At 45.2% G+C, this 144179-nt stretch overlaps 3 protein-coding genes across 7 annotated transcripts in view; all 3 read left to right on the top strand.

Moving 5' to 3' along the window:
* The window catches only part of NDC80 (NDC80 kinetochore complex component), a 108258-nt gene extending 47463 nt beyond the window's left edge, over positions 1–60795 (top strand). For all 4 annotated transcript variants that reach the window (XM_068106351.2, XM_068106352.2, XM_068106353.2 and 1 more), the window contains 11 exons: positions 3348–3446; positions 3574–3664; positions 3757–3863; positions 17086–17230; positions 33471–33676; positions 49869–50015; positions 52963–53064; positions 53151–53243; positions 57519–57649; positions 58999–59101; positions 60053–60795. In XM_068106351.2, the coding sequence (XP_067962452.1) occupies positions 3348–3446; positions 3574–3664; positions 3757–3863; positions 17086–17230; positions 33471–33676; positions 49869–50015; positions 52963–53064; positions 53151–53243; positions 57519–57649; positions 58999–59101; positions 60053–60118 (1290 nt within the window). In that variant the 3' untranslated portion in view covers positions 60119–60795. The remainder of the gene's footprint in view (positions 1–3347; positions 3447–3573; positions 3665–3756; positions 3864–17085; positions 17231–33470; positions 33677–49868; positions 50016–52962; positions 53065–53150; positions 53244–57518; positions 57650–58998; positions 59102–60052) is intronic.
* An 18052-nt stretch (positions 60796–78847) lies between these two features.
* LOC137420883 (rhodanese domain-containing protein CG4456) lies at positions 78848–82088 on the top strand. The gene is made up of 4 exons (XM_068106355.2): positions 78848–79088; positions 81054–81281; positions 81435–81597; positions 81791–82088. The coding sequence occupies exons 1-4, from the start codon at positions 78899–78901 to the stop codon at positions 81858–81860; spliced, it is 651 nt and encodes a 216-aa protein (XP_067962456.2). The 5' UTR covers positions 78848–78898; the 3' UTR covers positions 81861–82088.
* Positions 82089–93046: 10958 nt separating this feature from the next.
* On the top strand, positions 93047–135620 carry CCT8 (chaperonin containing TCP1 subunit 8). Of its 2 annotated transcripts, XM_078772208.1 has the most exons (16): positions 93047–93272; positions 93772–93862; positions 104191–104270; positions 107760–107909; positions 108104–108284; positions 108588–108649; positions 108893–109030; positions 109273–109451; positions 113789–113855; positions 117983–118070; positions 127851–127966; positions 128612–128683; positions 128780–128944; positions 131995–132114; positions 135181–135271; positions 135438–135620. In XM_078772208.1, exons 1-15 carry the CDS (start codon positions 93213–93215, stop codon positions 135256–135258), a joined length of 1647 nt encoding a protein of 548 aa, XP_078628334.1. In that variant the 5' UTR covers positions 93047–93212; the 3' UTR covers positions 135259–135271; positions 135438–135620. The 2 variants fall into 2 exon arrangements, with proteins under 2 accessions (XP_078628334.1, XP_078628333.1); XM_078772207.1 differs by having other exon boundaries at positions 93177–93272; positions 135181–135620.
* Positions 135621–144179: the final 8559 nt, after the last annotated feature.

Below are 144179 nucleotides of genomic sequence, written 5' to 3'. Positions count from 1 at the left end.
CCAGGAGCAGCTGGGTACGACTGGGTACGGTGGGTACAGAGAGGGATGGGTTTGGGTTGGGACACAAGATTTAGAGGCAAACACAGAGTTGAGCCATTCAGCTTTTTCACGTGCGGAGTCAGCTGTGTAGCCGTTTGAGGTGAGGGAGGGGATGGAGGGGGAACAAACACCAGAAACAGATTTGACCAGACGCCACCAGGATTTGGAAGAGGGAGAAAGATAAGAGAGTTTGGTCTTGAGAACAGAGAGACATTGTTTCCTGGCTCTCCTGAGGGTGGACACACACTTGTTTCGGGCTTTGCGAAAGGAAATGAGATTTCCTTCCGTTGGATTTGCTTTCCAGGAGACGAAGGCAAGTTGTTTCTGGGCAACAGCCTCACCACAAGATTCCGTGTACCATGGACGGGAGGAAGGGTATGACAACTGAGAAGTCGTGACATGGGCATTGAGGAAGTTAGGAGTGGAGGAATGGTTGATCAGAGTGGTGATGGCAATGTACAAAAGAGCGCGCACAGCTGTAAGGACGAAGGATGAGAACAGTGGTGAGTTTGAGGTGAAGGTGGGAGTGCATCAGGGGTCGGTACTAAGTCCACTACTATTTGTAGCTGTGATGGAGGGGCTGGCTCGGAACGTAAAGGAGGGTTTACCGTGGGAGTTGTTGTATGCAGATGATCTGGTGTTGATTGCAGAAAGTATGGATGGACTGAAGGAGAAGATGAACAAGTGGAAGTAATGTATGGAGACAAAAGGTCTGAAGGTGAATATCGGAAAAACGAAGGTGATGGCATGTGGTGAGGTGGAAAGAACTGGGAAGTGGCCGTGTGCTGTGTGTAGGAAGGGTGTCGGAGTGAATTCCATTCAATGTACAATCTGCGCTGAGTGGGTTCATAAAAAATGTAGTGGTTTGAGAGGGTCATTAACCAGTGTGGCAGCTACATTCAAGTGTAAGGTGTGCACAGAGGGAGCTACAGATGGAGGAAATGTTTAGTTGGATCTTGGAGACGGCATGAAGCTGGAAGGTGTGAAAACATTTTGTTACCTTGGAGACATGCTGAATGGAGAAGGTGGATCAGACTTGGCTACGGTTGCTAGAGTGAGATGTGCATGGAAGAAGTTTCGGGAACTGAGTGGCGTGCTGACGAGGAGGGGTGTCGTTGAAGCTGAAGGGAAAGGTGTATGCTGCATGTGTGAGAAGTGTTATGATTTATGGGAGCGAGACATGGGTAATGAACGTAGAGCAGCAACGAAGGCTGGAAAGGGTGGAAATGCGAATGGTTCGGTGGATGTGTGGAGTATCGTTGAGAGAGAGGAAGACAAATGATGAATTGCGAAAGATGATGGGAATAGAGCCTGTGATGGATGCTGTGAAGAGAAACAGTTTGGGATGGTTTGGTCATGTGTTGAGGAAGGATGAAAGTGACTGGTTGAGAAGAGTGATGGAAATGAATGTGGAAGGAAGTAGAGGACGGGGAAGACCGAGAAAGACTTGGCTAAAGATGGTCGAAGAAGAAATGCGGGCAAGGGGGTTAACAAGGGGAGATGCAGAAAATAGGGCAAAATGGAGAAGGTTGTCATGGGGACCGCAAGGCTCACCCCTGCTCTTGCAGGGAAAATGGCCTTAAAATGCCTGTTGTTGTTTGTTGCACACCTGAGCTTCTGTCCACCTCCAAGGCTTTCATCCACAGCTTTATGGAGAGCTGCTCTCCCCTCTTGGCTGGCTCCCCTGCCTCACATCTTGCTCAGCTTGATGCCATGGAAATAAAGACCTTCAAGATCATTGGATTGTCTCGCATCGCCGACAGGTCACTGGTCTGTCTTTTTCGGCCTCATTTCTGGTCTTGCACCCTCTGCTCTCTCTGTGCTTTGACTCCTCCTCATCCCTCCCCCCCCCCCACCCCCCCTCCCAAGTATCTCCTTCACGCATTGGTTTCACCAGCAGCTCCCTCCGAGTGGAATTGCCTAAATCCTGATCCACTGCTCATCCCCACTCATTCATTCCTCTTTTCTGGCCTGTGGAACCGCCTTCCTCACTCTGATCCAATTCTTCCCTCCGGGTCTTCAAGACAGCTGCTCATCACCATCTCAGGTCATCCGCCATCCAAAGCCATGATCTTTTCTGCACCTGTTAAACTACTGTACCCCTCTCAAAATTTTGCTTGTGTATCCATCTTGGCTACCTCTCATCGTTAACTGCATCCCTTGTTTAGCCGTCTCCATCTACCTTTGCCATCTGCCCTGCTAATGGGGGTTCCTCTGTCTCATGCTGTTCCCTTTATGTTGTGTCCTGATCTGTTCAGTGCCTTAGCTCTTCCACAAGCCTCGAATTTTTCTTACTGTATTATTACCTCCACCACTGCGGGTGGACGGAGGTTGTTTTCACCCCTGTCTGTTTGGCTGTTTGTCTCTGAGCATGATATCTCAAAACGTTATGGACGGATTTGGTTGAAACTTGGTGGACAGGTTGGGTGTGTGACGAGGATGAATTGTTTCGATTTTGGTGAAGATCCGGATACGATAATTCACCATTGAGTGATGGCTCAAAAATAATACATGGCACGATATTTCAAAAAGTTGTGGATGGATTATGACAAAACTTGATGGATGTGTTGGGTCGATGAAAAGTACAAGCTGATTAGATTTTTGTTAGGCCGGATTTACATATGCACTTTATCAGTGGGATATGAAATGTAAACTGTCCAGCCTGGCAGAGGAATGCGCTCCAGTTTTGTTTGTTGTATACTTAAAAAAAAATTTTTTTTAAATTTATGTAGTGGGATGACCATTTGAGCTGGTAGAACTTTGCTCTCATGGTGTTGCAAATTACCTCACAATACTATACACCTTTATTGGTTGAAATCCCCAATGCAATGCAATGCCCTCTGACCTCAAAAATAAAAGTATCACTTTGCATCCTTTATTCAAAGCAAAAGAATGCTGACCGAATTGAAATGACAGTCTGATGTTTACCCTTATTCTATATAAGGTACCCAATTGCATTGTTTTGCCACCGAGAAGACGGAAGATTTTTATAATTATTATTATTATTTTTTTTTTGTATACAGAATCGAGGCTCGTGTAAAAGCTGACATATTGAGCATGAAAACGTGCACAGACACATAAAACACAATGAAGTGAGGGGGAGAGAGGGAAGCACACAAGTACAACAACAGTAGAGAACAGGAACGTCTGTCAATTTGTTCATTCAATTTGCACTCCTGGACTTTCCTTGTTTTAAATCCTTGTTTTAAAACAAGGATAACACACAGTTATCCTTGTTTTAAATGTGTAACAGCATGTAAACATATTTTCATGCAAATGTATGAATGGAATGTCTGCCTGCCTGCCAGTTCTATCAGAGATGCTGTACAAATATGTCATTGAACGGAGATGACATATCTGCAGGAATATTCGATGAAAAGGAGAAAAGGGAGCGAAAATGCAAAGAGGTACTCAGATTTTGAGTGGAGTGACTATCTTTGTGGTGGTAGTTGGCAAAGCCCATACATCCAACCTATGTTTACTTTGTCTTTCTCTTATCTTTCCTGTACTTAATTCTTGATTATCCTCCCCTAGCTGTTCAACAATTATGTTGATATAACATATAAACGGTTCCTTCAAGGTGCAGATTATGGTGCTGCAAAGGAAGATTTCCATCATCAGATCAGTGAGTTGACTCGACAACATTCCACTTTAATTGCATGTTCCCAATGCAATGAGCTCACAACATTCTTCTACTTTATTATTGTTCTCTGCCAGAGGGTGTGCAAGAGTTGGATGATCTTGCTGTCCAAGGGATGGAGACAAAAAAGCATCAACTAGAGGAGGCACTGGCAAATCTCGTGCAAATGAATGACAAAGCACCAGTATGTCAAAGTTTGCTTCTCACATCAAACATTTTAGCTGCTTATTCCTCTTCACTGACTGCAGTCATTTATGTTTATATGTCACCATTGTCCTCACCACAAACACCTTGTGTAGATCGATTTTGTCCACATGACGTATAGCAAAGCAACTTTTCTGTTTCACGATTTCCTGTTGTACTTTGCATTGGGGATGTTTTGTGTTGCAAAATCCAATTTATATACCTGATAAATATTGTCACGTGCTCAGGAGTTGAGACTACTGACAGGTCGCAATTAGTTGACCATGCCAAAATATGGCAATCACACCCCAAGTCACAGAGCCAGTTGTGGCCCAGAATTCTAGCAGTTGGAATAAACGGGCCGTTTTAGGCAAATAATATATAAATTTGGAATGCACACATATCCACCCTACAGGGTGCAAAAGGTGCTAACATAATTATACATAGCATCATAAACATAATACAAAATAAAAATAAAATAAAACATTCATCTTGCATTAGGCACACAATTCATGAATACCAAAATCAAGATATAATAATTTAAAAAATGAAATGAAAACATAGACCAATATAAAGTTATGTCAACAAAAAGACAAAAAAAACCCAAAATAACTTGAATGGCACTCTTCGACGTCGACCGATTATGCCTCCGCCCAAATTATTACATTATTATACATACCGTACTTGTACCAAGGTTGATTGAAATGTCCAGCTGTTCTCAAGTATCACATTTTTACCTGACATGACCTTTTATGTCAATCTAATCAGTTCATCTTTTCATCATAATATACAGTGCCTTTAGAAAATATTCACACCCCTTGACTTTTTAACAATTTGTTGTTGCAGCCTGGATTTTGTTGTTGCAGCCTGAATTAAAAATGGACTAAATTGAGATTTTTTTTATCACTGATCTACATATAATTCCCCATAATGTCAAATTGGAATTTTTTAGTGGAATTTTTTTACAAATCAATTAAAATGAAAAGCTGAAATGTATTGAGCCAATAAATATTCAACCCCTTTGCAACCCCAATAAGTATTCAACCATATGACACTAAATTGAGTGGAGATGCATCCAATTTCCTTTAATCATCCTTGAGATGTCAGATCCCTGGTGTTGGCTTAGCGGCTAGGGTGCCAGCTTAGGATCCTAGGATCCTGGGTTCGAATCCCGGTCGATCGCTGAATTAACGCCAGGGGGGTTGACTCAGCCTGTCATCCTTCCGAGGTCGGCAAATTGAGTACCAGTTCACTGGTAATTCCCTGTGTGTCGCAAGAGGCGACGAACAGGGTTGGCGGCAGGAAGGGCATCCGGCCGTAAAACATTGCTTCAAAAAGGGGACCAACAAAAACAACAACCACGGTGCCCGCAAAAGGCCAACCCCCGCTTTGCGGGGAAAAATGGCCTCTAAAGGTGGTTTTTTAAATTTATCCTTGAGATGTCTCTGCAACTTGCTTGGAGTCCACCTGTGGCCAATTCAATTGGAGATTTAGAAAGAAAAAAAACCCTTTCTATATACGGTTCCACACTTGACACTGCATGTCAGAGCAGAAAGTCTACCATGAAGTTCAATGAACTGGCCATAAAACTCCAAGATAGAATTGTGAGGAGGCATACTGTAGATCTGGGGAAGTGTAGAAAACAATTTCTAGTGTTGAAAGTTCCCAAGAGCACATTGAGCTGCATCATTAGGAAATGGAAAGAATATGAAACTACACAGACTCTCCCTAGAGCTGGCCGTCTGACCAAACAGAGCAACCAGGCAAGAAGGGCCTTGGTCAGGGAGGTGACCAAGAACCCAATGACCACTCTGACAGAACTACAAAGTTCCTTGGCTGAAGTGGGAGAATCTGCCAGAAGGACAACAGTCTCTGTAGCATTTCACAAATTCTAGGCTTCATGGGAGAGTTGCCTGACGGAAGCCACTCTTGAGAAAAAGGCACATGATAGCATGCCTGGAGTTTGCAAAAAGGCAAGTGAAAGACTCGGGGCATGAGGCAAAAGACTCTGTAGTCTGAGATGAAAAATGAACTCTTTGACCTGAATGCAAAACACTATGTCTCGTGGAAACAGAGCACAGCTCATCACCCATCTAACACCATCCCCACCATAAAGCATAGTGGTGACAGCATCATGCTATGGGGATGCTTTCCAGTAGCAGGGACTGGGAGACTTGTAAGGATAGAGGGAACAATGAATGGAGCCAAATACAGGAATACAATACAAAATAAGGGGTGCCCTACATCTGGCAAATAAAATACGTTTACTTCTTCATGCAGCTGTATGAATCAAATTGGCTCCCCTTTATATGAACTTTTCTAGAGCATTACTTGGTTCCTCCTCAGAACACAAGGGTAGTCCGGCATGCACACAAGATTTTTTGAATGTCCATTATTTTGTATTGTTTGGCATTTTCTACAAGCTATGGAATGTCCCTTTTTTATATCCTTTGCCACATGGCACATACCCTTCTATAAAGGGGCCTTTCTATGCCATTTTTACCCAAGAATCTGTTATAGCTCCCTGTTTAATCCTTCTCCTTCGTCATTCCACACCATTTTTACGGCGTAGCTCATCGGATAGAGCCGTCTAGAACCGTGTTTGTCCATCTATGTATGCCCCCTCAAACGTATACCAATCAGAGCTGAGAATCTGGTCACATGACAGGGTGATGTGATTACGTCTGATGTCATTTCGGCGGTGCTACGGCTGACTCGCTACGCACCGCCATTTTGATTTATATGCCGTTCAGGCCGAACATATTGTTACGGATCTCTACGTCGGCCTTTTTCCCCTTAAGAAGGGGGGGGGGATTAATCCCCTTGTGTATGACTGACTGACGTGAGTCCTGAAGTTGCCCAAGCTCCCTCCGGAGAGGCAGGTGAGCAACCCCGTTCGCGACCGCGGACAAGATGTTAATTGCCGAGCGGATTAGCAGCCGCGGCACGAACCATTAGCAAGTAACTGACCTGATTCTCAAACGTTGGCCAAAATCGCGCCACAGGTGTTCAATGTGGAAACCTCAAAGACGAACGGATGTGAAGAAGAAGAAGGCAAAAGTAGGAAGAACAAATATAATTTATTACTAACTATTATGTACAAGACCAAAAGAACCAAGGAGAAGGAAAGATATGAAAATAAAGACAGAAAGGCTGGAAGGACCAGAAGACACAGTGCAATACTAACTTACCTATACAAACCTACTTATACCCCAGGACAAGACACACAAAACAGACGACAATCAGACTTATACGAATGGGGAATGAAGGCAGGAACGAATGGCTGGAAGGAGAGGAAGGTTCAGTTGGAGCAGGAGAATGGTCGGGCCGGGAGTGAGCAGCCGCCGCCCCTCCGCACTCGGGTCCACACGGCCGGGATGCTCGCAGCAACACGTCGGAGCTTGTCGTGGCAAGGCTGGTTGGAACAGCGTCTCCTTTCCCAGAGCTCTCTATTCGGGCTCCTTCACTCTCTGGCTCCCTCGATGACTTCGTTGTTCACCTCTTTCACCAAGCAGTCCCTCACTGAACTCTTGCGCGCATCTCTCTCCCTCAATCATCTCTGGTGGGGGCGTCGCGTGACGGGTTATATAGGCCACACCCTCGAACCTTCGCGAACCTCCCCGGTCGTTCTGTCTCCGCCCTCTCAAGCCAAACCCCTCATCCTTGGTTGGTTGATCGGGGCTGGCTCACTCCTCCCTCCGATGACGAGGGCGGAGACACGCCTTTCTTCTCCGAACCGACCGCGTGTTCAATTGAGGGCGAATGCAGTTGGCAATTGCGGACAAATGGGGAATTCAAAAGGGGATCTATCTTATTTGAATTCGGTGCAATGTAGAGTCAACTAATGGGAAACACAACCTTAAACTAATACACATAATAAAGAAATAACTATTTAGAAGGGTATATGATTTGCTACGTGCATGTATATGGACTAACTAAGAGGACGACCTTTGACCTTTACACACAAAACGGAGATATTTACAAGAATTCATTACACTTAGAGAGGGTGATATTTACAACAATTACAAACCCGCAACACTGCACCCTCATCCCCCAGGCACGTCCTCGGGCTGAAAACTTACTTAGTGTGACACGTAGGTGTAATTCCCTCTACATTTAACCTGACTCTGAGTGTGACAGCTTTAAAACACAAATAAGTATGTCCCCCTGCTGCATTGCACCCTGCCTAACAGATTTACGCCCACAGCTAACCGAATTGCGGAATTGTCTTCAATCTAAACATGAATGGTGGGGAGCATTATTTACAAATGACGCTAATTGTATTTACAAAACGCAACCCAGGACCTGCGATTGTTCCTTTTTGGGGGGGGTGGGGGGGGGAGACAGCCTGCGCTGCATCGACGCACCAGCACCAACTATCATCAAAGCACCATAATGCACCAAAACGCACCGGAGTGCACAGTCACCACAGTTCAAACAAAAACCAAACCCCTGGTGCTGGTCTTCCTCTTCGGCTCCCTCTGCTGGCCACTGTTCTTCCAGATGTTGTCTTTCCTCGTCTTTTGCTGCCTATTTGGTGGAAATAAAAAATGCACAAACGTGTCCGTTTTTTATTTATGGCCCACAGGGGCCGACTATGAGTGGTTCACCTGTGGGCTTGGTGCCACCTAACCGGGTCCGCAAGCAAGATCCTGGGCCATCGTGGCCGGTTCCAGCAGAGGGGCCATGCCCCAACCCGTGGGGTCCATGAGTGGTGCTCAGCCACAGACATGTGGTCCATAAGTGGTGCATCGATGCAAGCAGCTGGTTGCGGGGGTTCGGGCACACAATGGCGGACTCCCGCACGCTGCCCTCGGTGCCCAGAGAGCACGATCCATGGGTCGGGGAAGGAAGACAGAGAGGGCAGGTTAGCGAGGGGTAAGGTCACAAGGGTACACATCAATAAAGGCAATGTAAGGTGAGGTGCGTCTGGAGACTGAGCGGAGAAAAGCTCGTCCCTACCGTACGTCACCCCCCCCCCTCCCCCGTTACCTGTTCTACCCTTGCCCCTTTCCCCCGTATGTACAAAAATCTACACATTTACAAATCCGTCACTACGTCTCGTCCTCCCTATATTTCCCCTAATACCAAATTCGTCACAATCCCATTGTCTAAATTTGCCATCACCAATTCATCATCAATCCTCATAAGGAGGGAGAGATGGAACATCAGCACAATGTCACACCCACGTCATGATGCGTCTCACATTCCAAACATTTGCACAAAAATAATAAAAACAACAAACCATGGCACGGTGTAGAGTTTTGTCACCTCAGCTCAGGTGAGTGGATGTAGATGGTGCGAGGAGATTCTTAATCCTAACTATCCTCTAAATGACATTAACACACTTTACACTACCTGGGGCCTTTCCCTGCCAATCCATTGGCCATCTTACTCCATGCGGTTTTAAGAACCAAATTCCCATTTACCAAACTGTGGTGCTTCATCAATTTGGGGTCTCACTCCCCCGATTCAACTCTCTGTGCCTTTGCACAATTTCAGGACTGGGTCGTGTGGCTCTCCCAGCAGGTCTACCCACCTGCACACCTCCACCACTGCAGTTGCCTCCGAGCTTACCTGCTCCTTACCCTAACCTATCTACCTGGGGAAGGCCCTCTGGCGCTCTCCCCACTCGGTGCCCTCTCTGGCACTGGGCTCCCCGGGTCCGTCCTCCGGATCCTCGGGCCCCATCTACAACAACTCTACCGGCTCCCAGAGCCCACCTGCGGCCTCACCTGGCCGACATCCTAACAGTGGCGGAGTGCCCATTTAACTACACACACTAACAGGCCACACGCCCAGCCATTTCCACGTCACTAATGCACCCATCCAAACACCATTCTTCCACCCGCACCACAGATGCCAATATCCAACCACAATTTACCTACTCCCTCTACCTAACTCTTAAACTACCCTCCCCGGGTATTCGTGATAGGGGTCCACTTTTCCCCCATTCACACCTTCGCACCATCCACTCCACTCCACAGTTTCCACCATACTCACTCCACACCATCCATTCCATACTCCATATATTCCAGACCATTTATTCCATACAACCATGCTCACCTGTATTTGCACACCTGTGCAATCACTCCTACACCTGGTGCTTCCTGCACCCTCCTTCCTCCCAGGACCATTTGGTCAACACAACACAAAATCACCATTACTCACTCATACACTGCTCCATACACCTGTTCACTTGCACACCTGGTGCCTCCTGCACCCTCCTTCCTCCCAGACTTCTTCAATCATTCAATACACTCACCCACAATTGTTCCTCATACACTTCCACGCTCAATACAACTGACAATCACCTTACTCTTTTCACAATACACTTCCAATTCTTAAACACACGGCATCATCTGATCTACCTGGTGCCCTGCTAAAACTCGCGCTTCCCCGTCGCCCCTTACATTAGTGCGCTCCCTCGTCATTATCATCCATTCTAACCTCTCTATGTCCCCGACTACCTGTCCAATGTTGCTACTTAAATCTACAGTTACCTATGGTCATCTCTAGGTCCCTATACATTATCCTAACCCTCCCTCGGCGAGCTTACACTGCCATACCCCATAGCTATTGCTCATGCGCCCCGTATGTGAGGGATGGCAGAGTTGCCATCCCATCACATCGGGTATCTCCCACTATCAATTTGGCTCATCCAATTCCAACCAATCAAAAATTTTCCAATCACAAATTCCCTATCCCTACCAAATGTCCTTTAACTTGAGCCTCGGTGCGTCTTTACCTTCGCAAAGCTCGGCTTCGCGAAGCCGAGCAATGCATGCGGGTGGTTCGTTGCCGGCGGTTGGGTCCGTCCGGCATTCGGTGCAGGGAAGGAGGTTTATTCGGGCCGAGATTCCACGCACCATCTCGGCACGGAGTCGTCCAATGGCCCGATCTAGCCCTGCCGGAACGCCTCAACCACAAGGGGTCGCCGTGCCGACCCTTCCGACCGGGCCGCCCGCTCCGCTTAGCGGAGCACGGACGCGACCGTTTAGAGCGAGGCCCGGCGTGGATCGCGTACGGCGGTTCCTTTGAAACCGCCGTGGTTACGATCCCCGCTGGTTCCCGCTGCACACAAAGCCCGGCACGAACCGAGGGCTCGCCTCGGTTAAAAGTCGATCTACCCGCTATCCCACTTAGCGTCGATGCTTCACTTGCATGTTCACACCCCGCGTTCCGTTCCTTGCTCACACATCCAGCTGTCTCCATACTCTCCGTCATTGCACCTTCTCGTACACACCCCCCAGGTACTCTCATAGACTTCGTCACACACCTGACCACCGCACACCTTAGCACACACTCGTCGTTCGCACACCTCACCAGCGGCCTCTCACGAACACCCGGGTCTACACCAACACCCAAGCCGACTGAATCTCCCCTCACACCATATACATTTCCGAGTATATCGCCACTCACCTCGGCACCTCGTCGACGCTCCTCCTCCGCCACCTGCAAACTCTTTATTTGGCCAGTAAGCACATCATCATGATTTGAGCACAGACCTTGCACCAATTCCATCACCTCCTCCTTTATCTCACTCTGAGTTTCCCTCCGTCTCTTCTTAATTTCACTCACCCCTTCTTCCACATTCTCTAATTTTTGCTTCACCTCTTTCATTTCCCGGTGCGCCCCCTCAATTTCATCCTCTAAGGTCACCTTGATCGTTTATATGTGCGTCCTCACCTCCCGTTCTTTCGTCTCCATTGCCTCCGTTACCTCGTCCAACCTCTTTTTCAACCCCTCATGTACCATTTGGCATTCCCTCTTCGTCGCTACGAGTTCTCTTTTTATTTCTTCCTGCGTCGCCTTTAACCCCCCGATTACCGCAGTGTTCTTCTCCACCTGCTCCACTAATTCCTTTTGTCCCACCGTCAGCTGCTCTACTCCCCTCGTTAGATCTTCTATGCCCCCCTGTAACCTAGCCGTACTATTTCTCACCTCTTTCTCCATACGCTCCTCACCTCGCTTTACCTCCTCGCGTACCCCCGCGACCTCCTCGCTCACACCTCGTCTGATCTCCTCTCCCATTTCTCCCATCTCTTTGGTAGATGCTGCCCTCATCTGTTCCAAATCATTCCTCTGAGCATCGAATTTGGTTTCCAACCCGATTTTCACCTCCTCTATCTGATCTCCTATCTGTTTAATTTCCCGGGTGGATTGCTCCCCTATTTCCCTCAATTTGCCTTCCATGGTGTTTTCTAACCCCCCTAACCCATTCTTCACCCCTTCCATCTGGTTCTCCTGGGCAGCCATTCTATTTTCCAACCCTGTTAACCCCTCCTTCATTTCCCAAATTTGATTACCCATGTCCTCTAGTTGGCCCCCCAATTTACCTTCGAGCCCCCCGATTTGGCTTCCCATATCATTTCTCAATTCCCCGATTTGGCTTCCCATATCATTTCTCAATTCCCCGATTTGGTTTTCTAATCCCCCAAATTTATTGTCTAAACCCTCAAATTTATTGTCTAAACGTTCACTGGTACCCCTTGCTTCGTCCCTCATTGCTCCCATTTGGCCTCCCATTGCTTCCATTTGGCCTCCCAGCCCCCTGTTCTCTTCCATGAAGGCCCGCATTTGCAGCATGAATAGGCCCCAGTCCATTGGCGGCGCTGCTACGATTACGGGCACGGCGACATTTGGTGCCGCTGCAACCACGTGCGCGAGGGCCCCATTTTGTGTACCTGATACCCCCGCAACTACATCTTCATTGCCCTACTCCTCCATTATTACTCCCACCTCCTCCCTGGGGTCCTGGGTTGATTCTAACCCCCCTTCTAACTCTACTCCCACCGGCACCCGATCGCCTTGACTATCCATGGCACGATTTTAAATTTAGATGTTTTAAATGAAATTTTGGGCCACTCGTAATTTGAGTGCGCTAAGCGCACTTCAGGTCCGAATCCCACTCCTGACACCAATTGTTACGGATCTCTACGTCGGCCTTTTTCCCCTTAAGAAGGGGGGATTAATCCCCTTGTGTATGACTGACCGACGTGAGTCCTGAAGTTGCCCAAGCTCCCTCCGGAGAGGCAGGTGAGCAACCCCATTCGCGACCGCGGACAAGATGTTAATTGCCGAGCGGATTAGCAGCCGCGGCACGAACCATTAGCAAGTAACTGACCCGATTCTCAAACGTTGGCCAAAATCGCGCCACATGTGTTCAATGTGGAAACCTCAAAGACGAACGGATGTGAAGAAGAAGAAGGCAAAAGTAGGAAGAACAAATATAATTTATTACTAACTATTATGTACAAGACCAAAAGAACCAAGGAGAAGGAAAGATACGAAAATAAAGACAGAAAGGATGGAAGGACCAGAAGACACAGTGCAATACTAACTTACCTATACAAACTTACTTATACCCCAGGACAAGACACACAAAACAGACGACAATCAGACTTACACGAATGGGGAATGAAGGCAGGAACGAATGGCTGGAAGGAGAGGAAGGTTCAGTTGGAGCAGGAGAATGGTCGGGCCGGGAGTGAGCAGCCGCCGCCCCTCCGCACTCGGGTCCCACACAGCCGGGATGCTCGCAGCAACACGTCGGAGCTTGTCGTGGCAAGGCTGGTTGGAACAGCGTCTCCTTTCCCAGAGCTGCTTCTGCTTCTGCTTCTGCTGAACCATATGGAGTATGGAGCGCCTCCATATGGAGCAGGAGAACATGCTGCTTCTGCTTTCTCAACAATGGATGGAGGTCCTCAACGCCAAACAGGAAATTAGAGCTGTCTCCCTTGACATTTCACGTGCCTTCGATACGGTCTGGCACCCTGCTCTGCTCACCAAACTCTCCTCCTTTGGTATCCATGGAAATCTCCACGCATGGCTGGCGGACTTCCTCTCTGGTCGTAGTCAACGTGTGGCCCTGAATGGGTTTCTCTCATCTCCTCTTCCTGTTCAGGCTGGAGTTCCCCAAGGTAGTGTTCTGGGCCCTGTGTTTTTTCTGGTCTTCATCAATGATCTCTCTTATACTTAAGAGACTCTCTCTTATACTCCATGGATGGTGGAAGGCCGGTGCGTTGGGCCCCGACGCGCCGGGGTCGGGTCTCTTTGGAGTCGGGTTGCTTGGGAATGCAGCCTAAAGCGGGTGGTAAACTCCATCCAAGGCTAAATACGTGCACGAGGCCGATAGCCGACAAGTACCGTGAGGGAAAGTTGAAAAGAACTCTGAAGAGAGAGTTCAAGAGTTCGTGTGTAAGGCCGGTGCCCCTGGTGTCTCCCAGTCCCTGGTGTTGGGCTAGCGGCTAGGGTGCCGGCTTAGGATCCTAGGATCCTGGGTTCGAATCCCGGTCAATCGCTGAATTAACGCCAGGGGGGTTGACTCAGCCTGTCATCCTTCCGAGGTCGGCAAATTGAGTACCAGTTCACTGGTAATTCCCTGCTTGTCGTTAAAGGCGGCAAAAAGGGTTGGCGTCAGGAAGGGCATCCGGCCGTAAAACATTGCTTCAAAAAGGGGACCGAAAAACAACAACAACCACAGTTCCCGAAAAAGGCCAACGCCCGCTTGCGGGGAAAAAATGGCCTCTAAAAGGTGGTTTTTTTTATCAATGATCTCTCTGACTCTCTTGAAAATCCTCTCTATCTCTTTGCTGACGACTCTACTCTCTGTCGCTCCATTCCTCATCCCTCAGATCGGCAGTCTGCAGCCTCCTCACTCTCTGCAGACCTGGACAAAATCACAGACTGGTCAAACAAGTGGAACATGTCTTTCAATCCTGACAAATCTCACGCTCTTACAATGTCTCTCCGAAAGGACCGACTGGACAACCCTCCCATCTACTTTCTCAACAATCCTCTCCAAGAAGTTCTGTCGCTCAAGCTTTTGGGTCTCACTATCTGCCATGATCTTTCTTGGGAAAACCACATTTCCAAGCTGGCCTCCAAAGCCAGTCGCCGACTGGGCATCCTCCGTCGTGCGAAGTCCTTCCTTGGCACACCTGAGCTCCTCACCACATACAAGGCTTTCATCCGCAGCTCAATGGAATACTGTTCCCCCCTCTGGGCTGGTGCTCCTGCCTCACACCTTGCTCGGCTTCACGCTGTTGAGGCCAAAGCTTTCAGAATCATTGGAATCTCCTGCGATGTAGTCAACACCGAGGGCCTTTCACTCACTCACCGCAGGCAGGTTGGTGGTCTTTCTGTCTTCTACCGACTCCTCTCCGGCCTTGCTCCCCCAGCTCTCTCTGTGCTCTGTCCCCCCAATATTCCTTCAGGTCGCACAAGATCTGCCTGCAACCCTCTTATGGTTAAACTGCCAAAGTATAGGCTCTCTGCTCACTTTCACTCTTTCATTCCCCTTTTCTCCCGCCTCTGGAACAAACTCCCCCACTCCCTTCAATCCCACTCCTCCCTCCAGGTCTTTAAAACAGCTGTTCACCACCATCTCTTATCTTCCCCCATCGAAAACCTTGATCTTTTCTACCCCCGGTAATTCACCCCAGAGTCCTTGCAGTGTTCATATGTTTTATTCCTCTCCCACCTCCCCCCAAGTCCTCCCGATGTCCCTGCTCTCAAATGTTGTGTTTGTGTCCTTCCCCCTCTTCCCCCTCTCTTTTGTGTCCTTCCCCCTCTCTCCCCATCTTGTCTGCCGCTCTCCTTGTTTTTTGTGTTTTGTGTGTCGGTTTGTCTTTTTGTGTGATTAATGTTAGCTCTTTCACGAGCCTCGATCTTGTATACATTAAAAAAAAATAAAAAAATAAAAAAAGCTCTCTATTCGGGCTCCTTCACTCTCTGGCTCCCTCGATGACTTCGTTCTTCACCTCTTTCACCAAGCAGTCCCTCACTGAACTCTTGCGCGCATCTCTCTCCCTCAATCATCTCTGGTGGGGGCGTCGCGTGACGGGTTATATAAGCCACACCCTCGAACCTTCGCGAACCTCCCCGGTCGTTCTGTCTCCGCCCTCTCAAGCCAAACCCCTCATCCTTGGTTGGTTGATCGGGGCTGGCTCACTCCTCCCTCCGATGACGAAGGCGGAGACACGCCTTTCTTCTCCGAACCGACCGCGTGTTCAATGGAGGGTAAATGCAGTTGGCAATTGCGGACAAATGGGGAATTGAAAGGGGATCTATCTTATTTGAATTCGGTGCAATGTAGAGTCAACTAATGGGAAACACAACCTTAAACTAATACACATAATAAAAAAATAACTATTTAGAAGGGTATATGATTTGCTACGTGCATGTATATGGACTAACTAAGAGGACGACCTTTGACCTTTACACACAAAACGGAGATATTTACAAGAATTCATTACACTTACAGAGGGTGATATTTACAACAATTACAAATCCGCAACAATATCGAACCTGTCATATATCACAATCTGCATGCTCCACCCTTACGTTTTTCATTCAGTGAGAAACACAAACAAACCGATTGTTAAAATGACCATCAAATATCGAAAGCATCGGCGTTACGTCTCTTCCAACAATATGGTACGTATAGGCCTTAGGTGTTATGACTCACCGTCCGCTTTGGACAAATTAAGCCCAAGTTTCTTAATACAGTGGTATCGTTTCAGTCGTATCGTTTTCGTAGTACTAATAATATTATAGTAAATATAACCATAACACTTTAATCCCAATGTCGTGAATGGAAAGTTTATGGATTGAAGCGGTGTAACCGCAGATGTAAGAAATTCACCTCGGTTTTATTTTAATAAAAAGTAATAATAACGTAACATTATTATAGTAAATCTAATCGTAACACTAATCCCTTTGTAGTGACTGCAACGTTAAAGTATATATATATATTAAAGTAGCGGAAGTTTTGTGTCCGACTGTAATGCTACGCTCGCTTCGAGTTCGGCAGGAAAGGTCAATTCCTCTTTGGGGTATATAGATTACAGTCGATCTATGGTCGGGTCTCAAGAACATTGGGTGTGTGTTCATTTACCAAGTTTCTTGTGGAGAGATCGCCAAGTGGTTAAAGCATTCGAGCAAGCACTCCATTCAAAACCCTTAAGGAATGGCTGGCTTGGTAAATGAGCACACCTCCAACCCTTGTGGGGTATATAGATCCTCCAAATTTCTTTGTTTAATGTTATAAACAGCATTAGCGACTGTTAAAAAAGCTAATCGTGTGCGTTTGTGGTTTATAATATTTTACAAGCCCGGCTACGCCGCTGTTAGACTTTTGGTCTTGTTTTCTGTCATTTCGGTTTGTTTGTTTTTTTCCACAGTTTATGCTGGTAATGTTTTACAATTTCTTTGTTCAGGAGAAGCTACAAGCACTACTCCAGCAAAAACAGCAATGTTTGCAGAACCAGGAAAAACTGCAAAAGTATAGTTGTGAGATGGAGAGCCATGAATCCAACTTGCATCAAAGCTTGGCTACTGGTGAATCGGACACCCTAAAAACACGTGAGTGCAGAACAAGAGTGGTGAATTGGGAGCATATTTTAGGGTAGGTGTGGATGAGAAAAGGGGTGAAGGTTGCAGGATCTCTGATCAGCGCAAGATTTACACCATATCCCCAAAGTGTAAATCTTGCACCGATCAACGCGGCTGATTCATGGTACGGAAAGTAAAAACGGTGAAGTCAAATTTGTTATTACCTTCGCAAAAGCGGAAGGTTATGTTTTGATCGCTGTGTATTTATTTGTATGTCTGTGTGTGTGTGTGTGTGTGTATGTTATTCGCATAACTCAAAAAGTATTCAACCGAATTGCATGAAATTTGGTGGGATGATTGGTTATTATACGGGACACATTTGATTAGATTTTGGGAGCAATCGGGTCAAAGGTCAGGGGGGTCACGACCTTGCAAAATGTGCGTTTTTTGTCATAACTCGGTCAATTCTTATCCGATTTGCATGAAATCAGCACCAAACTGTTCACTGTTCTGTTCCCTACACTCCCATGCCAAGTACAGAACAGTAGCTGCGGCGAAGGTATGCGCTCTACCGAGTGCCCGTTCTAGTTACTAGCTTGGATCGGCTCACCACACTAATCTCACCACACGTTTTAACTTGGGATCAGACCGTGCATGACGTCACAATATGTTAGATCAGACCATGCGTCACCATTCTAAACTCCCTATGATAAAATTTACTTCCATAACTGGGGGTGGGGGGGGGGGGGGGGGGGTTGGGAGAGAAGGGTGTGGCGATATCGTGAGGCTAGGCAAAGCATCTCAAAGGAAGACACCAAGAGTTTGGTGACGTCAATCGGTCACAGGCTTGAGGGATATGCAATATGTTTAAGGATACGTTATTGCATGCAAGGTGTATGCACCCAAATACCATCTGTTGTACCACTTTAATTTACTTTACATTAATCTGTTCCAATACTTATGCTTACATAAATGGGGTGGGGAGGGTGGGGAGGGGAGGGACTGAACATAAAAGTGCTATTGTTCTGCAATGATAAAATGTATATGCATAGAAATGCCATGAAATGAAAGTTGACCTTCTGTACTCTTTCCTCTTATTCATCTTTTGATCTCAAATCCAAATTTCTTTGAGTACACACTATATACCAATAATTACTAATTTGACTTCACTGTTCCAATACTTATGGAGGGCACTGTATTAGAGACGAGGTCTGTTCAGGATGCATTGTGTCAGGACATATTTAGGGATTTGAGCTTTGTGTGTGTTGTTATTTACTGACTACTTGTGTGTCCTGTATTTTACGGCGTAGCCCATTGGGCAGAGCCGTCGAGAACAGTGTTTGTCCGTATGTACGTATGTATATCCCCTCAAACGTATACCAATCGGAGCTGAGAATCTGGTCACATGACATGGTGATGTGATTACTTCTGATGTCTCCAAGCACCTCACGGTGTGTACCCCGGTTTAGAATAGGTACACCGTATCCCTGCGCATCGTAAGAGGCGACTAAGGGTTGGCGTCAGGAAGGACGTCTGGCCATAAAAACATTGCCTCAAACAGGGAACCATGATTGTCATAGGGCCCGCAAGGCTAACCCCCGCTCTAGCGGGGAAAATGGCCTTAAAACGATCATTCATTCATTTTCTCCAAGCACCGCCATTTTAATTTGAATGTTGTTCAGGTCGAACATATCGTCGAACCTGTCGTACGTAGTGTGTTCAAAAAGTATCCGACCTTTATTTTTCGTGCGTAAAAAAAGAAGAAGCTAGGGAGTCGTTGATTGGTGCACGTATGTAGGCGATCCTAATGCACACGCGTGAATTTTTTCCCACCTGCAGAAGCTGTCATTCGACGGCAGACCGCCGATGAGTGAGGACATGTAAGTGAGCGCCGTCGGATTTTCGTTTTTGACAAAATGACGGAAAAACTTGAACAACGCTACTGCATCAAATTTTGTGTTTTTTGGCCTCGGGGATGTTGGATGCTTCCATTGTGATGACTGCAACTTGGTTTCTGGGTCGTACCCATAAACCCAGGACTCATCGCCAGTGATCACTGCGTTGAGGAAGCTGGGATCGCTGTTCACAGTCTCCAGCATGTCCTGTGCGATCTCCAAACGGAGTTGCTTCTGCTCAATCATTAGCAGCTTTGGTACGAACTTCGCTGAGATTCTCCTGAAGCCCAAATCCTCCTTCATAATGGAATGAACGGTGTTGAATCTTGCGGATCGTTTCCACTTGGGAATCGCCAAGCTTTACACAACATTTGATGCAGTAGCGTTGTTCAAGTTTTTCCGTCATTTTGTCAAAAACGAAAATCCGACGGTGCTCACTTACATGTCCTCACTCATCGGCGGTCTGCCGTCGAATGACAACTTCTGCAGGTGGGAAAAAATTCACGCGTGTGCATTAGGATCGCCTACATACGTGCACCAATCAATGCCTCCCTAGCTTCTTTTTTTTTTACGCATGAAAAATAAAGGTCGGATACTTTTTGAACACAGTAGTATATCACAATCGCCATGCTCTACCCTTATGCTTTTCATTCAGTGAAAAACACAAACAAACCAATTGCTAAAATGACCATCAAATATCGAAAGCATCTACGTTATGTCTCTTCCAACAATACGGTACATATAGGCCTTAGGCGTTATGACTCACCGTCCGCTTGGGACAAATTAAACCCAGGTTTCTCAATACAGTGGTATCATTTCAGTAGTATCGTTTTCGTAGTAATAATAATATTATAGTCAATATAACCATTACACTTTAATCCCAATGTTGTGAATGCAAAGTTGATGGATTGAAGTGGTGTAAAAGCAGAAGGAATTCACCTCTTTTAAAAAAAAATAACATAATTTTCGTATTTATAACGTAACATTATTATAGTAAATCTAATCGTAACAATAATCCCTTATAAACCTTTAGCAATAACAATTGATGTCATAACGTAACAATAAACCTTTAGCCTTTAATGATGTCATATGTACAAATCTCAAAACCGTAGCACTGCCCCCCTCCTTCGCCAGGCTCTTCCCCGAGCCGAACCCACACAGGTGAGAACGACCAGTTTTGAGCAAGGTTCAGGACTAGTTTTTAAATTATGTGTGACACTTAGATGTGGTTTCCCTCTACATTTAATCTAACACCCTGTATGCGACAGTTTTACAACACTAGATATGTCCCACCTACTGCATTATGTACTAACTAACAGACTCACACCCACAGCTAACCGAATTGCGGAAAGAATTCTCAAACTACACATAAAGCCGGTGGGGAGCATGTTATTTACAAGACTAAGCTAATTATTTACATTTCTATAAATATAACCCAGGACCTGTTCTTTTGTGAAAAGAAATTTGGAGGGGAGAAACAACAATGCAATGTACCAATACACCAAAAAAATGCACAAAAATGCACAATCACCATTAATACACATGTCATATTTGCTGCTTGGCTGCGTCTTCTTGCTTCCTGCTTCATCTTCGGTGTGCCATAATAAAAACTTGAGGTCTTCTTTCCTGACACACCAAAGTATAAAATGCACAAACCGTGTCCGTTTTTATTTATCAGCAGGGCCAATCTTATGGTCCATTTGCGTGACATCGACGCCACTTAGAACCAGTGGTCCGCAGGTGCAAGGTAACGTTTGCAGCAAATGTCTGCTCAGCAAAGATGCCAGGCCACAGAACATGTGGTCCATAAGGTGTATTGGTGCAGCAAAAGGTAGCAACGTGCCGCAGCACAGTTCAGGGTTCCTGCACACTCCCCTCCAAAAATGGGTCCATGGGTGGGGAGGAAGACAAAGCAGAGTTAGCGGAGGAAAGGGCGCAAGGGTACACACAAACACAAGGCAATGCAACATGAGGGGCGCGGGAGAGCGAGCAGAGAAAGCTCGTCCCTAACCGTTTGTAACCCCCGCCCCCCCCCCATGTCAGCCTACACTACCCTTGCCCCTCCCTGTATTTACACTTTACAAATCCGTCTCTACGTCCTGTCTCCCATATCCCCCTCTACGCCAAATTCGTCTTCCAATCCCTCTCTGGAAGGAAGAGATGGATACCCACAATGTCACACTCACGTCATGATGCGTCTTTACCCTTCCAAATCGTTCGCAAAATCTGGTGTGGAGTTCTGTCTCCTTGGTGGGTGGATGTGGATGGTGCGAAGAGACTTCTTATCCTAACTATCCTCTAATAACATATACTCAGTTACACTACCCGGGGTCATGCCCTGCCACTTGGCATCTTTAAACTATGTGGTTCTAAAAACCAATTCCCATTGACCCACCCTGTGGTACCTTCCAACTTTGGGTCTCACTCCCCAATTTTTCACGACTGTGCCTTCGCACAATTTCGGGGCTGGGTCGTGTGGCTCCACTAGCAGGTCCAACTACCTGCGCACCTCCGCCACTGAAGTCGCCACCCGAGCTTACCTTGCTCCTTGCGACTACCCTAAATCGGGGAAGGCCCCTCCTGGCTCTCTCACCCCTCTGATGCCCTCTCTGGCATTGGGCTACCCGGGTCCTTTCCTAGTATCCTCAGGCGCTACTGAACACTACTCTGACTCTAACTGACTGGTTCCCAGAGCCTACCTGCGGCCTCACCTGGCCGACAAACTACCAGTGGCGGAGTGCCCCAATAACCGTACGCACCAACAAAGCCCACACGCCCAGCCATTTCCACAGACTCATGCACCCATCCAAGCACTTCTTTGCTACTACCTGCACCACAGGTGTCAATATCCAATAATTTACCTAAACCCTCTACCTAACTTTAAACTACCCTCCCCGGGTATTCGTGAAGGGGTCCATCTTCCCCCATTCACTCCTTCGCACCATGCACTCCACACCACTCGTTTCACACCACTCATTCCACACACCAATCTCTCTCTTGCACACTTCTTGTGCTCTCATTCCTCTTTCCATACACTCCAACACAACTCCATCTGTCCTCAATACACCACTCATACATCACCTCTGGTCATCCCCGACCAATGCCTCATTTGCTCAAGCCCAAGCACACCCAATTCCTCATTTGCTCAAGCCCAAGACGCACCCACAATTTCTCCACACTACGACATACACACAGCATCATCTAACTACTTCCCTCTAAAACTCGTGCTTTCCCGTCTTCCCTTACACTAAGCACTCCCTCGTCATTAACATCCATCTCATCTCTCAACGTCCCTTCTACCTGTACAAAAGTCACTACTTAGTCACGTGAAAAATTAAGTACACCCCATGTAAAGTTTTGACTTTTTCAACATATTTCAACATACAGCTATTTGATCCTCATTTCAACAATCTTGATAGATAAAGGTGATATAATAAAATAAATATCATGAAACATTTACATTTTGTAGTCCATTGTATAATTTAAATAAACATAAATGCAAATTTCGCATGTGGAAAAAGTAAGTACACCCTTGGCTCTAATACATGGTATTGCCCCCTTTGGCAGAAACAACCTCAAGTAGGCGTTTCTTATAACTGTCTACCAGTCTCTGACATCGACTGGGAGAAATTTTTGCCCACTCCTCCATGCAGAATTCTTTCAGCTGTGCGATGTTTGAGGGGTTTCTTGCATGCACAGCTCGTTTCAAATCCCCCCCACAACATCTCGATGGGATTTAGATCCGGGCTTTGACTTGGCCATTCCAGAACCCTCCATTTCTTTCTTCTCAGCCATTCCTTGGTGGATTTACTGGTATGTTTAGGGTCATTGTCATGTTGCAAGGTCCACCTTCGGTTGAGCTTCAACTTCCTGACAGATGGCCTCACATTATCCTCAAGCACCCTCTGGTACAATGAAGAATTCATCGTGGATTCTATGATGGTGAGCTGCCCAGGCCCTGATGCAGCAAAGCTGCCCCAAGCCATAATATTTCCACCACCATGCTTTTCAGTTGGTATCAGCTTCTTGTGGTCAAATGCTGTCTTTGGTTTTCGCCAAACATGTCTTCTGGTGCTGTGGCCAAATAGCTCTACCTTTGACTCATCTGTCCAGAGCACATTGTTCCAGAAGTGCTGGTCTTTGCCTCGGTGTTCATTGGCAAACTTTAGTCTTGCCCTGATGTTCTTTCTGGACAGCAAAGGTTTCCTCCTGACACACCTCCCATTTAGATCAAATTTGTGCAGCCTCTTTCTAATGGTAGACTCATGCACTTTGACATCAACAGTGGCAAAAGCTACCTGTGGGTCCCGTGATGACATTCTGGGGTTCTTGGACACTTCTTTCAGCATCTTGCGGTCTGCTCTCGGGCTGAACTTGCTGGGGCGGCCTGGCCTGAACAATTTGGCAGTTGTTTGGAGTCTTCTCCACTTGCAGATTATCTTCCGGACAGTCGAATGATTGATTTCATATTGTTTGGAGATCTTTTTAAATCCATTCCCAGACTCGTAGGCATCTATAACCTTATTTCTGAAGGCCTCAGAGAGCTCTTTTGATCTTGGCATGATGACGCCGCACACTTCAACAACAAAGAGCAAACCAAACTAAATGTCTGAGGTTTAAATAAGACAGGTTCCTCCAAGATCCTCTCAAACGATGTTCTAATCATTTGCACCTGAGCTGGTGCACGTGATTCTAATTTTAGGTATTTGAAGTAGTGATAAATGTAGGGGTGTACTGTACTTACTTTTTCCACATGTGAAATTTGCATTTCTGTTTATTTAAATTATACAATGGACTACAAAATGTAAATGTTTCATGATATTTGTTATATTATATCACCTTTATCTATCAGTATTGTTGAAATGAAGATCAAATAGCTGTATGTTGAAATATGTTGAAAAAGTCAAAACTTTACATGGGGTGTACTTACTTTTTCACGTGACTGCAAATCTCATGTCTCCTATTGTCATTTCTAAATCCCTAACAATATCCTAGCCCGCCCTCGGCTAGTTTTCACTGCGATCCCCATAATCTAGCGCTCATGTGCCCCCAATGTGAATGGTAAAGCTACCATTCGCCAACACTATGGCTAACTGTCCACTCCACTTGAGCCTCTCCGTGCGGCAATACATTTTCGTCATCACTGCTCGGCTTCGAAAAGCCGAGCAATGCATGCGGGTGGTTTGTCTCCTGCAGGTTGGGTCCGTCCGGCATTTTCGATTCAGGGGAGGAGGCATGCTTGGGCGAAGGTTCCAGGCGCCATCCCTGCGTGGAGCCTTTCGGTGCCCGGCCTACCCCGGTCGGAGCACCGCGCCCGCCAGGGGGCGAAGGTCCGACCTCTCCTACCCCCCCCCCCCCCCTTGAACCGTGCCGTTTGTCTCTTTCGCCACGGCACGGCACCGACCATACAGGGCGGGGCCCGGCACGAATCGTGCACGCCGCCGCGGCAACGATCCCTGCCGGTCCCCGCAGCACACAAAGCACACCACGCACCGAGGACTCGCGTCGGCTATCCGTCGCCCTAAACGCTGCCCCCGGTCTGCGTCGATGCCCGAGTCACATTCTCACACCACGCGACCCTTTCTATACTTATTTCACACCAAGACGTCCCAGCGCCTCCCATACACTCCATACATTTTGTTACTGCACTCGCTCGTGCATACTCTTCCCTTGCACACTCAGGCGCACACCACTCAGGCACACTCACGCCGTTCGCACATTCCATTACCACACATCCTGGCGCACTCATACTACTCGCACACTCTGTTACACACTTGGCCATCGCACACCCTCACGCACACTCTCTTGTTACACACTCAGTAACAACCACGGGAGTGCACTCTCCGGGTACACACCCACTCAGCGCACACTTACCCACATGTGTGCATTCTCCTGTTGCACACCCAATCACGCGCTCTGGTGTGCACTCCCGCACACTCTCTTCGGCCATCGCACACTCTGTTTCACACTCTTCACACATACACTCCGTTGTGCACTCTGTAACACACTCTCCTGTTGCACACATGCGCTCCGGTGCCGTTCGCACACGCGCGCCATTCACCTTCATACACCTCCCCGCGGACCTTCCACGAGCGCCCGGGTGACGTCGCGCTCCCAAGCGTGCCAAACACTTTCGCGCCAAACACTTTTGTGCCAAACATTTTCGCGCCATACACGCTCCTACTCACCTTCGGGATTCTCTTCTCCGCCAACCGCACCTGCAAACTTTCATTTGGGTTAGGCAGCATGACATCACAATGCGAACACGGACTTTGCGTGCATTCCATTTTCATCTCCGATTTAATTTCTGCTTCTGCCGTCTCTTCGTCCCCAATTTTCACTATAATTTATTTTTCTTTTTCTAGCCCAACGACCGCCGGCGCGCTTAAAATTTTCTCTTCTAATTCAGCGGCCGTCGGCTTTTCCACACCCTGAGTCGCGATTTCTATCCCCTCGGTCATTTTAACTGCGCCTCGCTCAGGCTCGCTTTCCACGCGTTCCTCAAATCGCGTTACCTCGTCGCGTACCAATGCGACCTCCCCGCTCAAACCGCGCCTTATGTCCTCTCCCATTTCTTTTATTTCTTTCTTTGATGCCACTCTCATGTTTCCCCATTTGTTCTTTTGGGTGTCATTTTTTCTCTCCAACCCCTTTTTCACCTCTTCCAATTCCCGGGTGGATTTGTCCCCCAATTCTTTTTATTGGCCACCCATTTTGTTTTCCAATTTAGTTAACCCGTCTTTCATTTCCCTCATTTCATTGCTTTGCACCACGAAGCACGCTTTGATTTGCGCCATGAAGGTGCCCATATCCATTGGCTCCGCGGGCTCGGCTTCCGCTGCCTCATGCGAGGCGCCGCCATTTTCTACCCCTACGGCCGGCCCCTCATCAATGTCCTCTTCTTCCCATTGTTCCCGGGGGTCCTGGGTCATTAATTCTACCTCCTCTACCTCCTCCTTTACCCCCACCAGCATTCGACCGTCTTGGCTATCCATGGCACTAATTAAATTTGGATTTTAATAATTAAATTTCGGCCGCTCGTAATTTTGAGTGCGTTAAGCGCACTTCGGATCCAATCCCACTCTTAGAGCCCTGGTTGGTTGGTGGCCCTTACCGTCATCGCCTCTGACGCGCTCCTTGACGCCGCTCCACCCCGACCCCGCGCTCCTCCCTCTTCTCAGGCCTACCTCGTGTTACTCGACTAGCGAGCGAACAAAGGGCAGCGAATGCTGCTGGCAGCCAAAGCGTAACAAACTGCTGCGGGTAGCCAAAGCGTAACAAACTGAGGGATCAGCCAAATGGGGCGCGGGATCAATTATGCCCATAGGTGGAATTGGAGGGTGGCGCAAAAATGAAGGGACCTAAACTCGTCTTTATACAACGCAGATATTACCAGGGGAAATGGCCTATACTCACACATACTATGACATAACTAATACCTACGTGTTGCTCGTGGACTAACTATGGGGGGCAAACCTTTAGCCTTTAATGATGTCATATATGTACAAATCTCAAAACTGTAGCAATATCTTACTAGCTTGGCTCAGCTCGCTGCGCTCGCCTTACCACACGTCGTTACTGAGGAATGGGCTTATTTTAGCTGAGGATAATGACTGCACCTGAGGTGCTGTGTTGTCATGATTTACACCAATCATAATACAAACAATTATTTTGCACAAATTTATTTGTAGTGTTTGTGATATTACATTTTTATAAGCAATTTAGGTTGAAGATTTAGGTTGAAAAAATATATAAAATTCAAAAAAGAACCCCTCAGCACATACATACGGGAGGGGTTAGGCGCAGACTGGAAGTTTGGGACGATTACACCTCACCACCACGTAATTCAAAACACCTCACCACCAAGTAATTCAAAACACCCTCGTCACCAACTCATTCAAAACACCTCGCCACCACATCATTAAGAACACCTCACCCCCACATGATTCAAAACCACCACCACGTTATTATAAACACTTCACAACCATGGAAACAAAAGTTTCAGGGATTAGTTCAGTGACAACAGACTGCCCAGATGTGTCGATATGTAGATAAATGACTGTACCTGAGTTGCTGTTTTGTCATGGTTTACACCAATCATAATTCAAACAATAATAATGCACAAATGTATTTGTAATATACGTGATATTACATTTTATAAACAATTGAAGTTGAAAACTTAAGTTGGAAAAAAAAAAAATTCCCCAAAAAATTCACCTCCCCACCCCCCACCCCCAAAAAAAATTGTAGCATTTTTCAAAAAAAAATACCCTTGAGGGCATACCGACGGGAGAGATAGGTGCATACCAGAAGTTTGGTAGGATTTCACAAAAGTTTGAGGGAGTAGTTCCATGACAACACAGACAACAACACACACAACAACATGCATTTTAAGGCCATTTTCCCTGCTGGAGCGGGGGTTAGCCTTGCGGTCCGTCCTCTACTTCCTTCTACATTCATTTTCATCACTCTCCTCAACCAGGCACTTTCATCCTTCCTCAACACATGACCAAACCATCTCAACCTGTTCCTCTTCACAGCATCAATCACAGGCTCTATTCCCATCATCTTTTGCAATTCATCATTTGTCTTCCTCTCTCTCAACGATACTCCGCACATCCACCGAACCATTCGCATTTCCACCCTTTCCAGCTTTTGTTGCTGCTCTACTACCCATGTCTCGCTCCCATAAATCATAACACTTCTCACACATGCAGCATACACCTTTTCCTTCAGCTTCAACGACACTCCCCTCCTCATCAGCACGCCACTTAGTTCCCGAAACTACTTCCATGCACATCTCACTCCAGCAACCGTTGCCGAGTGTGATCCACCTTCTCCATTCAGCATGTCTCCGAGGTAGCAAAATGTTTTCACACCTTCCAGCTTCACGCCGTCTCCAAGATCCATCTCAACATTTCCTCCATCTGCAGCTCCCTCTGTGCACACCTTGCATTTGAATGTAGCTGCCACACTGGTTAATGACCCTCTCAGACCACTGCATTTTTGAGGAACCCACTCAGCGCACATTGTACATTGAATGGAGTTCACTCCGACACCCTTCTTGCACACACAGCACATGGCCACTTCCCAGTTCTTTCCAGCTCACCACATGCTTTACCACTTGCCATCACCTTCGTCTTTCCGATATTCACCTTCAGACCTTTTGTCTCCATACATTCCTTCCACTTGTTCATCTTTTCCTTCAGTCCATCCATACTTTCCGCAATCAACACCAGATCATCTGCATACAACAACTCCCATGGTAAACCCTCCTTTACGTTCTGAGCCAGCACCTCCATCACAGCTACAAATAGTAGTGGACTTAGTACCGACCCCTGATGCACTCCCACCTTCACCTCAAACTCACCACTGTTCCCGTCCTTCGTCCTTACAGCTGTGTGCGCTCTTTTGTACAATGCCATCACTACTCTGATCAACCATTCCTCCACTCCTAACTTCCTCAATGCCCATGTCAATACTTCGCGTGGAACCCTATCGAATGCTTTCTCCAGATCAACAAACCCAAGAAACAACTTCTTCCTCTTCTCCATGTACTTCTCCTGCAACTGCCTCACTATAAAGAGCGCGTCTGTCGTTCCTCTTCCTGGCATAAATCCAAACTGCATTTTATCGATCTTCACCTTCTTCCTTATCCTCCTCTCCAACACCCTTTTCAATACCTTCATTCCATGCTCCAATAACTTTTTCGCTCGGTACGAGCCACAGTCCAGAGGGTCACCTTTCCCCTTGTATAGAGGGACAAGGGTACTCAGTTCCCAATCCACTGGAATGCGGCCTTCTTTCACCACCAGATTACAGATCTCTGTCATTCTCTTCACACCCCAACTTCCTGCTGCCTTCAACATATCTCCCACAACTCCCGTCGGCCCTCACACTTTTCTACTCTTCATTGCTTTTATCGCTTGCTCAACTTCCTTCTCAGTTATCTTCTCTGCCGGTTCTAAAACTGGGTTACTCTCTTTGTTGCCATCCCAGTCATTCTCTGCATTCAACAGCATTTCCATATATCTCTTCCATCTCCCTTTAATTCAATCTGCGTCCACAACGATTTGTCCCACTTCATCCTTCAAGCAACTCACCCCCGTCACATCACACCTCTTTCGCTATCTGCTTTGCAATCCTGAATACCGTTCTCTGACCCTATTCCGAATCCAAGCGTTCTCTGAACATTTTCCTACATGCCTCCTGCGCCTTTGCTACCTCTTTCTTTGCAGCCTTCTTGGCTGCCTTATAACCTTCATGCTCTGCCTTTTCTGCCCCCGTACCCTTCGCCTTCTGCCACTCCTTGAACTTCTTCCTCTTCTCGTCAATCCTCTTTCCAACTTCATCATCCCACCACCATGTTTCCGAGTGCCTTGCTCGTCCTTTTATCCATCCACATACTTCACCAACGGCTCCCAACAGACTATCTTTCATTGACATCCAACCACTTTCAAGCTCAACCACATCATCATCTGCCATACTCGGACTCTATTTTAATGACTCCCTCACTGTCACCTCTTTCAACCTCCACACCTTCATTCTCGGTTGGTACTTCACCCGCCGAGCTCTCTTCGCACCTTTCACCCTTATGTCACAGACAACCAAATGGTGCTGTGAAACATACCTTTGTCTTCTGCCAGAGTTTTGTAGTGCTGTGAAACATACTCCCAGAGTTTTGTAGTGCTAACATACATAACCAAGGATCACACTTGTGTCCAGGAGGTGCCCCCTATCTCACCTACGCACCATCAGGCAGTCAATGGTTGTCGTCGACCCACCTGACGTGTATGTAACAAGCTTATTATCCTCTTTCTGGAACTGAGTATTACAAGTCAACAAACCAGCTCCATCAGCAAACTCCAAAATCCTCTCACCTTCTCCCTTGAAAAGGCAGCCAGGAAAGTTATAAGGCAGCCAGGAAGGCTGCAAAGAAAGAGGTAGCAAAGGCGCAGGAGGCATGTAGGAAAATGTTCGGAGAACGCTTGGATTCGGAAGAGGGTCAGAAAGCAGTTTTCAGGATTGCAAAGCACATAGCGAAAGAGAGGTGTGACGTGATGGGGGTGAGTTGCTTGAAGGATGAAGTGGGACAAATCGTTGTCGACCCAGATGGAATTAAAGGAAGATGGAAAAGATATATGGAAATGCTGTTGAATACAGAGAATGAATGGGATGGCAACATAGAGAGTAACCCAGTTTTAGGACCGGCAGAGAAGATAACTGAGAAGGAAGTTGAGGAAGCGATAAAAGCAATGAAGAGTGGAAAAGCGGGGAGGGCCGACGGGAGTTGTGGGAGATATGTTGAAGGCAGCAGGAAGTTGGGGTGTGAAGAGAATGACAGAGATCTGTAATCTGGTGGTGAAAGAAGGCCGCATTCCAGTGGATTGGGAACTGAGTACCCTCGTCCCTCTATACAAGGGGAAAGGTGACCCTCTGGAGTGTGGCTCGTACCGAGCGATAAAGTTATTGGAGCATGGAATGAAGGTATTGGAAAGGGTGTTGGAGAGGAGGATAAGGAAGAAAGTGAAGATCGACGAAATGCAGTTTGGATTTATGCCAGGAAGAGGAACGACAGATGCGCTTTTCATTGTGAGGCAGTTGCAGGAGAAGTACATGGAGAAGAGGAAGAAGTTGTTTTTTGGGTTTGTTGATCTGGAGAAAGCATTCGATAGGGTTCCACGCAAAGTATTGACATGGGCATTGAGGAAGTTAGGAGTGGAGGAATGGTTGATCAGAGTAGTGATGGCAATGTACAAAAGAGCGCGCACAGCTGTAAGGACGAAGGACGGGAACGGTGGTGAGTTTGAGGTGAAGGTGGGAGTGCATCAGGGGTCGGTACTAAGTCCACTACTATTTGTAGCTGTGATGGAGGTGCTGGCTCAGAACGTAAAGGAGGGTTTACCGTGGGAGTTGTTGTATGCAGATGATCTGGTGTTGATTGCGGAAAGTATGGATGGACTGAAGGAAAAGATGAACAAGTGGAAGGAATGTATGGAGACAAAAGGTCTGAAGGTGAATATCGGAAAGACGGAGGTGATGGCAAGTGGTAAAGCATGTGGTGAGGTGGAAAGAACTGGGAAGTGGCCGTGTGCTGTGTGCAGGAAGGGTGTCGGAGTGAACTCCATTCAATGTACAATGTGCGCTGAGTGGGTTCATCAAAAATGTAGTGGTCTGAGAGGGTCATTTACCAGTGTGGCAGCTACATTCAAATGTAAGGTGTGCACAGAGGGAGCTGCAGATGGAGGAAATGTTGAGTTGGATCTTGGAGACGGCGTGAAGCTGGAAGGTGTGAAAACATTTTGCTACCTCGGAGACATGCTGAATGGAGAAGGTGGATCAGACTCGGCAACGGTTGCTCGAGTGAGATGTGCATGGAAGAAGTTTCGGGAACTGAGTGGCGTGCTGATGAGGAGGAGAGTGTCGCTGAAGCTGAAGGGAAAGGTGTATGCTGCATGTGTGAGAAGTGTTATGATTTATGGGAGCGAGACATGGGTAATGAACGTAGAGCAGCAACGAAGGCTGGAAAGGGTGGAAATGTGAAATGCGAATGGTTCGATGGATGTGCGGAGTATCGTTGAGAGAGAGGAAGACAAATGATGAATTGCGAAAGATGATGGGAATATTGCCTGTGATTGATGCTGTGAAGAGGAACAGGCTGAGATGGTTTGGTCATGTGTTGAGGAAGGATGAAAGTGACTGGTTGAGAAGAGTGATGGAAATTGATGTAGAAGGAAGTAGAGGACGGAGAAGACCGAGAAAGACTTGGCTAAAGATGGTGGAAGAAGAAATGCGGGCAAGGGGGTTAACAAGGAGAGATGCAGAAAATAGGGCAAAATGGAGAAGATTGTCATGGGGACCGCAAGGCTAACCCCCACTCTAGCAGGGAAAATGGCCTTAAAATGCATGTCGTGTTGTGTTGTTCTCCATTCCTCACACCATAATCTGTAACCCCCTGAACTCCCTCAAAACCATCCATACTCCTTCCCACATGTCCATTTTGGTCTCCTCCTACCACAACAACTTCCTCATTCACGTTTTCCATCAGCTTCTCTATTGCACACCAGAACTTGTCCTTCTCTTCATCGCTCCAACCGACCTGAGAAGTATATCCCGAGATGACGTTCACCAAGAGCTTTCGAATCATCATTTTCACCATCGTCAACCTTTCACTCACTCTAGTCACACTCACCACACTGTCTACAAACTCCTCAGAAAACAGGACACCAACACCATGCATGCCTTCCGGCCACTCTTGCCATACAAATTTGTATTTCTGTCTCTGCCTACCCTTCAACATTCTCACACCACATCCCTTCCATCTCGTCTCCTGCACACAACATATGTCCACTCTTCCTCTGACCAATACTTCCACCACTTCTCATGATCTCCCTGTCATTGTCCCTACATTTCATGTCCCAATCCTCAGAAACCGATCTCCACATGGGGCATCAGACGTTTCGTCATAAATGGAGTGATTTCCACCCTTGCTTCGATCGGGTTCCCCACTTTGATTTTTGACGAGAGGGAGTGAGTACCCCCACGGGGTACTTCGGGCTGTACCCTGCCCATATGTAATTGTAATTGTCATGGTTCCCTTTTTGAGCCAATGTTTTACGGCCGGATGCCCTTCCTGACGCCAACCCTTTTGGTCGCCTATTACGACGCACTGGGATACGGTGTACCTATTCTAAACCGGGGTACCCAACACTTGGGACTCTTGGTGATGTATCACAAAGAGTCCCTACATTATATAATATCTACTGTAATGTATATCATTCACTCTGACCTGTTAAAATAAATAGCCCCGAGTGGGCTGACTGTCATCTCTTGAGGTTGTTGTTGAGGCCTCTGCTGTTTTGGGGGTGAAGGGGGTGTGGGGGGACCCCGCTGGTAGCCCTCTGATCCCTTTGGGAGGCCCCCATGATCTGAAATCGAAAAATTGAAGCCCATGCGATTTGTGCAGGCTACTGTCTTGTATTGATGTATCAAGTTTCAGAACAATCAGCCAGGTGATAAGGGAGGAGTAACAAAAAGTTAATGGATGGACGGACAGGCATCACGACCCATTTTATAAGGTCATTCCTTTGAGACTGAGGTGAGATGACCTAAAATTATTACATGGCACACGTGCAGCTTTGCTCAGGAATTTAATGGGGTTGTACATTTTGCATTTAATGTAATTTATTCGCATCACACGTTCACAAAGGAACATGAATTGCTCTTGTACGTTGTATGTCAATCACCAAATGAGTCCACACTAGTTCTCAGACCTACTGTAATCTATGTACCCCAGCGAGTGTCAACATTATTAAATGCTGTGTCTTGTTGTTTTTGGCTACTGTTTTATTTTATTTTGTCTTTTGTTTTGCCAGGTTTGGAACTAGAAAAGGAAACTGCTGTGGTGGATAATCTCAAGATACAGTTGGATAGGCAGACATTGACTCCCTGTGAAGTGGAAAACCTGCAACGGCAGCTGAAAGATTTGGAAACGGCTCAAGTGGAACTCAATCGAGCTGCAGAAGAACATGATTTATTTTTAAAATGTTCGCTGGAGGGTAACACAGCAACACGATCTGAGGTTAGAGCTCCTTTGTTGAATGGATTTTTTCTTTTTTAATACACTAGCGTGACTCGTTGCGCTCCGCGAGCCTCACCACACGTCGTTTCAGAGGGATAGGCATCTTTGACTATTTCGGTGTCTTTTGGGTCTTCAGCATATTTTGGATCCTTTGGGCCTTTAAGGTTATTTTGGGTCTTTGGGGTGTTTTGGGTCTTCAAGGGTATTTTAGGTATTCAGGGGTCTTGGTGGTCTTAAGGGTCTTGGGAGAATGAAAGGCTCGTCAAAGGTTTTGTTTTTTGTATACAAGATCGGGGCTCGTATAGAGCTAACAATGATCACAAAAAGAGAAACTGACACATAAAACGTATGATAAAGGGAGCGGGAGACAAGATGGAGAGCAGGGACATCGGGAGATCTGTGGGAGGGAGAGGGCATGGGAAGGGGGGGGGGGGGGTGCGGGGGGAGGTGGGTGGGAAAGGTAAAAAAAAAAAAAACATGGACACTGCTAGGACTTCCAGGAAAGAAGTCTGTATTTAAAAGAAGTGGAGTTCTGGGGTGAATTAACGGCGGTAGAAAAGATCAAGGTTTTGGATGGGGGAAGATAAGAGATAGTGGTGAACAGCTGTTTTAAAGACCTGGGGGGAGGAGTGGGATTGAAGAGAGTGAGGGAGTTTGTTCCAGAGGCGGGAGAAAAGAGGAATGAAAGAGTGAAGGTGAATAGAGAGTCTTGATTTTGGCAGTTTAACCATAAGAGGGTTGCTGGTAGATCTTGTGCGACCTGTAGGAATATTTGGGGGACAGAGCACAGAGAGAGCTGGGGGAGCAAGGCCGGAGAGGACTCGGCAGAAGACAAAGACCACCAACCTGCCTGCGGTGAGTGAGTGAAAGGCCCTTGGAGTTGGCTTCATTGCAGGAGATTCAAATGATTCTGAAAGCTTTGGTTTCAACAGCGTGAAGCGAGCTAGGTGTGAGGCAGGAGCACCGGCCCAGAGGGGAGAACAGTATTCCATTGAGCTGCGGATGAAAGCCTTGTATGTGGTAAGGAGCTCAGGTGTGCCAAGGAAGGACTTCGCACGACGGAGGATGCCCAGTCGGCGACTGGCTTTGGAGGCCAGCTTGGAAATGTGGTTTTCCCAGGAAAGATCATGGCAGATAGTGAGACCCAAAAGCTTGAGTGACAGCACTTCTTGAAGAGGATTGAGAAAGTAGATGGGAGGGTTGTCCAGTCGATCTTTTCGGAGAGACATAGTGAAAGTGTGAGATTTGTCAGGATTGAAAGACATGTTCCACTTGTTTGACCAGTCTGTGATTTTGTCCAGGTTTGCAGAGAGCGAGGAGGCTGCAGACTGCCGATCTGAAGGATGAGGTATGGAGCAGTAGAGGATTTCAGAGAGTCGGAGAGATCATTGATGAAGACGAGAAAAAGCACAGGTTCCAGAACACTGCCTTGGGGATCTCCAGCATGAACAAGAAGGGGAGATGAGAGAAAACCATTCAGGGCCACATGTTGACTATGACCAGAGAGGATGTCCACAAGCCATGCTTGGAGATTTCCATGGATACCATAGGAGGAGAGTTTGGTGAGCAGAGCGGGGAGCCAGACCGTATCGAAGGCACGTGATATGTCGAGTGAGACAGCTCTGATTTCCTGTTTGGCATTAAGGACCTCCATCCATTGTTGAGACAGCAGAAGCAGCATGTCCAGAGTAGAATGACCTGGTCTGAATCCAAATTGATGATCCGAGATGGAGATTTGAAGAAGAAGAAGACGTTTTTGTTGCATCCATAACCGTATACGTTTGCTCTATTATAATAAGATGGTCTCAGCTCATGGAAGAGCTAGGACACAGAACAGATCAGGACACAACATAACTGTTACGTGCTGCTCCCCAACCCCCTGGTTACGGTGTACCTCCGAGCCCCGAGAGGAGTCACGGCAGAAAAATGTGTTATTCTGTGTCAAAAATCAATGGTGAAACCACACCAATTGTTACCAACAAACAAATATTGTATTAAAAATCACACAAGACTAACCGTACAACAATAATAGCAACCAAAAGTACAATCGATGTATATCTTATGATGGTACCATCAGCTAGTATAAGGTAACTCACTGTGCTCCAAGTGAGTGAAAAAGAACATTCCCCAATGTCTCTATATTCCCGTCTTCGAGCTCAAAGTTGATCCCCTCCAGCGATCGTCAGAGCAAGGTCGAATAGAAACCAGAATCCCGTTCAGATGACGGGCCCAGTCACGCCGCCAAAACGGCACAAAGGCGCACGCGGCAAAAGCTGCACAAAGGCGCACTCAAGGTGACTGGGAAATCCAAAGGCGCCCTCCAGGTATGAACGTTCACAGCTCAGTCGACGAGCCACAAATTAATCCTCAAAAGCCACGGTGCACACACACACACACATCAGATACGTCTGAAAGCGGTGGAAACGGCTGACGAAGCAATGAAGCCTTGCGAAGCGCGCGAGTCAAAATGGCCCACGGCCTTTTTGCTGACACATAGTTTCAGGGTACTTGACAAGACGTGTCTGTGCCAAGCGTGACGTCAGTACCTTCTCCTTCTCTTCAGAGCGCTTTCTACCCACAGCACGAGTCGTGGTACATGATGGAAAGATACCTGGAATCTCCTGTTCTACCTGTGCAGTGTTATTTGTCATACTAGGCTTTTCAACAAACATCGGGTTACCAGAAACTTGACCACCGGCCAAATCATTCCCGATAACAAAAGATATTCCTTCTACAGGAAGAGTGGCTTGTAAACCTACGGTGACCGGTCCTGACACCAAATCAGACTGCAAATGGATGACATGAAGTGGGGCTTTAACATAGCCACCAACCCCCTGTAAACGAACACGAACACCAGTTGCCGTCTTCTCTGACAATGGCAAAATGCCTTTAAGCATCAAAGATTGATGTGCTCCTGTGTCCCTCAATACCCTAACAGGTCCCTGGTTCGTCAAGTCTCCATCCAGTGACACAAACGCCTCTGAAATAAAAGGTTTGTAACCCTCTTGAACAAGGTTGTTATGTGATGCTGTAACTTTGGCATGGGAACCTTCACAGGGCACTGTCCTCCAAGGACGATTTCTCACATTTGCCAATGCATTCGGAGTTGTACTAGTCTGACTCCGCTCCTGATTTTTCCTTTCCAGGGCATAACATTGGGACATCAAGTGTCCAGGTTTCTTGCAAAAAGCGCAAGTAGGCCCTGAGGAGAAACTCGTGGTCTGCCTCGAGCCCCCCGGAAGATAAGTCTGTCTTGGAACTGTAGACTTCTGATCGCTAAGAGTCGCGGTATCAGATCTGTCCTCAGTCATCTCTAGGCCGCCCCCATGAATCTTTGTTCTCCGCACCGGATGTACCATAACTCCCCTGGCGAACTCTAGGCGGGAAGTTAGGTTTGTGGAACCCCATCCTGTGTGTCAAGGCATAGTCATCTGCCACGGTTGCTGCCTCATACAACTCTGGTACCTTCTTTTCCTCCAAATGTACTTTAATGTCCTCGTGGACACACTGTTTGAATTCCTCCACCAAGATCAATTGTCGCAACAGATTTAAGTCTTTCCCAACCCCTTTCGAATCACACCACCGATCAAACATGGTTTCCTTCATTCTGGCAAACTCCACATGGGTCTCACTCTCCCTCTTCCTGGCATTCCGGAATTTTTGCCGGTAAGCTTCAGGGACCAAATTCATAGGCTTTGAGAATGGCTTTCTTCACTTTCTCATAATCTACACATTGGTCAATCGGTAAAGCTGAAAATATATCTTGAGCTTTACCCACCAAAACACTTTGCACTAACATAGTCCAGGACCCCACAAGCCATTTTAGCATTTGAGCCACTTTCTCAAAGTGTAAAAAAAACTTGGCTTCCTCCTTTTCATTGATGGGTGGAACCAGCCTCACATGCTAACCAACATCCCAGGTGTTCTGACTAGTTGTCGAACCGCCGGCATGGATGCTACTTCTCCCCGTTCTCTCATTAATTCCAACTTCTTGAGTTCAACTCCCCTCTGATAATTCATGTCCCGTTCCTTTAACTCCCTTTCAGCTCTCCTCTCCTCTGCTCTTTCCTTTTCTCTTCTTTCTTCGAGTTCCCTTGCAGCTCTCCTTTCCTCTGCTCTTTCCCCTGCTCTTCTTTCTTCTTCAGCGCTCCTTTCCTCTGCTCTTCTCTCCTCTGCTTTCCTTTCCTCTGCTTTTACCCTTTCCTGGCTCTGCAGTTGCCTCTCCATTTTCCGGAGCTCCACATTTTCTTTTTCCTTGGGTAACCAATCCAAGGCTACCTCTGTCCATGTTCCTTGTCCCACCGGAGATTCTACCACCAATGTCTGCATCTCTGCTTTCTTCATATTAACTCGGACCTCCAAGTTAAAATGTCTGGCCAATATCAAGAGTTCAGATTTTTTTAACGCTTGGAACTGTGCCTCATTCGGGGACGCCGCAAACTGTTCTGTGTCAAACACCATGGTGACTATCAGTTAGCACCTGTTAACCTTCACACAAAAATTTTCCAATTTTTTGTTTTTGAAAAATTTGGGAATGTTAGAAAAAAAAATCCAAATTTGGGAATTTTGGGAATGTTAAGGAATTCTATCCCGGACGAGTGGTAGGGAATTTAATCCTGGATGAAGACCCAATTTCGAGCCCCCGAGACAATTGGACGAGCCCCCAATTTCAATTACGTGCTCCTCCCCGACCCCCTGGTCACGGTGTACCTCCGAGCCCCGAGAGGAGTCACGGCAGAAAAATGTGTTATTCTGTGTCAAAAATCAATGGTGAAACCACACCAATTGTTACCAACAAACAAATATTCTATTAAAAATCACACAAGAATAACCGTACAACAATAATAACAACCAAAAGTACAATCAATGTATATCTTATGATGGTACCATCAGCTAGTATAAGGTAACTCACTGTGCTCCAAGTGAGTGAAAAAGAATATTCCCCAATGTCTCTATATTCCCGTCTTCGAGCTCAAAGTTGATCCCCTTTAGCGATCGTCAGAGCAAGGTCGAATCGAAACCAGAATCCCGTTCAGATGACGGGCCCAGTCCCGCCGCCAAAACGGCACAAAGGCGCACGCGGCCAAAGTGGCGCAAAGGGTCACGCGGCTAAAGCTGCACAAAGGCGCACTCAAGGCGACTGGGAAATCCAAAAGGCGCCCTCCAGGTACGAACGTTCATAGCTCACAGTCGGCGAGCCGCAAATTAATCCTCAAAAGCCACGGTGCACACACACACATCAGATACGTCTGAAAGTGGTGGAAACGGCTGACGAAGCAACGTAGCCTTGCTCGACGCGCGAAGCGCGCGAGTCAAAATGGCCGACGGCCCGTACTCGGGTCGAAACGACACGACGATGATTCCTCGGAATCCAACGCCCAAACCTGCCACGCAGGTTGCTCAGTCACAGCGAGAACAACTCTCTCACAGGAATTCCTTTCCCAGGAACCCCGAAAGTTCACTAGCGACTTTCGTTCGACAACGTTTGCCCCGGACCTTGAAGCGACTAGCTTCTTCTCCGACTTCACTCGCTCTGCCCTTTCTCCTCGTCTTCTTCCGGTTTTCTCCCGATCTGATTTCCGGTTTCATTTAAAACATTAACCTTTTTACCTTTTGACAATAATAATTGCTATTTCCCTCAAACCACAATAATACATGGAACCAGAAATGTTTCAAGTGGATGAAAACCACCACAACGGAAGTGACGAATCCGTAACAATAACAAAGGAAACGGCAGGAGAAAGGGGAAACGCCAATAGCAGGGCGGAGGACGATGGTAGACGCAGACGGATAAACAAGGGATGCAGATGACTATGGGCGTTAGGGGAGAAAAGAAGTGGATAAGTTAGATACAGAAGCAAAATTTTGGAAGAGGTGGGGGTGGTTTAACGGGTGTGGAAATATCATGATCTTTGGATGGGGGAGGACTTGAGTTGTGGTGAACAGGTGTCTTGAAGACCTGGTAGGGAGAATGAGATTGAACAGTGTGGAAAGTGGTTCCACTAGCAGGAAAAGAGGAATAAATGAGTAGAGGTGAGCAGTGGTCCTGTATTTAAGCAGTTTCAATAGGAGGGGTGGCTGGTGGATTGCATGCGTCCTTCAGATACTTGAATTGGACAGGGCATGGAGAGGGCAGTGGGTGCACTATTCAAAATGGGGCGGGAGTAGACAGAGACCACTGACCTGTCAGCGATGGTGAAGTGATCGGCCCATGGACTCTGCTTCATTCCTAGAGATTCCAATGTTCTTGAAAGCCTTGGTTTCCATGGTGTCAAGCTGAGCAAGGGATGAGGTGGCGGTCAGATTAGTACTCCAAGCTGTGGATGAAAGCCTTGTAAGTGGATAGGATCTCACGTGTGCCAAGGACTGACTTTGCACGGCGGAGGATGCCCAGTCAGTGTCTGGCTTTGGTGGACAACTTTGAAATGTGGCTTGCCCAAGAGAGATCATGGCTGAGAGTGAGACCCACAAGTTTGAGTGACTGAACCTCTTAGACGATGGTTGAGAACGTCGATTGGGTGGTTTGCGGAATTATTTGCAAACTGTGGTATTACATGGAATTTTACGAGCTGTGATCAGTAAATCCATCTATTTACAGAAAAATCAGTTGTGTGAAAATGGTGCTCATGGTCCTTTTAGCACAGTCGAAGTTGACATGAAAAGAGCGCAACTGAGACATTTTCGATCATTGGGGTTTTTGTAGTGCTGGATGCTCTACATGATTGTCCTGTACCTGCAGAATTTTTTTTTAATCTTGAATTCACACATGGGGAACCCTGTTTTTGGGGCATGGGGCAGAGTAGGGATCGCCTTAGAACTGGTAGAACCGTATAAAGTAGTATAGTCCATAAACCAGAAACCAATAACCTAAACGAGCAGGTGTGGCCGAGTCCGTAAACCCACACGTTCTATTATAGGTTATTGTTTTCTCTCTCCCTCTTCCAATTTTTATATTTATTCCATCCATTCCTTTCATCCCTGGTTTCCCTCCCTGTTCTTTCGTCTCCTTACTTGTGCTTGAACTTGTGCCCAGCTTGTTCATCAACTATGTATTCCTTCCCTCTCCCCCACTTCCCCTTACGCACTCATTCTCACTCTGTTTTATGTTATGGTTCTTCCACGAGCCTTTATTTATATTGTTACGTTTGTGGAGGTAGGGATGAAATACCGTAGTGGAGTTAGGAATGTATAGATTAGCATGGACCGTGGGCACGTAGAAACCCCATTTCGATGTACATAAGCAGGGTAAACTGTGAGCTTAAGGAGTGTTTATGTGTCACCATATGGGGTGTGGTTTTTTGTTGGTTAAATCGGGCTTAAGGATAATTCCCAGTATGTACTTGCCTCCTGTGATGTTTCTCTTGTGTTTTTACATTCACTCGGCCAGCCATCCAAACGAGTGCTCCATTAAACCACAACAACCGAGATAATGCCGACAAGACACCCCAACATTTGCCGATCGACAATAAACCCCGCCCCACCCACCAACTAAGAATCGAGGCCACACTCCCAGAGTGTACCGAGGGGCGTGGAAACTCTCGTGGCCGGCAGACCACACCCCAAGCTTTGTCATCCGTCGAGGCCGACCATGGAGCGATGGGTGGAACGCAGCGATTGGTCAGGGGTGATGTCAAAGGTCGAACGTTCGAGAGAGGGACGAAGACGTCTCTCCCTTGCTCGCTCTCTTTGTTCATGGTTGCATGAGGGAACGGCTGCATTTTCGTGCTCGGGTGCGGTGTGGGGTGATTTTGGAGCCTTTGTGAACTGTTGGCACTATCAAGGAGAAGATGGTCATGGCCATCGAAGAGGAGCCAGAAAGCGACGCTTGGCACGGCTCATGGCGGTTCGAACAGAGTGGGGAGCGACCGAGAACCGCCTCCCTGAATTACCTTACGTTTGTGGCACATGGAAGGCACGATTCAGTGCCATGTTGATCGTGTTGACGATCGGGCCTTTGGCCGAACTGCGCGACCCGTTCCACGGCCACCAGGCATCCAACAGCCCTCGCTGAGGCCGGAGCTGAGTACCGGCTGACTAACGAACAATTATTTTCTTTTATCTTTCCCCAGTGTTTCTGTATTTGTGTCAGCGTGGAGGGTGCCTCAAGTCGAACTATCGTTTTTACCTCGACATTCATTTTATTTGGTTTACAATTATTCTTAATAAATTCATTATTCATTGAATTTCATTTCTGGCTTGTCTCGTTTCTGTGTTCTGTGGAGTTCCGATTAAACCCCGTGTTCCGTCTGAGGTAAGCACCTTGGTTTTCCTTCACCCGCGCACGACGGACTGACCGCCAAATTTTCGGCTTATTTGCCTCGGAGTTAACGCATCGTTAGGCTATCTGCCGCCCGTGATCTTAATCACCGGCGACATGACAATATATACGTGTGTGTGAACGTGCTTGTGCGCGCGCATGAGACTAGCTGGAGAGGAGACAGTGTGAGGAGGTTTGTAGGAGGATCCTGTTGCACGTGGGTGGGGATGTAAGGAGTAATAGCGTGAGAATAATAGTATTGGATGAGATCAGCAAGCAGGTGGCCAGAGTGGAAAGATGAGGGATGGATAGTTATGGCATTGGTGGTGATAGAGGCCAATGATGTGTGTTGTATGTCGGTAAATGGGCCACAAACCAGAAGGACTGATGCAGAGAAGCAGGAATTCAGGGATGCATTGTAGAGGATGACCGGAATGGAGGTGATGCTGTGCAATTGCATGAGACTTTAACGCGCATGTCGGAGTAGTGGAGCTGGATGAAGAGGAATGTGTTGGTAAATTTGGTTGGGGAAGAAGGAATATATATATATGTATGTGGAAGGCGAGATGAGAACAGCTGATCTTGCTTCAACAGTTTATTGAGCATTGCAGGTGGAGATGGATGAAAAACCTTAAAGACACAATGAAAACTCTGTCAGGATGCAATCGTTGACAATTTAGGAACTTACAAACTTCAGGGCAATAGTTTAATGTATTCATTGATAAACTCTGTTACCATTACCGTTACAATTTACTATAGTTGAAGAGTAAATATTTTACCAATGCAATCGACTAGCAATTGAACAATTCTGATCAACTGTCTTCTGTCATTAATTCAGGTGTTAACAAATAAAAAATATTATCGTTAACCATTAAAGACATTATAGTTAATAACAATTCAACATTCCAATTTCACTAATGACGACAATTATTCTGTAGTTGACCAGTAATAATATTACCATACATCAACCGGTAACCAATAGTAAAATTGTTCTCTAATAAATGTACAACACATGTAGTACTTCTTGTTATTAATGAATATAACTGAATGTATCAGTTAATATAACAAGACCCACAACAACATAGATACAATACCCTGAGCATTCGTATTTCCATAGCAATGCAAACATTACAGCCATAACAGATGAAACAGTCAATTAAAACAAACATACATTACGCCATAGCGTGATCAATGCAACACTCACCCCCGGTGACAGCTACACGGACATGGTAGAGATAACGGACTAGTCCCAATGTCCACGACTCATCGACCATTGACCGCATGGCTCGCTTCAAGATGGCAGAACACATGACGACGAGGATAATGGGAGTTTATAACAGTTTTTGCTATAAATGCATTATAAGTATTTTACTTATCACGGTCATCTCAAAAAGGGGCTTCCGCTTCCGGTTCCTCGGGCGAGTGAAGCGTACTTCGAGCTCTCCATGGCATCAAAGTTTAAGTATTTTCCCATTCTTGTCTTTGTCAAATTTCCACTGGTTATTTTACTGTGTACGTGTTATTGTGTGTTTCTAGTTAGTATTGGTTTGTAATTTGTACAAGCTTGTGTGTAATTAATCGTTTTCTGGGTCGTACCTCGTGCGCGGCCTGGTAACTTGAGGCTTCCCTCCCCCCCGTCGGTGTTTTGTCAATTTAAGTTCTTTCCTTCGCTGTATTACTTGTTTCTTTTATTTTATTTTCTCCCCCTCACCTCATCTCCCTAGACAAAGAATTCTATATTGATTCTTTCTCTCCTCCCGGACACGTGCTTGTTCGCTCTCCTCCTCGTCTCGACTTGTGCCCCGCCCCCTGTATCTCGTTTTTCTTCCGCCTCTGCTCCTTCTTTCTCAAATCCACGTTCTCGCTTGGAGACTTTTCCCAGATTGTTTTTCATGGTTTTCATGGTTCTGTTTGGATATTGTTGGAATATGTTTAAACCGCAGCCGTGATGCTGACGCCGCCCCCCCCCCCCACCCCAGAATTTCCATGTTTTAAACGTTTCCCAGTGTGTACCCTGGTCAGAATAGGTACACCGTATCCCTGCGTGTCGTAAGAGACGACTAGGAGGGTTGGCGTCAGGAAGGGCATCCGGCCATGAAAGCATTGCCTCAAAAAGAGAACCATGACAATTACAACTACATATGGGCAGGGTGCAGCCCGAAGTGGAGATCGGTTTCTGAGGTTTGGGACATGGAATGTAGGGACAATGACAGGGAGATCAGGAGAAGTGGTGGAAGTATTGGTCAGAAGAAGAGTGGACATATGTTGTGTGCAAGAGACGAGATGGAAGGGAAGTGGTGTGAGAATGGTGAAGGGTAGGCAGGGACAGAAATACAAGCTTGTGTGGCAAGGGTGCCCGGAGGGCGTGAATGGTGTTGGTGTCCTGTTTTCTGAGGAGTTTGTAGACGGTGTGGTGAGTGTGACTAGAGTGAATGATGGGTTGATGATGGTGAGAGTGATGATTGGAAAGCTCTTGGTGAACGTCATCTCGGGATATGCTCCGCAGGTTGGTCGAAGCGATGAAGAGAGGGACGGGTTCTGGTGTGCGATGGAGAAGCTGATTGAGGGATGAGGGGGTTGTTGTGGTGGGAGGAGACCTGAATGGACGTGTGGGAGGGAGTATGGATGGTTTTGAGGGAGTTCATGGGGGTTACGGATATGGTGTGAGAAATGGAGAAGGTGAAAGGATTTTGGAGTTTGCTGATGGAGCTGATTTGTTGATTTGTAATACTCAGTTCCAGAAAGAGGATAATAAGCTTGTTACATACACGTCAGGTGGGTCGACGACAACCGTTGACTACCTGATGGTGCGTAGGCGAGATAGGGGGCACCTCTGGGACACAAAGGTGATCCCGGGGGAGGAGGCTGTTTCACAGCACCACTTGGTTGTCTGCGACATAAGGGTGAAAGGTGCGAGGAGAGCTCGGCGGGTGAAGTACCAACCGAGAATGAAGGTGTGGAGGTTGAAAGAGGTGACAGTAAGGGAGGCATTAAAAGAGAGGCTGAGTAGGGCAGAGGATGATGTGGTTGAGCTTGAAAGTGGTTGGATGTCAATGAAAGATAGTCTGTTGGGAGCCGTTGGTGAAGTATGTGGATGGACAAAAGGACCACCGAGGCACTCAGAAACATGGTGGTGGGATGATGAAGTTGCAAAGAGGATTGACGAGAAGAGGAAGAAGTTCAAGGAGTGGCAGAAGGCGAAGGGTACGGGAGCAGAAACAGCAGAGCATGAATGTTATAAGGCAGCCAGGAAGGCTGCAAAGAAAGAGGTAGCAAAGGCGCAGGAGGCATGCAGTTAAATGTTCGGAGAACACTTGGATTCGGAAGAGGGTCAGAAAGCAGTATTCAGGATTGTAAAGCACATAGCGAAAGAGAGGTGTGATGTGATGGGGGTGAGTTGCTTGAAGGATGAAGTGGGACAAATCGTTGTCGACCCAGATGGAATTAAAGGAAGATGGAAAAGATATATGGAAATGCTGTTGAATACAGAGAGTGGATGGGATGGCGGCATAGAGAGTGGCCCAGTTTTGGGACCGGCGGAGAGGATGGCTGGGAGGGAGGTTGAGGAAGCGATCGGAGCGGTGGGGAGGCGGGAGGGCCGACGGGAGTTGTGGGAGATGTGTTGGGGGCGGCGGGAGGTTGGGGTGTGGGGAGAGTGACGGAGATCTGTGGTCTGGTGGTGGAAGGGGGCCGCGTTCCAGTGGATTGGGGGCCGAGTACCCTCGTCCCTCTGTGCGGGGGGAGGGGTGGCCCTCTGGAGTGTGGCTCGTGCCGAGCGATGGAGTTGTTGGAGCATGGGGTGAGGGTGTTGGGGGGGGGGGGGGTTGTTGGGGAGGAGGATAGGGAAGAGGGTGGGGATCGACGAAGTGCGGTTTGGGTTTGTGCCGGGAGGAGGAATGACGGATGCGCTTTTCATTGTGGGGCGGTTGCGGGGGAGGTGCATGGAGGGGAGGAAGGGGTTGTTTTTTGGGTTTGTTGGTCAGGAGGGGGCATTCGATAGGGTTCTGCGCAGTGTATTGGCATGGGCGTTGGGGAGGTTGGGAGTGGAGGAATGGTTGGTCGGAGTGGTGATGGCAATGTGCAGGGGAGCGCGCACGGCTGTGGGGACGAGGGACAGGAACAGTGGTGGGTTTGGGGTGAGGGTGGGAGTGCGTCGGCGGTCGGTGCTGAGTCCACTACTGTTTGTGGCTGTGGTGGGGGTGCTGGCTCAGAACGTGGGGGAGCGTTTGCCGTGGGAGTTGTTGTGTGCAGATGATCTGGTGTTGATTGCGGAGGGTGTGGATGGACTGAAGGAAGGGATGGGCGGGTGGAGGGAATGTATGGAGACAGGGGGTCTGGGGGTGAGTGTCGGATGGACGGGGGTGATGGCAAGTGGTGGGGTGGAGGGAGCTGGGGGGTGGCCGTGTGCTGTGTGCGGGGGGGGGGGGGGGGGTCAGGGTGGACTCCATTCAATGTACAATGTGCGCTGAGTGGGTTCATCAAAAATGTAGTGGTCTGAGAGGGTCATTTACCAGTGTGGCAGCTACATTCAAATGTAAGGTGTGCACAGAGGGAGCTGCAGATGGAGGAAATGTTGAGTTGGATCTTGGAGACGGCGTGAAGCTGGAAGGTGTGAAAACATTTTGCTACCTCGGAGACATGCTGAATGGAGAAGGTGGATCAAACTCGGCAACGGTTGCACGAGTGAGATGTGCATGGAAGAAGTTTGGGGAACTGAGTGGCGTGCTGATGAGGAGGATAGTGTCGCTGAAGCTGAAGGGAAAGGTGTATGCTGCATGTGTGAGAAGTGTTATGATTTATGGGAGCGAGACATGGGTAATGAACGTAGAGCAGCAACGAAGGCTGGAAAGGGTGGAAAGTGGAAATGCGAATGGTTCGATGGATGTGCGGAGTATCGTTGAGAGAGAGGAAAACAAATGATGAATTGCGAAAGATGATGGGAATATTGCCTGTGATTGATGCTGTGAAGAGGAGCAGGTTGAGATGGTTTGGTCATGTGTTGAGGAAGGATGAAAGTGACTGGTTGAGAAGAGTGATGGAAATTAATGTAGAAGGAAGTAGAGGACGGGGAAGACCGAGAAAGACTTGGCTAAAGATGGTGGAAGAAGAAATGCGGGCAAGGGGGTTAACAAGGAGAGATGCAGAAAATAGGGCAAAATGGAGAAGATTGTCAAGGCTAACCCCCGCTCTTGCAGGGAAAATGGCCTTAAAATGCATGTTGTTGTTGTTGTTGTTGTTGGTCATCTCAACCAACAAATATTCTCAAGTAACAATTTAAAAAAAAAAAAAAACGGAAAACATTTGTTCAACCAATCAACTCCGTGCACCGATAAATTCACGGAAGTCGCCGACCGGCACAATAACCGAGAATCATCAAGAATTCACACAAGAATAGTAATGAACGGCTAAGTTTTGCGAGACCAACTGGGTCAGGAGGATTGTGGGAGTGAAAAGGGTGGATAGAAGGATAATTTATGAACTGAGGGGGAAGATTGATGTGCAGGTGAGCTTGACGTGGAGATTAGTGAAATGCTGGTTGGGATGGGCTGGACATTTGATGCAGATGGGGGGAAGAGAAAATGGCAAAGAGAGTGGATAAGTGAAGGGAAGAAGGTAGGAGGAAAAGAGGTAGACCGTAGTTGAGATGAGATGAGTGTGAAGAGGGATATAAGTAAGGTGGGGTGGTTGGAGAGTGAGAGAGTTGGCTGATGACAGAGGGGAGTGGAGAAGTATCATGGTCAAGGCAGGGCAGAAGCTTGGTACCATTGGACCTCACCTCTTATAAAGGGAATAGGAGGAGAACAACTGTTGCATGAAAATTCAATATTTGGCATGACCAACCTTTAAATGCAAAACAGCAAATATCCATTTTGGAATGTTTTCTTGCAATTGTATGGAAAAATCCCAATGAGAGGATGTTCCGTGCAGTCTGCAATGTTTCCCATAATTTATCTTTTGATTTTGCTTTTTTGTATTCTTTCGTGTCCAAATAATCCCAGTCAGCTTCTATGACGTCAAGGTTAGGACTTTGAGGGGAGGGGGAGGGGCATTCGAATAATTGTGGAGTTCCTGACTGTTTATATTTTTTTTTGGAAACTTTTGAGGACTCTTGTGGTCATTGTCGCCAATTAGCCTCCTTTTTAATTGTATATCATGATGGATTAGGATCTGCTTGTACTTGTCAGCATTCATTCATTTCTCACCAAATTGCCATCGCAATCACCAGCAGCAGTAATACATACCCAAACTTGAACAGATCCTCGACAATGCTTCACAGTAGGCTGTAGACCCATATACCCTTGTACTTCTCACCAACCCTCCTTCTGACATACTGCCTTCTCTTTGTTCCAAAAATTTAAAACTTTGACTCGTCACTCCAAAGTGCACCCCCCCCCCCCCCCCCCCCATTTGTAGCCCAGCGAGTAATGGTTTGGCTGCTCTTTGTTCAAACCCCACAAACAACAAAAGATCATGGAGAAACGTCAGTTTCCTTCCTTCTCATGCCCCTCCCCTCACACTATCTCAGTGTGCTGTCACTGCTTGATATACTGGTAGTGCACTGATTGGTTGTCATGTAAACAGACAATGCCACACTTAAGGTTTTGGGTATTTGTTGTCCAGATCATCGTTAATCATTTTTCTGAATTTCTAAAATACTCAATTTTCATCCGATTCACTTGAAATTTGAATGGGATTTACATATCAGCAAACTGAATTCAACCACCAACTATTTTTTAAGGTCACCAGAGGTCAAAGGTCAACAACAATTTCAAATTTCTAAAATCCTCAATTTTCATCCGATTCACTTGAAATTTGAATAGGATTTACATATCAGTTAACTGAATTCAACCAACAACTATTTGTGAGATCAGCATAGGCCAAAGGCCAACCACTTTTTTTTCAAATTTCTAAAATCCTCAATTTTCATCCAATTGACTTGAAATTTGAATAGGATTTACATATCGGCTAACTGAATTCAACCACTGACTATTTTTGAGGTCAACATGGGCCAGAAGGTCAACATAGGCCAAATTTATAAAATTGTCAATTTTCTCAGATTAACAAACTTTGAAGAAGATTTGCATATCACGTCACTGAATTCAACCACAAATTATGTTTGAGGTCAAAAGTATTCTCCACTGAGTTGCATTCTACTTTGTATTGTTTTGCCAAGTGTCGCTCTATGAGTGATTTTTCATTTGTCTGTTTGTCCGCACAGGATAAATATGATTTTCTCTGCATCCGTTGGTCCGATTGACTGGAAATTTTCACCATAGGTGCAACTCCACCTGTATAATTTTTTAATGATAATTATGACGTCATCGGTCACGTGGTTCGGCCGCCATCTTGGAAAAACGAAAAACTTGCACCTCTATATCTCCGAAAGCGCTGAATATAAAAAATTGAGACATGGCTCATTGTAAAGAACTCTCCATGGGGAATAAAATGTGTTAATGATGATGTCATAGGTGCCTCCATTATGACATCATAATTCGACAAGTACAAAACTTCATCCGATCAAGATTAAATTTCTTGAGCATCATCTAGGGATAAATTGGTGCAGAAAAGAAAATTTACGACGTCATCGGTCACGTGGTCCGGCCGCCATATTTGTTTTAACACAAAAGCCTTAAAAACCACTGAACATATGTCCTGGTGAGGGTTTGCAATCTCTGATTGCTCTTTTTCTTGTTTTCTATGTGGCCTAAGACTTTAGCACTACAGTTTAATCATATTAGAATATTTTTACTCCTTGTGAAGTTTCCTTCCTTCTCATGCCCCTCCCCCTCACTCTCACTCTCTCAGTGCGTTTTCACTGCTTGATATACTGGTAGTGAGTGCACTGATTGGTTGTCATGTAAACAGACAATGCCACACTTAAGGTTTTGGGTATTTGTTGTCCAGATCATCGTTAATCATCCGTGCATTCTGCAGGCGCGACAAAAAATGAAACGATATCAAGAGCTAGCGCATTATGTTGGCCTCTATTCTGATACACAAGCACCAAATGTTGACCTCGAGTTCAACTTCAGAGACCAGGACGAAAACTTGGGAACCAATGATTTTGAGTTGAAACTTAAGGTACTATTTACTTTCAAGATTTTCTTTTCTCTGAAATCCCCTTAGAATATATTGGTCCCAATGTGTTTGTTTGGCTGTGATGTTTGAGCAACCCCAAAATGCTTCAGTTATGCTTAAAGTCTGTGTTATAAGAAGTTGTTTCATTGTTTTGGTTATGTTACAAAATTCATATCATCAAATCTTGATACCATATTTACCATGTTCTTTTTTTTGTTTTTCAGCGATCTAGAAACTCTTGTGATGTCTATTGAAATTTGTCAGATTCAGGTCAATCCTATTGGAGGTGTGTGTGTGTGTGTGTGTGTATATATATATATATATATATATATATATATATATATATATATATATATATACATACATACACACACACACACACACACACACACACACACACACACACACACACACACACACACACACACACACACACACACACACAGATATCGTCAGGTCCTCCATCCATTGTCCAAGTCTGCCTCTCGCCTGGTCTTTGGCTCTGCAGTTGGTGTTCCCCCCCCCCTCGCCCCCCCCCCCCCCCATCCCTCTCTCAACTGATCCGTTCATTTTACTCTAGCTCTTCCACGAGCCTCAACTATGTACATACATACATACATACATACATACATATATATATTTAATATATATATATATATATATATGACGGATCCGTTGATTTAGGACTCAAGACTCATGACAGAGAGAAAGAACAACTGATATATTTATTTGATTCGTCAAACACACAAGCTTGGTGGAAAGCAAAATGCTTAAAACGGAGGCCCACAAGGACCAGGATTCCAACAAGATGCTCTAAAATAATTCGGTCAAGCTCTCACTTTATAAAGGGAATATTGGGGTGTGGTTTTAGCTCTCAAGACAAAGAGAACGACCCAGTGGTCTCCTTGATTCGGCCGAGGTCATTCAAGAGTCAAACAACATGTTGACGACTTTCCAGAGTCCTGGTTTTTGGGGGGAAAGTTCAGCAGGTCGTAAAAATGTCAAACATGAAAGTGATATAAAGCAGTCCTTTAAGGGGGACTGGGAAGATACGGTTTGGTCTTCACAGAGTGAAGGATTATACTATCAGGGCCTGGTTTTCACAAGACATATAATTCTTTATAAGGATATAGTAAGTTCCAAAAGGATATTTCGACAGTAAGAGACATGCTATAAAAAGTCACACAAAGTATATTATCCTTGAGAGACATGACAGGCAAAGTAAGTCTTTTAAAGGGAAAAGCAGGGTTTCAAAGGATAGAAAGGATATGATATTTTTAAGCAAAGCAGACATGGTTGGTTTATATTTGGTAATTGGTCAAACATTGAAAACACAAGGGGGGAGGGGGACATCAAAGCCCCATATATATATATATATATATATATACATACATACATACATACATACATACATACATACATACATACATACATACATACATACATATACATGACCGATTGGGGAATCATTGACCAATTGTGGATGTTCAATTAAAGTTTGAGCTCAGTCCTTTTCCTGATCTTCATCTCTGACTTCCTCGAAAATCTCCTTTATATATTTGCTGATGACTCCACCCTCTGTCGTGACATCCCTCATCCTTCATACAGGCAGGCTGCAGCCTCCTTCCTATCGTCAGACCTTGACAAAATCACAAAATGGTCAAAAGAAAACCCCAAAAAACTTCGAATGTGCCTTTCAATGGAGACAAATATCACACTATCTCATTCCGAAAGGACTGTCTTTCAAACCTCTTCCCTCCTCTCTCTCCCCACCTGAACCCCCCCCCCCTGCCCCCTCCCCTCCCAACCATCTACATCTTAACAATCCTCTTGAGGAAGTGCAGTCATTGAAACTTCTGGGTCTCATTATGGCACACCTGAACGTCTATCCATCTACAAGGTTCTCGTCAGCACTTTATGGAATACTGCTCTCCCCAATGGGCTGGCTCCCCCTGCTTCACATCTTGCTCAGGTGGATGCCATAGAAACCAAGACCTTCAAGATTTTTGGAATCTCCCATGATGAAGCAAAGTCGATGGGCCTATCACTTCTTCATCACAGAAAGATCGGTGGTCTCTGTCTTCTACTGCCTCCTTTCTGGTCTTGCAGTCTGTTCTTTCTGTGCTCTGCCTCCTCCACCCCTCAGGTGCAGGGCATGCAATGTCCACCCCAAACTTCTTCTGGTGAAATTCCCAAACTCCAGAATTGCTGCACACCTCCACTCATTTGTTCCTCTTTTTCCTGACTGGGGAACCAACTTCCACATCCTCTTCAATCTCATTCTTCCCTTCAGGTCTTCAAAACAACTGTTCACCATAATCTCAGATTGTCCCCAATCCAAAAGCATGATATTTTCTACCCTCATTAATTTTTCTACCCTCAATTTTCTACCCTCAATAAAATATCAAAAGCATGATATTTTCTACCCTCAAGCATGATATTTTCTACCCCCCACCCCTCTCTCAACTGATCCGTTCATTTTACTCTAGCTCTTCCACGAGCCTCAACTATGTAAAAGAAAAACAGAAAAAAGGACGTTTATACACCTCTGTACCATCAAGTTTAGAAAGGGAAAGACATACCTGAAGGCAAAAATGCAATGAGAGAAGGTACAGTCATCCAAACTACCTTGTTCTATCTACCTATGTCCTTGTCTAGTTTCCTTTTCAACTTGTAAATTCATTTGCTCTGACTATTCTCTCTGTCCAGCTGTTCTACAACAGAACCATTTTGTGTTGACATCATTTCTTCCATCCCAGTGTTGATATTGGTGATTAAACAATGGTTTAGTTTTCCAAGTTGAAAGAAAGAAAGCTATTTTCCTACAATAACGTCATTATCGGGCTCATTGAACCAAGGCTTGGAAGAGAAGCAAAAAATTGTAATGGCGACCTGCATGCATGAACGTTCGTTGTAACCTGTTTTAAAGAATATATATTTTCTTTTGCAGTTACCCCCACAACCAGAATTGTTGAAGATTAAGGATGCACAGCAAAAAAACGTTAATGTGCTCTCCTCCCAGCTGCAGGATCAGAAATTCAATCTGATGAAGGTCATTCTCTTTTCATTCCCTTTTCCAATGGCTGCTGACATTGCATTTGCAAATGAAATGTGTTTATTTACATATCTTGCCTGCAGTTTAAGCCATTGCTGGCAGAAAATCAATTGAAGCTGGAGAAACAGAAGATGACGCTAAAACGGCTGGGGGAGGAAATACAACTTGCACAACAGGTCTGTGTCACATCCTCTCGGCACGTATAAGGGTGGTGTATAAGACAGTTTCAGTAGCGCCCAACTTCCGGAATTTTTAAACGATCTTATTAAAATCATTATTGTAGTGTTAGAATTTGAAGTACTGTATATACTTCAACACTGCATGGGGTATTGTGTTCTATGAACTCTCTAGTTTATTTGTCAATTGAATTGACTATAATCCCATCTACAAAGATGATTTTAAGAGAGAATAGCTGCAATTGTAAATTTAGTCACGGTCATGGGATTCGAACCATACCGACGAACCGCCAAGTTGGTCGGGACGAGGTCAACACTTCCGCCCGTAACTTGCATGCAGGTTGGTGGTTTCAGAACCACAAGCCTCCCTGATTGGCCGAGCGATGCCGAAGTAGGTATTTTTTTTTTTTTTTGTATACAGAATCGAGGCTCGTGAAAGAGCTAACATTTATCACAAAAAGAAATCAAAGATACAAACAAACAAAGTATATAAAACGGAGAGCGGTAGACAAGATGGGGAGAGAAGGGGAAGCACATCAACACAACATTTGAGAGCAGGGACATCGGGAATGTGTGGGAGGGAGAGGGTTTGGGGGAAGGCGGCGTGGGAAGGGGGGGGGGGGGTGGGAGGAGTATAAACACATAAAGAAGTATAAACACACACAGAAGTATAAACACACAGAAGTATAAACACAGTACACCAAGGACTTCCAGGAAAGAAGTTGGTATTTCAAAAAAGTGGATTTTGGGTGAAATTAGCGGGGGTAGAAAAGATCAAGGTTTTGGATGGGGGAAGATAAGAGATGGTGGTGAACAGCTGTTTTAAAGACCTGGAGGGAGGAGTGGGATTGAAGAGAGTGAGGGAGTTTGTTCCAGAGGCAGGAGAAAAGAGGAGTGAAGGTGAGCAGAGAGTCTTGATTTTGGCAGTTTAACCATAAGAGGGTTGCAGGCAGATCTTGTGCAACCTGTAGGAATATTTGGGGGACAGAGCCCAGAGAGAGCTAGAGGAGCAAGGCAGGAGAGGAGTCTGTAGTAGACAGAAAGACCACCAACCTGCCTGCGGTGAGTAAGTAAAAGGCCCTCGGAGGTAGCTTCATCGCGGGAGATTCCAATGATTCTGAACGCTTTGGTTTCAACAGCGTGAAGACGAGCTAGGTGTGAGGCAGGAGCACCAGCCCAGAGGGGGGAACAGTATTCCATTGAGCTGCGGATGAAAGCCTTATATGTGGTGAGGAGCTCAGGTGTGCCAAGGAAGGACTTCGCATGACGGAGGATGCCCAGTCGGCGACTGGCTTTGGAGGCCAGATTTGAAATGTGGTTTTCCCAGGAAAGATCATGGCAGATAGTGAGACCCAAAAGCTTGAGTGACAGAACTTCTTGGAGAGGATTATTCAGAAAGTGGATGGGAGGGTTGTCCAGTCGGTCTTTTCGGAGAGACATCGTAAGAGTGTGAGATTTGTCAGGATTGAAAGACATGTTCCACTTGTTTGCTCAGTCTGTGATTTTGTCCAGGTCTGCAGAGAGTGAGGAGGCTGCAGACTGCCGATCTGAGGGATGAGGAATGGAGCGGCAGAGAGTGGAGTCATCAGCAAAGAGATAGAGAGGATTTTCAAGAGAGTCAGAGAGATCATTGATGAAGACCAGAAAAAGCACAGGGCCCAGAACACTGCCTTGGGGAACTCCAGCCTGAACAGGAAGAGGAGATGAGAGAAACCCATTCAGGGCCACACGTTGACCGACTAGAGAGGAAGTCCGCCAGCCATGCGTGGAGATTTCCATGGATACCAAAGGAGGAGCGTTTGGTGAGCAGAGCGGGGTGCCAGACGGTATCGAAGGTACGTGATATGTCAAGGGAGACAGCTCTAATTTCCTGTTTGGCATTGAGGACCTCCATCCATTGTTGAGACAGCAGAAGCAGCATGTCCAGAGCAGAGTGACCAGGTCTGAAACCAAATTGATGATCAGAGATCAAGCCATTGGAGAAGAGGAAAGATTTCATATCCGAAGCAATGATGGATTCCATGACTTTGCTGATAATTGGGAGAAGGCTGATTGGTCTGTAGTTGCTAGTATCTGTTTTTGCACCTTTTTGTGTAAAGTGGTGATGTTGGCAGATTTCCAAGCAGATGGCAGATGACCTTGAGCAAAAGAGAGGGTGAAGAGAACAGAGAGAGGGAGTGAACGAGCGAAAGAACAGGATTTTAGGACCTGTGGGCTGATGCCGTCAGGTCCAGTTGCAGAATCAGAGTCGAGAGTTGACAGAAATTTTTCCACCTTGTCAGTAGGAAAGGACACGGAGTCCAGGAGCAGCTGGGTACAGTGGGTACAGAGAGGGATGGGTTTGGGACACAAGATTTAGAGGCAAACACAGAGTTGAGGCATTTAGCTTTTTCACGTGCGGAGTCAGCTGTGTAGCCGTTTGAGGTGAGGGAGGGGATGGAGGGGGAACAAACACCAGAAACATATTTGACCAGACGCCACCAGGATTTGGAAGAGGGAGACAGACAGGAGAGTTCGGTCTTGAGAAGGGAGAGATATTGTTTCCTGGCTCTCCTGAGGGTGGACACACACTTGTTTCGGGCTTTGTGAAAGGAAATGAGATTTCCTTCCGTTGGATTAGCTTTTCAGGAGACGAAGGCGTTGTTTCTGGGCAACAGCCTCACCACAAGATTCCGTGTACCATGGACGGGAGAAAGGGTATGGCAACTGAAGACGAGATGGGATAAATCTGTGCATGAGAGAGAGCAATTTACTTTGGAAGAATTTCCAGGATGAGTTGATGTCAGAGGCGTTAGAGATGGGAGACCAGTCCAGATGATTGATGGCTGCTTGAAGACCGTGCCAGTTGGCCTGAGTGAAATGCCAGACTCGTCGACGCTGAGGAGGCTCCCTGAGAATGGTCAGAGAGATGTCCACTTTAACAAGCACATGATCAGATGAGCCGATTGGAGCAGAAGAAGAGCAGCAGACATTTTCAGGGAAGTTAGTCATAACCAAGTCCAGAATAGAAGATGCTCCGTTGACTGAGATCCGGGTCGGGAAATTGACGGATTGTGTCAGTCCCAGTGAGTCGCAGAAGTCCTTTGCTGAGGAGCCATGGCTGGTGAGAGAGGTACCCACACCTAGCCAACTGGCGTGGTGACAATTGAAATCACCACATATGAGGAAGAGAGAGTTTGGATGAGTAGATAGAAGTTGGTCCATATTATCAGACAGCGAGATGTAGATGGAGTCATCACTGTTTGGTGGACGGTACAACACACATATGAACAAGAGGTGGGAGCGAAGGGGAAGCCGTAGCCAGAGGTATTCCTGTTTTAACTGAGTTAAAACACGGTTTGGTTTTAACTGAGCCCCAGCTACAATTTACCCGTGTACAGAGTTACACAATTGCACAATGCGCAACAGAGCTGCAGATTCCTAAGCGACCACAAATGGGGTCTCATCAACAAAGGATGTATTAAGATTAAGAAACAAGGTGGGGGGGGGGGGGGGTAGGGGGAAAGGGGAAAACGACATGACCACAAGTGGGGAAACATCTGAACAAATGGATGTTAAAACAATTATCTCGACGACTTATTTATTTAACTTGATGGCCTCCCACTCGTATATGTAATGTCCTCCACTGCGGTGTGATGTTCTTGACTGCGGAGCGATGCCCACCAAGCCACATCACTGCGGGGTGAGGCCAACCATGCCATATCACTGTGAGTCGAAGCCAAGCACGCCATACTACGGGGAGAGGCCCACCACACATCCAGTGTTCTCTCTGGTGCTCTTTCTTATCTAGACATGCGCAAAGGTCCTGCGCCGACACTTATTGGCTGGGGAGGGGTCAGAAATTTTCCGATCACACGTCAGGCCTCCAACCAGCGTGGTGGTCGGCGAGGAGAATGGGAAAACTGAATACACAGATTACATGGGGAACATTGGAAAATGTATGGAGGAGAAATGGGGTTAGACACTAAGACTGTTTGGAGGGAGTGAAGAGCTTATAAACACTTAGTTCTACACTGCCTCATGAATTGCATTAATTGCGTCACACGTGTGCTAACATGCACTATGAAAAAACTATTACAAACTATTCCCCGTTTACCCCTTAAGCCATTCACGTGACCATGCCATTGTATATCAGCAATGGAAGGTAAATAAAGTTTCATCAATCCTTTTGATTTGCTGTTAATTCTGCAAGGTTTCATTTTGATTGCTATCATCTGACATTTGCCTGTGATCTTCAGCCAAAATTTAACCTTTATCTAACCATGATAACATCAGGAATCAGCTGAGGAGGAGAGGCATTACATGGCTGTTGAGCAGGAGCTGAAGCAGCGATTGTGGCAAAAGCGTAAAGAGCTTGGAGTTGAGAAAAACGGGTTAGAGGGAAAGGTGACGGCTTTGAAAACAAGGTAAATTTCACCTTCTGCTCATGATTTAGATGGCTCTGAAAATAGCATTAAAAGCAATAAAAGTATGACTTTTTTTTGTATACATAGTCGAAGCTCGTGGAAGAGTTAGTACCACTAGACTGAAAGGAACAGGACAAAAGGAACAGCAGAGAGAGAGGGGAAATGCCAAGACAGAGGAAGACTTGGACAAATAATGGGGCAGGAGAGAATGCATAGGGTGGACAGGATGATACAGAATGAAACTCTCAGGAGAGAAAACTGAAAATTTGTAAGGAGGATGGATTGGGGTGGGAGGTAACGTGGGTAGAAAAGATCATGGTTTTGGATTGCGACGACCTGGGATGGTGGTGAACATCTGTCTTGAAGACATGGAGGGAAGAATGAGATTGAAGAAAATGTGGAAGTTGGTTCCACGGGCAGGAGAAAAGAGGAACGAATCAGTGGAGGTGCGCAGTGATCCTGGAAATAGTTTTACCAGGAGGTTGAGGGTAGTGCATGTGTGCCCTGCAGAAACCTGGGGGTGGAGGCAAAGCAAGGAAAGAGCAGAGGGTGCAAGACAAGAAAAGAGGCGTTATAATACAGAAAGACCACTGACCTTTTTGTGATGACGAAGTGATAGACCCATTGATTCTGCTTCTTCACGGGAGATTCCAATGATCTTGAACGCCTTGGTTTCCATGGTGTCAAGCTGATCAAGGTGTGAGGCATGGAAGCCAGCCCAGAGGGTAGAACAGTTCACCAAACTGTGGATGAAGGCCTTGTAGGAGGATTGGAGTTTAGGTGTGTCAAGGAAGGACTTTGTATGATGGAGAGTGCCCAATTGGTGGCTGGCTTTGAAGGCCAACTTTGAAATGTGGTGTGCCCAACAAAGATCATGGCTGATAGAGACCCAGGAGCTTGAATCACTCAACTTCCTCAAGAGGATGTTTAAGAAAGTAGATAGTAGGGTTTTCCATATGTTCCTTTTAGAGGGAGGTAGTGAGAGTGTATGATTTTCAGGATTGAAAGATGTATTCCAAGTGTTTGACCAGCTTGTGATTTTGTCAAGGTCTGAAGAGGGAAATTTGTCAAACAGTTTGCCAATGAAAGGTTTATTTTATATTTTTTGCCAACAACGTCATAAAACCGTTCATCAGTTGATGAATTAGATGTAGAACTGTGATTTCTTATAATTCACATCAGTGGCATTGAAGTAAAGAATGTGGTTTTGTGGCCTGTATATGGGATATAAGACTCGCTGTTTGAGAACCTGTGAGCACCTGCTTCATTGTACCAATCAGAATGTGCCTTGTAAACGTGGACTGCACACAATTGGAAAGCTATTGTATGTTGTGGATGTTGCTTCTTAGGCTGCGTGACATGGAGGTTAAGGGGCCTCAGATAATAACGAATAAGCGGAAACAACTTATGGGAGAGATGGATGAGGTGCTACTCTGTTTCCAGTTTGTGCAGGTTTGTGTGGTTTTGTTTATCCCGTAAACGGTGCATTTCAGTTGTTGAACACAATAAAATGTTTTAATTTTTGCACTTTGCATGTTGGCGCAAACGCCAATCGTTCTGCAAGACGTTTTGTATTCAGAAAATATTTGATCAATCTATAATAAAAGACAATGTGTGTCAGTCAGATAGTCATTTAGTGTGTGTCCCCACCATAACTCCAAAACCATGAAACCTAGTGGCCCCAAACTTTGCATGCATGCTAAGTTAATCCTATTATATTTTGAATAGCAGGCAGTCCAGCATATAAAATGAACCAGGAGATTACACTTGTTCATATGATACCTTATTTGTATGTATCAGTACAGTTTTACAGCTTTCCATGACAAAACTGTACAAAGCCGAAATACGACGTGACACAAAATCGTGATATTGCTATTAGGGGGTGCAGTACCCCACTTCAAGAGTAAATTGAGGAAAAACGTCCAAGTATATTTTTGTCAGAAATGCATTTCTGAATTCTACAGATATTACCTGAGAAAAATCCTCAGACATTTTGGTAAATAAAAGTGAAATAATACCCTCCGAGCTCTGGGACTACTGTATTTGATACAAAAATTAACTCTGTTGAATTGCTTTAAATAAATCCAGGCTTATTGCCCGGTGTGTACCCCGGTTTAGAATAGGTACACCGTATCCCTGCGCATCGTAAGAGCGTGACCAAGGGTTGGCGTCAGGAAGGGCATCCGGCCATAAAAACATTGCCTCAAACAGGGAACCATGATTGTCATGGGGCCTGCAAGGCTAACCCCCGCTCTAGCGGGGAAAATGGCCTTAAAACGATCATTCATCATTTTTTTTTATGTGTTCGTAATGCTTGTTTTAAAATAGTGTCATTTTAATCAAGTAATTGTTTATTTCATATTTTGGTATTGTAGTATGATTTTTTAAATTTTGATTCCCCAGGGTGAGATGGAGACACTGAAGAGTCAGGCAAAGAGCTGTGAGGAGGATTCTGAATTGAAGAAGTAGCTGCATGTTGCTTTACTTTCCATTTATTCCTGGTTTCCTTTCACTGGTACTCTTACACTTTTGCTCATATCTCAGTTTTACAAACAACTTACTTTTCAGACTTCACTTCTCTCACTGGTTGTAAACACCAAAAGCTTGTGTCAAAAGGCCAACTCAAGCGGTAGCTCATAGTATCGGCCTTGGTTTTTTTTTTTTTTTTTTTTTCCTCGTCCTTGGTGGGTGGAACAAAGCCTACCCAGAACTAGGATTGCTTTTTCATGACCAACCTGGGATGTTCTCTCATTTCAGCAGCATTTTCAGGTGTTCTGTAAAATATTCACTAAATCCAAAGTGTCTTATGGATATTCCCTGAATCTCAGAGAGTTTCTGATTGGAGTTTGTTTGTTGTGCATATTTCCCGGTATCTTTCTATTTCTTGACAAGCGTTCAACTCCCTCCAACTATAGTTGGTCTGACTCACTAATCTGTCTATTTTCTTCAGATTCAAGGTTGTTTTTATATCATTTTTCTTGTCCTGTTCCTTACTACTTTATATTTGAATTTGGACCCGAAGTAATTGTATTAATAGTACTGTGCATTGGAAAAGCGGTCGGTCCTCTTGTTTCTAGAAATATTTTGTTGCAATTGTGCCTTTTCAATGTTCATGTATTATGAAATAAAGTTATATATTTCATGTCCTTTTAGATTATTATTTTTATCCAGGATTTTGTGGCTCTACTTTGCAGGGACTGGACCTTTGATGTTTTTGCAGATATGATAGTGAATTGTGTTACCTCCACCACCTAAGGTGAACGGATGTTATATTTTCACCCCTGTCCATTTGTTTGTTTGTGAGCAGGGTATCTCAAAAGGTTATGGATGGATTCGGATCAAATCTGGTGGACATGTTGAGTGTGTGGCCATACAACACAACACAACATGCATTTTAAAGGCCATTTTCCCCACTAGAGCGGGGGTTAGCCTTGCGGTCCCCATGACAATCTTCTCCATTTTGCCCTATTTTCTGCATCTCTCCTTGTTAACCCCCTTTCCCGCATTTCTTCTTCCACCATCTTTAGCCAAGTCTTTCTCGGTCTTCCCCGTCCTCTACTTCCTTCTACATTCATTTCCATTACTCTTCTCAACCAGTCACTTTCATCCTTCCTCAACACATGACCAAACCATCTCAACCTGTTCCTCTTCACAGCATCAATCACAGGCTCTATTCCCATCATCTTTCGCAATTCATCATTTGCCTTCCTCTCTCTCAACGATACTCCGCACATCCGTCGAACCATTCGCATTTCCACCCTTTCCAACCTTCGTTGCTGCTCTACGTTCATGACCCATGTCTCACTCCCATAAATCATAACACTTCTCACACATGCAGCATACACCTTTCCCTTCAGCTTCAATGACACTCCCCTCATCATCAGCACGCCACTCAGTTCCCGAAACTTCTTCCATGCACATCTCACTCTAGCAACCGTTGCCGAGTCTGATCCACCTTCTCCATTCAGCATGTCTCCGAGGTAGCAAAATGTTTTCACACCTTCCAGCTTCACGCCGTCTCTAAGATCCAACCCAACATTTCCTCCATCTGCAGCTCCCTCTGTGCACACCTTACATTTGAATGTAGCTGCCACACTGGTTAATGACCCTCTCAGACCACTACATTTTTGATGAACCCACTCAGCACACATTGTACATTGAATGGAGTTCACTCCGACACCCTTCCTGCACACAGCACAGGGCCACTTCCCAGTTCTTTCCACCTCACCACATGCTTTACCACTTGCCATCACCTTCGTCTTTCCGATATTCACCTTCAGACCTTTTGTCTCCATACATTCCTTCCACTTGTTCATCTTTTCCTTCAGTCCATCCATACTTTCCACAATCAACACCAGATCATCTGCATACAACAACTCCCACGGTAAACCCTCCTTTACGTTCTGAGCCAGCACCTCCATCACAGCTACAAATAGTAGTGGACTTAGTACCGACCCCTGATGCACTCCCACCTTCACCTCAAACTCACCACTGTTCCCGTCCTTCGTCCTTACAGCTGTGCGCGCTCTTTTGTACATTGCCATCACTACTCTGATCAACCATTCCTCCACTCCTAACTTCCTCAATGCCCATGTCAATACTTTGCGTGGAACCCTATCGAATGCTTTCTCCAGATCAACAAACCCAAGAAACAACTTCTTCCTCTTCTCCATGTACTTCTCCTGCAACTGCCTCACAATGAAAAGCGCATCTGTCATTCCTCTTCCTGGCATAAATCCAAACTGCATTTCGTCGATCTCCACTTTCTTCCTTATCCTCCTCTCCAACACCATTTCCAATACCTTCATTCCATGCTCCAATAACTTTATCGCTCGGTACGAGCCACACTCCAGAGGGTCACCTTTCCCCTTGTATAGAGGGACGAGGGTACTCAGTTCCCAATCCACTGGAATGCGGCCTTCTTTCACCACCAGATTACAGATCTCTGTCATTCTCTTCACACCCCAACTTCCTGCTGCCTTCAACATATCTCCCACAACTCCCGTCGGCCCTCCCGCTTTTCTACCCTTCATTGGTTGATGCTTCATATGCTTCCGGTTGATGCTTCCAGTCCGGAGGGGACGCTGGCGTCGCTTGCTCGCCGCTTCTCTGACTGGACCATTGTCCGTATCTTGCTTTTCTGGTGGTCGTGGCGGATTTTTGGCCATTGAGTCTGCCCTCTGCATGGTCCCGGCTCTGCTCTGCTGCTCCTGGCTTCACCTGCTCGGCTCCTTCGCTGTTTCCTTGGGCCCGCTCCCGTGGGTTGTGCCCATTGTTTGCAGCGGTGGTGACGGCGGTTTGCCGCCGTGATCTTGATTAGTGGCGGCGGTCGTTTGCCGCTGCATTTGCCGCTTTGCCTCCTCAACCTTGGCCTTGTGCTCGTCTCTTCGCTCCTGTCTGCCCTCTGCATGGTCCCGGCTCTGCTCCTGGCTTCACCTGCTCGGCTCCTTCGCTGTTTCCTCGGGCCCGCTGCCGTGGGTTGTGCCCATTGTTTGCAGCGGTGGTGGTGGCGGTTTGCTGCATTTGCCGCTTTGCCTCCTCAACCTTGGCCTTGTGCTCGTCTCTTCGCTCCTGTCTGCCCACTGCTCGGTCCCGGCTCTGCTTCACCTGCCCGGCTCCTTCGCTGTTTCCTCGGGCCCGCTCCCATGGGTTGTGACGATTGTTTCGCCTCCTCAACCTTGACCTCGTGCTCGTCCCTTCGCTCCTGCTGGCATGGCTCTGCGGTACTCCGCCGCAAGGCTTCTCCTGCTTAATACCCGCTCCACCCCATCATGCATCTCTGCAATCAAATCAAATGGACTCCTGCGTCGACCCAGGTACATTCACCGTGGCTCCGGTCGTAAGTTTGTTTATTTACAATCAGGTCACTCCATCCCCGTCCTCTGGTCGGCTCAGCGCACTCCCACTCATCGTCCCAGCGCACCTGGTCACAGCAACGCACACAATCGCACCTCCTGTCTGCGAACCCTGGCCAAATCACCTGAATTCATACCCGCCGTACAAAACAACATCAAGCTCACCCTGTTCAATACCCGGTCCCTCAACAACAAATCCCTCATCCTGAACGACTACATCCTGGAAAATAAACTGGACTTTCTCTGTCTCACTGAGACCGGGCAACAACCTCTGGACTACTTCGCACTCAACCTCACCACACCCAATGGATATTCTTACATCAATAAACCACGCTCGGAGGGCCGAGGTGGTGGAATTGCCGTTATTCACCGACAAGACATCAGGACCAGCCTCATCAACATCACATCTGCTCCATCATTTGAACACCTGGCTTTTAAACTCTGTGGTCACACACAGTCAGTCATGGCTGTTGTCTACCGCCCTTCCAAACCACACCCATCATTCCTGTCTGACTTCTCCTACTTTCTGACCCAGCTATGTTCCCTCTCCCCCTCAATCCTCCTCCTCGGTGATTTCAATATACACATGGACTCCACTGACTCCACGATAACCACTGACTTCACTGATTTACTCACCTGCTTTAATCTCACTCAACATGTCAACTTTCCTACCCATAACCGTGGTCACATTTTGGACCTTGTCTGCTCTACTGGACTAATTTTGCACCATCTCTCTGGCTCCGACCTCACTCTCTCTGACCACTTAGCCATCACTCTGACCATCAACATCCCCACCCCAGCACCAAGGCATTATCGCACTATCAACTTCCGTAAGCTAAACACTCTTTCACCTACCTCATTCTCATCCACCCTCTCTGGAAAAATGTCCACTTCTCCCTTCGTTGACCTCCACACCCCTTCTGACCTCACTGACTACTACAACCACACTCTCTCCTCCTGCCTTGACCAGCTTGCGCCTATAAAAACCAAAACAGTTTCTTTCACCCATTCTGCTCCCTGGTTTACCCCTGAACTCCGCCTGATGAAAACTCGTGCTCGCCAACTTGAAAGACTCCGCAATAAAACAGGTCTCACAGTTCACTCCCAGGCCTACAAGGACCACCGACAACACTATAAAGATGCCCTCTCCCGCGCCCGCTCCGCCTACTACTCTCAAATTATCCACTCTGGCTCCGGAAACCCAAAGGCACTCTTCTCTGCAATAAACAAACTCCTCAGCCCCCTGAACACCACCACCCAGTCATTCACAGTAGACAACTGCATCTCCTTCCTTTCATTCTTCCAACGCAAAATTGAAAACATCTACAACAGCTTGACCACCGCCGCACCCGCTCCCCCTCAAACCACCTGCCCCCCCTTATCCTGCCATCCCCTGTCTCAATTCTCCCCAGTCTCCCCTACTGACCTCTCTGAACTCCTCATAGGAATGAAAACTGCCACCTGCACTCTTGACCCCATCCCCTCCAGCTTTGTCAAGGCCTCCTTTCCTGCTCTCTCTCCACTTATCATTGCAACAATAAACTCCTCCCTGTCTACAGGCACCGTCCCACCGTCCCTCAAAATTGCTGCTGTTACCCCCATTCTGAAAAAACTTGGACTAAACCCCGACACCCTAAATAACTTCAGACCCATCTCCAACCTACCCTTTCTGTCAAAAGTTTTGGAACGCGCTGTAGCCACTCAACTCAAACATCACCTCTCTGCCAATAACCTGTGTGAAACATTCCAATCCGGATTCCGCTCCAACCACAGTACTGAAACTGCTCTCCTCAAAATCACCAACGACCTTCTCCTCTCCTCTGCCGCTGGCAACCTCAACATTCTCATCCTCCTCGACCTCAGCGCCGCCTTTGACACCATCGATCACACCATCCTCCTCACCCGACTTGAAACCACCTTTAACATTACCGGCACTGCCCTCTCTTGGATTAAATCATACCTCTCTGACAGACGCCAGTTCATCTCCATCAATAACTGCAAATCCCCCACTGCTCCCCTCCCCCAAGGTGTCCCCCAAGGTTCAGTTCTTGGCCCCCTTCTCTTCATACTTTACCTGTCCCCCCTCGGTCACTTAATCCGCCGTCATGGTCTCCAATTCCACTGCTTCGCCGATGACATCCAGCTTTTCATCTCCACCAAGTCCATCTCCACCGCCACCCACTCTATCCTGACAAACTGCATCACTGAAATAAAATCCTGGCTTCAAATCAACTTCCTCAAACTTAACTGTGATAAATCTGAAATAATCATCATTGGCCCAAAAACGCTCATAAAATCCACCCATAACTTTGCCCTCAACATCGACGGTATCCCAGTATCCACCTCCCCTCACATCTGGAATCTTGGCATTATCTTTGACCAAACCCTCTCCTTTGACAAATGCACTAAACATATCACAAAGACAGCCTGCTTTCACCTGAAAAACATCGCCCGTCTCCATCCATCCCTCTCCTCCACGGCTGCAGAAACCCTCATCCACGCCTTCATCACTTCCCGTCTGGACTACTGCAATAGCCTCCTTTATGGTTCACCCTCAACAATCACCAATAAACTCCAATACATTCAGAACTCCGCTGCCCGTCTACTCACCCATTCCCGGACCCGTGACCACATCACCCCCGTCCTTTACAAGCTTCACTGGCTCCCCATCTCCCAGAGAATCCAGTACAAAATCCTCCTCTTGACCTACAAAGCCCTCCATAACCTGGCCCCATCCTACCTGGCTGACCTCCTCTCCAGACACACTCCCACCCGCAACCTCCGCTCTGCTGGTACCAACCTCCTGACCCCCCCCCCCCCCCCCATCCGGACCAAATTTAGATCCTGGGAGGACAGGGCCTTCTCCATCGCTGCTCCCACCCTCTGGAACTCACTACCTCACACCATCAGAGACTCCTCCTCACTCACCACATTCAAAACATCACTCAAGACCCACCTGTTCAACACTGCATTCAACATTTAACCCACAGCATCTAACCCCTGACTATCTCCTCTACTCCCTCCTTTGTGCTTTGAATATTTCCCTATTGATTCTTCTTTTTTGCAATTGTTTTTATGTTTTGCTATGCATTATGTTTTGCACTCTGTCAAAGCGTCTTTGGGCTTCCTGAAAAGCACTATATAAAATAAATGCATTATTATTATTATTATTATTAGTATTGCTTTTATCGCTCCATACATTGTGGAGTATCGCTCCATACATTTCTACCCTGTCGCTCCATACGCTCCATACATGTGGCCATGACAAATTTATTAGATTTTGGTGACGATCCACATCCGGATACTAGAATTTTTTAACGTGATTCATCGCCATTAAGTGATGTGGCTAAAAACGATTGGGTGTGTGACAAGAACAAGCTGATTCGATTTTGGTGAAGGTCAAGATGCAGATCCGGCCAATCAGTGGGATGTAAACTGTTCAGCCTGGTGGAGGTATGCGCTCCACCGAGCGAGTGTCATTGTAGTTTCTAGTGTTTTTGTTGCGTATTTTTTTCCTTCCATTCTGTGATTCTCAGGTTGTTAAACAACTCCCCCCGACGCCCCTCAGGTGATGCTACCCCGCAGCCTTGTAATGCAGACAAAATAAGAATGGGGATGATGCCTTGTGTCTTCCGCCATTTATAAAGCGAACAATGGGGTTCATTTGGAGTCACTGGGGAGTTCAATTATTAACTTACTTTGGTTATGGCATGGTGTGTACCCCGGTTTAGAATAGGTACACCGTATCCCTGTGTGTCGTAAGAGGCGACTAAAAGGGTTGGCGTCAGGAAGGACATCCGGCCATAAAACATTGCCTCAAAAAGAGAACCATTACAATTACATATGGGCAGGGTACGGCCCGAAGTACTCCGTGGGGGACCTACTTCCTCTCGTCAAAACTCAAGGTGGGGAACCCGATCGAAGCAAGGGTAGAAATCACTCCATTTATGACGACGAAACGTCTGATGCCCCACTTGGAGATCGGTTTCTGAGGTTTGGGACATGGAATGTAGGGACAATGACAGGGAGATCAGGAGAAGTGGTGGAAGTATTGGTCAGAAGAAGAGTGGCCAAATGTTGTGTGCAGGAGACGAGATGGAAGGGAAGTGGTGTGAGAATGGTGAAGGGCATGCAGGGACAGAAATACAAGTTTGTGTGGCAAGGGTGCCCAGAAGGTGTGAATGGTGTTGGTGTCCTGTTTTCTGAGGAGTTTGTAGACAGTGTGGTGAGTGTGATTAGAGTGAGTGAAAGGTTGATGAAGGTGAAAATGATGATTGGAAAGCTCTTGGTGAACGTCATCTTGGAATATGCTGCGCAGGTCGGTGGGAGCGATGAAGAGAGGGACAAGTTCTGGTGTGCAATCGAGAAGCTGATGGAAAACGTGAAAGATGAGGAAGTTATTGTGGTAGGAGGAGACCTAAATGGACATGTGGGAAGGAGTATGGACGGTTTTGAGGGAGTTCATGGGGGTTACGGATATGGTGTGAGGAATGGAGAAGGTGAAAGGATTTTGGAGTTTGCTGATGGAGCTGATTTGTTGATTTGTAATACTCAGTTCCAGAAAGCGGACAATAAGCTTGTTACATACACGTCAGGTGGGTCGACGAGAACTGTTGACTACCTGATGGTGCGTAGGCGAGATAGGGGGCACCTCCGGGACACAAAGGTGATCCCGGGGGAGGAGGCTGTTTCACAGCACCACTTGGTTGTCTGCGACATAAGCGTGAAAGGTGCGAGGAGAGCTCGGTGGGTGAAGTACCAATCGAGAATGAAGGTGTGGAGGATGAAAGAGGTCACAATGAGGGAGGCATTAAAAGAGGCTGAGTGTGGTTGAGCTTGAAAGTGGTTGGATGTCAATGAAAGATAGTCTGTTGGTGAGGTATGTGGATGGACAAAAGGACCACCGAGGCACTCGGAAACATGGTGGTGCGATGATGAAGTTGGAAAGAGGATTGAAGAGAAGAGGAAGAAGGTCAAGGAGTGGCAGAAGGCGAAGTGTACGGGGGCAGAAAAGGCAGAGCATGAAAGTTATAAGGCAGCCAAGAAGGCTGCAAAGAAAGCGGTAGCAAAGGCGCAGGAGGCATGTAGGAAAATGTTCGGAGAACACTTGGATTCAGAAGAGGGTCAAAGAGCGGTGTTCTGATTGCAAAGCAGATAGCGAAAGAGAGATGTGATGGGGTGAGTTGCTTGAAGGATGAAGTGGAAAAAATCGTTGTGGACGCAGATGGAATTAAAGGAAGATGGAAGAGATATATGGAAATGCTGTTGAAGGCAGAGAATGAATGGGACGGCAACATAGAGTAACTGAGTTTTAGGACCGGCAGAGAAGATAACTGAGAAGGAAGTTGAGGAAGCGATAAAAGCAATGAAGAGTATAAAAGCGGGAGGGCCGACGGGAGTTGTGGGAGATATGTTGAAGGCAGCAGGAAGTTGGGGTGTGAAGAGAATGACATCTGTAATCTGGTGGTGAAAGAAGGCTGCATTCCAGTAGATTGGGAACTGAGTACCCTCGTCCCTCCATACAAGGGGAAAGGTGACCCTCTGGTCTGGACTGTGGCTCGTACCGAGCGATAAAGTTATTGGAGCATGGAATGAAGGTATTGGAAAGGCTGTTGGAGAGGAGGATAAGGAAGAAAGTGAAGATCGACGAAATGCAGTTTGGATTTATGCCAGGAAGAGGAACGACAGACGTACTTTTTATTGTAAGGCAGTTGTAGGAGAAGTACATGGAGAAGAGGAAGAAGTTGTTTCTTGGGTTTGTTGATCTGGAAAAAGCATTCGATTGGGTTCCATGCGAAGTAGTGACATGGGCATTGAGGAAGATAGGAGTGGAGGATTGGTTGATCAGAGTGGTGATGGCAATGAACGAAAGAGCGCGCACAGCTGTAAGGACGAAGGACGGGAACAGTGGTGAGTTTGAGGTGAAGGTGGGAGTGCATCAGGGGATCGGTACTAAGTCCACTACTATTTGTAGCTGTGATGGAGGTGCTGGCTCGGAATGTAAAGGAGGGTTTACCGTGGGAGTTGTATCCAGATGATCTGGTGTTGATTGCGGAAAGTATGGATGGACTGAAGGAGAAGATGAACAAGTGGAAGGAATGTACGGAGACAAAAGGTCTGAAGGTGAATATCGGAAAGACGAAGGTGATGGTAAGTGGTAAAGCATGTGGTGAGGTGGAAAGAACTGGGAAGTGGCCACGTGCTGTGTGCAGGAAGGGTGTCGGAGTGAACTCCATTCAATGTACAATGTGCGCTGAGTGGGTTCATCAAAAATGTCGTGGTTTGAGAGGGTCATTAACCAGTGTGGCAGCTACATTCAAGTGTAACGTGTGCACAAGAGGGAGCTGCAGATGGAGGAAATGTTGAGTTGGATCTTGGAGACGGCATGAAGCTGGAAGGTGTGAAAACATTTTGCTACCTATGAGACATGCTGAATGGAGAAGGTGGATCAGACTCGGCAACGGTTGCTGGAGTGAGATGTGCATGGAAGAAGTTTCGGGAACTGAGTGGCGTGCTGACGAGGAGGGGAGTGTCGTTGAAGCTGAAGGGAAAGGTGTATGCTGCATGTGTGAGAAGTGTTTTGATTTATGGGAGCGAGACATGGGTAATGAACGTAGAGCAGCAACGAAGGCTGGAAAGGGCGGAAATGCGAATGGTTCGATGGATGTGTGGAGTATCGTTGAAAAAGAGGAAGAGAAATGATGAATTGCGAAAGATGATGGGAATAGAGCCTGTGATGGATGCTGTGAAGAGAAACAGTTTGAGATGGTTTGGTCATGTGTTGAGGAAGGATGAAAGTGACTGGTTGAGAAGAGTGATGGAAATGAATGTAGAAGTAAGTAGTAAGACCGAGAAAGACTTGGCTAAAGGTGGTGGAAGAAGAAATGCGGGGAAGGGGGTTAATAAGGGGAGATGCAGAAAATAGGGCAAAATGGAGAAGATTGTCATGGGGCCCGCAAGGCGAACCCCCGCTCTAGCAGGGAAAATGGCCTTTAAATGCCTGTTGCTGTTGTTGTTGTTGGTTATGGCATGGGATTCGTCCTGTCTGTTCACAAGCCTTGAGCAACCGCTTCACGTAGACCTGGGAAGAAAGCTTTAGTTTGACCATCTTTGGGTCTTTGCCCCAGCATGTGTCAATGGCTGCCAGATTTGGTTATTTAATGCCCAGAAGCTGCCGTCCACATGACAATCCGTCTTCTCGAACGTGATACACCCTGCACTGTAATCACCAATATTGTAATCAATGCTGTGAGTGGTGAGGAAAATGTGATAAAGACGTCGCACTGGAATTGACAATGTTGTAATTACCACTGATAGGTGAGGTAACACGAGGTAAGGAAAACGTGTGATGGACAAGACTCCACACAGTAATTACCAATATTGTAATTATTGTTGTGAGAGGTGAGGAAAGCCTGTGATTGCCGCAATACCTAGAATCCTAGATGGACCGTTGTTTGCAGACGTGGAGAGACACGATAACAATATCCACAAATAACGATGCTGGGAAAAACGGGCACACCCAATTGGTCAGTGCCATGACCAATCGACGTGTGAATATTGGTGACACAGCTACAGCCATGCATGCTCTATTTATTACAATACATGCACGTTGCTGACATCCCAGAATTAACTGTTTGAGTGCTGTTGGACACGATCGTGGCCTCACGGGAACATGCTGCTGGATTGTGTTGTTTAATTGCTCCTATTTAAGTGTTTGTTCCAATGGTTGCCTTATAAACAATATAGACGTTTTCTTCCGTTTGCCTGAAAAAGAATTGCCATCTTTTCATGTTGCATACCAGAAAGATTCAGTACAAACAGTTATATGTTCAAGTGCAGTGAGTATCGTCATCTGAGTAAAAGACCTGCCTTGCACTTTTCATCATAACAAACCGCCCATCATAACGTTTACCAAGAAACTGCTTCATAACAGGGTGTGATATATCAGAATCAGCAAGTTTAAACATATCCGTTATCGGATACCCAATCCGTCAGGATGAACGAGGAGGCTGTAAAGATTCAGGGATCGTATTTTCGAGGGATCCTCCCCATCCCCCTTCCTCCACCCCTCCCCTCTACCTTCCTCCACCGCCTTCCCTTCACCCTTCCTCCACCCCCCTCCCCTCATCCTTCCTCCACCCCTCCCCCTCACCCGACCTCCACCCCCCTCCCTCCCACCCTTCACCACCTCCCCCCCACCCTTCCTCCACCCCCTCTTCCTCACCCTCCCCTCATCCTTCCTCCACCCCTCCCCTCACCCTTCCTCCTCCCTTCTCCTCACCCTTCCTCCATCCCCCTCCCCTCACCCTTCCCCCATCCCCTCCTCCTCACCCTTCCCCCATCCCCTCCTCCTCACCCTTCTACCAACCCCCCTCCTCCTCACCATTCCGCCACCGCCCTCCCCTCACATTTCCTCCACCCTTCTCCTCACGCTTCCTCCATCGCCCTCCCCCTCACCCTTCCCTCACCCTTCCCCCATCCTCTCCTCCTCACCCTTCCACCAACCCCCCTCCTCCTCACCATTCCTCCACCGCCCTCCCCTCACCCTTCCTCCACCCCTCCGCCTTCCCCTCCCCCTTCCATATAACCCTGCCCCTCCCCCTTCCTCCACCCCTCCCCCTACCCCTTCCTCCACCCACCTCCCCCTTCCTCCACCCCCCCTCCCTTGCTCCACCCCCCCTCCCCCTTCCCCTCCACCCTACCTTTCCTTCCCCTCCTCATCCTCCCCTCCTCATCCTCCCCTCCTCAACCTCCCCCAGCCCTCTCCCTCCCACAGAGCTCCCGGTGTCCCTGTTCTCTATTGTTGTACTTGTGTGCTTCCCTCTCTCTCGCCCTCTTCTCTCCCGCTCCCTTTATTACCCTGAGCTCGCAAAGCGAAAGGTGGGGTTAAGCATTATTCAGTTACATACGTACGTACGTGTCTGCATTTCAGTATAAAAGTAAAGTGTGTGCCTTGTCAGCATTTTAAAAATTTCTTTTTCTCGGCAACTGTTGGTCCGATTGGCATGAAATTTTCACCATAGGAGGGCCTCCTGTACAATATTTCAGTGAATATTATGACGTCATGTGGTGCAGGCGCCATCTTGGAAAAACGTTACACCTCTATATCACCCAAACCGCTCAATGGAAAAAATGGAAACATGGCTCATTGTCAGGGCCCTTAGGGATATTTTGGTTCAAATTCTTCCAAAAGCATCAAATTTGGCGCAGATGTTGCCCATGCCATACTCTTTCGATTTTTGACGGGCGCCAAGGGCGGTATGATCCGGGGACCATACCGGTCCATCCCGCCATGTCACCTGACCTATGACGTCATAATTAGGATATGCATCCAATCACATGGCGTACTATAAGTGGTCAAAGTTCAAAATGAATCGATCGAAAAATGAAGGCAGGGATCCATTTTTAAGGTTTTCATAAAATCCAATATGGCCGCCAGGTCACATGATCTATGACGTCATATTTATGACATGTATACAATCATGTATACATGAACCCGGATCATGATCACACAAAAATTAAACACGGATATGGCATACAGTTCATAAAACATCAAAATCCGTACCTTTGTAATTAGACTGATGAACTGCATATGCCTGAAAATTAGGAAATAGACATGTAAATATTTCCTCTAATTGTCAAAAATAAGGTCAGAGTTCGATTACCCAACCCAGAAACATAAAATGGTGAACCTCGCGTAAATCTTGACAAAAACCGACATGTTTGACTCAAAAATGACCTTTAAGATGACCTTGAGGGTTGACCTTGACCTCGAATCATCAAAATAACATCATAATTGGATTCCTCGACCTCGAAAACCCCTGAAAAGTGGTATCATACATGATTCCAACCCTTTTGGTTATTTAACTGATTTTCCTCTAATCCGGGTGGCGGCCATTTAGTATTTCGCCAATATGGGGCCCCCGGGGGGGGGGGGCGCCCGTCTTGGCGCCCATAAAAAATCGAAAGAGTATGGCATGGGCAACATCTGGGCCAAATTTGGTGCTTTTGGAAGAATTTGAACCAAACGGCCCCAAAATATCCCTAATAGTTCGGGAGCGTATGTAATTCCGTGGGATTTTGATGTTTATTTTGTGTTCTTTGCGGGAAATCATTAATTATGATGTGAGTAAGGGGAAAAAAATTTGGCGCCAATTTTTTCGAGTATGTTTGCATATTTTTTTATGCAAATTAGGTATGACGTCATAATTCGTAAATAAAAATTAAACGATGTAAATTTTCTTTGCAAAATATGATACAAATTTAATTTTGTGGACTCTATGCATAGATTTTAGCGGACATTGTCTGTATTCAGTATCTTATCTATATAATAATAGCGTAAGGACTCGACTTTGTTATCCCTTTTACGCCGCACCCAGTCACCCGATGCCCACGGCACTAATGGATTTACGATCTACGAACCGCGCTCTTTGTTTATCACGTACAGACATACTCGAAAAATCTGAATTAGCCGACGTTGGGGCCCAAAAGCATCCGATTAACTGCCGATACGATAACCTTGGTTCATGATAACCTTCAAGTGGCTGCATCAATGGTCAATTCAGCATGTCAAGAGCGCAAGTATGACAAATTAGACAACCGACACAAGCAATTACTAGCTGTGGTAGATGTCTCTTTAATGGACAAGCTGAATGAATTTGATGCAAAGATGGAAACAAGTCATCCTACTTTCAAATTTGCCAGAGATTACATGAAATTTGTGGCTTGGATATGGATGTTCATTCGTGCAACACGGGAAGGCAATTGGAAATTGCATCTAGAATCGCTTAGAGCATTGTGTAAGTACTTCTTCACACATGATAGACAAAACTATGCCCGCATGGTTCCACTGTATTTGGCACAGATGGAGAAATTGGAAACAAATGATCCCGATATCTATGCAGAATTCATGGCTGGCAACTTCTGCGTCTACAAAAATGAAGTCCCTTTCTGTGCAATAGGCCCAGATCATGGCATTGAACAGGAGAACAAAGTCATGAAGATCCTTGGAGGTTTGAAAGGGCTAACACAGCAACCGGCAGCTATGGCCAGATGGTTTCTGATTGCACCTGAGCTAAGTCGCTTGGTCAATGAAGCTGAACATTTGGTGGGTAAAGTCTCCCAGAGATCAGTAAGGCATCATGATTTGTCAGATGCTAAGTTGGAACGGTATGAGGATAATGTAGGCAAATTGAGAGAGGTGCTGAAAGTGAATGATCCATTCATTATTGAAGATGATGAGCTCATCAACATCGTCACACAAGCGATCATGCCAGAGGTAGTAAAACAGGCAGTAATACAGCGAGATAGTGTTGGAGAAGAGATGTTTGAGAAATTTGTTCAAGAGCGTCTTGTAAACCTAGAGCTGAATATCTGGAGTCCTATGAAGAAGGCAAATCTTAAGACTTGGAAGACAGCAAGAATGGTTAAGAAGAGCAAGAAAGCTGTCGCTGTTACAGCAATTAAGAATGAAAGAGGACTGTTCGCCCGCCTCCTTGTTGTGATACTGTCACGACCAGATATTGACCTGAAGGAGAGCATCAGTGAGTTTGAGTTTGCAGAATATCCTCATTCACTCTTCACTTTTGATGGTATCTTGCGGTCTTGTGTTGCCAAAAGTAAGCTGATTATCTTGGAACGTTTGCCTGACCAACAGCAGCTTGTTGTTGCACAAGGAGAGCAAACACAGCATGGCAGAGTCACAATCATTGATGGAATGGCCGTGGTCCAGTCAATGGGGAAACCTACATGGGTGAAAACTTGCTACGATCTCGCCAATCACTTTTTGCATGTCCTCGATTGCAAATCTCAAGGATTTCATGAAGTTCATGTCGTTTTTGACCGATATGACATTCCTAACTCCCTGAAGGAAAGAACACGCAATTTGCGCCTAGGAGATCATAGAAGCCTTGCTTACAATATCTCCGATGAGGCAATCATTGAAAAGGTGACGCTAAAGCAACTGCTGAACAACCAAGACAACAAGCAAAGACTCACTCTCTATCGAGCATCACACATCTTGAAGCATCGCAAGGAATCTGAGAAGATATATGTGACAACACTCAGTGAGGAATGCAAATCAAACAAGCTCATATTAGATCATCTGAACAGTACACAAGAGGAGGCAGATACAAGAATGCTACTTCATGCTCTTGACGCTTCGCAGAGGGGGGCCACGTCGATCTGCATTCAGAGTCCGGATACAGATGTGTTAGTTCTCGCCTTGTGGTGCTACAAGGACTTGTGTCCTGCAACATCGATGCTTGTTGGAACAGGTGGTCTACGGCGAACTATTGATTTAGGTCCTATATATGATGCCCTGGGCAGTCAGAAAGCTTCTGCACTCCCTGGCTTCCACGTCTTAAGTGGTTGTGACCAGACTGGCACATTCTGTGGGAAATCAAAAATTTCCTGCTGGAATACACTGCAGAAAGCCGATGGTGATATTGTTAGAGCATTTGGCAACCTTGGAAACACTCCAAGCATACAGGAAGATGACGTCAGTGAATTGGAGCGCTACGTATGTCAACTCTACGTTCCTGGCACAACAATCTCTTCTGTGAACGAGATGCGTTGGTTCCTCTTCAGTAAGCGCCAGTACACAGATGAGAAATTGCCCCCTATAAAGGCCACCCTAGTACAGAAGATCAACAGAGCAAATTATGTCACCATGATATGGAAACAATGCGGCACTGCATCTTCAACTCTACCTCCACCAACTTCTCATGGATGGCGTCTGGAAGGTGACCGGCTTCTTCCCGTACCAACAACAGTTTTGCCAGCACCTCAGGCTGTGCTTCGACTAGTCAAATGTGGATGTAAAGGAAGTTGCTCTACGATGATCTGCTCATGTCGGAAGCACAATCTCAAATGCATCACAGATATGTGTACCTGCGAAGTAGCTTGTGAGAACAGAATTGTTAACATACATACTGCAGGTGACGACAGTGACGACGATGATGATGTTCTTGAAACGTAGCTCATGCGGTCAGCTCCAGATATGTCCATGTACTTATTTTTGGTTTCCTTGTTTTAAAACCATTTCATGTATAATGGCATTATTGCATACATCAAATGCATGGTGAACACTATATTACTATGACATCATAACTAATTTGCATATGATGGTTTGATAGGTCCCCTTGAATATAATGAAGATATATTGAAAACCCCAGCACAAGACTTTAGAAACAAAAGCAAAGGAAATACCTTTATGTAAACGGAAGCATGAACATTTTCCATAGGCTTTTAAAAGGTATGACATATCATACTTGAATAGAAAGCAAAACGATGATTGAGACATGCTTTTTTCCTAGTTTATATGTGATAAATATTAAACTAGAGGTATTGACACCATAATGTATGTATGAGAGCAGGAAAATTTAAAATAGCATTGTAGATGACAGCCAAAATGCTAATGTTTGCATTTTTTATGTGTATTCTATGGCGTCATAGTTCATATGCACAAAAAGGCGGGAAAAAGTGTTCGGAAAAATTGGCGCCAATGTTTTTTTGATTCAGTGGTCATCGTAGATTAGATTCCAGTAGAAATTAGGAAATAAACATGAACGGCCCACGGGAGCCATTTTGGAGACATACGGCCCTGCACTATAAGGGCCCTGACTACAATAAGATATGTTGTTGATGTCATAATTCAACAAGTACAACACTTGATCTGATCAGTATGAAAAAAAATATTTCCTCTGCAACTGTTAGTCCGATTGGCAATAAATTTTCAGAATATGATCGGTTCCTCCTGTGGAATTTTTTTAATGATAATTATGGCGTCATATGTCACGTGGTACAGGCGCCATCTTGGAAAAATCCCAAAAAGTTTGCACCTCTATCTACAAAACCGCTCCATGGAAAAAAACTGAAACATGGCTCATTGTCAACTACTCTGCTTGGGGAATAAGATATGTTAATGATGATGTCATCGGTACTTTAATTATGACGTCATAATTCGACAAGTACAACACTTCATTCGATCAGTATAAATTTTTTTCTCTGCAATTCTTGGTCCGATTGACACGAAATTTTCACCATAGGAGCGCCTCCTCCTGTAGAATATTTTAATGATTATTATGACGTCATAGGTCACGTGGTACAGGCACCATATTGGAACAACTTCGCACTTCTGTATCTCTGAAACCACTCCATGGAAAAAATTGAGACCTGGCTCATTGTCACCGACTCCCCATGGGGAATAAGATATGTTAATGATGATGTCATTAGTGCCTTCGTTATGACGTCATAATTCGACAAATACAACACATCCATCCGATCATTATTTTAAATTTTTCAGCAACTGTTGGTCTGATGGACAGGAAATTTTCACCATAGGAGCACCTCCTCCTTAAAAATATTTTAATGATAATCATGACGTCATAGATCATGTGTTACAGGCGCCATCTTGGAAAAACCGAAAAACGTTGCACCTCCATATCTCCAAAACCGCTCTATGGAAAAAATTTAAACGTGGCTCATTGTGAATAACTCCATATAGGGAACTAGCAGAAGTACCCGGCATTGCCCGGCATTGCGCTGAGGTAAAAATATGGTTTTAAAATATTATGAAATAAATTTTTAGGTCGACCATGTTCGTCCCAGGCTCAATGGCCATGTTTGTGCCAAATATCAAGTACGTGAGGCTTTCCGTTTAGGAGTCTATCGGTAACATTACACACACACACACACACACACACACACACACACACACACACACACACACACACACACAAAAACTGTGTTTTATATATATATAGATAGGTGTTGTTAATGATGACGTCATTGGTGCCATAATTATGACGTCATAATTCGACAGGGACAATGCTCAGTCTGATCAGTTTGAAATTTATTGAGCATGATCTATGCTACAATAATTATTTAGAGAATATAAAAACATGATGTCATCGCTCACGTGGTCTGGCAGCCATATTGGATTTAATAAAAAGAAACGTTCCAAAACAGAAGAGTTGGCTCACACGAGAGAGGGACTCTAGCTCACACCAAGTTGACTGCGCAGGGTAAGTATTCTATGAATACCATCTGGTTACATGTTTTATGTGTCGGTATGTTTTTTACTTGTTTTTTTTGTGTGTTTTGTTTAATGTGTTAGCTCTTACATGAGCCTCGACTTTGTATACAAAAAAAAACATCAATGCTGTAGGTACAGCACATTCCCCAAAATACTGTAACGTTTTGATTAAACGATGTCTCTACTCCACATAACTTAAAGTATAGACAATCCGTATGGTGTCGGTTTTTCTCACTTTTGCGGCGGTGTAGAGATTTAAAAAAAAAAAAGGTTAACCATCTGGTCCGCTGTGAACTCGTCATCGGTGATGCCGGATTTCCGGATGCCCATTTCACTTCCAGGTTACGCCTCGATCTCATGACTCTCTCACAATCTCTCGTTCATATCTCGACTCGTGTCGGTATTCGACACAGTCGTCTTACTTATTCTTCCTTAATCTCCACCTCTGCTAAATACCAGATTTCACCCTCGCAACGTTTTCGTTGTTTCTCTGTTTTCAATAACTCTCCTCGCCTTCTCCGTCGTCCTGCTTTCGACAACAGCTGCGGTAAATCTTTCTCACATTAGTCTAAACTGACATTTATTTGCTGTTGGACAGGTGTGGTAATATTGCGGGCAAGCGATATATACAACGTTTATAATACAAAATATATACCTGAGCACAGGTAAGATGAACCCCGTGACCTGTCATCACAGGTAAGATGAACCAGGTGACTTTCCGTGTCGAGGTTCACTGTGACTGTGTTAAATTAACAAAAGGGGTTTCATTGTTTAAACTAGCAATTTAACCACCCTTCGGTGAGGTTGTGTATGTGAATTATATAATTTATGTAATGTAAATTAAACCTGATGGATGTCTGTGTTGTAATATTTTGCCATGATGATGATAAACCTTTTTTTACACCACTCATTGAGCCTGATGTTGGCTTCGCGGTTAGGGTGTGGGCTTGGGATCCGAGGATCCTGAGTTTGAATCGTGGTCGATCATTGAATTAACACCAGGGGGGTTGACTCAGCCTGACATCTTTCCGAGGTGGGCAAATTGAGTACCAGCTTGCTGAGATGAATGAGCCATTCTGGTATCCTGTGTTGGAGTGGTGACCCATCCAGGATTGTGCCCAATAGCCAAGGAAACTGCTTCGACAGCCCTATGCATCGTCGTGGTGCAAAAAGGAATGGTCATCATTATCATCATCACACTGCTCCCTTCCTTTTCCATCTCTAGGTGCTGCATGACGTCATCGCCGGGCACCAAAGGGGGCCCGGTGATGATGCGCTCTGAAAGGGAGTACTCGGTGTTCACTCCGGTTTCTTTCTTTCTTTCTTTTCTTTTTTGTTTGTTTGTCCGGGTGATATCTCAGCCATCCTTTGAGCTATGAAGCTGAAATTTGGGCAGAATAGTGAGCATGTGCTTTGACAAAAACAGTATTGTACACCACACCTTTCCTATGCCATCTCCAGGCGCTGCATAACGTCATTGCCGGGCACCGAAGGGGACTCTTCAATGACGCACGCTGAAAGGGAGTTTACCAAAACACTCGTTTTCACTCTGGTTGTTTGTTTTTTTGCTTTCTTGTTTTATTGGTTGTCCGGGTGATATCTCAGCCATCATTTGAGCTAGGAAGCTGAAATTTGGGCACAATAGTGAGTAAGTACTTTGTCAAAAACAGTTTTGTTTTTTTGATTAATCAATTAATTGATTAATTACTTTATTATTGTCAATTAATTAAATACTTATTTATTTCCTTTCTCATCTGGGCAATATCTCAGGCATCCTTTGAGCTAGGAAGCTGATATTCGGACATGCGGTGACCAAGTGATGTAGCTATAAAGGATATTTTTGATTTATTGATTAAACAATTAATAGATTAATTAATTTATTGATTAATCAATTAATTATTTAATTTTCTCGATTAGTCAATTCTTTAATTTATTTTCAAAAGGTTACAGATTCGGATGAAACACTGGTGGTTTAGGTATGCTATTAGCCAATTGATTAAGAAATTAATTATTTTACGATTATTATTTATTTATTTTCATTACATAACTTAAAACTCCGACACAGGATACCCGCAATTAATCGATCAATTATTGTACACCTCTCCCTCCCAATGCCATCTCTATGTTCTGCATGGCGGCACCACCGGGCGCTGAAGGTGCCCCGACAATCTCGCGCACTGAAGGACATGTTATTTATTTGGCATGGGGGCGGTGTACGTGGAATGCATCTGTACTTCTTTTTGTTTGATTCAAAACATTAGCATGCAGGAATGCCAGGAAATCTCAGGTGGTAATCGTTATGAAAGACCTGCTGGAAATCTGGCCAAATTCCAGCTCTAATTTACAGGGGGCACTACAACAGTGGCACAGCTGGGTCTGTGACTCCAACAAACGGTGCTACTTGCAGCCATTGACTGCATCGGAGAGAATAAGAAGAAAATGTGAATATTTGCAAAATGAGTCCGCTGTTGGAATCGAATTTGAGAGGCTTTAATAAGTACATCTGTTGCAGGACGAAGGTTGAATGAGCAGCCAGGAACTGGGGAGAGTGACAAACAAAATAATTTCAAGAGTAAATCGAGAAAAGTCGACGATAGCCAATCAAGAGAAGAAATGGACAGCATCACCTATGAACAACTCAAAGAACTCATGGCAGCTCGAGTCATTTGTTTAGTTGATGTTCGGGAACCTTCGGAGATTGCAGAACATGGGAAAATTCCTAATTCTGTGAACATCCCATGTAAGTCTGAGGATGAAGTGTTATGCCGAGTTATAATCATTCTGAAATTAAACTCTTGCTGTACATTTTGTCATTTGTGCAACTACTCTTGAGTCTCTGATTCTGTGATGGGGAGCAATACTACTAATATGTCCAAACTTCTTTCATTCACAGTATCCCAGCTTCCCACTGCCCTGAGCATGGATAAAGACCAATTCGTGGCACAATATGATGGAACCCCACCAGCAGCTGATGGATCGGACCTCGTATTTTCCTGCTTTGCGGGTACACGGAGTAAACGCGCATTTGAGACAGCAATTAAAATGGGATTCTCCAGGTAATTCTACTCATCTCCCTAAAATCCTACTCATTTCTCAAGATATCCAACCTAATTTTAATGTTTTGTTTTTTTATTCCACTATTCCCTTTCCAAGAAACACTCGACTTCAGGTCCATTGACGTTCCCCTCCCTTTTCCTGCCTTATTAACCCACCCCCTCTGTATTTATTTTTGGTTTTCCCACTTTCCAGTGCTACATACTATCCCGGAGGATGGCAAGAGTGGGCGAAGATGGATTCAATTAAATCGACAAAAGGTTAAACTACGTGACCTTCTTGGCCAAACAGTATTCCTACCTTTTATCCTTTCCCTTGACCCTTGCAAGTTGAACCATAAAGGTATAGTAAACCCAGACATAAAAAGCTGAGATATATCATGTGATCATTGTCAAATTTTTCACTTTGCATCCTTGTATGAATTATTTTGTTCTTGCCATTCAGCAGCAGATGCAACTCAATTAATTTTCCTGCATTAAAGCTGTTAAAAGTATTGTCGTGTGTCTACCCTGTATTGAAGACCTCAGGGTGACGGATGGCCGACTGAGCTTTACCTCCGAGGCGTATACCAAAAACTATGGCGGTTCTGTCGTGGAACAATTTGTGTACATAAACCAAGTCATGTTCACTCATTGAATACTTCTAAAATTTAATAACACTGGGAAAAATACTCATTCTGTTACAACAGCAATACATGGTATAACCAACTCGCACAGCACAAGGAACCCGGGCCGACACGATTATTCTTCTTTCGATCGCACCTTTTTGGCTTCATTTATAGCAATTCAGACAAAGGGAGAAGATTTGATTGGGTCCTCACAGTGGGAGGGGGCAGGAGGGATGAGATAGGGGGATGGGGGATTTTGATAAGGGATTGGGAGAGGTAGATTGGTGTTCGAGGAATTACTGATTAGGGAGTAGGGAGTGGGGAGGGGTTTAGATCAGGGGATGAGGGATCCCTGATTAAACCGTTATCTTCTCAGTGGGTCACCTGAACCAAAAGATAATTGTCTGTGTACAACAGCTTTCACAAACCGAATGCCCAATTAGTATTTACACAGGACTGTAAATGAGACATGTTTATCTTTCCATCACAAAGGCAACTCTTGAGTCAACCGGAGTTTGAGTTATACTCTTAAATTCCTTAAAATCTATATATATATTGTTGCGGATTCGGAGGTACGGCACTCCCGTTACCAAGGGGGGGGGGGGGCTTAGTCCCCTTGTCTTTTATGCTGGCCGTCTCCGATCCTGGAAATTATGACATCACTTCCGGTCGGTAGTAGCCAGGGTCATTGGTCAATGCAGTCCCAAATACCTGCTTACTAGTACCGACCGTAAGCGAGGAGATGACTCCCCCCCGGGCCGCAGCGTTAATGGATACACCGAGCGAAGCGAGCTGCGACTCGGGCCGTTAACAAAAAGACTAACCCGATTCTGAGCGGTTCTAATCGTGCCACCGGTACTCAATGGGGAAATCACGAAGACGATCGGATGAGAGGAAACCAAAGTAAAGGGAGAACAAAGATTTATTACTACACTGTACAATAAAAGAGGAAACGAAAGAAGGGCATATACAAGAAGAGGAAGAAGCAGACACAGGGCAACCTTAACTATACAGTCTTAACTTAGCAAACCCCGGACAAACAGACAGACTTACACGGAGGGTAGTGGTAGGAGGAGAAGGGTCCAGGCAGATGGTAGGGGAGGAAGGTCCGGCAGATGGTAGGGCGTTGAGGTCCGGCTCCGGTCCACTCGAGTCCGGCTCCAGGTGTTGACTCATACCGTGGCGAGAACCCGGACAGCAGCAAGCGCGTACCGTTGGCATGCGCGGTCGGACCTTATACGTGGTGGGGGGGGGGGGGGGGGGGGGGGTAGTCCTTCGTGAGGCCGTATGCGCGGTTCAATACCATCAATGGCCCCTCCGTACAGTTCGTAATCAATGATCGCTCTCTCTCTTCTCCTCCTCTCTCTTCTCAACGGCCTCTCAACTCCCCTTCAACTCTCTCCTCACTCAACTGTGTAAGGGCGCCGCGCTTGCGCTTATATAGGGCGCGTACAAATCAAGCCGCGCTTCATCCAGACACGCCTATCAATGAACTCACCTCAGCCCTGGTTGGCTCGTTGACAGGGCCATGCCTCGCTCTGGGCGCACCGCCGCCTTCTTCTCCAGCCCGACCGGCGTGCATAATGGCGGCCGGGGCGAGTGATAAGGCGGCTGCGGCAGAGGCGCGTACCAATTTGGAGAGTCACGCCGCAAAATGAACACAATTGAAAAGGACCTATCTTATTTACTTAATGCAACGCAGATTCAACTATTGGGAACACAGCCTTAGCTAAACACAGATTAAGGAAATAACTGAAGAAGTTCCTATGGTGTCCTACGTGTTGCAATATGGCCTAACTATGGGTGCAACCTTTTTAAATGAAGAGAATTATTTACAAGAATTATTATTTACAAGTGAAGGTTCTAAAAACCGTAACAATATCTCTATATATATGAATGATCGTTTTTTAAAGGCCATTTTCCCCGCTAGAGCAGGGGTTAGCCTTGCGGCCCCATGGCAATCATGGTTCCCTGTTTGAGGCAATGTTTTTATGGCCGGATGCCCTTCCTGGCGCCAACCCTTAGTCGCCTCTTACGATGCGCAGGGATACGGTGTACCTATTCTAAACCGGGGTACACACCGGGATTATATATATATATATCTATATATATATATATATATACTGTATATATATATATATATATATATACACACACACACACACACGCATCCTTAATTATATAATTAATCATTTTCCTACAAGATTCTTATAAACTACTAGCAGAAGTACCCGGCATTGCCGGGCGGGGGAGGGGAGGGGAGGGGAGGGGGGGGAGGGGAGAAGAGGGGGGGGGAGGGGAGGGGAGAAGAGGGGGAGGGAGAGGTGGAGAAGAGGGGGAGAGGGGAGAAGAGGGGGGGATGGGGGGGGAGGGGGGAGGGTGGGGGAGGGTGAGGGATGGGAGGGTGATGGAGGGGGGGAGGGGAAGGGGGAGGGAAGCGGAGGGCCAGTCAACAATGACGTTGCAGTTCTCATGGTCGGAGAGCAGCACAACAATCGCGACATCGTCCTGCATCTTTGCAAGAGCACGAAGCGGATTTTGGAGACTCACCGATCCTGTGACCCACGCCGTCCAGTACCGGCGTTGCCGGGCGGGGGAAGGGAGACCCGTACTTTCCCAACCCGTACATTCGCCCTCTCGGCTCAAGCGCGTATTCGAAATCGAAAGGGGAAAGGGGAAATCCTTCGTATTCGAATTCGTAAACACGAAATATGAATTAAAATTTAATTCATATCGCACAAAATCGACACAAAACACGATCACATAAAAGTGAAAAAACGCAATGGCTTTTCGCCCTGAATTACGTGCAAATGTGTGACGTGTGACGGGATGGAACATCACGTGATCGCTCTGAGCGAATCAGCGAGCTGCTCTGGCACCGGCTGAGATTAGCGGGTACTTCGCTGAAATGCGCTGAGGTAAATATGAATAAAAAATATGGATCTCGTCAAATATGGTCTCGGCCATGTTCGTCCCCAGGCTCAATGGCCATGTCTATGCCAAATATCAAGCACGTGAGCCTCTCCGTTTCGGAGTCTATCGGTAACATTACACACACACACACAAACTGTGTTTTATATATATAGATTGCAGGAGGGGTGGTGGTCGATTGTGAGGGATCTGAGTGATGTTTAGTGTTGTAGGAGGAGGTGGTGGTCGATTCCGAGGGATCTGAGTGATATATAGTATTGCAGGAGAGTGTGGTGGTCGATTCCAAGGGATCTGAGTGATATATAGTATTGTAGGAGGAGATGGTGGTCGATTCCAAGGGATCTGATTGATATATAGTATTGCAGGAGGGTGTGGTGGTCGATTCCGAGGGATCTGAGTGATATATAGTATTGTAGGAGGAGGTGGTGGTCGACTCCAAGGGATCTGAGTGATATATAGTATTGTAGGAGGAGGTGGTGGTGGTCGATTCCAAGGGATGTGAGTGATATATAGTATTGCAGGAGGGTGTGGTGGTCGATTCCGAGGGATCTGAGTGATATATAGTATTGTAGGAGGAGGTGGTGGTCGATTCCAAGGGATCTGAGTGATATTTAGTGTTGTCGGAGGGGGTGGTGGTCGATTGTGAGGATCTGAGTGATATATACAGTATTGTAGGAGGGGGTGGTGGTCGATTGTGAGGGATCTGATTGATATATATAGTATTGTAGGAGGGGGTGGTGGTCGATTGTGAGGGATCTGAGTGATATTTAGTGTTGTAGGAGGCGGTGGTGGTGGTCGATTGTGAGGGATCTGAGTGATATATATATAGTCGCGCGGCAAGGAACATCACGTGATCGCTCTGAGCGATCGATTGCAACTCTGCGTCGTGTCGTGGGCGTGGCCATCATGGCCTCATGCCCCCAGGTGATTGGCTAACTCGAGCTCGAGAGAGCCATAATGCGCAACGTTATGCAACGTTATGGCAAAAAATATGGATCTAAAGATGAAAGAAAAAAAAACCTATGTGGTGTGAATGGCAATGTTCCTCGCTCAAATGTGAAAAAAGGCAATCGCTTTTCGCTCTGAAATACGTGCGAACGCGTAACTGAGTTAATAGCGGCAAGGAACATCACGTGATCGCTCTGAGCGAATCAGCGCGCTGCTCTGCGACCGGTCAGATTCCGTGCATAATATTCCTCGCTGAAATGCGCCGAGGTAAAAATATGGTTTAAAAATATTATGAAATCAATTTTTATGTCGGCCATGTTCTTACCAGGCTCAATGGCCATGTCTGTGCCAAATATCAAGTACGTGAGCCTCTCCGTTTAGGAGTCTATCGGTAACATTACGCACACACACACACACACACACACACACACACACACACACACACACACACACACACACACACACACACAAACTGTTTTATTTATATAGATAGCGTAGTATTGTTAAGAATCATCAAAGAACTGAAATACATCAGAGTTTGTTGTTATTATAATGCATTTTATCAATTAAGAGGATAATGGACAGGTTTTCAAATGGAATACTTGTGATAACTCGCTTACCTAGAGGTTTTATACTTCTACAGTTCCTTTAACACACGCGGGGGTGGAGGGTACCATAGCTTACCTGAACGGATTTCATTGGGCGTCCTCAAACCCACGACAAATAAACAAGACAGACAAGAAATTGAGAAAGTATAAATAATGGATTTAATGAAAATAATGCCAGGGAACAAAGAATGTGTGGTAAAATCTAATTCCTAAATTGAGGCGCCTCCATACGGACTCATATACAACACAAGGGGAAAATAAACGAAAGTAAAAATGTAGTGTGGTGTGTTGCCTGGTACTCAGCTCCGGTCTCAACGATGGTTTTGGTGGCGTCACCGGTTCCGCGTCCCTGTGCGGGAAGACCCGCGTTGGCGCGATGTCGTGTTCCCCGCCAGCCGCCGACGCGAAGCGAACAGGCTAGATCTCCTCCCTCGGTCCTTCTCGCTCAGCTGCACCAAGCTCCGACCATCCCGAACTTCCCAGGTGTGCGTGACACGAAGCGCAGCCATCACGAGCCAACACCACGAGAGAGAGAAGATGCATCCGCCTTTCCTGCAGCCCGGAACGGGGAGAGCGAAAATGTGACTGCCTGTCATGAACCCAGCACAAGAGAGAGAGCGAATGTGCGACTGGTCACGACGAACCCCAGGACAGAGAGAGAGTGCGCAAAATTCAACCGTCTGCCACAAACACCGGAACACAGAGAGAGAAAATGGCGTTACTTTGCCTTTTTGTTCCTGGTGCTGGAATCTTTGACGACAACGTCACACTCTCACCAATCGTGCCGCGCCATCACATCGCTCCTTCGTTCTTTAACCAATCTGTTTTCGTGGCGTGGCCTCATGGCCACTCTTGGCGCCCATCAAGAAGATTTGAGCTGGGTGGGATCAGTGGTAGTGTCCGGATCCGGTCGGCAATCACGTTATTTAATTTAAGTGCTGATCTGGGGGTGCAAGTGTCACAAGAACAAAGGGAACAAAACTACAGAGGCATTTACACACAGGAAATTAACCCTTATACCCTAACTAATTAGCATAGCTCTACCCCTTGCTATGGAGACACATAATGCTTATACGGACATCCGGGCCTGACTTAATTACAGGAAGGTTTCTTCTTCGCGACATTCGGAGCACACTACTCGATCCCATCTTATTTGGACTGAGGTATTTTATTGCCTGCCCCCATACACGTAACAGTATCAACTCGGTTAAATCATGTTAAAAAGGTGATTCATCGCCCATCCTGCCTCCCTTGTTTGTAAATATTGTGTCTGAATTAAAATTGAGATGTTTTAATCAGTACAGACAAACTTGGCCTGTTTATTTAACCTGTGGCATTGAGGTATATGCACTTTATAATGAATACGTACACGGTTGATCGGTATTGGTTTCTTTTTCTGAATACTGTACTGGAAAATCATTAAAATCTGAACTTGGATTATGTTGTGCACTTTGTTCAGCTTGAAATGTGTTGAATGTTTACATCTGACATATATATTTGAAGCTGAATATTTATGGTGTCATCAACTTTCTTACAGACCAGAAATGGGTTTCATGAGGAAAGTTCATCATTGTTATGCTGTGGAATTTGGCAAAGTATTGGTGTGGGGGTGTGAACAGGGGTAACGGGTGTAAAATGGATTAGTTATCTTTCTTACTGTAATATTCTGTTACTATAATGCAGCGAACGTGGATGTTACCAAAACTCCAGAATTGACATGTGGGGGAAAAGCGCCATCTTTGGTGGTAGCCGGTATTGCAAATCTCTGCTTTTTCCTTTGTCTTGTATGTTGTGATCAATAAAATTTCTTTCAAAAATTCGTGTATTTTTAAGACTGCCACAGCACATTGCCCACCGTAGGTTCCCGATGGTACTATTAATACATGTTTAGCATAAGATTGTGGTTTCTGTATGAAAAAGATAGAGCATGTATCGAAGTGTGTTTGGCAGATGATAATCATGACCCATCTCCACCGTAATGTGTCGACAAGCTCCCCCACCGTTCCCTCTCAATAATCCTTAAAATTATTACCCTGCGCTCGCGAAGCGAAAAGCAGGGTTAAGCATTCAGTTACGTACGTGTGCCGTACGTGTCTGCATTTTAAAAATTCATTTTCTCGGCAACCGTTGGTCCGATTGACTTGAAATTTTCACCAAAGGAGCACCGCCTCCTGTATAATATTTCAATGATTATTATGACGTCATAGGTCACGTGGTACAGGCGCCATCTTGGAAAAAATTCGCACCTATATATCTCTGAAACCACTCCATGGAAAAAATTGAGACCTGGCTCATTGTCAAGTACTCCACATGGGGAATAAGATATGTTAATGATGATGTCATCGGTGCCTTCGTTATGAAGTCATAATTCGACAAGTACAACACTTATCCAATCACGAGCAGAAGTACCCGGCATTGCCGGGCGGGGGAGGGGAGGGGAACGGGGGGGGGGGAGGGGAGAAGAGTGGGAGGGGGAGAGGGGAGAAGAGGGGGGGAGGGGTGGGGGAGGGGAGGAGGGAAGGGGGGAGGGAGGGGAGAAGAGGGGGTGGAGGGAGGGGAGAAGAGGGGGAGGGGGACGGGGGGGAAGGGAGAAGAGGGGGGAGGGGAGAAGGGTGGGGGAGGTGAGGGGGAAAGGGGAGGGGGAAAGGGGGGAGGGGGGAGGGAAGGGGGGATGGCAAGGGAAGGGTGGGGGGTGGGGGAAGGGGGGATGGAGGGGGGAGGGGGAAGAGGGAGGGAAGGGGATGGCCAGTCAACAATGACGTTGCAGTTCTCATGGTCGGAGAGCAGCACAACAATCGGACATAGTCCTGCATATTCGCAACAGCACGAAGCGGATTTTGGAGACTCACCGATCCTGTGACGTCCTCCAGTACCGGCGTTGCCGGGCGGGGGAAGGGAGACCCATACATTCCCAACCCGTACATTCGCCCTCTCGACTCAAGCTCACTCGGACAAAAGCCTCGCACAAATTACACCGTGAAGGCCCAATGGTCATGTCTATGCCACAAATCACGGGCGCACTGAATTGAAAATATATAGAACACTCATACTCCGTGAAAAGTGAAGCCGCCGTGTCGCCATCTTGGTCAGCATGACTCGACCAACTCGCTTCGCGGATCTCGTTTTGTGCGGCAAGAAACTGCTCCAATCGGTTACGGAAGGGTTGTGGAAAGACGTTTCCCAGCTGTTTCAAAGACATTTAATTCATATCGCACAAAATCGATACAAAACACGATCGCATAAAAGGTGAAGTGACGTGTGACGGGATGGAACATCACGTGATCGCTCTGAGCGAATCAGTCTGGCGGCGGGAATGGAACATCACGTGATCGCTCTGAGCGAATCAGCGAGCTGCTCTGGAACCTGCTGAGATTAGCGGGTACTTCGCTGAAATGCGCTGAGGTAAATATGAATAAAAAATATGGATCGTCAAATATTTTGAGTTCGGCCATGTTCGGCCCTGGCTCAATGGCCATGTCTATGCCAAATATCAAGCACGTAAGCCTCTCCGTTTAGGAGTCTATCGGTAACATTACACACACACACACAAACTGTGTTTTATATATATATATACTGAAACGCAAAAGAAACTTACCACCTTTGAAACCTTTAAATATCAACAATAACACTGTGTGTAGTAAATGTGTGAACTTATTTGTGGACAATAGTGTCCTCACTGTCAGACAAAACGGTCATGGATGGTCACTTGAACCTTCAATGGTCACTTCATAGCACAGCTGTTGAACAGCCGTTTTGACTGTCAGTGATTAGCCAAGGGGTACGGGATGATTTTAATGAGCTGCACGTGATGTCTTGATATTGGCTTTAAAAAGGCCAGTGCAAAATGGGCATTTTGACCAAAAAATTTGACCATTTTGACCAACTTCAAAAAGACCGAAAACGCAAAAGAAACTTATCACTTGTTTGAAATGTAATAAAATTGTAACAGTTCAAAATAAAACAAACCAACAATTGCTAATTGAAACATTGGCATTTTATTGATGACATGTCAAGTTTTTGACCAAGATACACCATCTCATCAGTTTGTTCTACAGTACAGAACAGCACAGGGTGCAATGTCAGTCCCCTTTCAATAGCGTGTGTGGCCACCATTGTTTTGGATACAGGCAGTGCATCGTCGGCGTATACTGCCTACCAGTCTTTGGATGGATTGCTGCTGGATTCTGTCCCACTCAGTCCTCAATGTCTGAAGCAGCTCTGCCCATGTCCTGGCCCTGCCAACTACGCGTCTCCCAAGCTCATCCCACAGGTGCTCTATGGGATTCAGGTCAGGGGAGAACGCAGGCCACTGCATGGTGTTGATGTTCTCGCCTTGGAGAAATGCAGTGGTAAAGCGAGCAGCATGGGGACGAGCGTTGTCATGCTGAAAGGTTCTCAGTTCTGGGTGGTCTAGCAGGAATGGCAGCAGATGAGGTCGCAGGATGTTATCCACATACCGCTGGGTGTTAAGATTCCCATCCACAACCACCAGTGGCGTCCTGTACCGGCCTGATATGGCGGCCCACACCATCACACTTGGGCCACCCCACCTGTTGGCTTGACGCACGCAACAATCGGCATATCGCTCGCCAGTTCTTCTCCAGACATGCTCACGCCCATCAGGACTGTCCACACAGAACCTTGACTCATCGCTGAAAGCGACCTCGTTCCACTGCGCCAAGGTCCACCGCTGATGCTGCTGGCACCATCTCTGTCGGTTGCGGCGATGGGCAGCCATCATCACGGGGCCTCTGTATGGTCTTCTGGCAGTCAGACCATAGTCATGCAGTCGTCTTCGTGCAGTATCATTGGAGATCCGTGGTTTGCATGCCCCGGAGTTTCTGCCGCAGTGCGGGATGCTGGACGGAATCGATCCCGCAGGTGACTTCGGACCATCTGCCTGTCCTGCCTTGCAGTGGTGACTCTTGGCCTCCCTGATCGAGGTCTGTCATCTGCAGAGTTGTGGAGGGTGTCTCTGCCCACCAGGGCCGATATCGTCTGGTGTGAACAGCCAAGGCGACGTGCCACCTCACGGTAGCTCAGTCCGCCTTGCAGCATGCCCAGGGCACGCTGCCGTTTATTCCTTGACAATCGTGGCATGTTGATTGAAATGCCCATTTTGCACTGGCCTTTTTAAAGCCAATATCAAGACATCACGTGCAGCTCATTAAAATCATCCCGTACCCCTTGGCTAATCACTGACAGTCAAAACGGCTGTTCAACAGCTGTGCTATGAAGTGACCATTGAAGGTTCAAGTGACCATCTGTGACCGTTTTGTCTGACAGTGAGGACACTATTGTCCACAAATAAGTTCATACATTTACTACACGCAGTGTTATTGTTGATATTTAAAGGTTTCAAAGGTGGTAAGTTTCTTTTGCGTTTCAGTATAGATAGCGAGAAACACCTGCTCCCTCCCGCTATACTCTGTCTATAGGGACCCGCTTCCAGAATTTTCTCGTGGGGAGGAACACCAACAACAGGGTGGGAGGGGGAGGAACACCAACAACAGGGTGGGAGGGGGAGGAACACCAACAACAGGGTGGGAGGGGGAGGAACACCAACAACAGGGTGGGAGGGGGAGGACAAATAGGGGTGGACGTTATAGATCCCACGGTGTCGTTCGCGAAGAGTAGGCGAGCTATCACCGGCACCCTGGCCAAAACAAATCTAACCTGGGGTCCCAAAGGAACTATAAGTGGAAAAGGGTCAATGAATCTCCCAAGGAGGATTACGCCCCTTTATACTTATAGCTGATCGTGTGGATTATTAGTACGTCGTAGTAATTGGCAATAATGGGGTAATTTGGGGTAGAGTGCTGGCATTGAACCATTTTATTAAGGGCTGGAAGTTTTCTAGTCAAAAGACGATCACGTGCAATTTAATACATCACTATCAGTGGCAATATTTCATGCTTGCATGAATTTAAAATTGAAGAGTTTTAGTACCCATGATGCAGTGGGCGGGCGCCATAATGATTGGTAAGTTGAACAAGCGAGAAAAGGTAACCAAAACCAAATAATCAGCGTAGAACATTCCATTGCATTGTCAGAATAACGCGATAAACGTGCTCCATGGTAAAGCTGCTGATGCTCTCGTTGCCAGGGAAGTGAATACAACCAAAATGGCGGCCCGCAAGGCATTATGCGATAACTGAAAACCCTTTATACTTCCGTTTTCTTTTTTTGCCACTGTGTCATACAAATTAAAACTTCAACTATTTTCAAGAAAATGACTATTGTTAAGACTAAGAGGAACGAATGCAAGCATTTCAGCTTGTGCCGTTGCAGTATTGGAACTGACGGACCAGCGGAAGGATATCGTGACACCACGTGACATTACAACGGATACCTTTTGAAGCTAGCACAATTTAAAATTAAGATATGTCTGCAGATAATCAAAGCAGTTAAAACAATATTAAAAACCTGATTAATAAAAATAAAAACTGATCGCACCGTAATATTTTTCGATCCGAAGGTACCTTACGTACGTCACATCCTCTTCCTTCCCAACCTCTGCAAGATGGCGCTGCACGTGCCTCGCGCTCCCGGCTTCGCGCAAATGCTGAAGGAAGGAGTGAAGGTTTGTTGTGGAAATGAAGTGCTTTTTTTCCCCTTCGTTTTTAAGATCGATCGACAGATTGATTTAGATCAATTGGCCCAGTTGTGTGCTATCGTCATTGTCAAGTCTACATCCCTCAAATTGCTTATCGACATCATGCTCTATAAAGACTTCTTGAAAGGCCACCAACGATCACACGCATGTCTTCAGTTCGTGGCTCCCCGTCAAGAGACGAATCGCGTTTCGTAAATTTTATTATTATTATTATTTATTTATTCAACAAAGGGCTTTGTAATGCAATTTAATCGCCGTCAGAGCTTGTTCTTGGGCGGAAAGGGAAGTCTATGTAATACGTACGCATATTGTAGACTCGTGAAATTCTACAGTTACGGATGTTTGTGCAGCTGAAGGGTTTAACATGTAGAGATGTCGACCTCGTTTTTGCTGGAAGACCTTACTTACCGGGTGTATTAATTATTTATTTCCCCCACCCGCTCCCTTCCCAATCTTCTTTCCCCAGCATTACTCGGGTCTCGATGAAGCTGTATTTCGTAACATTGAAGCTTGCAAGGAGTTGGCGGATACCAGCCGCTCAACATATGGACCTTTTGGTATTGTATATTAAATGTCCTATTGTTGGGAAACTTTCGTGTTTGTCTATGTCCATGTTTATTTTGTCGAGCAACCTTGCAGTGACATGTCAGAAAATTGATCAATCGGTATGCTGGTTAGATTCCTAGGAAATTAGTCCATCCCTGTGAAATGAGCAAATGCAAGGAATCTCCCTATTAAACCATCTCAAATTTGTTGTATAGATAGATGAGCAGATAATCTGGTTCCACCGGGATGTTGTAAGGGAATTGGTTCTCAATGGAGTGTGGAAAATTTGGGGAGTTTGCTATGAATGTCCTTGGACAGCAGCGACCCATGGGAATTCCACAATGTATCATGTGACTTCAAGTCCTCGGTACCCCCTTTCCTCTGCAAGTTCTCACCCACACCCTTCCTCCTCTTCCCCCCCCCCCCCCCCCATCTTCATTCAGCCCCAAGTTCCCAAACCCCCTTCTCCCAGCACTGTTCCCTCTTCCCCTTTTCTTCAAGACCTCAAACCTCCCTCCTCCCTCCCCCCCCCCCCCCCCCCCTTCCAACAAGTTCGCAAGCCCTCTACTGAACGCAATTCCTTATTCGCCCTTTCCCAACTCTGTCCCTTCTCTGACCCACCCTCACTCCAACTCTGTCCTCCACCCTCACTCCAACTCTGTCCTCCATCCTCCATCCTCACTCCAACTCTGTCCTCCATCCTCACTCCAACTCTGTCCTCCATCCTCACTCCAACTCTTTGTCCTCCACCCTCACTCCAACTCTCTGTCCTCCATCCTCACTCCAACTCTCTGTCCTCCATCCTCACTCCAACTCTCTGTCCTCCACCCTCACTCCAACTCTCTGGCCTCCGCCCTCACAACCCATATCCCCAACCCCCTCCCATCCATCCTCACAACCCATATCCCCAACCCCCTCCCATCCACCCTCACAACCCGTATCCCCAACCCCCTCCCATCCACCCTCACAACCCATATCCCCAACCCCCTCCCAACCTCATAGTTCTGGAAGGAGTGCCACCCAATGACTCCGAGCTGATGCACCACAAGTCTGTGCAACAAAAATGTACATAACTGGAAATGTCGATATTTTAGACCGCTGCATGCACCTCTGCAAACACGAAAGAGCTCTTGCATGATGAGGTATCATTGAACATTATACATGCTGCAGTTACACCGTTTACCCCATTCAGATACAATTGTGCAATTTGCATGCATGCACACATGGTTTTTTTTTCAGAGGTAACATAAAATCACAAAAAGACAAACTTGCACAATGCACATAAAACATAAGATAAAGGGAGCGGGCGACAAGATGGGGGGAGAGAGGGAAGGACACAAGTACAACATTTGATAGCAGGGACATCGGGAGATCTATGGGAGGGAGAGGGCTTGAGGGGTGGAGGAACGGGAAGGGGGGTGGGAGGGTTGGGAGAGGTATAAAACACATGGACACTGCTAGGACTTCCAGGAAAGAAGTCGGAATTTCAAAAAAGTGGATCTGGGGTGAATTAATGGGGTTAGAAAAGATCAAGGCTTTGGATGGGGGAAGATAGGAGATTGTGGTGAACAGCTGTTTTAAAGACCTGGAGGGAGGAGTGGGATTGAAGAGAGTGAGGGAGTTTGTTCCAGAAGTGGGAGAAAAGAGGAATGAAAAAGTGAAGGTGAATAGTCTTTATTTTGGCAGTTTAACCATAAGAGGGTGCAGGCAGATCTTGTGCGACCTGTATGAATATTTTGGGGACAGAGCACGGACAGAGCTGGGGGAACTAGGCCGGCGAGGAGTCTGTGGAAGACAAAGACCACCAATCTGCCTGCTGTGAGTGAGTGAAAAGCCCTCGGAGGTAGCTTCATCGCGGCAGATTCCAATGATTCTGAAAGCTTTGGTTTCAACAGCGTGAAGACTAGCTAGGTGTGAGGAAGGAGCACCAGCCCAGAGGGGAGAACAGTACTCCATTGAGCTGCGGATGAAAGCCTTGTATGTGGTGAGGAGTTCAGGTGTGCCAAGGAAGGACTTCGCAAGACGGATGATGCCCAGTCGGCAACTGGCTTTGGAGGCCAGCTTGGAAATGTGGTTTTCCCAGGAAAGATCATGGCAGATAGTGAGACCCAAAAGCTTGAGTGACAGAACTTCTTGGAGAGGATTATTCAGAAAGTAGATGGGAGGGTTTTCCAGACTATCTTTTCGGAGAGACATAGTGAGAGTGTGAGATTTGTCGGGTTTGAAAGACATGTTCCACTTGTTTGACCAGTCTGTGATTTTGTCCAGGTCTGTAGAGAGTGAGGAGGCTGCAGACTTGCCAATCTGAGGGAAGAGGTATGGAGCGGCAGAAAGTGGAGTCATCAGCAAAGAGATAGAGAGGATTTTCCAGGGAGTTGTAGAGATCATTGGTGAAGACCAGAAAAAGCACAGGGCCCAGAACACTGCCTGGGAGAACTCCAGCCTGAACAGGAAGAGGAGATGAGAGAAACCCATTCAGGGCCACATGTTGACTACGACTAGAGAGGAAGTCCGCCAGCCATGCGTGGAGATTTCCATGGATACCATAGGAGGAGAGGTTGGTGAGTAGAGCAGAGCAGGGTGCCAGACCGTATCGAAGGCACGTGATATGTCGAGTGAGACAGCTCTGATTTCCTGTTTGGCATTAAGGACCTCCATCCATTGTTGAGACAATGCCGGTGTTGGCTTAGTGGTTAGGGTGCCGGCTTGGGATCGTAGGATCCTGAGTTTGAATCCCGGTCGATCGCTGAATTGACGCCAGGAGGGTTGACTCAGCCTGTCATCCTTCTGAGGTCGGCAAATTGAGTACCAGCTTTTTGGGATGAATGATCATGGTGTGTACCCCGATTTAGAATAGGTACACCGTATCCTTGCGCATCGTAAGAGCGTGACCAAGGGTTGGCGTCAGGAAGGGCATCCGGCCATAAAAACATTGCCTCAAACAGGGAACCATGATTGTCATGGGGCCCGCAAGGCTAACCCCCGCTCCAGCGGGGAAAATGGCCTTTAAAAAAAAAACGATCATTCATTCATATTCATTCATCCATTGTTAAGACAGCAGAAACAGCATGTCAAGAGTAGAATGGCCTGGTTTGAATCCAAATTGATGTTCCAGGATCAAGCCATTGGAGAAGAGGAAGGATTTGATGTCAGAAGCGATGATTTATTCCATGACCTTGCTGATTATTGGGAGCAAGCTGATTGGTCTGTAGTTGCCAGGAGATATTTCTATATAATCTATATATATCTATATCTACAGTGCATTCAGAAAGTATTCAGACCCCTTCACCTTTTTCACATTTTGTTATGTTGAAGCCTTATGCTGAAATTGTTTAAATTCATTTTTTCCCTCATCAATCTACACTCAATACCCCATAATGACAAAGAGAAAACAGGATTTTAGAAAGTTTTGCAAATGTATTAAAAAGAAAAAACTGAAATATCACATTTACATAAGTATTCAGACCCTTTGCTATAACACTTGAAATTTAGCTCAGGTGCCTCCCATTTCTCTTGATCATCTTTGAGATGTTTCTACACCTTGATTGGAGTCCACCTGTGGTAAATTCAATTGATTGGACATGATTTGGAAAGGCACGCACCTGTCTATATAATGTCTCACGGCTGACGATGCATATCAGAGCAAAAACCAAGCCATGAGGTCGAAGGAACTGCCTGAAGAGCTCAGAGACAGGATTGTGTCGATGCACAGATCTGGGGAAGCCTACAAAAAAATTCTGCTGCATTGAAGGTTCCCAAGAGCACAGTGGCCTCTATAATTCTTAAATGGAAGAAGTTTGCAACAACCAGGACTCTTCCTCGAGCTGGCCGCCCGGCCCAACTGAGCAATCGGGGGAGAAGGGCTTTGGTAAGAGAGGTGACCAAGAACCCGATGGTCACTCTGGCTGAGCTCCAGAGATCCTGCGTGGAGATGGGAGAAACTTCCAGAAGGACAACCATCACTGCAACACTCCACCGATCTGGGCTTTATGCCAGAGTGGCCAGACAGAAGCCTCTCCTCGGTGAAAGACACATGAAAGCCCACAGAAACTTGTTTCTCACAGGCTGAGAGTCCTTTAGGTGCTTTTTTGCAAACTCCAAGCAGGCTTTCATGTGTCTTTCTCTGATGAGAGGCTTCCATCTGGCCACTCTGCCATAAAGCCCAGATCGGTGGAGTGTTGCAGTGATGGTTGTCCTTCTGGTAGTTTCTCCCATCTCCACACAGGATCTCTGGAGCTCAGCCAGAGTGACCATCGGGTTCTTAGTCACCTCTCTTACCAAGGCCCTTCTCCCCCGATTGCTCAGTTTGGCCGGGCGGCCAGCTCTAGGAAGAGTCCTGGTTGTTCCAAACTTCTTCCATTTAAGAATTATGGAGGCGACTGTGCTCTTGGGAACCTTCAATGCAGTAGAGATTTTTTTTGTTGGCATCCCCAGATCTGTGCCTCGACACCATCCTGTCTCTGAGCTCTGCAGGCAGTTTGTTCGACCTCAACAACAACAACAACATGCATTTTAAAGGCCATTTTCCCTGCTAGAGCGGGGGTTAGCCTTGCGGTCCCCATGACAATCTTCTCCATTTTGCCCTATTTTCTGCATCTCTCCTTGTTAACCCCCTTGCCCGCATTTCTTCTTCCACCATCTTTAGCCAAGCCTTTCTCGGTCTTCCCCGTCTTGTACTTGCTTCTACATTCATTTCCATCACTCTTCTCAACCAGTCACTTTCATCCTTCCTCAACACATGACCAAACCATCTCAACCTGTTCCTCTTCACAGCATCAATCACAGGCTCTATTCCCATCATCTTTCCCAATTCATCATTTGTCTTCCTCTGTCTTAACGATACTCCGCACATCCGTCGAACCATTTGCATTTCCACCATTTCCAACCTTCGTTGCTGCTCTACGTTCATTACCCATGTCTCACTCCCATAAATCATAACACTTCTTACACATGCAGCATACACCTTCCCCTTCAGCTTCAACGACACTCCCCTCATCATCAGCACGCCACTCAATTCCCGAAACTTCTTCCATGCACATCTCACTTGATCAACCGTTGCCGAGTCTGATCCACCTTCTCCATTCAGCATGTCTCCGAGGTAGCAAAATGTTTTCACACCTTCCAGCTTCACGCCGTCTCCAAGATCCAACTCAACATTTCCTCCATCTGCAGCTCCCTCTGTGCACACCTTACATTTGAATGTAGCTGCCACACTGGTTAATGACCCTCTCACACCACTACATTTTTGATGAACCCACTCAGCGCACATTGTACACTGAATGGAGTTCACTCCGACACCCTTCCTACACACAGCACAGGGCCACTTCCCAGTTCTTTCCACCTCACCACATGCTTTACCACTTGCCATCACTTTCGTCTTTCCGATATTCACCTTCAGACCTTTTGTCTCCATACATTCCTTCCACATGTTCATCTTTTCCTTCAGTCCATCCATACTTTCCGCAATCAACACCAGATCATCTGCATACAACAACCTCCACGGTAAACCCTCCTTTATGTTCTGAGCCAGCACCTCCATCACAGCTACAAATAGTAGTGGACTTAGTACCGACCCCTAATGCACTCCCACCTTCACCTCAAACTCACCACTGTTCCCGTCCTTCGTCCTTACAGCTGTGCGCGCTCTTTTGTACATTCCCATCACTACTTTTGTACATTGCCATTGCCATCACTACTATGTTCGACCTCATGGCTTGGTTTTTGCTCTGATATGCATTGTCAGCTGTGAGACCTTGTATGGACAGGTGTGTGCCTTTTCAAATCATGTCCAATCAATTGAATTTACCACAGGTGGACTCCAATCAAGGTGTAGAAACATCTCAAAGATAATCAAGAGAAATGGGAGGCACCTGAGCTAAATTTCAAGTGTCATAGCAAAGGGTCTGAATACTTATGTCGATGTGATATTTTATTTTTTTTTATTTTTTAATAAATTTGCAAAACTTTCTAACATCCTGTTCTCTCTTTGTCATTATGGGGTATTGAGTGTAGATTGATGAGGGAAAAAATGAATTTAAACCATTTCAGCATAAGGCTGCAACATAACAAAATGTGAAAAAAGTGAACGCGTCTGAATACTTTCTGAATGCACTGCATATATCTATATAATCTATATAATTTTCATACGTGTTACTGGGATATGGAAAACCACAAAGTTGTCGCATGCAAATCTTTATGATTTGTAAATTGTAGCTCCAGAGGTGGGGGTATCAAAAGGCCATTCAATATGAATGTTTTTTTTTTCAGAGTCAAAAGTGCAATGACAGTAGCTATCTATGTTTGGCCAGAATTTTTAATGTCATCCTGACAAAATCATTTTGAACCTCAAGTTCAGTATATTAAAGGTGTATTAGAACCTGACGTAGCATCTAAACGGAAGATGTCAACCTACCATGTTCCCAGTTATTGTCCCCCGTCTCACCGCGGAGTGAAAGGGGGATTATGGTTTTCCCCTCCGTTCGTGTGTGTGCGTCCGTACGTGCACTGCAATATCTTTATAAAAGTAAGCGAAGGACCGAATTCTATTTTGGTGTGTGGGTGCAACTAGGCATATGGAAGAACCCTATTGAAAATTACGTCGCCACGTCAAAATCCAAGATGGCTGTCACCATATCTAAACCTTGTGAGCGCGATATCTTGAAAAGTAAATGTCTGAACCTTGTGAGCGGAATATCTTTAAAAGAATTAATGAACTACTAACTTCTAATCCGGTGTGTGGGTGTATCGAGGCATAAGGAAGAACGCTATTGAAAATTGGGGCGCCACGTCAAAATCCAAGATGGCCGCCACCATGTATATGTCTGAACCTTGCGAGTGAAATATCTTGAAAAATAAATGAACTACTAACTTCTAATCCGGTGTGTGGGTGTATCTACGCATAAGGAAGAACGCTATTGAAAATTGGGTCGCCACGTCAAAATCCAAGATGGCCGCCTTGCGTCTTCCACTTTGTCAACTCGCATCACTTCACCGACGGGGGACCTAGGCGTAACGCTTGTTTTTTTAAATCTTGGAGGTGACAGCTTTAGTGCCTGGATTATATTGATGTACATGATAGAAATGTGTATCACCCCTCTTCGGGTGCATCAAATGCCCCATTTTTTAAAAATTCTCATATTTATCTAGTCATCCTTCTTTTTTTTTTTTTGGTTGTACGAGCCATATATTGCATTTCTGTAAAAATATTTCGGATTTTCAATTTTGTTTCGACCCCCACCAGGATTGGGTAAAAATTAGGTACCCCCACGAATGGATTGCTTTGGCCATACGTGAGATTTTTCGAATTTTATAAAATAATACTTTTTATAGTCGTAATTCAGGATCACTGATTCCAAAAATAGCCTCTTAAAAAGTGGTGCGATCAAAATTGGAAAAAATTTAGTTTAATGTTTTTGAAAATTGGGTAATCGGGTAACCAGCGAACGAAAAAAGAAAGAAAAAAAATTCAAATTTTTTATTACGCTCTTCGAAACATGACAAGTTGATATTAAAATTTTTTATTTTGAAGGCTCCAGATTTTGAATCTATATAGTCCTCATTGAGGCCAGGCCTTAAATAAGAAAAGTGTATGATGTTTGTTTGCAAGATGATGAAAAGTGTATGATCAAGACTCGGTAAAGCATGTGTGTCTTTTGGAAGATTGACACATCGTCTTTGGCATGAACGTGGCATTAGCCTGGACACCAAGACCAGTGTCTATCGTGCCGTTATCTTAGCGACACTCCTGTACGGATGTGAATCTTGGACACCCTATCATCGCCAAATCAAATGCCCTGATTAATTCCATATGCGATGCCTTCACAAGATTCTTGGCATCACCTGGCGAGACAGAATACTTAACACCTCAATCCTAGACTGCTGTCATATCCAAGGAATTGAGTATTTCCTCATGCAAGCCAGCTTTGCTGGTCAGGACACCTCACATGCATGGAAGACAATAGAATCCCAAGAGCGCTTTTCTATGGACAACTTAAATTTGGTAAATGGTCACATGGTGTACAAATGAAGCTCTTTAAGGATGTCTTTAAGTCAACACTCAAGTCTTGTACCATCCCAGTTTTCACCTGGAAACATCAGGACACAAACAGGTCAGCTTGGTGTAACATTTGACACAAAGGCCAGGACCACTTTGAATGTGGGAGCCTTGTTATTGAGACAGCAGAGGCAAGAAAGGAAAACTTGACGACGTCAATCTCCGCAAGCATCAGTCTATACCTGCCATGTTTGTGGTCGATGCTGTATGGTCCCGCATTGGACTATACAACCATCGCACAAATCCATCAGCCAAAGTTCAACACGAATAACATATATTTTGCTATGTTATCGAATCTAGCCTCAATCTAAGGGTGCTGTACATTTGATGAATGTAATTTATTTTCTTTTTTGTAGAAATAAGTTTAACAACTAGAATGTTCTCTTATTACCTCCACCACCAAAGCTGAATGGAGGTTATGTTTTCAACCTTGTCTGTTTGTTTGTTTGTTTGTGAACGAAATATCTCAAAAAGTTGTGGAAGGATTTGGACGAAATTTGGCAGAGATGTAGCGTGTGTGACGAGGACGAAATGATTCGGTTTTGGTGATTATCCGGATTCGGATCCGGCTGCTGGAATTTTTAAAGTGATTCTTCACCATTGGGAGATAGCGCCAAAAACGATACATATCAGGATATCTCAAAGTTGTGGACGGATTTGGACGAAACTTGGTAGACCTTTTGGGTGTCTGACAAGGACAAATATATTCGATTTTGGTGAAGATCTGAATATGGATTTGGATATGAGAATCTTTTTTTTTTTGAAGTGATTCTTCATCATTGGGAGATCGGGCCAAAAACTATAAATTGTGGGATATCTCAAAAAATTATGGATGGATTTGGACGAAACTTGTTGGACAGGTTCCGTGTGAGACAAGGAAGAATCGATTCGATTTTGGTGAAGATCTGAATATGGATTTGGATATGAGGATTATTTAATTTTTTAAAAGTGATTTTTCGCCATTGAGTGATATGGCCAACCAGACGGAGGTGTGCTCTCGACTGAGTGCCGTTCTACTTTGAATGTGCCATCAGGCTATTTAAAATACAATTATGCAGAACACACAAAATGAATACAGCAAGTCACCAATTTGTCGTTCGATAGCACGCCGTTGACGTATTATGGGACAATTGTTTATTTTAGTTGCACTCATCTGATATAACGTTCAAAAATTTTAAGTGCGTTGTCCTTCTGGTCATCCGATACCAGGGGTGTGCATCTTCGTGAATAAACTGTGTAAATAAATGCTTTTGTGTCATTTGTACTCCCTTTCTGTTTACTAATTAAATACGCACATGAAATCACTTCGTTTGAGTGATTCGAGTTGCCCTGATCTCAAACTGCTTTAGTTATCAGTTATCAAATAATCTTTAGTTATCTTTAGTTATCATAAGCACCACCGAACTACCCGTTTGAATAAACGTCTCAACAACAAAGACGCGATGTTCAATCGTCGACAGCTCCATGGCTACTGAAATGGCGCCTAACAACGAGTAACCAAGAGCCATCACGCATGCGCTAGACCCCCCACTTGCATTGTTATACCCAATTCAAACATGAATTACATTTTTTTATATGTCTTTGTTACAGTGTATTAAATGGCATTATATATGTTGTCTTTAAAAAAAATAAAAATTGAAATTCGACTAAAAATAACTGTGTACGAGTTTTCTGAAAATCGTCACACCTCCCAGCCGGACCCTGTACTTTGATCCAACAGCGGTGCAATAACACCAGCGTGGCATAATCTTTCGAAATTAGGATACCCCAATGAGAAGGCCTTTTTTTTTCTTTCTTTTTTAATAGTTGTCATCTTGAAGCAGATATCCATACAGTTCCATCAGTTCTTCAAAATAGCTGGCAGGACCACTTGTTAAACCACGCTGCTTAAAGAGGGAAATTGGGGGGAAGGGGGGTCTCGTGCTCAGGGCAGGGTATAAGCTCGGTACGGTTTAACCTCACCCCTTATAAAGAGAGGAAAAGGAAGAAGAATCTTCCTTCCCAATATCGTGAAATGGAGGTGGAAGCATCACAAGTTGTGCTTGGATGTCATCTCGTTGTCGGTTATTTCTTGTATTAGTAAACTATAAGTATTACGAACAAACCCCCTGTCAAACACCTACTTCCTTGTGCCTTGGCTGCTTTTTTATTTAGAATGACGATCATGTCTGTTTGATCCATTGTTTGTTGCTGCTTAATTGTTTTGATTTGCTGGCGAATAAAATAAATTCAGTACACGAGCAGTTGTGCTGCTGCTGATAATAACTTGTGACTCCGTTGCTGTAGGCATGAACAAGATGGTGATAAACCATTTGGAGAAGTTGTTTGTCACAAATGATTCTGCAACCATGTTGAGAGAGCTCGAGGTGAGATGTAAAATCTGTTTATCTTGTCTTCTTCTGACTCTTACACTGTGAGTGTCTGTTGAGTCGCATTGTATTCATCCTTGCACGCCTTCCTGCCTCCTGTTATGATCATCCACTGGACCTTTTCATTCACAGAAACAAAACTAATAATTTTGTAGCATCCGTACAATACAAGCTGAGCAAATTAAGACAAAAATGGCACTGCTAATTGCATTCATTACACGGTTGATACTTGGGTGGTTTGAGTTTGACCTGGACTTTTATGCAAGCTTTGCTGTTGAACACAAAAGTTCTGCTCAAATTAAAATTACTCCTTTCGAATGTATATTGCAAAGTTCTCGGAAAACGCTTTGCGCCGATGATCACACCATTTTAATATAACCAACGAACCACACCCCGTGATCTTATCCATCTGAACTCTGGATATGGATGTATTCCGAGTAACATCATCTCGACTTTGTTCCGGTTACCACCCCTTACTTAAAATCTATGAACACAAACTCGACCCAACTCAGGACCCACGCTATCACCTTGAACTTGACACTGTACACACTTGATCAACTCACACAATACAGACAACTATTTAACATTTTGTCTTTACTCGATCTCTGGGAGAATCTTGTCGGAGTGGGTGGCTTCCTTGGGACATGCCTGGGGTTATTGATGATTATAATACAGTGCATTCAGAAAGTATTCAGACCCCTTCACTTTTTTCACATTTTGTTATGTTGCAGCCTTATGCTGAAATCGTTTATATTCATTTTTTCCCTCATCAATCTACACACGATACCCCATAATGACAAAGAGAGAACAGGATTTTAGAAAGTTTTGCACATTTATTAAAAAGAAAAAACTGAAATATCACATTGACACAAGTATTCAGACTCTTTGTTATGACACTTGAAATTTAGCTCAGGTGCCTCCCATTTCTCTTGATCATCTTGATCATCTGAGATGTTTCTACACCTTGATTGGAGTCCACCTGTGGTAAATTCAATTGATTGGACATGATTTTGAAAGGCACACACCTGTCTATATAAGGTCTCACAGCTGACATTGCATATCAGAGCAAAAACCAAGCCATGAGGTCGAAGGAATTGCCTGCAGAGCTCAGAGCTCAGAGACAGTATTGTGTCGAGGCACAGATCTGGGGAAGCCGACAAAAAAAATTCTGCTGCATTGAGGGTTCCCAAGAGCACAGTGGCCTCCATAATTCTTAAATGGAAGAAGTTTGGAACAACCAGAACTCTTCCTTGAGCTGGCCGCCCGGCCAAACTGAGCAATCGGGGGAGAAGGGCCTTGGTAAGAGAGGTGACCAAGAACCCGAGGGTCACTCTGGCTGAGATCCTGTGTGGAGATGGGAGAAACTTCCAGAAGAACAACCATTACTGCAACACTCCACCGATCTGGGCTTTATGGCAGAGTGGCCAGACGGAAGCCTCTCCTCAGAGAAAGACACATGAAAGCCCGCTTGGAGTTTGCAAAAAAGCATCTAAAGGACTCAGACTGAGAAACAAGATTCTGTGGGCTTTCATTGTCTTTCAACGAGGAGAGGCTTCGCTTCCGTCTGGCCACTCTGGCATAAAGCCCAGATCGGTCATGTGTTGCAGTGATGGTTGTCCTTCTGGAAGTTTCTCCCATCTCCACGCAGGATCTCTGGAGCTCAGCCAGAGTGACCCTCGGGTTCTTGGTCACCTCTCTTACCAAGACCCTTCTCCCCCGATTGCTCAGTTTGGCTGGGTGGCCAGCTTGAGGAAGAGTCGTGGTTGTTCCAACTTCTTCCATTTGAGAATTATGGAGGCTACTGTGCTCTTCGCAACCTTCAATGCAGCAGAATTTTTTTTTGTAGGCTTCCCCAGATCTGTGCCTCGACAAAATCCTGTCTCTGAGCTTTGCAGGCAGTTCCTTTGACCTCATGGCTTGGTGTTTGCTCTGATAAGCATTGTCAGCTGTGAGACATTTTTTAGACAGGTGTGTGCCTTTCCAAATCATGTCCAATCAATTGAATTTACCACAGGTGGACTCCAATCAAGGTGTAGAAACATCTCAAAGATGATCAAGAGAAATGGGAGGCACCTGAGCTAAATTTCAAGTGTCATAGCAAAGGGTCTGAATACTTATGTCAATGTGATATTTCAGTTTTTTCTTTTTAATAAATTTACAAAACTTTCTAAAATTCTGTTTTCTCTTTGTCATTATGGGGTATTGAGTATAGATTGATGAGGGGAAAAAAAGAATTTAAACGATTTCAGCATAAGGCTGCAACATAACATGTGAAAAAGTGAAGGGGTCTGAATACTTTCTGAATGCACTGTATATAAAGTAATTTTACTGTAAACTTTTCACCCAAATGATTGATTTATTCTTCACTCATTTTTAGTTTGTAACTCCAATAAGGCAAACATTACCTGAGCAGAGTTGATTAGTTAGTCCATACTTGGCAGCTAAAATATCTTGTGATGTAAACTTGTAAAACTAAAAGATAAACTAAAAGATCTCGTGAATCTTAGTCAAAATTTCTTTTATTGTCCCCCGTCGCACCGCGGAGCGAAGGGGGACTATGGTTTTCCCCTCCGTCCGTGTGTCCGTACGTGCATGCGTGCATGCGTAAGCGAAGGACCGCATTCGAATTTGGTGTGTGGGTGCAACCCACGTCAAAATCCAAGATGGCCGCCGCCATGTATGTCTGAACCTTGTGAGCGAAATATCTTGAAAAATAAGCGGAGTCCCAACTTCTAATCTGGCGTGTGGGTGTATCTCGGTATAAGGAAGAACCCTATTGAAAATTGGGTCGCCATGTCAAAATCGAAGATGGCCGCCACCATATATATGTCTGAACCCTGTGAACGAAATATCTTGAAAAATAAACGAACTACTAACTTCTAATCTGGTGTGTGGGTGTATCTACGCATAAGGAAGAACGCTATAAAATTGGGTCGCCACGTCAAAATCCAAGATGGCCGCCCCCATGTATGTCTGAACCTTGTGAGCGAAATATCATATCGTAGCATGTTTTCTGCGACTTACACTTTGTCAACTCACATCACTTCCCCGACGGGGGACCTAGGCGTAACGCTTGTTGATGTGGAAGTAAATTAACATGACTATTTGAGTCTTGACAGGGAATGCATGATTAGTTTGATTTCAAAATCGGGTAAATGTCAATTCTGTGTTTTGTGAGTTACCGGCAACTAAGCAAGTTTGACGGTTATATATGTATTTAAGCAAAATATATTTCTTGATAACGCAATACACATTACATGCCGTGTAGTTTCATGCAGAAAAACTCGGTTTGTTTTGAACCACGAAATCTGACTGTGTCCAATAATACTCGTACAATGGAGATGCCTCCTTTTGGTTTCAAACTCTTTCTCGCAAGTGTGATTAACCAAGTGAACTTTTATCCACTTAACTTGTACCTGTGCAGTTTCTATTTTCTACAATGCCTTCATTCGCGCTGCCTCATCAGTGTATTTTATGTTCCTGAAGGTTGAACATCCTGTAGCCCGCATTCTCGTAATGGCTGGCAATATGCAGGAGCAAGAGATTGGAGATGGAACTAATCTGGTCATAATTTTCGGCGGGGCTTTGCTAGCTCAAGCTTCAGAGCTGCTGCATGCTGGACTCTCCGTCCCCGAGGTGTTCATGAGACGCATGAAAGTTTGACATGCTTTCCTGGTGGATTTGTTTTTATTACATTGTTTGTTTGTCTGTACTATTTTATATTCTTGTTTGTTTTTGCTTTCCAGCATGAACAACATGAAATTTTTATTTGACCTCATCACATTTGCTCTTCCCTCTCTCACGACTCCACCCTCATCGTTTATCTAAAGGTTGTCTCTGGCTTTGAGCGAGCCTGCGAAAAAGCACTTGAACTCCTTCCCACCTTGTCGTCATGTTCGCTCAACGATGAAAGAGATAAGGCTGAAGTCGCCCGAATTCTGTCACCAGTTCTTGGCTCAAAACAGCCTGGGAATGAATCTCTGCTTTCTCGACTTGTTGCTCAGGCCTGCGGTAAGAGGTTAAAGACTTTTCTGATCATGGTTACTTTTTACCTATGTTTCCATGACTGCCTCCCACATCTTGTAACTTTGGACAAGTTTTATTTATGTGGAATTATAAAGTCTGACCATCATCCTCAACCTTTTCTTCTATCTTTTCAAAAACCTGTTCCCCTATTTTCTTGATCTCTGGATGGTCCCATTCTCTCGTCTTCATTCTTCATTACCAGTCTAACTTTATCTCGTATTAAATTAGTGGTCCATACGTTGTCACTTAATCCTCCAAACTCTCATTCTAATTGTTCTTCCCCTGCAGTGTCTGTTCTGACGAGCTCGGGACATTTCAACGTGGACAACATCTGTATCACAAAGATTCTGGTACTGTTTCTCATGAGATCTGTTTGTTTTTTTTGAAACCTTTTTTTCACTTCTCCTATTTTTTTTTCTTTGCTTTTTTTCTTTCTTTTTTTCTTTCTTTTTTTGTTCAGATCTTTCCTTCATTCACCCTTTTTGTAATTTCAAGTTTTATTTTTCTCCATTCTGGCCCTGTTTATTTTTTTTATTATTTTTCCTTGTCGCACTTGCCTTATTATTCAAACCTCTATTATTCTTGCTCTACAGGGCTCTTCCCTTGGCGAATCTGATGTCGTGCAAGGCCTTGTATTCAAGCGAGAGGTTGAGACCACAGTCCGGGCAGTCACAGATGCCAAAATAGCCATTTTCTCTTGTCCAATTGACTTGGCCAACACAGAGACCAAGGCACGTTGGTGCAACTTTTGTTTGTTATTAAAAATGATTATTTTTACCATCCATTTCGAAACCTTACCTTTGAACTGCTGTCCCTGCCCTTCTCCCTGGTGAATTTGCTTTTCCATCGCTGTTCATCTTTGTGTGTTTTTCCCAGAAAGGCTCCAAAACACCAACTTACTTAAATTATCTGTACAGATAATTTATCTGTAACTGGTGAGTTGGGTGTTAATAACAACTGCTCTCTTCATTAGGGCACTGTACTCTTGAACTCTGCAGCTGAGCTCAAGGCATTCAGCTGTGGTGAGGAAAGTCAACTGGATACGACTTTTTCTGATTTGGTTGCTGCTGGAGCCAATGTTTTGGTGTCTGGAGGCAAAGTGTCTGACATGGCCATACATTTTGCTAATAAAAAAGGCCTTATGGTGGTCAGGTGAGCAATAGCTATTAATATTAAGTGATAATCTAACTTTTCGTTCAGAACATGCATTGTTTTTCTTCATGTTGTTTCTTGAGGTGAGCTATTTCTCAACTAGAACGGCATTCTGCAGAGCACATACCTCTGCCAGGGCTGAGTAGTTTATTTATTGTATCTCACTGAGAGGCCATATCTGCATCTGGACCTTAACCAAAATATAATTGGCTTGTTCTTGTCATCTCACCACCTCATCCATCATGTATTCTCATAATCCATCCATAACCTTTTTGAGATGTCATGCTATATATCGTTTATTGGGCCTATCTCTTAATGGTGAAGAATCTCTTTAAACGTTCTGGTATTCGGTTTTGGATCTTCACCAAAATCGAACGGATTCATCCCTCTCACACACCCAACCTGTTCACCAAATGTTTTCTGAATCGGTCCACAACTTTTTGTGATATCCACCTCACAGACAGACACACAGAGGTGGAAACATAACCTCCATCCACCCTGGGTGGAGGTAATAATCAGCTCATCTATTAAGTGTCCATGCTAAGTATTGCCCATCTCTAGGTTCATAAACTAAAGGCTGAAAGGGCTATTTATTTACATTACACGTGGTCCCTACTCTTGGCAGAGGACGAGGCTGCTAAAGGCATGGAAACATTTCCTTTGGTTGGGAAACCATGCCTATACACTTTCACCAGGTGCAGATATTTCTGCCACGAGCAGCCATAGCGATCGAACTCACCAGTGAGGGAAACGCAACGACTATTTAGCCAATTCCACTTCAGATCAAATCAACAGTCGGAGAGGAAGGAAATGGAGAAAAGATGATAGTATGAGGGAATATAAAATTACTTACTATGGGTGCAGTTGGTTGTGAGACAATAGACATATATGTGTGGTATGGGGTGAAGTTGTATAAATCCCACCATGTGTACTTAATAAATGGCCCATAATAGGAAAATTTAAAAGTTGTAGGTAAATATTTCTTCACCGACTTCACTATATTTATTAGTCGAGGAAATAATGAGCCATAATAAAATAATATTTCTTCACCCTACCCAATTATATAATTATGACAGTTAGCCATATTTTTACCTTTGCCCACTGAAGGGGAATGGAGGTTATGTTTTCACTCTTGTCTGTTTGTGTGCCGGATATCCCAAAAAGTTGTGGACCGATTCAGATGGAATTTGGTGGGCAGGGCAGGTTGTGTGTGTGTGATGAGGATGAATCGATTCGATTTTGGTGAAAATTTTAATCCGAATACGACAACTTTCTAATATTTCAAGTGATTCTTCATCGTTGAAAGATTTGACCAAACACGATATTTGGTATGATATTTCAAAACGTTGTGTATGAGTTGTGACAAAACGAGGTGGATGAGTTGGTTCGTTGACGAGAAGCTGATTTGATTTTGGCTCGGGTCTGGATCCAGATCCGGCCCATCAGTGGTTACAAAACGTAAACTGATCAGCCTGGCAAAGGTATGCGCTCTACTGAGTGCCGTTCCAGTTAATATCTTGTTTTCAACGACAATGTTCTTACCAGTTAATTCTCGTCAAAATAGCTTTGTACATGCAAATGTGTATCACACTGTCAGAGTGGTAAAAGTGAGAAGTCAATCTTGAGTAAGGCAGCAGTCTTTCATTAATTTAGGCAGTCTTTTCTTCAAATGTAGAAAAAGTTCCTGTGCCCCTTCTCCCTTGAAATGGCAGATGGATCATCCTTCAGGTGGCACTTTGGCACATTATTACAATTATTGTCCCTTTAGATTTTCCATCTGAACTCTCAAAATTGCAGAAACTCCATCCAAGTCTAATATATTTGCTCCATTGTTTGCAATTTTCTGCCAGTCTAGATGGCGGCTGGGTTTTGTTGCTTGCGTCATGATGTTTCGGAATAACCTTTGTTTTGTAAAATATTACATCGGTCTGTATATTCTTGTATCTATATGCACGAGGGGCTTTAACTTTCATTTCAATTTGCAAAGAATGGTGGAAGTTTAATGACAACCAAGCTAGAATACATGTTACATACAGTGCATTCAGAAAGTATTCAGACCCCTTCACTTTTTTCACATTTTGTTATGTTGCAGTCTTATGCTGAAATCGTTTATATTCATTTTTCTCCTCATCAATCTGCACTTAATACCCCATAATGACAAAGAGAAAACAGGATTTTAGAAAGTTTTGCAAATTTATTAAAAAGAAAAAACTGAAATATCACATTGACATAAATATTCATACCCTTTGCGATGACACTTGAAATTTAGCTCAGGTGCTAAATTTCTCTTGATCTTGATCATTTCTCATTTCTCTTGATCATCTTTGAGATGTTTCTACACCTTGATTGGAGTCCACCTGTGGTAAATTCAATTGATTGGACATGATTTGGAAAGGCACATGCCTGTCTATATAAGGTCTCAGCTGACTGCATATCAGAGCAAAAATCAAGCCATGAGGTTGAAGGAACTGCCTGCAGAGCTCAGAGACAGGATTGTGTCGAGGCACAGATCTGGGGAAGCCTACAAAAAAATTTCTGCTGCATTGAAGGTTCCCAAGAGCACAGTGGCCTCCATAATTTTTAAATAGAAGAAGTTTGGAACAACCAGGACTCTTCCTAGAGCTGGCCGCCCGGCCAAACTGAGCAATCGTGGGAGAAGGGCCTTGGTAAGAGAGGTGACCAAGAACCCGATGGTCACTCTGGCTGAGCTCCAGAGATCCTGTGTGGAGATGGGAGAAACTTCCAGAAAGACAACCATCACCAACACCCCACCGATCTGGGCTTTATGGCAGAGTGGCCAGACTGAAGCCAAACAGTTCAATCTTGGTTTCATCAGATCACAGAATCTTGTTTCTCATAGTCTGAGAGTCCTTCAGGTGCTTTTTGCAAACTCCAAGCGGGCTTTCATGTGTCTTTCACTGAGGAGAGGCTTCCGTCTTGCCACTCTGCCATAAAGCCCAGATCGGTGGTGTGTTGCAGTGATGGTTGTCCTTCTGGAAGTTTCTCCCATCTCCACACAGGATCTCTGGAGCTCAGCCAGAGTGACCATCGGGTTCTTGGTCTCCTCTCTTACCAAGGCCCTTATCCCCCGATTGCTCAGTTTGGCCGGGCGGCCAGCTCTAGGAAGAGTCCTGGTTGTTCCAAACTTCTTCCATTTTCAGAATTATGGAGGCCACTGTGCTCTTGGGAACCTTCAATGCAGCAGAAATGTTTTTGTCGGCTTCCCCAGATCTGTGCCCCGATACAAGCCTGTCTCTGAGCTCTGCAGGCAGTTCCTTCGACCTCATGGCTTGGTTTTTGCTCTGATATGCATCGTCAGCTGTGAGACCTTATATAGACAGGTGTGTGCCTTTCCAAATCATGTCCAATCAATTGAATTTACCACAGGAGGACTCCAATCAAGGTGTAGAAACATCTCAAATATGATCAAGAGATATGGGAGGCACCTGAGCTAAATTTCAAGTGTCATGGCAAAGGGTCTGAATACTTATGTCAATATGATATTTCAGTTTTTTCTTTTTAATAAATTTGCAAAACTTTCTAAAATCTTGTTTTCTCTTTGTCATTACGGGTTATTGAGTGTAGATTGATGAGGGAAAAAATGAATATAAACGATTTCAGCATAAGGCTGCAACATAACAAAATGTGAAAAAAGTGAAGGGGTCTGAATACTTTCTGAATGCACTGTACATGTGAGAACCTTGGCTTGATACAGAGATTGTGCACATTCACAGATTGTCTTTTCAGTGATGGAATGGGTGGAAGGAGGCATGGATGGGTGGAAGGAAGGAAGGAGGGATGAATGGGTGGAAGGATGGAGGGATCTCTCGAAGGAAACATTTAATTGTCTGAATCTCACGCAAGATCACCTGAATCGACCTATGATTAGGAGTAATCCACTGAATCCACTCTAACAATTGTCCGCAGCACTTTGATTCTATGGAAGTGCATCATTTCAATTGGATGTTGGGGATATGGGTGGGGTTTCGCAGACTAATCGGCTGTTTATCGGGCACAACTAAACGGATGCTAATCTCCCTTTGCTATTTAACACGAGCCTATTGCCATTTCAACTGGTAATTGGTTGTGTGTGTTCAAATATGTTTTGTCAACATTTAAGGGTTTGGCATGTGTTGGCAAGATGCTCGTTAAGCACCTTTAGTAAATTCAGCCTTCGCAGATGATGCTTAGCGTTCATTCTTTGTCGATTCTTTTTTCATAAGTTGTCAATTAAACTCGATTTGTAGGCTGTAGGACTTGCTAATCGATTTGTTTCCAGGTGTACTTGCCGGAATTGGTTTGCTTTTCATTTATGTAACGTGCTATTTGGCTTTCAGGCTGAACTCAAAATGGGATCTGAGGCGCCTTTGCAAAGCTGTGGGAGCAACTGCACTGCCTATGATGGTAATTCTTAAAAACTCAGAAATGGATAATTGCAATCAATGTTTATCCCCACTGTTACGGATTCGTCACTTCCGTTGTGGTTTTCATCCACTGTAAACATTTTTGATTCCATGTACTATTTATTGTTGCCGTTTGAGGGAAATAGAGATTACTATTTTCAAAAGGTAAAAAGGTTAATGTTTTAAATGAAACCGGAACCGGACGAAGAGGAAGAGGAGGAAGAGAAGGCGGAGCGAGTGAGTCGGACAAGAAGCCGAGCTGCTTCGAGGTCTGGAGCGAACGATTGGCGAACGAGGGTCACGAGTGAACTTAGGGGTTTCCCGACAAAGGGATTCCTGCGACAGAGTTGTCATCGCTGTGGCAGATAAACCTGCGTGACAGGTTTTGTGGTTGATTCCGAGGAGAATCATCGTAGTGCCATTACGCCTTGAGAACGGGCCGCCGGCCATTCTGACTCGTGCGCTTTGCGCATCGCTCAAGGTTTTTCACTTCGCTTCAACCATTCTCACCGCATCCAGACGTTAATTTGGTGTGTGTGTGTGTAACGTGGCTTTTGAATGGGAAATCTGTGGTTCGCCGATTGAGAGCCGTCAAACGTCCATACCTGAAGGGTTGATTTCCCCGTCGCTTCTCGAGGACACCTTCGCCCATCTTTGGCAGTGTAACTGTCAACCCAAAGGGATTCTGGTCTCGATACGACATTGTACGGACGATCACTGGAGTGGATCGACTTTGGCTTTAAGCCAGAATCAACTTTGGCTTGAAGCCAGGAAAGAGACATTGGGAATGTTCTTTTCGCTCACTTGGAGCACAGTGAGTTATATATTACGAAACTGATGGTACCATCAGAGGAATGATATATATTGATTGTACTTTTGATTAATATTGTTACTGTACCGTTATTCTTGTGTGACTTTAATGCAATACTTGTTTGCTGGTAACAATTTTTTTTTTTTTTTTTTTTGAATACAAGATCGAGGCTCGTGAAAGAGCGAACATTTATCACACAGAAAGACAAACCGACAAACCGACACATAACCGACAAACCGACACATAAAACAAATAACATCGGGAGCGGTAGACAAGATGGGGAGAGAGGGGGAAGGACACAAACACAACATTTGAGAGCAGGAACCGAGAGACATCGAGAGATCTGTGGGAGGGAGAGGGCTTTGGGGGGGAGGCATGGAGGCATGGGGGTGGGAGAGGCATAAAACATATGGACACTGCCAGGACTACCAGGAAAGAAGTTGGAATTACAAACAAGGTGGATCTGGGGTGAATTAGTGGGGGTAGAAAAGATCAAGGTTTTGGATGGGGGAAGATAAGAGATGGTGGTGAACAGCTGTTTTAAAGACCTGGAGGGAGGAGTGGGATTGAAGGGAGTGTGGGAGTTTGTTCCAGAGGCGGGAGAAAAGAGGAATGAAGGAGTGAAGGTGAGCAGAGAGCCGAGATTTCGGCAGTTTAACCATCAGAGGCTTGCTGGCAGATCTTGTGCGACCTGTAGGAATATTTGGGGGACAGAGCACAGAGAGAGCTGGGGGAGCAAGGCCGGAGAGGAGTCGGTAGAAGACAGAAAAACCACCTACCTGCCTGCGGTGAGTGAGTGAAAGGCCCTCAGAGATAGCTTCATCGTGGGAGAGTCCAATGATTCTGAAAGCTTTGGTTTCAACAGCGTGAAGCCGAGCTAGGTGTGAGGCAGGAGCACCAGCCCATAGGGGAGAACAGTATTCCATTGAGCTGCGGATGAAAGCCTTGTATGTGGTGAGGAGCTCAGGTGTGCCTAGGAAGGACTTCGCACGACGGAGGATGCCCAGTCGGCGACTGGCTTTGCAGGCCAGCTTGGAAATGTGGTTTTCCCAAGAAAGATCATGGCAGATAGTGAGACCCAAAAGCTTGAGCGACAGAACTTCTTGGAGAGGATTGTTGAGAAAGTAGATGGGAGGGTTGTCCAGTCGATCTTTTCGGAGAGACATAGTAAGAGTGTGAGATTTGTCAGGATTGAAAGACATGTTCCACTTGTTTGACCAGTCTGTGATTTTGTCCAGGTCTTCGGAGAGTGAGGAGGCTGCAGACTGCCGATCTGAGGGAAGAGGAATGGAGCGGCAGAGAGTGGAGTCATCAGCAAAGAGATAGAGAGGATTTTCCAGAGAGTCGGAGAGATCATTGATGAAGACCAGAAAAAGCACAGGGCCCAGCACACTGCCTTGGGGAACTCCAGCTGAACAGGAAGGGGAGATGAGAGAAATCCATTCAGGGCCACACGTTGACTACGACCAGAGAGGAAGTCCGCAAGCCATGCATGGAGATTTCCATGGATACCATAGGAGTAGAGTTTGGTGAGCAGAGCTGGGTGCCAGACCGTATCGAAGGCACGTGATATGTCAAGGGAGACAGCTCTGATTTCCTGTTTGGCATTGAGGACCTCCATCCATTGTTGAGACAGGAGAAGCAGCATGTCCAGAGGAGAGTGACCTGGTCTGAATCCAAATTGATGATCAGAGATCAAGCCATTGGAGAAGAGGAAAGATTTCATATCCGAAGCAATGATGGATTCCATGACTTTGCTGATAATTGGGAGCAGGCTGATTGGTCTGTAGTTAAAAGGATCTGTTTTTGCACCTTTTTTGTGTAAAGCGGTCATGTTTGCTGATTTCCAGGATGCTGGCAGATGACCTTGAGCAAAAGATAGGGTGAAAAGAACAGAGAGAGGGTGAGATAGAGCGGCAGATCAGGATTTTAGGACCCGTGGGCTGATGCCGTCTGGTCCAGTTGAATTGGTGTGGTTTCACCATTGATCCTTGGCATACAGAATAACACATCTTTCTGCCGTGACTCCTCTTGGGGCTCGGAGGTACACCGTGACCGGGGTCTGGGGAGGAGCACGTAACACCACACTTTGTGGAAAAAAACAAACAAACAAACAAAAAAACTGGGGTATATTGTCATCGGGTCTGTCTGTCTCCTAAATGGTTGTGCAGAAATTCACTAAATTTGGAAGTTATGATCACATAGCAAGAAGGTGTGCCAGCAGTATCACTTTTGGTGTGGTCGGGGTCAACAAACACAACAACAAAATGGTCAAAAGGTCAAATACCAAAAATGCAATTTCAGACATATTTTAAAATGAAACTTTGTATGTGTAATTAACATTGGGGGATACATGAACTCGGTAATGATTTTTTGGATTTGACCCCCAGTTCATGCACTTGGGGGTGGGAACTTTAAAATGGGAATTTTTGTTAACTCTAAAGTTGATATTGGTTTATTCCTGGTGGAATTTTTTGCCATCTTTCACCTTCACTTTAGGTGGAAAGTGCGGGGATTTGCGATATCACTCCATCGACTGTGCTATTGTTGCATTTTTTGTCCCCCGTCGCACCGCGGAGTGAAAGGGGGACGATGGTTTTCATGTGCGTGCGTGCGTAAGCGAAGGACCACATTCGAATTTGGTGTGTGGGTGCAACCCACGTCAAAATCCAAGATGGCCACCGCCATGTATGTCTGACGCCATGTATGTCTGAACCTTGTGAGCTGAATATCTTGAAAAATAAGCGAAGTACCAACTTCTAATCTGGTGTGTGTGTGTATCTACGCATAAGGAAGAACGCTATTGAAAATTGGGTCGCCACGTCAAAATCCAAGATGGCCACCGTCATGTATGTCTGAACCTTGTGAGTGGAATATCTTGGAAAAATAAGCGAAGTACCAACTTCTAATCTGGTGTGTGGGTGTATCTGGGCATAAGGAAGAACGCTATTGAAAATTGGGTCGCCACATCAAAATCCAAGATGGCCGCCACCATATATATGTCTGAACCTTGTGAGCGAAATATCTTGAAAAATATACCAACTACTAACTTCTTATGTGGTGTGTGGGTGTATCTACGCATAAGGGACAACGTTATTGAAAATTGGGTCGCCGCGTCAAAATCCAAGATGGCCACCTTGCGTCCTCCACTTTGTCAACTCGCATCACTTCACCGACGGGGGACCTAGGCGTAACGCTTGTTTTAATTTTCATTAACCTGGTTTAAGATAAACAAAAAAAGTTTTCAAAGCTGTTATAATTGATGCAATTTTAATGTGCAAGTGTTTGTTGCATTTTCTCAATGCATTGTGCTGCAGATGATTCCAAGCCCAGAACAGCTCGGACACTGTACAAGCGTGGCAGCCACTGAGATTGGGGCGACACAGGTGGTCATGTTCAAGCAAGGTACTTGGTGCACAATTCACAGCAACCTCTTCACTATACCATCACCTCCATTCCAATCTTGTTTTTCTGCAAAAATATTTAATTAAGCATGTCACCCTTTGCATTGATTTGCCAGTCTCGTCTAACATCATTATTATGTCTAACAGTCTAACATCATTTCATTATGATAAACACATTGCTTTATGCTGCAAGTTATTTCACTCCACTTTACATGAGGGGTGCTTTGAGCAAAATTCCTTCCATTCTAGTTTATTTTTGTCCCTCTGATGACACTGGTATGCATAAACACGTGTCCAAGACCAAACTTTTATCATGATACGAAAACTTCAAAAAAAACAAACCCTGGCTATGACCACCCGGATCTCAAATTTCAGATACTTGTTGCGTTTCTTTCTTTCCATCAAAGGGAAGTCACCATTGTCCATTACAAGCTTACTGACTTGTAAAGTTACTTCTGTCTTTTTATTCCTCTTCCATTTCCCATGCAATTCATTTGTGCTTCTGACCGTTGGAGCCCTGATCCCGTTTTCCCCAACTTTTGTTTATCTACCCTCTCCCTCTGACTTGAAATCTCGTTTCCTCCCTTCATTGCCTCCCTTCATTCCTCCCTTCATCCTTCCCTCCATCTCTGACATCATCCCAACTCCATCCTCATCTTCATGTACAGTGCCTATAGAAAATCTATGCCTCCTTTCAAATTTTTCACCTTTTGTTGCCTTTAGCCTGGGATTAAATTGCATTAAATCAGACCTTTCCACCTTTATTTACACATCATAAACCCACAACTTCTAAGTTAAAAATAAATTCTAGAAATTTCAGCAAATTAATGAAAAATACAAAATGAGAAAGAGCAATCAGAGATTGCAAACCCTCACCAGGATGTATTTTCTGTGGTTTTTAAGGCTTTTGTGTTAAAACAAATATGGCGGCCAAACCATATGACTGATGACGTCATCATTATTTTCTTCTCCACTAATTTAGTCCGAGATTATGCTCAAGAAATTTCATCTTGATCGGATGAAGTTTTGTACTTGTCGAATTATGACGTCATAATGGAGGCACCTATGACATCATCATTAACATATTTTATTCCCCATGGAGTTCTTTACAATGAGCCACGTCAATGTTTTCTCGGCAGCGCTTTCAGAGATATAGAGGTGCAAACGTTTTCGGTTTTTCCAATATTGCGGCCGAACCACGTGGCATATGACGTCATTATCATGAAAAAATTATATATGTGGAGGTGCACCAACAACAACAACATGCATTTTAAGGCCATTTTCCCTGCAAGAGCGGGGGTTAGCCTTGTGGTCCCCATGGTGATCTTCTCCATTTTGCCCTATTTTCTGCATCTCTCCTTGTTAACCCCCTTGCCCGCATGTCTTCTTCCACCGTCTTTAGCCAAGTCTTTCTCGGTCTTCCCCGGCCTCTACTTCCTTCTTCATTCATTTCCATCACTCTTCTCAACCAGTCACTCTCATCCTTCCTCAACACATGACCAAACCATCTCAACCTGTTCCTCCTCACAGCATCAATCACAGGCTCTATTCCCATCATCTTTCGCAATTCATCATTTGTCTTCCTCTCTCTCAGGTAACTCTATTCCCATCTTCCAGGTAACCCTGGTGTTGGGCTAGCGGCTAGGGTGCCGGCTTAGGATCCTAGGATCCTGGGTTCGAATCCCGGTCGATTGCTGAATTAACGCCAGGGGGGTTGACTCAGCCTGTCATCCTTCCGAGGTCGGCTAATTGAGTACCAGTTCACTGGTAATTCCCTGTTTGTCGTTAAAGGCGGCAAAAAGGGTTGGCGTCAGGAAGGGCATCCGGCCGTAAAACATTGCTTCAAAAAGGGGACCGAAAAACAACAACAACCACGGTGCCCGAAAAAGGCCAACCCCCGCTTGCGGGGAAAAATGGCCTCTAAAGGTGGTTATTTATATATATTTATCTCTCAGCGACACTCCGCACATCCACCGAACCATTCGCATTTCCACCCTTTCCAGCCTTCGTTGCTGCTCTACATTCATAACCCATGTCTCGCTCCCATAAATCAAAACACTTCTCACACATGCAGCATACACCTTTCCCTTCAGCTTCAATGACACTCCCCTCCTCATCAGCACGCCACTCAGTTCCCGAAACTTCTTCCATGCACATCTCACTCTAGCAACCGTTGCCGAGTCTGAGCCACCTTCTCCATTCAGCATGTCTCCGAGATAGCAAAATGTTTTCACACCTTCCAGCTTCACGCCGTCTCCAAGATACAACTCAACATTTCCTCCATCTGCAGCTCCCTCTGTGCACACCTTACATTTGAATGTAGCTGCCACACTGGTTAATGACCCTCTCAGACCACTACATTTTTGATGAACCCACTCAGCACACATTGTACATTGAATGGAGTTCACTCCGACACCCTTCCTGCACACAGCACATGGCCACTTCCCAGTTCTTTCCACCTCACCACATGCTTTACCACTTGCCATCACCTTCGTCTTTACTATATTCACCTTCAGACCTTTTGTCTCCATACTTTCCTTCCACTTGTTCATCTTTTCCTTCAGTCCATCCATACTTTCCGCAATCAACACCAGATCATCTGCATACAACAACTCCCACGGTAAACCCTCCTTTACGGTCTGAGCCAGCACCTCCATCACAGCTACAAATAGTAGTGGACTTAAGACCGACCCCTGGTGCACTCCCACCTTCACCTCAAACTCACCACTGTTCCCATCCTTCGTCCTTACAGCTGTGCGCGATCAACCATTCTTTTGTACATTGCCATCACATCTCTGATCAACCATTCCTCCATTTCTAACTTCCTCAATGCCCATGTCAATACTTCGCGCGGAACCCTATCGATTGCTTTCTCCAGATCAACAAACCCAAGAAACAACTTCTTCCTCTTCTCCATGTACTTCTCCTGCAACTGCCTCACAATAAAGAGCGTGTCTGTCGTTCCTCTTCCTGGCATAAATCCAAACTGCATTTCGTCGATCTTCACCTTCTTCCTTATCCTCCTCTCCAACACCCTTTCCAATACCTTCATTCCATGCTCCAATAACTTTATCGCTCGGTACGAGCCACACTCCAGAGGGTCACCTTTCCCCTTGTATAGAGGGACAAGGGTACTCGGTTCCCAATCCACTGGAATGCGGCCTTCTTTCACCACCAGATTACAGATCTCTGTCATTCTCTTCACACCCCAACTTCCTGCTGCCTTCAACATATCTCCCACAACTCCCATCGGCCCTCCCGCTTTTCTACTCTTCATTGCTTTTATCGCTTCCTCAACTTCCTTCTCAGTTATCTTCTCTGCCGGTCCTAAAACTGGGTTACTCTCTATGTTGCCATGCCATTCATTCTCTGTATTCAACAGCATTTCCATATATCTTTTCCATCTTCCTTTAATTCCATCTGGGTCCACAACGATTTGTCCCACTTCATCCTTCAAGCAACTCACCCCCATCACATCACACCTCTCTTTCGCTATCTGCTTTGCAATCATGAATACCGCTCTCTGACCCTCTTCCGAATCCAAGCGTTCTCCGAACATTTTCCTACATGTCTCCTGCGCCTTTGCTACCTCTTTCTTTGCAGCCTTCTTGGCTGCCTTATAACTTTCATGCTCTGCTTTTTCTGCTCCCGTACCCTTCGCCTTCTGCCACTCCTTGAACTTTTTCCTCTTCTCGTCAATCCTCTTTCCAACTTCATCATCCCACCACCATGTTTCCGAGTGCCTCGGTGGTCCTTTTGTCCATCCACGTACCTCACCAACGGCTCCCAACAGACTATCTATCATTGACAACAGACTATCATTGACATCCATCCACTTTCAAGCTCAACCACATCATCCTCGACCCGACTCAGCCTCTCTTTTAATGCCTCCCTTACTGTCACCTCTTTCAACCTCCACACCTTCATTCTCGGTTGGTACTTCACCCGCCGGGCTCTCCTCGCACCTTTCACCCTTATGTCGCAGACAACCAAGTGGTGCTGTGAAACAGCCTCCTCACCCGGGATCACCTTTGTGTCCCGGAGGTGCCCCCTATCTCGACTACGCACCATCAGGTAGTCAACAGTTGTCGTCGACCCACCTGACATGTATGTAACAAGCTTATTATCCCCTTTCTGGAACTGAGTATTACAAATCAACAAATCAGCTCCATCAGCAAACTCCAAAATCCTTTCACCTTCTCCATTTCTCACACCATAACCGTAACTCCCATGAACTCCCTCAAAACCGTCCATACTCCTTCCCACATGTCCATTTAGGTCTCCTCCTACCACAACAACTTCCTCATCTTTCACGTTTTCCATCAGCTTCTCTATCGCACACCAGAACTTGTCCTTCTCTTCATCGCTCCGACCAACCTGCGGAGCATATCCCGAGATGATGTTCACCAAGAGCTTTCCAATCATCATTTTCACCATCATCAACCTATCACTCACTCTGGTCACACTCGCCACACTGTCTACAAACTCCTCAGAAAACAGGACACCAACACCATTCACGCCCTCTGGGCACCCTTGTCACACAAACTTGTATTTCTGTCCCTGCCTACCCTTCACCATTCTCACACCACTTCCCTTCCATCTCGTCTCTTGCACACAACATATGTCCACTCTTCTTCTGACCAATACTTCTACCACTTCTCCTGATCTCCCTGTCATTGTCCCTACATTCCATGTCCCAAACCTCAGAAACCGATCTTAGAGGTGTCAATATACGAAAAAAACTCACCTAACACCCAAAAAATTGATACATAAGGTTTTTCAATGGATTCTGGTACCATTGGGCATGCTAAATAACATACTAAAAATCTAGTAACATCTGACTTCCGGAAAGGGGTCATTTTCAAGATGGCGTCCAAGGTGGCCACCAGGAGCTTAAAATGGCCATATCTCAATTATTATTCAACCTAGAAAGGTGGTTTTGGTGTCTAACCCTAGGTTTTAGGGCCCAGGGAATCCAATTGAATCAATAAAATTACCATCAGTTAATTATTTATTGACAAGTCCAAGATGGCATCCCAAGGTGACATCCTGATCCACTAAAATGGCTCTGTCGAATAGTAGTCAACCGAGAGAGATTTTTTCAATGTGTATACCGAGGTTTAAGGCACCCAGGAAATCATCAAAATTACTTAAATAAGCACAAAGTAATCAGGTAATCCAGTAAGCCAGGTTTACCAGCAAGCCAGGTTTACCAGCCCATTAGGCATTTGTTGTCTTATACAGTTAGTCGCTATTCATCGTCATCCTCCGACTCCTCTGGAAGAAACTTATGTGGATTGTCACATTCTTCATGTTGGCACGGTCCACAGGCAGTCGTACATATCCACAGGCAGTAGTCCATATCGTCTGCAAGAGCAGCGGTATGTCTTGCAGGCAGTGGAGCAGTTACAATGAATGATCTTCAAGAGACTGTCTGGAGCAGCCTTCATTCTTGACATAAGTGGGACAAACTGATTATCCTGCAGGCTCCACCCCCATTTCATGGCATGGCATCCATACCCTTTTCTTTTCCCATCCACACCATGATCTGGTAGTACGCTCTATGACAGTGATGTTTGGTAGCAGATTCAGTTGGGGGCAGACGTTCGGGTGTTACAAAAGACGAAGCAGAGACAACCTTCTTGCTGAAAGTGTTATATCGCATTGTTGCAAGGGAATCTTTGCACTTGCCACCAAAGAGGATAGCCATTACTCGGCATCCAAGGTCATCGATCACCTCTGTGGTCTGGTTTGGGATGGTGAATGTGTTGGCACAAGACCGAAGGACAGGGTCTCCTTTTACAAGCTTCTGGAAAGCCTTCTTTTTGCCAACACCAAAAATCCGAGAAGTCGTGTCACAACCAGTCATGGCATGGATGAATATCAACTGAGAACACATGTCATGTCCGAGGATTTCTTTTAGACGGTTGATGTCATACACTTTAAAACTGCCATCAGCTTTGGACTTGTCTGATCTGAAATAAAGGCTCTTGCTGTCTCCCTGCGCATAGTAAAGGAGTAAGACAAGGAGATCAGTATCTTCTCCAATCAGTGTAGTGGTGTGTAGAAGAGATGCCTCCACTGCAGCCTTTACTATATCTACGTCAGCATTTCCAGGTGCATTGACCACAGTGCAATACCTTTCTCTCAGTTCATCACTTATCATCCCGATCAGTCTCTGTTTATTGATATCTGTTGAAAAGTTGTGTACTTTTCTTTTGGAAATGTCTAAAAAATATGGATTTTGTTTATTGCATACATGCACCAAATAATATACTTATTCCTTTTGAGATGAAAATAAATTGTTTGTCAGATTTTTCAGTCCCCCCCCCCCCCCCCCTCCCCAATATAAAATAGTCTGTCCCTTGCCATAACCTCTCAAGCTTTGAACAAACCTTTGTCTGTAATGATCACTGAATACTGTGGACTGGAGTCACAGGTGGCACAGTGTAGACACATTACACTCTTATCTCCAATCTGAAACACACACTTGGTTCATTAGCTGGTGAGTCGGAGGATGATGATGAATAGCGACTAACTGTATAAGACAACAAATGCCTAATGGGCTGATAAACCTGGCTTACTGGATTACCTGATTACTTTGTGCTTATTTAAGTAATTTTGATGATTTCCTGGGTGCCTTCAACCTTGGTATACACACTGAAAAAAATCTCTCTAGGTTGACTACTATTCGACAGAGCCATTTTAGTTGATCAGGATGTCACCTTGGGATGCCATCTTGGACTTGTCAATAAATAATTAACTGATGGTAATTTTATTGATTCAATTGGATTCCTTGGGCCCTAAAACCTAGGGTTAGACACCAAAACCACCTTTCTAGGTTGAATAATAATTGAGACTAGCCGAAACCCGTGGAACATCCACGGAAGGGAGGATGTGGTGTATGGATAGAGTGTACCATTATGGATGGCATAGGGGATTTGCTTGTCCGAGTAAGAGTTAGGAAGAAAGATGAGAATGAAGAGTGCATATATGAACAACATATTTATTGCAATCTACTTAAATGACAACGCTACGATATACTTTTGAAAAATGAATGGATTCGTAATAGGAATCGGCATAGCACCAGACGGCTTGCTTCGCCTTCACCCAGCAGACGCCAATACGATGGCGTCGTATCGGCAGTTAATCGGATGCTTTTGGGCCCCAAAGTCGACTAATTCAGATTTTTCGAGTATGGCTGTACGTGATAAACAAAGAGTGCGGTTGGAAGAAATTATGGTAAACCCACCTGATGAGGTTAGCGTACACCGCGATCGACGACACCGGCACAAATGCATGCTCAGGATTGTCCAATCGGCGGACGGCTTGCTTCGCCTTCACCCAGCAGACGCCAATAAGATGGCGTCGTATCGGCAGTTAATTGGATGCTTTTGGGCCCCAACGTCGGCTAATTCAGATTTTTCGAGTATGGCTGTACGTGATAAACAAAGAGCGCGGTTCGTAGATCGTAAATCCATTAGTGCCGTGGGCATCGGGTCACTGGGTACGGCGTAAAAGGGATAACAAAGTCGAGTCCTTACGCTATTATTATATAGATATGGCCATTTTAAGCTCCCGGCGGCCATCTTGGACGCCATCTTGAAAATGACCTCTTCCGGAAGTCAGATGTTACTAGATTTTTTGTATGTTATTTAGCATGCCCAATGGTAACAGAATCCATTGAAAAACCTTTTGTATCAATTTTTTGGGGGTTCAACCATATATTGACCCCTCTATGTGTGCTTTGTGTTGGCTAGGGTGCCAGCTTAGGATGCAAGGATCCTGGGTTCGAATCCCGGTCGATCGCTGAATTAAAGCCAGGGGGGTTGACTCAGCCTGTCATCCTTCCGAGGTCGGCTAATTGAGTACCAGTTCACTGGTAATTCCCTGCTTGTCGTAAAAGGCGACAAACAGGGTTGGCGGCAGGAAGGGCATCCGGCCGTAAAACATTGCTTCAAAAAGGGGACCAAAAAACAACAACAACCACGGTCCCCGAAAAGGCCAACCCCCGCAAATGGCCTCTAAACGGTGGGTACGTGTGCTTCGGGTCATCATGCTGAAAGGTGAACTTCGGTCACAATTTCACATTTCTTGCAGAGGGCAGCAGGTTTTCCTCTGGGATTTTTCTGATTGGCCTGATTGGCCTGATCGGTACCATACGCCTTCCATTTCTTAATGATTGTCTTGGCTGTTCTCCAAGGGATAGTCATGGCCTTTGAAATATTTTTATACTCATCCCCTGATCTGTGCCTTTCCACAACTTTATCACGGAAGTCTTTTGAAAGCTCCTGGGTGCTCATGGTTGAGTCTTTGCTGTGAAATGCACTGCCCAGCAGAGGAAACTTACAGGAACAGCTGATTTTATTCTGAATCAATCAATCACTACAATTTAACAAACGTGGAGGCCAATTACCTTGGTGTGTGATTTTGAAGGTAATCAGTTACACCTGAGCTAATTTACAATTGCTATTATAAGGGGGGTGGACACTTATCCAACCAAGATAATCTAGTTTTGTATTTTTAATTGATTTTCTGAAATTTGTAGAATTTGTTTTTCACTTGGAAGTTGTTGGTTGCAATGTGTAAATAAAGGTGGAAAAAAGTCTGATTTAGTGCAATTTTATTCCAGCCCATATGGCAATAAAAGGAGAACATTTTGAAAGGGGGTGGAGACTTTCTCCAGGCACTTTATGTACTCTCTGTCTCTGTGTCTCTCTCTCTCTCTCTCTCTCTCTCTCTCTCTCTCTCTCTCTCTCTCTCTCTCTCTCTCTCTCTCTCTCTCTGTCTCTCTGTCTCTCTGTCTGTCTCTGTCTCTTTTTCTCTGTCTCTGTCTCTTTTTCTCTGTCTCTGTCTCTTTTTCTCTGTCTCTGTCTCTTTTTCTCTGTCTGTCTCTTTTTCTTTGTCTCTGTCTCTTTTTCTCTGTCTCTGTCTCTTTTTCTCTGTCTCTGTCTCTTTTTCTCTGTCTCTGTCTCTTTTTCTCTGTCTCTGTCTCTTTTTCTCTGTCTCTCTCTTCCTTTAAGGAAGGGTATGCCGAGTTAAACCACCTCCATCCCTCTCAACATTTTGCTTATGTATCCATCTTGTCCATCCCTTGGAGTTCTCCCCTACCCCTCATCGTTACCTGCATCCCTTGTTTGTCCGTCTCCATCTATCTTGGCCCTCCGCCCTGCTATTGGCGTTTACCCTTTCTCCTGCTGTTCCCTTTATGTTGTGTCCTTATCTGTTCTATATCTTAGCTCTTTCATGAGCCTAGATCTTGTCCTAAAAATAAAGGGTATTCCGAAAATGTCACTTCACTTTCTTTCCCAGGGCAGGCAGCATACCTCAACATTTGGTTGAGAAAATTCATTTCCTTTGAAATGCTACCTTACATATTGGCATCTTGGGATGATTCATTTTTTGGGGGTTCCCCTCTACATTTACCTTTGCTTGTCTTCTGTTTTCCTTCTACTTTTTTGTTTTTCTTCTCTGGCCTTTACTTCTCGCTTTTCTAACGGTACACATCATTGCCCCCTCATTGCCTCATTGTTCTCTAACTTCTTTCTGTAATTGGTTTTATTTTCTTCTATCCTTGCCAGAAAGTATTTTCATTATGGTACCATTGATGATTGATTTACCTTTGGCTTATTAGATTTAGATTTTTTTTTTTTTTCAAATTTCGTGTCAAAGAACTTTTGATTTGATAAATTTGAGACAGAAACGGTATTGGCCATGACTTGTGTAAATGTGTATTTGGGAAAATCCGTGTGATGTCCTCTCCCTTATCTTTTCCTTCTAGCTCCCAATAAAGGTGCCATCTCTACAATCTTGCTCAGGGGATCTACGGACAATCTTCTTGATGATGTGGAGAGAGCTTTAGATGATGCTATCAATACTTATAAAGTTTTGCTGAAGGTGAATATATGATAGAGTAATTTTCAATGAGAATTTTTTTTTTTTTTTGGATGGAGGTGTGGATTACGAGTTACATTTGTACGGTGTACTGAAATTGTACTTGCATCAAACCAATGAAACACACACTTTTACCTGATGCCACAAAACATATATGATTAACCCCAAGTTTACTCCCCACGTATAATGAATGCTGATTGTAATCTTTTGCTTTCTTTCTAACATATTGGTTACTAACGTGATTGTTTCCAACCCAACTATAAACTGCCAACTCAGTGTTTCACAGGCAGGGTGATTCCTCATTGTGTGTGCCGTCCCTCGGATGGACGTTAAAATGTGTTCCCATCTGCCGACATTAGTTTGTAGACGTTAAATATCCCTTGGTGTCCTTCGCAAATAGTAGGCAAGCTATCACAATTATAATGGCCGAATTGCAGATTCCTGCCCTAACTCCCGTTTTGAAGTCGATGGCAAACTACCCAACATCACCCTTGCTGAGAAACTGCTTGGCAGCACCGACTCTAACAGAGTATGGTACATCAGAATCAGAACATGATTGTGACATTGAGGTTTTGTTGGTTCCTCGTCATGAGATTAATATAATAATATATGCTTGAATTTTTTGTACTAATTGACATTTTTGTTTAGGACAAACGTTTGCTTCCTGGAGCTGGTGCTACAGAAATGGAGCTAGCAAAAGAACTGGAAAGCTTTGGAGAAGTAAGTTTTGCAATTTGGAAAGGACTGCTCAGACAAAAAAGGTTTTAAAATTGCTTGGTTGGGGAAGTAGCAACATGTCGTCTCTCCATCTCCCAGTCATGTCCCGGACTCCAGCAATATGGAATCGGATGTTTCGCCACTGCTCTGCTATCTGGTCCTCGTGCCTTGGCCGAAAACACAGGCCTCATGGCAACCCCGATACTTGCTCGGCTACAAGCTGCACACCAGGGGGGGCAGAAAACTGCTGGTGTTGATGTTGAGGTCTGTTCTCTTTGCCGATTCTGTTTATTCTTCACAGCAGTTTGCATTGGCCATACTGGAAACTACATTTAGCTATTTAACTTTTTTTTTTTTTTTAACAAGGTAGTCCAAGCTAGCGATAATGTTTTAACAAAGGGGACGTGCATAAACTTTCATAACTTGATTATTTATGTATGACATCTAAAGCAAGTTACACCAAATTATTGATATTTTGTCTTTCACTTTATATTGTCGTGTGATTGCCCTTGGTGAAGACCGGGCAATCACGGATGGAAACGAGCTTCATGAGGCGACGATCAATGGTGAATTTCGCTATACATATGCGCGGGGGAGGAAAGAAAGGGGAAGAAGAAGTGGCGAGATTTACCTCACGGTCCGTGTGCGCCAGCGTCTTCACCCTGTGGAAATTAACTCACATGAACACAGAATTTAGAATAGAAAAGAAAATAATAAAAGGGTTTATTTACGATAACTATCGGGACAAGGAATGCCTCTGCCTCCCCTCAGTGAAAGACACATGAAAGCCCGCTTGGAGTTTGCAAAAAAGCACCGAAAGGACTCTCAGACTGTGAGAAACAAGATTCTGTGGTCTGATGAAACCAAGATTGAACTGTTTGGCTTCCGTCTGTCCACTCTGTCATAAAGCCCAGATCGGTGGAGTGTTGCAGTGATGGTTGTCCTTCTGGAAGTTTCTCCCATCTCCACACAGGATCTCTGGGGCTCAGCCAGAGTGACCATCGGGTTCTTGGTCACCTCTCTTACCAAGGCCCTTCTCCCCCGATTGCTCAGTTTGGCCGGGCGGCCAGCTCTAGGAAGAGTCCTAGTTGTTCCAAACTTCTTCCATTTAAGAATTATGGAGGCCACTGTGCTCTTGGGAACCTTCAATGCAGCAGAAATTTTTTGTAGGCTTCCCCAGATATGTGCCTCGACACATCCTGTCTCTGAGCTCTGCAGGCAGTTCCTTGGACCTCATGGCTTGATTTTGCTCTGATATGCATTGTCAGCTGTGAGACCTTATATAGACAGGTGTGTGCCTTTCCAAATAATGTCCAATCAATTGAATTTACCACAGGTGGACTCCAATCAAGGTGGAGAAACATCTCAAAGATGATCAAGAGAAATGGGAGGCACCTGAGCTAAATTTCAAGTGTCATAGCAAACGGTATGAATACTTATGTCAATGTGATATTTTAGTTTTTTCTTTTTAATAAATTTGCAAAATTTTCTAAAATCCTGTTTTCTCTTTGTCATTATGGGTTATTGAGTGTAGATTGATGAGGGAAAAATGAATTTAAATGATTTCAGCATGAGGCCACAACGTAACAAAATGTGAAAAAAGTGAAAAGGGGTCTGAATACTTTCTGAATGCACTGTATATTGCTATCATAATGGTGAGAAAAAGGCAATTAACAAAGGAAGACAGACAGGCCATTATAACCCTTAAAAGTGTAGGTCTTTCCTGCAGAGAAATTGCAAAGAAAGCCAAAGCCAAGGTGTCAGTGAGTACAGTTTCCTACACCATCAAAAGGCACTTGGAAACTGGAGGAAACTCTGACAGGAAGAGGTCTGGCAGACCCAAAGCCACAACAGAATCAGAAGACAATTTTCTGAGAGTCAACAGCTTGTGTGATAGGCGGCTCATAGGACACCAGCTTCAAGCACAGCGTAACACTGGTCGAAGTAAGCAAGTCTCAGTTTCAACTGTGAAGAGAAGACTTCGAGCTGCAGATTTGACAGGTCGAGTGGCAGTAAGAAAGCCATTGCTAAGATGGCAAAATAAGAAAAAGAGGCTTGCCTGGGCCATGAAGCACTGCCAGTGGACGACTGAAGACTGGAAGAAGGTCTTATGGCCCGATGAATCAAAATTTGAAATCTTTGGTTTATCACGTGCAGGGTTTTTGTACGCCGTCGAGTAGGCGAAAGGATGGTTCCTCAGTGTGTGACACCAACTGTCAAACATAGAGGAGGAAGCGTGATGGTCTGGGGCTCTTTTGCTGGATCCAGAGTCGGCGACTTGCACAGAGAGTGACTGGCACCCTGAATCAAAAGGGCTACCACAGCATTTTGCAGCGCCATGTAATACCCTCTGGTATACGCCTAGTCGGTCAGGGGTTCATCCTACAGCAAGATAATGACCCTAAACACACCTCCAGGCAATGTCAAAACTACCTTCGAGGAAAAGAACAAGACGGTAGGCTTCAAATCATGGAATGGCCAGCACAGTCTCCAGACTTAAACCCCATCGAGCTGGTTTGGGATGAACTGGACAGAAGGGTGAAAGCAAAGCAACCTACAAGTGCAACACATTTGTGGGAACTTCTGCAACAGTGTTGGGAAGAACTTCCCAAACAATATTTGATTTCCATTGAAGAAAGAATGCCACGAGTGTGTTCGGCAGTTCTATCTGCAAATGGTGGCTACTTTGCCGAGTCAAAAAATTAAATTAAATTTTGTTAAACAAAATTATTCTATGATTTCTTTTTTATCTTCAATTGTTTATTTGTTCTATGCTTAATTTCAGAGTACATTGAGACATTAAACTGCATAAATTTCAATAAAAACTGGAAAAATTGAGGTGTTCTTAACCTTTTGACCAGGTGTGTGTGTGTGTGTGTGTGTGTGTGTGTGTGTGTGTGTGTGTGTGTGTGTGTGTGTGTGTGTGTGTGTGTGTGTGTGTGTGTGTGTGTGTGTGTGTGTGTGTGTGTGTGTGTGTGTGTGTGTGTGTGTGTGTGTGTGTGTGTGTGTGTGTGTGTGTGTGTGTGTGTGTGTGTGTGTGTGTGTGTGTGTGTGTGTGTGTGTGTGTGTGTGTGTGTGTGTGTGTATATAGATATAAATATATACACACACACACAGTTTCGTGGTCACAGTTGTGTGTGTATACATACACACTTTATATATGTATGTACAAGCTATATGTTGGTGTGCGATACATGATTACATAATTACATCGTCTTTGTCTTGGAAGGGCATTGATATCATGTATGAAGCTGCTTTTTACAATGTTGGTTTCTCAGTTTGTATGTTTGACTCTGAAATTGTGTGCACTTAAGGGAGACAATGATGGAGTGTGCGATGCTGTGGAAAAGGGACTGTTGGATTCATACCTGGTGAAGCAATCTGCCATCAAACTAGCAACATCCACAACAACAACAATTTTGCAGATTGACCAGGTAAATAAAGTACAATAACATGCATTACGAAGAGGAGAATCATGCGTGTGTGCATCCATCCATCACATTCTGAAGGGTTCTTGCTGTCGTAGAAAAGGCACCATTGGAAAGCTGGTCATCAATTTACTTGCAATAAAAAATTTTCTGTTTAATCATAAAATGGCTTTTAAAAGCTGTCCTCGTGGAATGGAAGAAGCAGGACCTGAGCTTTATTCTCGCAGTTCAAACTGTGAAAACAGGAACCCTTTAGAACAGTGTTTCTCAAATGGTGGGTCGGAACCCAGGGGCCGTGAGTGTGTTTCCAGGGGGTTGCGAACTTTGCGCTATGTCGGTACACAAGTCCTCGTGATGTTCACAATGACTTACCGATGTGAACTTGCATTCTCAACCTTGGTTGCGTTTAAAACTAAAGCCAGAAACAGACTGATCAACGTTGAGAGCGAGCTGCGATGTTCACTTAAGACTCGTCCCCAAATTGACACGTGTGCATAAAGGAAATGTATTGTTACGGACCACGGACAAGATGTTGTGTTGCCGAGCGGATGGCGCCGTGGCCGAACAGTTACCCCGACTAACCCGATTCCTGAACGTTGGCCAAAATCGCGCCACAGATATTCAATGGGGAAAAGACTAAAGCGAAGGATGTGAAGAATAAGAAAGACAAAGGGTAAGGAATACAAATATAATTTATTACTATGTACAGGATTGAAAGAAACCAAGGAAGAAGGAAAGATAAGAAAATAATTTACAGAAGAACTCAGAGACACAGTGCAATGCTAGCTTACCTACAGTCTTAATTAACCCAGGACAGAACAAACAAAAGACAGACTCACGCGGGGAATGATGTTAGGACTGGCAGGAGGTGGATGGCTGGAGGGAGAGGAAGGTCCATGGGTACTGCAGCACGATCGGTGCGTTTAGCAGCCGCCGTTCCTTCGCGGCCCTGCTCAAGAACTGCCGTCAAGGCCCCAAGCTGCTGTGGCTGAAGCTGCTGTTGCTGCTGTGGCTGCTGCTGTGGCTGCTGCTGTTGTTGCTGCTGTGGCTGTGTGGACGTCGCGTGCTTTTTCCAGGACTCATCTGAGGTGGGGGCGTCTTCTGCGGGTTATATATGCCACGCCCCTGAACCTTCGCGAACCTCCTTGATGTTTCTCTCCACACCCTCTCCAAGTCCAACCCCTTGTTCGTGGTTGGTTGAGTGGGGCTGACTCACTCCTCCCCTCTATGACGAGGTGGGGACACGCCTTTCTTCCCCGACCCGAGCACATGTTCAATGGTGGTTTTGGGGCGAAATCAACAACCCACAGCTGTAGCAAACCTGGCAAACTGCCCAGTGCAGTTGGCAATGGAGGCTTGGAGGGGATGTAGCTGGCAATTGAGGCTTGGCAATGGAAGTTTTGGGAGTGGGAATGGGGAATGAAAGGGAATCTATCTTATTTCACTTGGTGCAATGGAGTGTCATCTTAATGGAAGACAAGGCCTTACCCTAATACACATAATAAAGATATAACTATTGAACAAGGGGGGAAATCTATGATTGGCTAACGTGTGGTGTTTATGAACTAGTTACGGGACGCACTTTGACCTTTATACATAACTGGAGCAAGGAGGGCGATATTTTACAACAATTTACTATACAATAAAAAAACAATAATAAAAACACAATCCTCATATCCACAACAGTATATAATTACTCCTATTTACTTATTTATTCTGCTTTTAAAACTTTTTAGTATCCCCACGCATTTGGGGAAAAAAACAAAAACCTGGGGCATATTGGCTCTCATAATGATTTTGTGAAACAAATTTACCCCAATTTATTTAACCTTTCAAAAATGAAAAAGTCTGTATATACATACTTGATGGGGATGTGTAGTTTGATAATGGATAATATTTTGAAAAGAATTGTAAGATTGTAATGACAGCAAATAATTGTTGCAGACAATGGCATCATACTCTTATATAATTTGAGAAGTGTCTGTTTGTTTGACTTCTGTGCAATCTGGAACTCGGAAATGGAATGAGTTGAAAACTGCTCGTTGTACTCGGGTAGGCATGGAAAGGTTTTTGAGTGGGTCGGCGTGAGTGCTGTGGGTTTTTGTTAGTAGTGATAAATCGTGCTGCTTTTCAACGTAGTGTCCTGAGACGAATCATGCTCCTGATTTACATGACCAAACTTTGCGAAACCCTCAGGCATATTACTTCACAGAGTCCATTATTTGCCAAAAATGTTTATTTTCCCAATGACATGTAGGCTGCAGCTGCATCACCTTCCTATTTGGTGAAAATACGAAACTGGTCAATAACCTGTGATGTTATGACGTGCTCCTAAGATCCACACTCACTCGCTCTTTCTTTAGATTAGGACCGAGTCTAATGGTCAAACCCAACAGTTTACTTGTGCAGTCTAACCTCTGGGAGAGGTGTGGACTTTGGAGGTCCTCGGTCAAACAATACTATGGCCTTTCCTGGGCTGATCACTTTCTCAAGCTGGCCTCGGGGGCAGGGAGGCTTCTTGGAATCATCTGCAGAACGGTCATTCCTCGACCCTTCTCAGCTCTTTGCCGTGCCAAGGAGTCTGGATGCCCACTGTTGGCCCATTTCTACTCGATTTAACCTTGTGCACCTGCAAGTGTTGGGCTCACTAAGGCGAGTTGGTGTTGCTCAACATGAGGCTTAAGTACAAGACCTGTTTGTCTCCCACCACATACAAGCTGATGACCGAGCAGTTTTCCATCACTTCTTTTTTTGGTATCACCCACCTATCCCACCGCATATTTCACAAGCCCTGACCAAGCTTGCATTTGTTCTCTTCGCAACCCAAACCTTTTAAGCCTCCCTAAATCAAGACATCTCAATTCATTTGCTGACCTCTTATCTCCACTGAAATCTTCTCCCCGACTTTGTCAAATCAAGTTATTTTCTCGACTCTTGTGGACGTTAAATTGAAGTTGAAATGTCTCTTGAATGTTAATTAATTGTGCCACAAATTTGAATGAAAATTTATTGTGCAATGAACACCATGGTTATTTTAACTGTGACTTCCCTCTACTCTCGCCTCTCCTTTAGATTATAATGGCGAAAAAATCGGGCGGTCCCAAGCCAAAGACCAAAGGAGACTGGGACAAAGATGATCCAACAGATTGATCTAAGTCTTGAGGTTTGGGACTTGAAGGAGCAGGGGTTTACTGGGAGAATGGTTTGCAAAGGATAACGTAATTAATAAATCGATAAGAATGATGGTAAGTGACTGTTTTGGGTGGAATATTATAATGGATGATTAACTTTATCATTAATTTTTCCTTTCCCCTTTTTATGTCCAAAAGGGGGGGAAAAAATGAAGATAAATGGAAGCAAGTGAAATCCACCTCTGTCGTCGTTGTCCTTGTGACCCCGGGTCCTCAAGTTTTGCAGAGTCTCAACTGTTTCTTTCTTTCATATCTTGCTTCTCATTATTGTACTGTTTCTGACCATGAAGGGTTTGATTAAAATTAAAACCTGCAAATATTTTTGCCTTTTCGCTTTATTTATTTCTTTCACTTTTGTTTTTGACAAGGAAACGTGTTCTTGTGTATATAGGGTGTGTGAACTTTCGTTCAGCCAACCTGTATATAGTATATATCTGGGGCCTGGTCCTGGATCAGTGAATGGTGATTGGCTAAACTTGAAATGAAACATCACGTTTCTCCGAATGCCTCCTGTGGTTCTAATCGGCTGATGTGGTAGGAAGAGAAAACATCCCCATGCTATCGATTTAATAACGAAATAATTTTGACAATAAAACAAAGCGCCAAACTGGGCATCCTCCGTTGATCCTTGTCCTATCTTGGAAAAAACAGAGGTAACTGGTCTATTAGGCCTTTGTCTGTAGCTCAATGTCGTACTGCTCTCCATTAAGAGCTGGAGCCCCAGCCTCACATCTGTCTCTCTTGGATGATGTTGTTCTCTTCCTCTTTCATTTATAAGATATACTATAACAACTGTGTGATTAAAAAAAAATCCTTGAAAGCTGCGGTTTGCATCATTGTTGAGAGCATTCTGTGCCGCTGATGCAGTGCTTAGTGCTTACAGTAAACTGGTACTCCTTTTGCCGACCTCGGAAGGATGACAGGCTCAATGAACCCACCTGGTGTTTAACGACACGACATGGGGTTCAAACTCAAGATGTTGAGATCTTAAAACTTTTCCTTTACTTCTGGGCTGATCCGGATTTAATTTGGCAGCAAGGTTCCGCTCCTAACTGATAATGGGGGTTGCAAAGCACGTTCCCGTCATTTGACCAGAAGTGTGAAAAAATGGTGGACTTAGTGAATTCCTTCAAAAATCTTTTTCTCCAGATCCACCCGTCAGAATGCTTCCAAATTTGTGTTCCAAAATCAGGCTGTGGTTGGGATGTTAAATTGTGGGTCGTGACGATCACGTGTCTGAGGGAATTTCAAAATGGCCGACTTCGTCAACGTTTTGGGTAAATTGCAAAGATTTCTTCAAAAATCTTTCTCCAGATCCACCAGTCAGAATTGTGCCCAGATATCGTACTTGGGTACAAAAAAGAACAGAAGGCATTGCTGAGTAAGATGTCTGTACTCAGCGATTTTGGTCCAAACAACACAGAAATCAAGAAAATGAACAAATCCCAGGACTTCAAAAATGAAGTGAAAAGATCCTGGAAGCCGAAGATGGCAGAAAATTCGGTGGGATGGTAGGTCGGTCAGTCAGGCCGGTCAGTTGGTCAGACTGTCGGTCTGTCATTTGTTCAGGTGGTCGGTCAGTCAGAGATCATTTTAGTGTCCTCTGTTTCAAATTTGTAGGAGGGGTGCGGGACAAATATTAAAAATTATAAAGTACATTTCCAAGACCGTGCCACAGCACATTACCCACCGGAGGTGGAGCAAGAAGGTTACCCAGGCGGGAGTACCTGCTAGAGCAAGCAATATAATGTTTACATGACAAAATATAAGCCTGAGCACAGGTAAGGGAGACGAAGTAAGGTAAAGGTAACCTCCTTCCATGTTGAGGTTCACTCAGACTGTTAAATTGTAAAAGTGACGAATATTATTGAAAAACTACTTGATGCTGAAAACAAAGAAGAGGATTTATTATTGAAATGAGAGCTAGTGATGTAAGTAAGCAGAGTGGCGCAGTGGAAGCATGCTGGACCCATAACCCAGAGGTCGATGGATCGAAATCCATCCCCTGCTAATTCATTATTTTATAAAGATGGAATTTCGGACAGAAAGTTATTTCGCTCCTTATCTCTTCAGCAATGTGATTCCCGAGCAGAGTTCGATTTCGCTCTCCGATGTTGTTTTTGCCTGTGGAATGTCGCAGGTCGACAAGAGCTTCCTGTTCATGTTGGGATCCATTCTTGAATGAACAATGGTGCATGCATTGGTCAACAGCTGCAAGGCCTCATCCACATCTGTCGCTTGTCGATTCACTTCGCACCAAGACGAAATTACAGAATCAAGCATTACGTTATTGAAATTGCTCAAAAAGGTATTGCCAACAATACTGTCTCCTTACTGTAATTCACCAAATGTCCGTCCGTCCGTTCGAAGGTACCGCAAAAACGGCTGAACCAATCACAACGAAATGTTGAGTGGGTAATCCTGGGATCCCCTGGAGTAAAATAGGCCATATTGTTTTTCCAATTTCAGCTTTGGTCTCCAGCATTTACAGGTTTGGACTCCCGCATAACGTTGTTTTTCCAGGTACCACACAAACGGCTGCACCGATCGCAACCTGACGAATGAAAACACAGTTAAAAATAATGACCTCGGACAAAGACCTTTGTCAGGACATGGGTTGCATCCCTGCTTGAGAGAATGCCAACCCCCTCCCCGCCATCACGGCCATCTCTCCAACTCACAATCCCACGAGATATGTGGAAAGGACGGCCCAAAACCAATTATCTTCTTTTTGATTCGTATATAAACATCATTAAAAGTAAATAATGACCTCGGCCAAAGTTCAAACGACATGAGTTTAATCTCCACATGAGAGAATTACACATAGCTATTTGGGCGGTGTATAAGCTAACAGATCACTGTCTCCATCGATCTTGCCAATGCCGTAACACCTATCGGCTCAAAATCCTTTTAACTGTTGACTTGGAAGTTTTTATCATGAAGGAAACATTAACAATGTTGTTAAAAGTTAATTTTTTGATTAATTTGTGATTGGAGTTCTGTTGTTTGGAATGAAAAAAGAGACATCGAGTTCAAGTAAATGACGACATGCCGTGATGGTTTCGACTTTCCAAAAGTGAACTTCGCAGATCGCCATATTCAGATTCGCCACGGACCCACGATCGATGTATTAAAAATTATAAAGTACATTTCCAAGACCGTGCCACAGCACATTACCCACCCAAGGTGGACGAAGAAGGTTACCCAGGCGGGAGTACCTGCTCGTGCAAGCAATATAATATGTTTACATGACAAACTATATGCCTGAGCACAGGTAAGGTAGACCAAGTAAGGTAAAAGGTAATCTCCTTCCATGTTGAGGTTCACTCAGACTGTTAAATTGTAAAAGTGACGAATATTATGGAAAAACGACTTGATGCTGAAAACAAAGAAGAGGATTTATCTATCTATAATTCCAGTAATCTCTGTGTGTATGTTTGTATGTTTGTATGTTTGTATGTATGTATGTATGTATGTATGTTTGTCTGTGACCGCTGTTTCTCGACAACTACCGGTCCGATATACTTTAAACTTGCCAGGTATATTGCTGGGGACCCGAGGATGTGCCTTTTCAAGGTTTCATATTAATCGGAGAAGTAGTTACCGAGCTATGTCCAAAAAACGATTCAACCAATCAGAGAGCAGCGAGCTATCACGTGTGCCGAACGTGGCGAACAGACTCTGCCTCGGACGGCACATTTGAGAGCGTATTCATTTATTTCACGTTGGAAAACTATGTTGCCGTTAAACTATGTTTTAAAACTAATTAAAACTAATTTGCGATTCATCGTAACTGCGATTTGCGACCTTCCGGACAGTGAAGACTTCACTTCCGGCAGCCAATCACAGAACGCTTTGTTGCGTAGGCGTGGCCGATGTGAGAGCGAGCCGAGCGCGTACGCCATTACGGTTCGTAATTCGATTTCTTCCGGAGAAAATAATAATTTCTCGATTTCTTATGCGCATTATTTCTCCCAATTCAGTCAGAGCGAAGGGCGGAAGCGAAGAGCGTTGTTTTTTTTGTTTACGGGCGTACGGGCGGGGTAGAGCGTACGGGTAGCGTTTTTTTTTTTTTTTGGCAAGGAACGGGCACCCACGTACGGGCATGCCCTAGTTATTTAAATGAGAGCAAATGAACCAAGTAAGCAGAGTGGTGCAGTGGAAGTGTGCTGGGCCCATAACCCAGAGGTCAATGAATCGAAACCATCCTCTGCTAATTAATTATTTTATAAAGATGGAATTTCGGACAGAAGGTTATTTCGCTCCTCATCTCTTCGGCAATGTGATTCCTGTGCAGAGTACGATTTCGCTCTCCCACGTTGTTTTTACCTGTGGAATGTCGCAGGTCGACAAGAGCTTCCTGTTCATGTTGGGTTCCATTCTTGAATTTCCAATGGTGCATGCATTGGTAAACAGCTGCAAGGCCTCATCCACATCTGTCGCTTGTCGATTCGCTTCGCACCAAGACGAAATTACAGAATCAAGCATTACGCTATTTAAATTGCTCAAAAAAAGTATTGCCAACAATACTGTCATCTTCCTGTAATTCACCAAATGTCCGTCTGTCCGTCCGTCTGTCTGTCCGTTCGAGGGCACCGCAAAAACGGCTGAACCAATCACAACGAAACTTTGAGTGGGTAACCCTGGGGCCCCCTGGAGGAAAATAGGCCGTATTGTTATTCCAATTTCAGCTTTGGTCTCCAGCATTTACAGGTTTGGACTCCCGCATAACGTTGTTTTTCCAGGTACCACACAAACGGCTGCACCGATCGCAACCTGACGAATGAAAACACACAGTTAAAAATAATGACCTCTGACAAAGACCTTTGACAGGACATGCGTTGAATCCCTGCTTAAAAGAATGCCAACCCCCTCCCCGCCATCACGGCCATCTCTCCAACTCACAATCCCACGAGATATGCGGAAAGGACGGCCCAAAACCAATTATCCTCTTTTTGGTTCGAATATAAACATCATTAAAAGTAAATAATGACCTCGGCCAAAGTTCAAACGACGTGAGTTTAATCTGTACATGAGAGAATTACACATAGCTATTTGGGTGGTGTATAAGCTAACAGATCACTGTCTCCATCGATCTTGCCAATGCCGTAACACCTATCGGCTCAAAATCCTTTTAACTGTTGACTTGGAAGTTTTTATAATGAAGGAAACATTAACAATGTTGTTAAAAGTTTATTTTGTGATTAATTTGTGATTGGAGTTCTGTTGTTTGGAATGAAAAAAGAGATATCGAGTTCAAGTAAATGACGACATGCCGTGATGGTTTCTACTTTCCAAAAGTGAACTTGGCGGATCGCCATATTCAGATTCGCCACGGACCCACGATCGATGTATTCAAAATTATAAAGTACATTTCCAAGACCGTGCCACAGCACATTACCCACCGAAGGTGGACCAAGAAGGTTACCCAGGAGGGAGTACCTGCCAGAGCAAGCAATATAATATGTTTACATGACAAAATATAAGCCTGAGCACAGGTAAGGGAGACCAAGTAAGGTAAAGGTAACCTCCTTCCATGTTGAGGTTCACTCAGACTGTTAAATTCTAAAAGTGACGAATATTATTGAAAAACTACTTGATGCTGAAAACAAAGAGGAGGATTTACTGTTGAAATGAGAGCAAATGAACTCAGTAAGCAGAGTGGCACAGCGGAAGCATGCTGGGCCCATAACCCAGAGGTCGATGGATTGAAACCATCCTCTGCTAATTAATTATTTTATAAAGATTGAATTTCGGACAGAAGGTTATTTCGCTCCTCATCTCTTCGGCAATGTGATTCCCGAGCAGAGTTCGATTTCGCTCTCCCACGTTGTTTTTACCTGTGGAATGTCCCAGGTCGACAAGAGCTTCCTGGTCATGTTGGGCTCCATTCTTTAATTTCCAATGGTGCATGCATTGGTAAACAGCTGCAAGGCCTCATCCACATCTGTCGCTTGTCGATTCGCTTCGCACCAAGACGAAATTACAGAATCAAGCATTACGTTATTTAAATTGCTCAAAAAAAGTATTGCCAACAATACTGTCATGTTCCTGTAATTCACCAAATGTCCGTCTGTCCGTCCGTCTGTCTGTCCATTCGAGGGTACCGCAAAAACGGCTGAACCAATCACAACGAAACTTTGAGTGGGTAATCCTGGGGCCCCCTGGAGTAAAATAGGCCTTATTGTTTTTCCAATTTCAGCTTTGGTCTCCAGAATTTACAGGTTTGGACTCCCGCATAACGTTGTTTTTCCAGGAACCACACAAACGGCTGCACTGATCGCAACCTGACGAATGAAAACACACAGTTAAAAATAATGACCTCCGACAAAGACCTTTGACAGGACATGTGTTGAATCCCTGCTTAAAAGAATGCCAACCCCCTCCCCGCCATCACGGCCATCTCTCCAACTCACAATCCCACGAGATATGCGGAAAGGACGGCCCAAAACCAACTATCCTCTTTTTGATTCGTATATAAACATCATTAAAAGTAAATAATGACCTCGGCCAAAGTTCAAACGACGTGAGTTTAATCTGTACATGAGAGAATTACACATAGCTATTTGGGTGGTGTATAAGCTAACAGATCACTGTCTCCATCGATCTTGCCAATGCCGTAACACCTATCGGCTCAAAATCCTTTTAACTGTTGACTTGGAAGTTTTTATAATGAAGGAAACATTAACAATGTTGTTAAAAGTTTATTTTGTGATTAATTTGTGATTGGAGTTCTGTTGTTTGGAATGAAAAAAGAGATATCGAGTTCAAGTAAATGACGACATGCCGTGATGGTTTCTACTTTCCAAAAGTGAACTTCGCAGATCGCCATATTCAGGTTTGCCATGGACCCACGATCGATGTATTCAAAATTATAAAGTACATTTCCATGACCGTGCCACAGCACATTACCCACCCAAGGTGAACCAAGAAGGTTACCCAGGTGGGAGTACCTGCTCGTGCAAGCAATATAATATGTTTACATGACAAAATATATGCCTGAGCACAGGTAAGGTAGACCAAGGAAGGTAAAAGGTAACCTCCTTCCATGTTGAGGTTCACTCAGACTGTTAAATTGTAAAAGTGATGAATATTATTGAAAAACTTCTTGATGCTGAAAACAAAGAAGAGCATTTATTATTGAAATGAGAACAAGTGAAGTAAGTAGCAGAGTGGCGCAGCGGAAGCGTGCTGGGCCCATAACTCAGAGGTCGATGGATTGAAACCAGCCTCTGCTAATTAACTATTTTATAAAGATGGAATTTCGGACAGAAAGTTATTTCGCTCCTTGTCTTTTCGGCAATGTGATTCCCCAGCAGAGTTCGATATTGCTTTCCCACGTTGTTTTTACCTGTGGAATGTCGCAGGTCGACAAGAGCTTCCTGTTCATGTTGGTGTCCATTCTTGAATTTCCAATGGTGCATGCATTGGTCGACAGCTGCAAGGCCTCATCCACATCTGTCGCTTGTCGATTCGCTTTGCACCAAGACGAAATTACAGAATCAAGCATTACATTATTTAAATTGCTCAAAAAAAGTATTGCCAACAATTCTGTCATCTTACTGCAATTCACCAAATGTCCGTCCGTCCGTTCGAAGGTACCGCAAAAACGGCTGAACCAATCACAACGAAATGTTGAGAGTGTCATCCTGGGACCCCCTGGAGTAAAATAGGCCGTATTATTTTTCCAATTTCAGCTTTGGTCTCCAGCATTTACAGGTTTGGACTCCCGCATAACGTTGTTTTTCCAGGTACCGCACAAACGGCTGCACCGATCGCAACCTGACGAATGAAAACAAACAGTTAAAAATAATGACCTCCGACAAAGACCTTTGTCAGGACATGGGTTGAATCCCTCCTTGAAAGAATGCCAACCCCCTCCCCGCCATCACGGCCATCTCTCCAACTCACAATCCCACGAGATATGTGGAAAGGACGGCCCAAAACCAATTACCTTCTTTTTGATTCGTATATAAACATCATTAAAAGTAAATAATGTCCTCGGCCAAAGTTCAAACAACGTGAGTTTAATCTCTACATGAGAGAATTGCACATAGCTATTTGGGCGGTGTATAAGCTAACAGAACACTGTCCATCGATCTTGCCAATGCCATAACACCGATCGGCTCAAAATCCTTTTAACTGTTGACTTGGAAGTTTTTATAATGAAGGAAACATTAACAATGTTGTTAAAAGTTTATTTTGTGATTAATTTGTGATTGGAGTTCTGTTGTTTGGAATGAAAAAAGAGATATCGAGTTAAAGTAAATGACGACATGCCATGATGGTTTCTACTTTCCAAAAGTGAACTTCGCAGATCGCCATATTCAGATTCGCCACGGACCCACGATCGATGTATTAAAAATTATAAAGTACATTTCCAAGACCGTGCCACAGCACCTTACCCACCCAAGGTGGACCAAGAAGGTTACCCAGGTGGGTTACCTGCTCGTGCAAGCAATATAATATGTTTACATGACAAAATATATGCCTGAGCACCGGTAAGGTAGACCGAGTAAGGTAAAAGGTAACGTCCTTCCATGTTGAGGTTCACTCAGACTGTTAAATTGTAAAAGTGATGAATATTATTGAAAGACGACTTGATGCTGAAAACAAAGCAGAGGATTTTTATTGAAATGAGAATAATTGAAATAAGTAGCAGAGTGGCGCAGCAGAAGCGTGCTGGGCCCATAACCCAGAGGTCGATGGATCGAAACCATCCTCTGCTAATTAATTATTTTATAAAGATGGAATTTCGGACAGAATGTTGTTCTTTTGCTCCACATCTCTTCTGCAATGTGATTTGCCAGCAGAGTTCGATTTCGCTTTCCCACGTTGTTTTTACCCATGAAATGTCGCAGGTCGACAAGAGCTGCGTGT

Source organism: Myxine glutinosa, chromosome 2, assembly GCF_964187855.1.
Source record: "Myxine glutinosa chromosome 2, kmMyxGlut1.1, whole genome shotgun sequence".
NCBI lineage: Eukaryota > Metazoa > Chordata > Myxini > Myxiniformes > Myxinidae > Myxine > Myxine glutinosa.
The sequence above is the reverse complement of the archived record's forward strand: the minus strand, read 5'-3'. Positions and strand labels throughout refer to the sequence as shown.

Excerpts from the sequence above, each read along its gene's own strand:
- CCT8 (XM_078772208.1), top strand. The coding sequence starts at position 93,213 with ATGGCGCTGCACGTGCCTCGCGCTCCCGGCTTCGCGCAAATGCTGAAG. Across the intron at positions 93,863-104,190 it reads CTCAACATATGGACCTTTTG|GCATGAACAAGATGGTGATA; the intron begins GTATTGTATATT and ends CCGTTGCTGTAG. Across the intron at positions 109,031-109,272 it reads TGGCCAACACAGAGACCAAG|GGCACTGTACTCTTGAACTC; the intron begins GCACGTTGGTGC and ends TCTCTTCATTAG.
- LOC137420883 (XM_068106355.2), top strand. The coding sequence starts at position 78,899 with ATGACTCTCTCACAATCTCTCGTTCATATCTCGACTCGTGTCGGTATT. Across the intron at positions 79,089-81,053 it reads TGCTTTCGACAACAGCTGCG|GACGAAGGTTGAATGAGCAG; the intron begins GTAAATCTTTCT and ends CATCTGTTGCAG. Across the intron at positions 81,598-81,790 it reads ATTAAAATGGGATTCTCCAG|TGCTACATACTATCCCGGAG; the intron begins GTAATTCTACTC and ends CCCACTTTCCAG.